The sequence below is a fragment of the Pristis pectinata genome, chromosome 3 (genome assembly GCF_009764475.1).
Source record: "Pristis pectinata isolate sPriPec2 chromosome 3, sPriPec2.1.pri, whole genome shotgun sequence".
NCBI lineage: Eukaryota > Metazoa > Chordata > Chondrichthyes > Rhinopristiformes > Pristidae > Pristis > Pristis pectinata.
This window is the reverse complement of record NC_067407.1, coordinates 1,384,182-1,526,694: the sequence shown is the minus strand read 5'-3', so window position 1 is coordinate 1,526,694 and position 142,513 is coordinate 1,384,182. Positions and strand designations below refer to the sequence as shown.

The window sequence follows — 142,513 nt, the reverse complement described above, 5'->3', positions numbered from 1 at the left end:
TCATGTCAAAACCTTGTGTCATCTGGTAATGATTTGTCATTCAAGAAGCATTTCGGGCAAGGTTCCAGAGTAATGTCAGGCTACGGGGAGTGGAGGTGGGGGAGGGGAGCAGGGCTCTGCCAGACTAATTGGAAAGTCAGGAAAACGGAAATCTGGATGTAGAGAGGAACATCCATCAAATGTCCAAAGGCAGCGTGCGGGGAGCAGTGTCAGGCTGCTGGTGAGGGTTAACACCTTCCCTTACACTGGAGGCCAGAGGCAAACCTTTATCAAGGCTGTAAGGTCCCAACCCTGAGGACAGAACCTGGAGAGTTAAGCTTCATCATCCACAGAGCAGAGGAGGTGTCAGGGAGTTGCCTCAGTACCGCCCTTCCCACAGTGGGAACTTCCCTCGGTACTGTCTGACCCCGGGTTCGATCCTGACCTCCAGTGCTGTCTGTGTGCAGTTTGCACGTTCTCCCTGTGACCGCGTGGGTTTCCCCCGGGCGCTCCGGTTTCCTCCCACATCCCAGAGACGTGCGGGTCGGTGGGTTAATTGGCCGCTGTAAATTGCCCCCAGTGTGTGGGTGAGGGGTAGAATCTGGGGGAGTTGACGGGAATGTGGGGAGAGTGAAATAGGATCAGTGTAGGGTTGGGGTCAATGGGTGGGTGATGGTCAGCACGGACTGGGTGGGCTGAAGGGTCTGTTTCCATGCTGGGTGACTCTGTGACCTTTCTGAGTGAGGAGTGGGCGAGGGAAGGTGAAGTCTGAGTCCAGTAATCAGCAGTCGGGCCACGGGGTGCCTCTGTTCTGCAGGGGAGCGCTGATTGGCTTCAGCCCCTCCGCCAGGGGTTGTGGTCAGTGCAGTCGAGAGGTGGGGCGGAGGGACAATGGGTCATCGCCACACGCAGCTGATTCAGTCTGTGTTGGCCACATTAACTCCCCGTGACACCGATGGATCCAGGTCCATTAGTGCAGCAGGCAGGCAGCTCGCTGATTGTCAAGTGGGCTCCGTCAGTGTCACTGAAGGTTTGGGGAGGGGGAGGGGCTGAGGGGGGAGGAGGGGGGAGGGAGGGAGGAAAGAGGGAGGGAGGGGGAGGGAGGGGAGAGGGTGGGAGGGAAGGGAGAGGGAGGGAGGGAGGGAGGGAGGGAGGAGGGAGGAAGGGGAGGAACGAGGGAGGGAAGGGGGAGGGAGGGAGGGAGGGAGGAGGAGGAAGGGGGAGGAACGAGGGAGGGAAGGGAGAGGAAGGGAGTGAGGGAGGAGGGAGGAGGGAGAATGGGGTAGAGAGATAGAGAGGAGAGAGGGAGTGGGGAGAGGGAGGAGGGAGAGGGAGAATGGGGAGGGAGAGAGAGGGAGAGAGAGGGGTGGGGAGGAGGGAGAGAGGGAGGAGGGAGGGAGGGGTGGGGACGAGGAGGAGGGTAATGGAGGAGGGCCGTCGTGTCCTGCACAGGGTGCATCGATCCGCTGACGGAGGGGACAAACAGGCAGGACATAGGGAGGTGACTGGGATCGCACTGGGATGCGGTGTTCCGGGATGGAGATGGTGCAGGAAGCTCGGGAACAGAGACCTTCCCCAGACGAATGCCTCCGGAACAGCCGCAGGCCCAGAGACAGTTGGTGTCCCTTCTGTTCTTCCTCACCATGACCTGAAGGCAATTCTGGGAGACACAAGCACAACAAGATCCCACAAAAGTGGGTGGACAAACACTACACAGAGACTGAGCGATGGGTACAGGGCGAGAGTGGACGGGCGTCTGCCCCTCTTCCCCACCGCAGTGGCAGTGTGTGCGCTTCACATTCACTGGTGGGCAGACAGGGTTCCAGTCAACAGTTCACCTAAAAGGCGTCGCAGCTGACAGTGTGACCCTCCCTCAGCACCGCCCCATTTTTTATTATAAACATTTATTCGCTACAAGCACTACAAAAGGACGACCAGTGTCAATACACGACATCTAATACAGAAAAGAAGAAACTACGCAACGACATACTACAGTAGAGAATGCAAACTAATACTAACGAAACGCACACGCGACGCTACACCCATTAACGCGACACGCGACACTTCAAATAAGAATCGCGTTCGTACCGTCCACGACACACGCGATCCCCTGAGGGGCCCACTGAGCGTGGAACTCGGCTAGGGTGCCCGTGGAGACCGCGTGCTCCCTCTCCAACGACACCCACGCGTGCACGTAAGTGCGAAAGACAGGCAGGCAGGCCGACTGGCCGGAACCCTCAGCCACCCTCAGTACCGCCCCTTTTTTTTGTATAAAACGTTTATTAGATAAAAGCACTGCAGCAGACAACAAATATCAAATGTATTACGTCTAATACAGAAAGGATCATCTAATCAACTACATAACTTCAGAGATTACTGTAAACTGACACCCGCGAAAACGCACATACGTCATTACGCGCGCTACCGCAACACTCAATACTTTATATCAAAATTGTATTGGTCTCGTCCACGACACACGCGATCCCCTGAGGGGCCCACCGAGCGCGGAACTCAGCCAGGGCACCCGTGGAGACCACATGCTCCCATTCCAAAGACACCCGCTCGCGCACAGTAAGCGCAGAAGACGGGCAGGCAGGCTGACCAGCCGGAACCCTCGGCCACCCTCAGTACCGCCCCTCCCACAGTGTGACCTCCCCCCCCCCCCCCCAATGAGCTGAGCTTGGACTGGGGTCGGAGAGGTGCATCGCACAGAGTGGGGGGCACAGAGTGGCCCTGATTGGTCAGTGGGTTGATTCACTGTAAGTTACCCAGTCTGTGTGGGGGTTGGTGGTAGAATTCCTGTGTCCAGGCTCCATGCCAGCAGTGGGAGGAATGTCCCACCTCACCCAGGACCCCTGCCCCTCCTGCCCCGTCTGGAGAAGGGTCTGCTGTTGCCACATCACCCTCATCACCACCTCTGAGCCCACAGAGCGAGAGTGAAGCGAATCTCCCCGTCCCGGGCACCGAATGTGAGGGGACGAAGGTGACCGGGAGAGAGGGGACGGTTTCATCCCCGCAGGTCTTCACCCCCCCCCCTCATCCCCCACCAGCAGGACACCCAGTGCCAGATCTATCCCTCTCACACGAGACCCTTCACCAGCCTGATCCAAACCCTCTGACCCTCGTCAGTCGATGCCACCTCAAGTGAGCAGTGCCAATGGTGCAGGGGGGAGGGGGTGAGGGTCCCTGGAGGAGGTAGCTCCCGGGACAGGTATCCCAGGTACATTACTGAAGAATACAGGGGCTGGAGGGTTACAGGGACGGGGAGGGTGTCGGTGCCGGAGGGGGTTACAGAGACAGGGAGGGGTGTCGGTGCCGAAGGGGGTTACAGAGATGGGGAGGGGTGTTGGGGTCAGAGGGGCACAGGAGGGCTGGGGTGGGTACAATAGAGGGGAGCACACCCAGTGATCTGGGACAGGCAACATCGCCAGGTATGAGCTGATGACAGTCAGTCCCGAGAAAATTAGTGCTCCTACTCCCAGCCCAACTGTGTTTGTCTGTTCTTTCGCTTCCCAGCTGCCCTGCAGGTGCCTTCGAGCCTGATACTGATCCACTCCCCGCCTGACAAACACTGCTCCACAGTGCACAGAGTCCAGCAGCAAGTGATGGGCAGAAGGGCAGAATCAGCTCCCCTGTGCTGTACCGCACTGTAACACCAGTGCTAGTGCAGGAGAGGCTCAGTGGGTAAAGTCACTGCCTCACAGCTCCCGAGTCCATGGTTCAATCCCGACCTCCGGTGTTGTCTGTGTGGAGTTTGCACGTTCTCCCTGTGACCGCGTGGGTTTCCCCCGGGTGCTCCGGTTTCCTCCCACATCCCAGAGACGTGCGGGATCGGTGGGTTAATTGGCCGCTGTAAATTGTCCCCCAGTGTGTGGGTGAGGGGTAGAATCTGGGGGCAGTTGATGGGAATGTGGGGAGAATGAAATGGGATCAGTGTAGGGTTGGTGTCAATGGGTGGGAGATGGTCGGCACGGACTCGATGGGCCGAAGGGCCTGTTTCGGAGCTGTGTGCCTGTGACTGTGGATCCATTGAACTGATGCCACGTGGCATGAATTTCACAGCGTGTTCCGGGAGCCGGTGTTGCGGACGGCGAGGGTTGATGACTGGGGCTGTGCTGTGAGTTGCTGCAGTGACAGAGCAGGGCAGCCCTGGCTTGCTCTGACATGAAGGATTCTCTCCCTGGAGGCATCAGACGTTAACACAACTCACATCTGCAACATGAAACAGAATGTCGTGCCGGAGTTACTCTGTGTCCTGTTCCGGCCACTGGCACTGAATGGATTTATCGGATCACTGATCCAAGGATTGTACACACACTGTCAACAATAGGAAAAGTCATTCCGCCAATGTCAGGCGTGAAGGAAAACTGAAGCTCAGCATCAGGCAGCGTCTCGGGCTGGTGGAAGGAGCCGGAGGAGGTGGGAGATGGGGTGGGGAGGGCATGTCCAGCAGCAGGAGGTGAACCACAGAAGGGTTTGTTGCAGGGTAAGAGAGCATCAAAGAAATGAGGCATGCCCAGAGGCCGTGTCAGGCAACTCCCACACGTCCTGGTGAAGGATATGCCAGCTGAAACATTAACTCTCCCCGCACCATCCCAGGGTTGCTGACTCACTCCTCGGGCCTCCCATCTCCAGGACCCACACCTCCTGCACACTGGTTAACCAACAGCCTCTCTCAGCCAGTAATATCACAGCCTGCGTCACGCACTTGGTCACGCCCTCCCACAGATATTTCCCCTCTTCTATCTCTGCAGCACTCTCCAACACTTCACAGCCCGTCTTTGACCTGAAAAGTTCACTGTGTTTGTCTCTCCACACACACCGTCTGACGTCGGGGAGATCAGCAAGGGTGACAAATCAGTCTGGTCAGAGGATGAAAATCTGGACTGTCAACACACCAGGTACATGGGGTCTCACACATGGACCCACACACCGGGTACAGGGGGTCACACACACGGACCCACACACCGGGTACTGGGGTCACACCACGGACCCACACACCGGTACAGGGATCTCACACATGGACCCACACACCAGGTACAGGGGTCTCACACACGGACCCACACACTGGGTACAGGGGATCTCACACATGGACCCACACACCGGGTACAGGGGGTCACACACGGAGCCACACACCGGGTACTGGGGGTCACACACACGGACCCACACACCGGGTACAGGGATCTCACACATGGACCCACACACCAGGTACAGGGGGTCTCACACACGGACCCACACACTGGGTACAGGGGATCTCACACATGGACCCACACACCGGGTACAGGGGGTCACACACGGAGCCACACACCGGGTACAGGGGGTCACACACATGGAGCCACACACCGGGTACAGGGGGTCTCACACACGGAGTCACACACCGGGTACAGGGGGTCTCACACACTGATCCACACACCGGGTACAGGGGGTCACACATGGAGCCACACACCGGGTACAGGGGTCTCACACACGGACCCACACACTGGGTACAGGGGGTCTCACACACGGAGCCACACACTGGGTACGGGGTCTTACACACTGACCCACACAATGGGTACAGGGGGTCTCACACACGGACCCACACACCAGGTACAGGGGGTCTCACATGGACTCACACACCAGGTACAGGGGGTCACACACACTGAGCCACACATCGGGTACAGGGGGTCACATACACTGACCCACACACCGGGCACAGGGAATCTCACACACTGACCCACACATTGGGTACAGGGGGGTCACACACGGACCCACACACCGGGTACAGGAGTCTCACACACGGACTCACACACTTGCTGGTTTCTGTGGGACCAGAACATCGATTGTATCAGCCGTTGCGGCTGACAACGGATCCTCTAAATTTCTTGCTTCCGGCTCTCAAATTAGTCAGAGGAAGTGAAATCCAATCCACGAGGCGTAATGAGAACCACCGTGGGCTGCGGTGAAGTTGGGCCTGGGTCCTTTCAAAACCAACATACTCTTCCCGCAACACACACTGCCCAATACAGGCATTGTGTCATCTGTTACACCTCGACTCACCTTGTCTCTGGCTCAGAGCCTGGGGTTCGGTTTGGATTTCCAGCCTCTGCGCTGGTTTTCTTTTTGAGCTATCCTTGGGAGACTCCAATAATCCGGCATCTCATTGTTCAGAAATCCTGATGTTTGGTGTTTGGCTCACTCACTCGTCCCGAGTGTGAGCTGGGTGTGAGGCCAGAGATGTTCCCCGTGTGTCCAAGGATGTTCCCTAGTGTTTCTGGGATGTTCCCCAGTGTGTCCGGGATATTCCCGAGCATGTCTGGAGATGTTCCCAGTGTGTCCGGGGATGTTCCTGAGCATATCCGGAGATGTTCCCGAGCATGTCCGGACATGTTCCCCAGTGTGTCCAGGGATGTTCCCTAGCATGTCCGGGATGTTCCCGAGCATGTCCAGAGATGTTCCCGAGTGTGTCTGGAGATGTTCCCCAGTGTGTCCGGGGATGTTCCTGAGTGTGTTCGGAGATGTTCCCCAGTGTGTCCGGAGATGTTCTCAAGCATGGCCAGGGATGTTCTGCAGTGTGTCCGGGGATGTTCCTGAGCGTGTCCAGGGATGTTCCCCAGTGTGTCTGGGGATGTTCCCGAGCCTGTCCAGAGATGTTCCTGAGCGTTCCGGAGATGTTCCCAAGCATGGCCAGGGATGTTCCGCAGTGTGTCCAGGGATGTTCCCCAGTGTGTCCGGGGATGTTCCTGAGCGTGTCCGGGGATGTTCCCCAGTGTGTCCGGAGATGTTCCCGAGCGTGTCTGGAGATGTTTCCGAGCGTGTCCAGAGATGTTTCCCGAGCGTGTCTGGAGATGTTCCCAAGCGTGTCGACCAAGGTGCCTTCCTGAGCCAGTCCCAGGCCCGCGTTTGGCCCACATCCCCCTGGACCTTTCCCATCCGCGGACCTGTCCGAGCGTCTGTTAAACACTGTTTCTGCACCCACCTCTGCCACTTCCTCCGGCAGCTCGTTCTGTACACCCACCCCCCTCTGTGCCCCTTTAAATCTCTCCCCTCTCACCTTGAACCTGTGCCCTCTAGTTTTAGACTCCCCGACCCTGGGGAGAAGGGACTGTCGACGTTTTGGGCCGAGAACTTGCACCAGCAAGGTGAGCACGTCCCCTATCTGAGCCCCTTGGGATTTTATGACGTCATGCATCACACTCCTTGTCCGGGGAGAACAGGCTCCCTGCTACCTCCAGTTCCCCTTCCCATTCTCTCCCTGACCCGTCCACCCTCGGCTTTCTCCCGGCCAGGCTGGTGCCCAGTGCAGACCAGTGGAATAGCAACGGGTAGAGCGCTGGGCAGGCACACAGTCACCTTCCCAGAGTCAGCTCACCCTTCCCTCTCCCATGTTCTCGATCCCGTCCTCCCACGTCTGTTCCCTTCCCCGTAGCCCGACCCCCTCCAGCCCCCAACACCCACTGTCAACCCCTGCCCCTCCGGGTTCCATCCACCTCCACCCACACACCTCACCCGCCAGACCCCCGCCTGGATCTGTCTGCATTCCCCTCCCTTCCCGGTCCCCAGGGTCACCTTCCTCCCTGATCAGAATCCAGCTCCGGTCACCTCCGATTGTCCTGTCTCCAACCCTCACCTTCCCCTCACTTCCCCCACCCACCTCCATCTGCCCCTCTGCAGTCCACCAATCACCTCAGGCTGCTCTTACCCCCTCTTCATACCCCCCTCCCCTTCATACACTCTCTCCTTCATACCCCCCCTCCCCTTCATACCCACCCCCTCCACTCTCAGCCCTGATGCAGGGTCTCGACCTGAAACATCTACAATCCCTCCGCCCCCACAGCCGCCGTCCGACCGCTGCGTCCCCCAGCAGAGTGTGCATGGCCTCAGACTGCAGCCTCCGGTGTCTGCCCAGCCCTTCCAGTGTCTCCCGATATCTCCAGCCCCCCAGTCCCCAGAACTTTCCTGCCCCCCTCTCATGATCTCCCTCCCTCAGGTGGCTGAGCCTGTTTGGGGAATGTCGGAGCGGCGAGGGCTGCAGGGACCTGGGACAGACTGGGATGGCGGGCTGGTCTGGTCAGACTGGGACGGCGTGGTGAGGGGCTCAGGGACCTGGGACAGACTGGGATGGTGGGCTGGTCTGGGTCAGACTGGGACGGCGTGGTGAGGGGCTCAGGGACCGGGACAGACTGCAGGGACCTGGGACAGACTGGGACAGAGTGGGGAGGGGCTCAGGGACCTGGGTCAGACTGGGACGGCGGCTGGTCTCACGCTGACATCACTGATGACTGGACATGAAATCAGGAGCTCTGCAGGCACACTGCCTCTGCAATCAGCCCAGAGTGCAGGCTCCGGCAAATGGGAGTCATTTCCAACAATCAGCGCCGCTCCTTCCCACAGCGCACCGACAAATTATCCATCTGTGCCATCGATTGAAGCCGGAGTGAAACTTTGCTGTAAACCTTTCTCTCTGACTCTGTGACCTCGCTGGGCAAGGTCGGCGGAGGGATCTCCTTCCAGCTGCGCTGAGGGCTGAGTGAAAGGAGAGTGAGGGGGTGCTGGGGGAGTGGGGGGGGGCTGCAGGGCGCACAGATGGGAAGACCACCTTCTGCCCAGTGGACGGGGGTGGTCCCCACGTCCCCACTGAACCTACTGCCCCACCAGATACAGGACGTCATGTCAAACTGAACAGACACCTTCCCCCTCCCCCTCACCCACCTCCTACTCCCACCCCTCCCCATCCCTCCCCTCCCCACCACTCCCCTCCCTCCACCTCCCTCCCCTCCCCTCCCCACCACTCCCCTCCCCTCCACCTCCCCACCACTCCCCTCCCCTCACCTCCCTCCCCTCCCCTCCCCACCACTCCCCTCCCCTCCCCTCCCCACCACTCCCTCCCTCCACCTCCTCCCCTCCCCCCCCACCACTCCCCTCCCCTCCACCTCCCTCCCCTCCCCTCCCCTCCCCACCACTCCCCTCCCCTCCCCTCCCCACCACTCCCCTCCCCTCCACCTCCCTCCCCTCCCCACCACTCCCCTCCCCTCCGCCTCTGTTCCCCATCCCTCCCCTCCCACTCCCCCTGCTCCGCTCCCCTCCTCCTCCCTCCCCTGCCCATCCCTTCCCTTTCCCCACTCTCTCCTTCCCCCTCCCCATGCCCTCCTTTCACCTCCTCTCCCCCTAGAACACAGAACAGTACAGCCCAGGAACAGGCCCTTCGCCCACTGTTTGTGCTGAACTAATTAAACTAGTAACTAAACACCTGACTAAACGAATCCCTTCTGCCCACACAATGTCCATCTCCCTCCATTTCTGCACATCCATGAGCCTGTCTAAGAGCCTCTTAAACCCCTCTAACGTATCTGCCTCCACCCACCCCTGGCAGCACATTCCAGGCACCCACCGCTCTCTGTGTAAAAACCTGCCCCGTACATCTCCTTTGAACTTCCCCCTCTCACCTTAAATGCAGGTCCTCTAGTGTTAGGTATTTTGACTCTGGGAAAAAGACACTAACCGTCTATCTCTGCCTCTCATAATCTTATGAACCTCTATCAGGTCTCCCCTCGGCCTCCACTGCTCCAGAGAAAACAACCCAGGTTTATCCAACCTCTCCTTATAGCTCATGCCCTCTAATCCAGGCAGCATCCTGGTGAACCTCTTCTGCACCCTCTCCAAAGCCCCCACACCATTCCTGTAATGGGGAGACCAGAACTGAGTGCAACACTCCAGATGCAGCCTGACCAGAGTTTCATAAAACTGCAGCGTAACTTCCGACTCTTGAACTCAGTGCCTCGACTAATGAAGGCAGCGTGCCGAGCACCTTCATCGTCTTCCCTCTCCTCCTCTCCTCTCCTAATCCCTTTTGTCCCCATCCCTCCTCCCCTCCCCTCCCCTTCCTACCCCTCCCCCGCTACCCCACTGCTCCCTCTCCCCTCCCCTCCCCTCCCCTTCCTACCCCACCCCTCCCCTCCCCTTCCTACCCCCCGCCTACCCCTGCTCCCTCTCCCCTCCCCTCCCCTCCCACATCCCTCCTCCCCTCCCCTCCCCTTCCTACCCCCCCCCCTGCCTACCCCACTGCTCCCTCTCCCCTCCCCTCCCCTCCCACATCCCTCCTCCCCTCCCCTCCCCTTCCTACCCCCCCGCCTACCCCACTGCTCTCTCTCCCCCCCCTCCCCTCCCTCCATCCCTCCTCCCCTCCCCTCCCTTCCTACCCCTCCCCTGCCTATCCCACTGCTCCCTCTCCCCTCCCCTCCCCTCCCACATCCCTCCTCCCCTCCCCTCCCCTTCCTACCCCTCCCCTGCCTACCCCTGCTCCCTCTCCCCTCCTCCCCATCCTCCTCCCCTCCCCTCCCCTTCCTACCCCCCCCCTCCCCTCCCCCTCTCCCACACTGACTGGGATGGGTTGCAGATGTGGGGAGGGACGACAGAGGGAGGTGTGAATGTAACGGAGAGAAAGTACCAGAAGCTGCAGTGTGAGGCACTGGGTCCCTGTGAGGAAATGTCTGCACATCAGGCAGGTGATGAGGGAGTTAGTGGGGTCTTGTGTGGAGGGGCTGGAGTCAGGACGGTAGTAGGCAGCAGAGTGGCCCTCCTGGAGGACAGCGGCTGCCTGCCCCACGCTTCCCGTTCCATTGGAGGGGTTCAGGGACAGGTCAGTGAGATGATCCTGGGTATGGAGGGGTTGTCCCAGGAGTGGTGGTCTCACAGCTGGGCACTCCATCTGTTGGTGAGGAATGAGGGAGATCGTATCAAAACATGTACGGGAGCTGGACAGGGTATGTGGCGAGAGGGCGCTTGCCCTCATCGGGGAGCTCAGGACCAGAGGGCAGGGACTCAGGGTGGACAGTTCGGATTGAGATGAGGAAGACTTTCTTGTCTCGTGTGTTGTGGTCTTTGGAACTCCTTGCCACACGGAGCTGGTGAGGCAACGGCAGACAGATTTCAAACCAGCAAAGTAAATCAAGGGTATGATAGTGGATCCGAGGAAGCTCAGCTCAGCTACTGAATGGGCCAGGTCAGAGGGACTGATTGGCCACCTTTTCCTACCTCGTATGATTTACAAATTTTAAATTTCTAACTCTTTGAGGTGCAAACATTCAGTTTACCAAGGTATTTGTCTCCATATTCTCCGCGAATAAACATACCCAACACCCAAAGTCCTCCCACACATCCCATCCAACCCTTGGTATTGGGATTGGTTTATTATTGTCACTTGTACCGAGGTAAAGTGAAAAACTTGTCTTACAAACCGATCGTACAGGTCAATTCATTACACAGTGCAGTTACATTGAGTTAGTACAGAGTGCATTGATGTAGTACAGGTAAAAACAGCTTCCCCTTATTCTGAGGGAGGAAGTCATGAATCTAAGTCCCGTCCAGGTACGTTACTCCAAGGTGTATCCCAGAGCTGGCAGCCCCAGTGTGGGCTCAGTGAGGACGGAGACTGCTCCAGGGCAGGGACTTCCAGGAACAGTCCTGAGGGTGAGGGGCCTCATGAAGAGACTGAGAGACCTCGAACTATTCTACTCAGAGCAGGGAAGGTTGAGCTGGCCTGGTGGCTCAGAGGGTAGTGCCGCTGCCTCACAGCTCCAGGGACCCAGGTTCGATCCCGACCTCTGGCGCTGTCTGTGTGGAGTTTGCACGTTCTCCCTGTGACCGCGGGGGTTTCCCCCGGGGGCTCCGGCTCCCTCCCACGTCCCAGAGACGTGCGGGATCGGTGGGTTAATTGGCTGCTGTAATTTGCCCCCAGTGTGTGGGTGAGGGGTAGAATCTGGGGGCAGTTGATGGGAATGTGGGGAGAATGAAATGGGATCAGTGTAGGGTTGGGGTCAATGTGTGGGTGATGGTCGGCACGGACGCGGTGGGCCGAAGGGCCTGTTCCTGTGCTGGGTGACTCTGTGACTGTGAGATTTACCAACACAGATGAGACTTTTAGCATTACATACTTTAGCTGGGGGGAAGCACTGACAGCCCAGCCCACAGTCCACTCCACATGGGATCACGTCACCCCGTATCCCCCACACCAGGACCTGCTGTGCCGCACACCCTCCACATCTGTCAGCTGGTGTCACCAGCAGCCTCCAGATGTTGGGCTCCTGGGTTGCAGGGGGAATAATCCGCGTGTCGACCCTCAAGAGGGTTGTTTGTTTTCCTACGGCCCTGACAGTGTCTGGTGGATCTCTGAGACGGGGCAGTGCGAGGGGGTGGTGTGGCAGGTGTGAAAGAGAGCAGCGTTTAGTAGCTCACCTTAAACGTATGTCCTCCAGTATTCGACATCTCCACCCTGGGGGAAGACTGACTCTCTACCCTGTCTCTGCCTCTCATCATTTCAGAAACCTCCATCAGGCCTCCTATGGACTTGTACCCCAAGCTCCCCCTGTACATCGATGCTCCTCAGGGTCCTGTCATTTACTGTACACTTCCCTCTTGCATTTCAGATTCAGAATCACTGACATATATGTTGTAAAATGTGTTGTTTTTCAGCAGCCGTACGGTGCGAAGATATAAAATTACTATAAATTGCAAAAATAAATAAATAGGCAAAAGAGGAATAACAAGGTAGTGTTCATGGACACCGTTCAGAAATCTGACGGCGGAGGGGAAGAAGCTGTTCCTGAATCGTTGAGTGTGGGTATTCAGGCTCCTGTACCTCCTCCCCGATGGTAGTAATGTGAAGGTTGAACTCCATCTGCCATTTCTCTGCCCACATTTCCAACTGGTCCCTACCTGCTGTATCCTCTGACAAACTATCCTCACCATCCACATCTGCACAAGTTGTACCACGCTCTCAGTACCATCGCTCTCTCAGTACAATCGCTCTCTCAGTACCATCGCTCTCTCAGTACCGCCCATCCGACGGTGCACATTCCCCCCAAACTGAGCAGTACAATTCACTATGAAATGCTGAAAGTCACATTGTGTGGGGACATAGCGCGATGGGGAAGATTTGGAGGAAGGTCTTGACCTGCCCCGTGTCTCCATCTGCCTGAGACGGAGACAACATCAGCCTTCCCTTCCTACACGTAGGTAAAAGTTCCCAGCTGGGAATGAACTCTCTGTTCCAAACCAATTGGGAAAAAGCATGCCAGTTCCAGGAAGGAGCGGGATCACTCTGGAGAGCATGGAGAATGCGTTGAACGTTCTCCCCCCCCACCCCCCCACCTTTCACCGAAATCAGACTGAGCTGGAAAAGACTCAAATCAACAAAATAATAGCCCCCACTTCACAATCAAACAAGTGCTCTCTACTTCGCAATTTGAGCGTTTGCGTTGATTGCTAAAGGACCTGGCTTATTCCGATCTTTTAAACAAGAATTCATTTAACAAAACATTATAATAATTTTGATAACCATTTTAAGACTAATTATACTTATTTCGGATGGGGGTTGGGGAGTGGAGTTTGCCAGACATTTATTTATGGGGCACTTGATGTGATTATTGCAATGATTTAACTGTTGAAGCCTTAATTTGAACTCAGAAGTGGAGCAGACGGAACGAGCTGTGCTGGAAGTGGGGACCTCACCCTCCCTGGAACAAAGGAACAAACTCTACCCTGGAACAAAGGGAGGCTTGCTCCTCCAAATGCACCTTCACCACCACCAGGAGATACCTGGACCCCAGGGGTTCATAGTCACACAACACAGAAACAGGCCCTTCAGCCCAACTGACCCATACTGACCAAGATGCCCATCAAAGCTGGTCCCATTTGCCCACATTTGGTCCATAACCTTCTAAACCTTTCCTATCCATGAACCTGCCCAACTGTCTTTTAAACGTTGTTAATGTACCTGCCTCAAGCACTTCTTCTGGCTGCTCGTTCCATGTACTGACCACCCACTGGGTGAAAAAGTTGCCCCTCAGGTTCCTATTAAATCTCTCCCTCTCACCTTAAACCTGTGCCCTCTGATTCTTGATTCCCTGACCCTGGGAAACAGACTGAGTGCATTCACCCTGTCTCTGCTCCTCCTGATTTTATCCACCTCTGTAAGGTCACCTCTCAGGTTAAAGACAAATCTGATCTTCTGCCTCCATTATGCTGCTTGTTAACATTTGGAAGGTGAGGGGTCCTGCAGACTCAGGCCAAGACATGGAAGGCTGTGAGGGATTGGCACAGATCGGTACAATGGTCTGTCCGCATGGACACGATGGGCTGAAGGGTCTGTTTTCTGTGCTGTGTGACTCTGTGACTCCGTGGGAGCAGACAGGGTCACTGAAGCTGGTCAGGGTGAGAGGACATGGTCTAAACGTCCTTCCACCGCTTCCTTTCCCACCATCCAGGGACCTGAACTGTCCTACCAGCTGACGCAGACATCTGCTCCCGGTCTGGTGTCCTGCACTTGGTGTTCACAATGAGGACGGCTCTACATCGCAGACTGGCCGGTCGCTTCGTGGAGCACCTGCCTCGGTCCACAGGAATCACCCTGAGCACCTGTTGCCGCCACCTTACCCCTCTCCCCCTCCCTCCTCCAACCCCCTCCTTCTCTTCCCCCCCTTCCTCTCCCCCCCTCCCCCTCCCCCTCCCACTCCCCTCCCTCTCCCCCCTCCCCTCCCCCTCCCCCCACTCCCCCTCCCTCTCCCCCTCCCCCCCACTCCCCCTCCCTCTCCCCTCCCACCCCCCTCCCTCTCCCCTCCCCCTCTCCCTCCCCCCCACCCCCTCCCTCTCCCCTCCCACCCCCCCCTCTCTCTCCCCCTCCCCTCCCTCTCCCCTCCCCCTCCCACCCCCCCTTCCTCTCCCCCTCCCCCTCCCACCCCCTCCCACCCCCTCCCCCTCCCCACACTCCACCTCCCTCCCCCTCCCACTCGCCCTCCCCACCCAACTCTGACCTCTCTCAGCAAGGGCCAACATAAGCTGAAGGAACAACAGCTCAGCTTGCATCGAGGCATGTTCCTGTCCGCCAGAGTCACTGCTGAATTCAACCCTCCGTGACCATCAGTGTCTGCAGCGTTGTTGGCTCAGGTGACGGTACCCCCTTTGGTTTCCCCCGTCCCCCCGCAGACACCGGCTGCACCCTTTCCCTCCGCCTCACTCCATCCAGCTCCATGGAACTCTGGTCAGACCACACGGAGTATTGTGTTCAGTTCTGGTCGCCTCATTATAGGAAGGATGTGGAAGCTTTAGAGAGGGTGCAGAGGAGATTTACCAGGATGCTGCCTGGACTGGAGAGCATGTCTTGTGAGGATAGGTTGAGTGAGCTGGGGCTTTTCTCTTTGGAGAGGAGGAGGATGAGAGGTGACTTGATAGAGGTGTACAAGATGATAAGAGGCATAGATCGAGTGGACAGTCAGAGACTTTTTCCCAGGGTGGAAATGGCTAATGTGAGGGGACATAATTTTAAGGTGATTGGAGGAAGGTATAAGGGGGATGTCAGGGGTAAGTTTTACACAGAGGGCGGTGGGTGCATGGAACACACTGCCGGCAGAGGTTCTGAGGGCAGATACATTAGGGACATTTAAGAGACTCTTAGATAGACACATGAATGATAGAGAAATGGGGGGCTGTGTGGGAGGGAAGGGTTAGATAGATCTTAGAGCAGGATAAAATGTCGGCACAACAATGGTATTGGTATTGGTTTATTATTGTCACTTGTACCGAGGTACAGTGAAAAACTTGTCTTGCAAACCAATCGTACAGGTCAATTCATTACACAGTGCAGTTACATTGAGTTAGTACAGAGTGCATTGATGTAGTCCAGGTAAAAACAGTAACATTACAGAATAAAGTGTCACAGCTACAGAGAAAGTGCAGTGCAATAAGGTGCAAGGTCACAACAAGGTAGATCGTGAGGTCAGAGTCCATCTCATTGTATAAGGGAACCGTTCAATAGTCTTATCACAGTGGGGTAGAAGCTGTCCTTGAGCCTGGTGGTACGTGCCCTCAGACTCTTGTATCTTCTACCTGATGGAAGAGGAGAGAAGAGAGAATGTCCCAGGTGGGTGGGGTCTTTGATTATGCTGGCTGCTTCACCAAGACAACAAGAGGTAAAGACAGAGTCCAAGGAGGGGAGGCTGGTGTCCGTGATGTGCTGGGCTGTGTCCACAACTCTCTGCAGCTTCTTGCAGTCCTGGGCAGAGCAGTTGCCGTACCAAGCCGTGATGCATCCAGATAGGATGCTTTCTATGATGCCTCAGTAAAGGTTGGTGAGAGTCAAAGGGCTGAAGGGCCTGTACTGTGCTGTAATGTTCTATGTTCTCTGTGGCAACAGGATCCGTTGGCTACCGTCTGACAATAGGGACTGTCTGACATTAGGAGCTGTCTGACATTAGGAGCTGTCTGACAATAGGGACTGTCTGATATAAGGGACTGGCTGCAGTTTGGGACCTTGTATCTTGGCCTACCTCACCATGGAAATGTTTTCTCTGCCTCTCCCCTGTCAATCTGTGCCCTCAATTTGATGCTCTCCACCCGGCGTCTGGGACAACATTCCTGGAACCTCAGCCTCACTGTGTGGTCACACACTGGCTGGGAGCCAGTACCTCACTCATCCAAAGGGAACAGGTTTGCCTGTACTCTGCCACCCTTTATCTGCTGGAGGCTACAATCAGTGCATCAAACTTGCTTTTGTAGAACATCTTTATTGAAGTGTCCCGAGTGTTCCACCAGCGAGGCATGGGGAAGATCGGGTGAGGGATACAAAGCAAACTCACAGAGGGAAGGGAGGAGAGTGACACAAGGGACGAGGGTTAGGGAGGGAATTCCAGAGATCAGGACCCTGGCAGCTGAAGGCAGGAGCGATTCAAATCAGGCAGGAACCACTCAGTCCTCTCTGCTGTTCCAGCTCTGCAATCAGTCTCAATCCACCTCCCTTTTCCCTAAAGTCCAACGAGCGAAGCCCATCGTTCAGTGTCAGCAGGTTGTGGTCTTGATTTGACCTGCGACACCTCGGTGTTACATTCCCCATGACTCCCTGCACTACATCTCCATGTCACCGTTGGTGTAGAGCGCCATTGCTTCAAGATCCTGAGTTAGTGCTGCAGTTAGCGCACTTGTACTTTGCATCGTTCGTGCGGTTTAGAGATGCGGAAGTATTGTTTCAGTTGTATGGGGTGTTGGTGAGGCCACACTGGAGGAGCAGGCACGTTTTGGACTCCTTATTTTAGGAAGGAAATACTGGTGCTGGAGAGACTCACTCGGCTAATTCCTGGGATGAAAGGTTGTCCTATCATGAGAAGCTGAAGGTATTAGATCTACTATATACTGAAACATCTCAGGCCCTGAGGGACAGGACAGGGGAGATGTGGAGATGTTTCCACCAGTGGGAGAGTCTCGAATGAGGGGACACAGTTACAGGATTAAGGGGTGGACATTTAAAATTGAGGTGTGGAGGGACTTCTTCTCACAGATGGAGGGGAATCTGTGGGATTCTCTGCCCCGGAGGGTGTGGAGACTAGATCACTGGGGGTTTAACGAGGAGGGAGGTAAATGTTTGAAAGATCAGGGAGCTGAGGGCAATGGGGAACTGGTACAGAAGAGATAGGCCTGGGGCAGGTCGCACCTTTTCCAGGTAGCAAGGGCTGTGACTTGGAGCGAGGAGTGAGAAGCGGGACTCTTGGTGCGAGAAGTGGGGGCCATATAAAGAGGTGAGTGTCGGGACCCAGTTCTTCCTAGGGATTTCCAGACAATATGAGGCACAGCCGTGAATTGTTCGGTTTAGTGGGAAATTAACCAATCGGCAACAATCAATAAAAAGGTGGGTCAAGTGAAGCGGCCATTGTTGGAGGGGACCAGTGTTAGAGTGGGGAGCTGAGGCTTTGGTGAGTTTTCAGTAAGTTTCTTTCTTTGTCTATTACTGCCCAGCTAAAGTAGTGACTCTAGGCCTTTTCTCATTAGAGAGAAGGAGGCTGAGAGGTGACTTGATAGAGGTGTACAAGATGATAAGAGGCATAGATCGAGTGGACAGTCAGAGACTTTTTCCCAGGGCGACAATGGCTAATACGAGGGGACATGATTTTAAGGTGATTAGAGGAAAGTACGGGGGTGATATTAGAGGTAAGCTTTCCACATGGAGTAGTGGGTATGTGGAACGCACTGCTAGGGGTGCTGGTGGAGGCAGATACATTAGGGACATTTAAGAGACTCTTAGACAGGCACATGGACGATAGAGAAATGGAGGGTATGTGGGAGGGAAGGGTTAGATAGATCTTGGAGTAGGTTAAAAGGTTAGCACAACATTGTGGGCTGAAGGGCCTGTACTGTGCTGTAATGTTCTATGTTCTAGATCAGCCATGGTCACATTGAAAGATGTGGTAGGTTTGCGTCCGACTGACCTACTCCTGCTCCCTGTTTAAGTTCTTATGCACATATGAAATCAAAACTTTAATGGTAGATGGCTATTAAATGCTCTTCGTGATAGATTAAGATGACGACATTTAATACAATGCCAGTAACCACACCAACAATTACTCTGTTAAGACGAAGCTCTGGTTAGAGCCTTCAAGCTGCATCAGTGAAGGTCATCCTTGCATTGCCGTGTGTGGGAGCTGGCTGTGGCTGCCACATTTCCCACACTTCAGAAGCACTCCATGGCTATAAAACGCCTCAATTAGCAAAGCAGTTCCTTGGGATATCGCTGGAGTCAATTCAGAGGGCTCATAAATACAGTGCTGTTGGGCATCAGAGAACAGTTGGTTTCCATCAACGACTTGGCAAGGAAGAGCAGACCACGATTGTTCTCCAGAAGCTGCCCAGAAATTGCAACTTTGCAGAAAAGAAGTTCCCCCAGGCATTGGCTTGGTAACCAAATGACGCATGTGGTTACAACAGGACTTCATAAACCAGTGGTCGGGGCCTAGTGGGAGGATTCAGGCCAATGGTGGGCTTCAGGCCTTCATGGATGACGGGACAATCCCAGGGATCAGGGACTTCAGTTGTGGGAGCTCAGTCGGGGCTCTTCTCCTTTGGGTGGAGAAGGTTAAGGGGAGATTAAACTGAGGTGAAATGTCTCTGTCATAGAGATACAGCACAGACACAGGCCCTTTGGCCCACCAAGTCTACACTGACCGTCAACCATCCAGTTACGCTGCATTTCATTCTCCCCACATTCCCATCAACTGCCCCCAGATTCTACCCCTCACCCTCACACTGGGGTCAAATTTACAGCGGCCAATTAACCCCCTGACCTGTAATTCTTTGGGAGGTGGGAGGAAACTGGAGCACCCGGGGGAAACCCACGTGATCACAGGGAGAACGTGGGAACTCCACACAGACAGCGTCGGACGTCAGGATTGAACCCAGGTCTCTGGGGCTCGACCTGCTGTACCGATTCTCATTTTACTCTCGATTCTCAGATTTCAGAATTTGATCCATGCTGTTGTTCAACTGGCCCCTGTCTTTGCTGGCACCTTCAACCCCTCACTGCAACACTCTACTTCAGGGAAGCCTCCACCACTCCAGTCCCCAAGAAAAGTAAATTGTCCTGTCTCCATGACTACTGACCAGCAGCTCTAATGTAATGGAGAGCTTGGAGAGATTGGTAATGGTCAGCACCAGTCTCTGTGGCAATATGGACCCCCTGCAATTTACATACTGGAGAAATGGGTCTCTGGATGCCACCTCCCGTCCACTACGTTCCGCTCTGGAGCACCTTGACAAGAATACCTATCTCAGGATGTCATTCATTGACTACAGCTCAGCCCTCAACACTATAACACTAAATTACCTCATCACTAAACCCCTAGACCTTGGGGGTGGGGAGGGAGAGGGCTTCTAGACTTCCTGACCGACAGACCTCGGTGGGTTAGAATTGGTCACAGCATTCCGTTCACTCTGACCCTCAGCACTGGTGCTGCCCAGGGCTGTGTGCTCAGTCCCTGGTCTACCTACATACCCATAACTGGCAGGCCAGATACAGCGCCAACTTTGTGTTCGCTGATGACAACACAGCTATCGGCCAGATCAACAACAATGACAAGACGGAGAACAGGAAAGGGATCGCAAACCTTGTCACGGTGTCAGAACAACAACCTTAACATCAGCAAGATGAAAGAGTTTGTTGACCTAAGGAAGCACGGGGTGAGGGGGCAGGGGATGAGGGGTGTGGTGAACACAGCCGTCCTTCTCAACAGAGCTGCTGTAGGAATGGTCGACAGCTTTCGGTTCCTTGGCACCCACGTCACCAGCACCCTCTCCTGGTCCCCCCACTGATGTGGAGATCAGGAAAGTGCAGCAATGTATCAGAACCAGGGTTATTATCACCAACGTATGTCGTGAAATGTGTTGATTTGTGGCAGCAGCACAGTGCAAGACGTAAAAATTACTGTAAGTTACAAAAATAAATAGAGCAAAAGAAGGAATAACAAGGTAGTGTTCATGGACCGTTCAGAAATCTGATAGCGGAGGGGAAGAAGCTGTTCTTGAATCGTTGAGTGTGGGTCTTCAGGCTCTTGTACCTCCTCCCTGATGATAGTAATGAGAAGATGGCATGTCCTGGGTGGTGAGGGTCCTCAGTGATGGATGCCGCCTTCTTAACTTTATTTTTTAGGCATCTGAGAAGGTTTGGCTTGTCCACAAGGATTATCTCTAACTTCTATAGACGCACTATAGAAAGGTTGTATCCCAGCCTGGTACAGCAACTGCTCTGCTCTGGTCCAATGGAACCTGCAGAGAGCGGTAAACACTGCCCAGTCCGTCACTGGCTCCTCACTTCCTCCCACCCGTCCACCTCACCCTGCGCTGCTTCAGGAAGGCTGACGGTGTCGTCAGGGTCACCTGTCCCCCCGGCCGTTCCCTTTTCTCTCTTCCACCTTCTGGGAGAAGATGCAGGAGCTTGAAAGCCCCGACGTCCAGACTCAGGAACTGTTCCTTCGCCGCTGCTGTCAGACTCCTGAACCAGTCACATCTCTCACACCCCCTTCCTGCCGGTACTGCCACGGTCTCGGACCCTTCATTGTACCTCTTCCGTTAGTGTCACTTCAGCATTTCTGTCCGCACTGCCTCAGACCGCACCACAGTCTCTGCACCGTCCTGTTGTTCTGTGTTCACTGCTGTACTTACTGTTGTATTCATTGTCACCACATACACTGTTCACTCTGCACCTCCACGCGAGCAAGCAATTTCATTGCACCCTGGTGTGTCTGACAATAAACTGACCTGATGTCTGATGCACACTGAGGGGCGTATGGGAGGCAGATGTATGTGTCACAGACCTACGACAGCACCACCACTTGGGAAATGTATCACCGTTACTTCACCGTCACTGGGTCCAAACCCTGGGACTGCCTCCCCACCAGCACCGTGGGGACACCTGCACCAGGAGATCTGCAGGAAAGGGCTCCTTCGAGGAGCATTTAGGAATGAGCGATAAAGGCTGACAGTGAAGCTGAGAGCTCGGGCTTGAAGTTAAGAAATCTCTGGACCGTGGACCGTTGGCCTCCTAGTGCCAGATGTACCTGGTGGGTGGAGCTGTCACCTCACTGAACCACGTCCCTGCTCATGAGCACCAAAACCTTCGCTGGCAGCTCAGCACAGAGCTGAGGGAGGTGCCAACATCCTGGTGAGAGACTCCTACGGCAGGGAAACAGGCCCTTTGGCCCAACTTCATCATGCTGACCAAGATGTCTACCTGAGCCAGTCCCATTTGGCCCCTATCCCTCTGCACCTTTCCCATCCATGGACCTGTCCAAATGTCTTTTACACACTGTAAGTGTACCCACCTCTAACACTTCCTCTGACAGCTTGTTCCACACACCCACCACCCTCTGTGTGAAAATGTTGCCCCTCAGGTCTGTTTTTAAACCTTTCCCTCTCTCCCTAAATCTCTGCCCTCTGGTTTTAGATTCCCCAACCCTGGGGAAAAAAGATGCTGTCCATCTGACCACTGTCCATCTGTCCCACTCCTCATGATTTTATAAACCTCTAAGGTAAATTGGTTTATTATTGTCACACGTACTGAGGTGCAGTGAAAAACTTTGTTCTGCACGTCATCCATACAGATCATTTCATCACATCAGTGCACTGAGGTAGTACAAGGGAAAACAATAACAGAATGCAGAATAAAGTGTCACAGTTACAGAGAAAGTGCAGGCAGATGGCCCTGCTTGCTGCCATGAGTGAACTCAAAAGGTCCCATTGCACCAAGTTAAGCAAGGACTCCCCCTGGTATGCAGGGACCTCTGGTTATCCTTTAACATCATTTAGTCTTTGGCACATTCAAGTTTGTGGGATCTTGCTGTGCACACATTGGCTGCCAGACATTCCAATAGTGACTACAAAGTTAGCTATAAAACCCTCTAGCACTTGCTGAGAGATGTGAAAGGTGACATTAAAGTTTTCCTTTAAAAGGTGAACACCTCCAGAGACCCGGGTTCGATCCCAACCTCCGGTGCTGTCCGTGTGGAGTTTGCACGTTCTCCCTGTGACCACGTGGGTTTCCCCCGGGTGCTCCGGTTTCCTCCCACATCCCAAAGACGTGCGGGGTCGGTGGGTTAATTGGCTGCTGTAAATTGTCCCCAGTGTGTGGGTGAGGGGTAGAATCTGGGGGGAGTTGACGGGAATGTGGGGAGAATGAAACGGGATCAGTGTAGGGTTGGTGTAAATGGGTGGGTGATGGTCGGCACGGACTGGGTGGGCCGAAGGGCCTGTTTCTGGCCAGAGGTCATTAAACAGGAGACATTTAAGGACAGTGAATACCCAATGAAAATTCTGTTAGACATCACAGTGGCTCTCCTCATCCCTCCAACATTTACATAAGATTGTGTCTACCTTCACACAGCTTGCCAGGGGTGACATACTTCACCACATTGCCTGTAGGGATAGCTTGGCCAACATGTGTTTTTTATGATCTATCAGACATTGCCGTGCAAAGCAAATAATTTTTTAGTGTTCCGTTACCTCTCCAGTCCTGTTAACAAAATCCACAATGTTAACCACACTCTCACGGCTGGAGCAGTCTTGCTGAACCATTACTGAAAATCCAAATCACTGCTACATCTGCAATGGTTTGGGGGAGGGTCACTTCCTCCCTGCCTGCACATCGCCAAGTATCCTGCTCACTCCAAGTAGTGGTCCGGAGTGGGGCGGATCGTGTCCGCACTCTCTCCTTCTCTGCAACACGTCCTGGTACAACCTGGCTTCGCTTCTCCCTGTTGCCCACACCACTTGTCCCTGCGTTTGTCTGCGGCTTTTCACAACCTCTGTCTGTCCTACAGTCCTTTAGTTAAAGTGGCTAATGACACTGCAGCTGGTTTTGTCCCACAGCACAAAAACAGGCCCTTTGGCCCATCGAGTCCATACCAACCATCACCCATCCATTGACACCAACCCTACACTGATGCCATTTCATTCTCCCCACATTCCCGTCAACTCCCCCCAGATTCTACCCCTCACCCACACACTGGGGACAATTTACAGCGGCCAATTAACCCACCGACCTGCACGTCTTTGGGATGTGGGGGGAAACCCACGCGGTCACAGGGAGAACGTGCAAACTCCACACAGACAGTGCCGGAGGTCGGGATCGAACCCGGGTCTCTGGAGCTGTGAGGCAGCCGCTCTGCCCAGTGGTCATGGGTGTAATAATTGTATCCACCATTATATCTGCACTGTGCGATCCCACTAAAAGCAAAGTTAACAACAAGAGTGATGTTCAATACAGGATGACAGTGGTTAGGGAAGCAGAGAGATCTGATAAAGATGCAGCCCACACTCACCGGAGTTTCCAAGGATAAGTTTTGAAAAGTACAAACCTCATTGCACAAGTACAAGAGTCATTGAAAAGTACAAACCTCTCCAGAGGCTCGACATGGGAGATGTGGGCTGGTGTTTCCCCTGGCTGGGCTGGGCTGGGCGGTGCACAGCACAACAGGGGTCACACCATCAAGGTACAGGGACGGCAGTTCAGGACAGAATAAATTCCTTCATCCGGAGAACACAACACAAGAAAATAGGAGCAGGAGTAGGCCATTTGACCCCTCTAGTCTGCCCCACTGTTTGATCTGATCATGGCTGACCTATGCTGGCCTCATCTCCTCTCCCGTACCAGTTCCCCACAGCCCTCTGTTCCTCAATCTGTCAAACATTTATCCACCTCCACTTTAAAAACTTCTAATGATCCAGCTTCCACCACCCACCGGGGCGGAGAATTCCAGAAATTCACCACCCTCTGCTGGCAGAAATTTCTACGCACCCCAGGTTTAAAGACTGGCCCTTTACCTCATAGTTTTGTCCCTTGTTTGAGACTCTCCCACTGGTGAAACATCCTGACACCCGCCCAGTGAGATGTCCTGACACCCCCCCAGTGAAGGATCCTGACACCCGCCCAGTGAAGCCCCCTCAAGATCTTGTACCTTTGAATCAGGTCACGTCTCATTCTCCTGATCGCCAAGAGATATGGGCCCAAACTGTTTTGTCTCCCTCGATAGGACAACACTGTCATCCTGGGAATGAGCCCAGTGTATCTCCGTTGGACTGCCTCTGATGTTGCCTTTGAGGTAAGGGTGGAGGCTGGAGAATCCCTGGAATCCTCTAGCCCAGACGGCAATGGAGGGTCCGACGCCGAGTGTGGCCAGGAGAAAGATCAGTGGGTAGTCGGGGGAATGGGGTCAGTGCAGGCTAGTGGCAGAGGAAGGGGATCAGCCGTCAACTTCCTCGATGGTAGAACTGACACAAGGGGCCGAATGGTCTCATCTTGTTTCTGTTTTTTAAGTCCTTCTGTTCTTAATTATTCTCTGGTAATTTCATTTCCTAGAGCGTTGGCTGGGATGACCCTAGGATTGCCTTGTGGGGAAAGGTTGAAGGGGCTGGGCCTGGACCCACTGGAGTGGAAGATTGTTGGTGGGATTGACGGGGTAACTGGTGAGAGGATCGTTCCCCTCACGGGAGATCGAGGACCAGAGGGCGGGGTCTGAGGGTCAGGGGCCCCCATCTCAGGCCGAGATCAGGGAGAATTCCTTGTCTTCCAGTGTTGCTGGTCTCAGGGACTGGGAGAGGGAGACTTTAATCAGCAAGGGAATCGAGGGTTATGTGGATAGGGTGGGAGAGTGGACGGGGAAAGTTGGATCAGCCATGACCTTTTTAGATGACAGAGTGAGATCAAGGGGCTGAACGGTCCACTCCTAATTCCTCTACAATAAACTGGTTTATAACCAGTGTTCTCTCCCACACTCTACTGGAGGGGAAGATGAGGACTAACGTGGAGGGGTTCTGATTGGTTATAGGTCCTGAACATCTGCCCAGATGTGGGAATATTTAATTCCAGGATGCAGTAACCCACCTCCACACCATTTCGAGCTGCACTGTGGCAGTGACTGTGGAGAACTGCCCCATCTCCTGGCCAAGCAGGGGAAGGCAGGCAGCTGCAGCACTCACCGGGGACCAGTGAGTTTTCCCTGACTCCCCCTTCACCACCGCATCAACAAACCTCTCTACACAGAGAGAGAAACAGGCCCTTCGGCCCAACATATCCATGCCAACCATCAAGTTCTTATCTACACTAATCCCACTCACCAGCATTTGGTCCATCAACTTAATCACCGCCCAAAATCACAGCAACTTCAGAAACCAGGTGTGTTAAAATGCTGTTAACACATCGGGTGACCTACACTGGACCCTGCACATAGATGCAATCACAAGGAAAATGTGCCAGCGTCTTTACTTTCTGAGGAGGTGAAGGAGGTTCGGATTGTCACCAAACACTTTAACAAACTTTGACAGACGTACTGTCGAAAGTGTCCTGACTGGTTGCATCACGGTTTGGGACGGCAATTCCAATGCGCAGAAACGTAAGAAGCTGCAGAGAGGAGTGGACTCAGCCCAATACATCACGGGCACATCCCTCCCCACCATCGGGAGTATCTACAGGAGGTGCTGCCTCAGGAAGGCAACATCCATCATTGAAGATCCCCACCATCCGGGCCATGCCATCTTCTCACAGCTCCCGTCAGGCAGGAGGTACAGAAGCCTGAAGTCCCACACCACCAGGTTCAAGAACAGCTACTTCCCTTCAACCATTCGGTTCTTGAACCGACCAGCACAACCCTAGTCACTGCAGTTTGGCAACACTGTGACCACTCTGATCACTTTGCACTAAAATGGACTTTTTTTTTGTTCTAATTGTGTTCTTTCTTGTAAAAATTGTGTATAGTTTATGTTTTTCTTGTGAATGCTGCTTATCTGATGCACCTGTGATTCAAGTACTTGTCCAGACATTTCTGAAATGTTGTGAGAGTCTCTGCCTTGCCCCTCTCTCCCCCCTCAGGGATTGTGTTCCAGATTCCAACCCCCTTCTGGGGTAGAAAGATCTTCCTCAGATCCCCTCTAAATCTCTTACTTCTCATCTTAAGTGTGCACCCTCTAGTTTTAGACACGTCTGCTGTGGTGAAAAGTTCCCCACCATCTTCTCTACGCCCCACATGACTGTGTCCACCTCCATCAGGTCCCCCCTTAGCCCCCTCTACTCCAGAGAGAACAGCCCCAGCCTCTCCTCATAACTGAGACACTCCATCCTGGGCAACACCCTGGGGAATCTCCTCTGCACCCTCTCCAGTGCAGTCACCTCCTCCCTACAGTGTGGTGACCACAACTGTACACAGTGCTGCAGCTGTGGTCAAATCAATGGTTAACATAGTTGTACCAAGTGCCTCAGCTACTGAATGCAAGCATTTTGTATGGCTTCTTTACCATTGTATTTACCTGTACTGTCACCGTCGGAGATCCTCATACAGCGGGTACACCCACTGCCTCACAGCTCCAGAGACCCGGGTTCGATCCCGACCTCCAGTGCTGTTTGTGTGGAGTTTGCACGTTCTCCCTGTGACCGTGTGGGTTTCGCCCGGGTGCTCCGGTTTCCTCTCACATCCCAAAGGTTGATGGGATGTTAGTGATGAAGGTTGTCAGGATACAGATCAGTTGGAAATTCAGGCAGAGACATGGAAGCTGATGTTTAATCTGAACAAGTGTGAGCTGAGAGCGGGAAGCAGTTTGAAACAGTAGGCCCGTTGTTGTTGTTGCTGTGGTGAGTTGATGAGCCTGTTGATTAGCTAATTGGGTAAATAAGCAGCAGCTGCCAATAGAAAGAAGTTCGGGTCAGGTGGGGGCAGTGTGGGAGTGGGGAGTTGAGGCTTTGGCTCAAGAGGCTTCAGCTAAAGAGGTGGAGCAGGTGAGCAGAGGTTTCTGGCAGGTTCTCTTTCTGTCTCTGTTATTTGTAACTTTCTTTGTACAGAACAGTGGGAATGGCTCTCGGGGCAGTGGTGTGCTCCTCCTGTAGGATGTGGGAAGTCAGGGAGGCCTCCAGTGTCCCCGAGGACTACACCTACAGGAAGTGCGTCCAGCTGCAGCTCCTTACAGACCGCGTTAGGGAGCTGGAGCTGCAGCTGCACACACTCCGGATCAGTCGGGAAGCGGAGGAGATGACAGACAGGAGTTACCAGGAGGTAGTTACATCCGGGGTGTGGGATGTAGGTAGTCGGGTGACTGTTAGGGGAGGGAGAAGGAATGGGGAGTCGGTACAGGATATCCCGGTGACTGTTTCCCTTGGTAACAGGTATATTGTTTTGGATGCTGTTGGTGGGGATGAATCACCGGTGGTGAGCCACAGCAGCCGGGTCTCTGACACGGAGTCTGGCTCTGTGGCTCAGAAGGGAAGTGGGGTGGGGGTGAGGAAGAAAAACACGATGATGCTGGAGGAACTCAGCAGGCCAGGCAGCATCCGTGGAGAAAAGCAGGCAGTCAATGTTTCGGGTCAGGACCCTTCTTCAGGACTGAAGATAGGAAAAGGGGAAGCTCAATATATAGGAGGGAAAAGCAGAGCAGTGATAGGTGGACAGAAGAGGGGAGGCGGGGTGGGCACAGTCAGTGTGGGTGGAAGTCAGAAATAGGGAGGGAGCAATCACTCTATTTGGAGTATTCTATAGGCCCCCAAATAGCCACTGGGACACTGAGGAGCAGAGTAGGCAGATTTTGGATAGATGCAAAAATAACAGGGTTGTTGTCATGGGTGACTTCAACTTCCCTAATATTGATTGGCACCTCCTTAATGCAAAAGGTTTAGATGGGGCAGAATTTGTCAGGTGTGTCCAGGAAGGATTCCTGACACAGTATGTGGACAGGCCGACTAGAGGAGAGGCCGTACTGGATCTGGTACTAGGCAAGGAACCTGGTCAGGTGACAGACCTCTCGGTGGGCGAGCATTTTGGGGATAGTGACCACAACTCCCTGACCTTTAGCATAGCCATGCACAAGGATAGGAGCAGACATTATGGGAAAAGTGTTTAATTGGGGGAGGGCAAACTACGATGGTATTAGGCAGGAACTTGGGAGTGTAAATTGGGAACAAATTTTCTCTGGTAAATGCACTGCAGAAACGTGGAGGTTGTTTAGGGACCAATTACATGGGGTTCTAGATAGGTTTGTCCCACTGAGATGGGGAAAGGGTGGTAGGGTGAAGGAACCATGGTGGACAAGAGAGGTGGAAGGTTTAGGAAGCAAAAATCAGACAGGGCTCTTGAGAGTTATGAGGTAGCCAGGAAGGAGCTTAAGAAGGGACTTAGGAGAGCTAGAAGGGGACATGAGAAGGCCTTGGCAAGTAGGGTTAAGGAAAACCGTAAAGAGTTCCACACATATGTGAGGAACAAGAGGATGACTGGGGTGAGGGTAGGTCACTCAGGGATAAGGGGGAGAATGTGTCTGGAGGTGAAGGAGGAAGGGGAGGTCGTGAATGAATACTTTGCGTCAGTGTTCACCAGGGAGAGGGACTTAGATGAAGGGGAGGTTAGCATAGAACAGGCAAATGTGTTGGAGCATGTCGAGGTTAAGAAAGAAGCAGTGTTGGAGCTACTAAAAAGCATTAGGACAGGTAAGTCCCCGGGATTGTACAGGATCTACCCCAGGTTACTATGGGAAGCGAGGGAAGAGATTGCTGGAGCGTTAACGATGATCTTTGAGTCCTCCCTGACCACAGGAGTGGTAGCGGAGGATTGGAGGATGGCAAATGTTGTTCCGTTCCAGAAAGGTAAAAGGGATAATCCCGGGAATTATAGACCAGTGAGTCTTATATCTGTGGTGGGCAAATTATTGGAGAGGATTCTTAGGGACAGGATTTATGGGCATTTGGAGACACATAGTCTTATAAGGGATAGTCAACATGGCAGGTTATGCCTCATAGTTTTTTGAGGAAGTATTGGTTTATTATTTTCACTTGTACCGAGGTACAGTGAAAAACTTGTCTTACAAACCGATCGTACAGGTCAATTCATTACACAGTGCAGTTACATTGGGTTAGTACAGAGTGCATTGATGTAGTACAGGTAAAAACAATAACAGTACAAAGTGTCACAGCTACAGAGAAAGTGCAGTGCGATAAGGTGCAAGGTCACAACAAGGTAGATCGTGAGGTCAGAGTCCATCTCATCGTATAAGGGAACCGTTCAATAGTCTTATCACAGTGGGGTAGAAGCTGTCCTTAAGTCTGGTGGTACGTGCCCTCAGGCTCCTGTATCTTCTACCCGATGGAAGAGGAGAGAAGAAAGACCCGGGTGGGTGGGGTCTTTGATAATGCTGGCTGCTACACCAAGACAGCGAGAAGTAAAGACAGAGTCGAAGGAGGGGAGACTGGTGTCAGTGATGCACTGGGCTGTGTCCACAACTCTCTGCAGTTTCTTGCAGTCCTGGGCAGAGCAGTTGCTGTACCAAGCCGTGATACATCCAGATAGGATGCTTTCTGTGGTGCATCGGTAAAAGTTGGTGAGAGTCAAAGGGGAGAAACCAAATTTCTTTAGCCTCCTGAGGAAGTAGAGGCGCTGGTGAGCTTTCTTGGCTGTGACTTCTACGTGATTTGACCAGGACAGGCTGTTGGTGATGTTCACACCCAGGAACTTGAAGCTGTCAACCCTCTCGACCTCAGCACCATTGATGTAGACAGGTGCATGTACACCGCCCCCTTTCCTGAAGTCAATGACCAGCTCTTTTGTTTTGTTGACATTGAGGGAAAGGTTGTTGTCATGACACCATTCCACTAAGCTCTCTATCTCCTTCCTGTACTCCGACTCATCGCTGTTTGAGATACGGCCTACAACGGTGGTATCAAGTGACAAGACAAATTGATGAAGTTAGTGCAGTGGATGTGCTATATATGGATTTTAGCAGGGCATTTGACAAGGTTCCCCATGGTAGGCTCATCCAGTAAGTCATGAGATATGGGATCCATGGAAAATTGGCTGTGTGGATTCGGAATTGGCTTGCCCACAGAAGACAAGGGGTGATTGTAGAATGGGATTATTTGACCTGGAGGTCGGTGACCAGTGGTGTTCTGCAGGGATCTGTTCTGGGATCCCTGCTCTTTGTGATTTTTATAAATGACAAGGGAGATATCAGAGGAAAGTTTTTTACCCGGAGAGTGGTTGGGGCATGGAATGCGCTGCCTGGGGCGGTGGTGGAGGCAGGTACATTGGTCAAGTTCAAGAGATTACTAGATAAGCATATGGAGGAATTTAAAATAGAGGGATATGTGGGAGGAAGGGGTTAGATAGTCTTAAGCGAGGTTTAAAGGTCGGCACAACATTGTGGGCCGAAGGGCCTGTATTGTGCTGTACTGTTCTATGTTCTGTGAGGAAGTGGAAGGGTGGGTTGGTAAGTTCGCAGATGATGTGAAAGTTGGTGGTGTAGTAGACAGTGCAGAAGGTTGTCGTAGTTTGCAATGGGATACAGACAGGATGCAGAGCTGGGCGGAGAAGTGGCAGATGGTTCAACCTGGAGAAATGTGAAGTGATTCACCTTGGAAGATCTAACTTGAAGGCAGAATACATGGTTAATGACAGGACTCTTAGCAGTGTGGAGGAACAGAGAGATCTTGGGGTCCACGTCCATAGATCCCTTAAAGTTGCCATGCAAGTTGATAGAGTTGTTTAGAAGGCGTATGGTGTGCTGGCTTTCATTATCAGGGGATCGAGTTCAAGAGCAGAGAGGTAATGTTGCAGCTCTATAAGACCCTGATTAGACCACATCTGGAGTATTGTGTTCAGTTCTGGTCACTACATTATAGGAAGGATGTGGAAGCTTTAGAGAGGGTGCAGAGGAGATTTACAAGGACGTTGCCTGGATTTGGAGAACATGTCTTATGAGGAGAGGCTGAGCAAGTTAGGGCTTTTCTCTTTGGAGCAACGAAGGATGAGAGGTGACTTGATAGAGGTGCATAAGATTGAGAGGCATAGATCGAGTGGACAGCCAGCACCTTTTCTCCAGGGCGGTAATGGCCAATACTCGAGGTCTCCCATTTAAGGTGCATGGAGGAAAGTTCAGGGGAGATGTCAGAGGTAAGTTTTTTTACACACAGAGTGGTGGGTACCTGGAACGCACTGCCAGGGGTGGTGGTAGGGGCCAATACGACAGGTTCATTTAAGAGACTCTTAGATAGGCACATGGATGAAGAAAAATCGAGGGTTATGGGAGGTGAGGTAGAGAGCAGGAGAGATAGAATGGGGATAAGGTTTATATAGGTCAGCACAACATCGTGGGCCAATGGACCCGTGCTGTACTGTTCTATGATGTACTTTGTGAGGTCAAATGTAAGAGGAAAATGTATGGTAAATGGCAGGGCCCTTGGGAGCATTGATGTACTGGGGAATCTTAGGATCCAAGTCCATTGCTCCCCGAAAGTGGCAACACAAGTGGATAGGGTGGTGAAGAAGGCGTACAGCACACTTGCCTTCAGCAGTCGGGGTGCTGAGCATAAAAGTTGGGAGGTCACGTTGGTTGGGGCAGTTCTGGTCGCCCCATTATAGGCTTTGGAGAGGGTGCAGAAGAGGTTCACCAGGATGCTGCCTGGATTAGAGGGTGTGAGCTATAAGGAGAGGTTGGACAAACCTGGGCTGTTTACTTGGAGCGTCAGAGGCTGAGGGGAGACCTGAGAGGCAGAGACAGGGTAGACAGTCAGGGTCTTTTCCCAGGATGGAAGTGTTGAATACTAGAGGCGTGGGTTTAAGGTGAGAGGGGGAAAGTTTAAAGGAGATGTCCACGGCAAGTTATTTTACACAGAGCGGTGGGTGCCTGGGACAGGCTGCCGGGGTGGGGGTGGTGGTGGAGGCGGATATGAGAGGTGTTTAAAAGATATTGAGACAGACACGTGAACAGGCAGGGAATGGAGGGACATGGTCCATGGGCGGCAGATGGGATTAGTTTAAATTGGCATCATGGTCGCACAGACATGGTGGGCCAAAGGGCCTGTTCCCTTGCTGTACTGTTCTGTGTTCTAGGATTATTGTGGGTGATGCCTTGTGGTCGGCATGGACTCAGTGGCCGAAGGGCCCATTTCCCCGCTGTGTGATTCCATGACTGTGTAAACATACATCTCAGCTGCCCAGTTTGGGAGCCAGTCCCGGAGGGACGGGCTGTTTGGGCTGCAGTGACCAGTGTGTAACCCACTGCCCTTGGTTTGCACTGTTCTAGTCCTTGCTGCCTTTCCCTTGTCGTCAGCAAGGTCCTGTTGAACATAACTAGTGCTGTGTCCAAACACACCAACTCCACCTCAGCCACTCGCCCCTCTTCCTTGCCCCCTTGTTGGATTGGCAATGGACAGATTGCAGAACCACTGTAACAGCTGGCTCCAGTTCCAAGATCCAGAAATCTCTCCCTTACCCCCCTCCAACTCTCAATCTAAAGCTAACTTCTGACCTACCTTTCGGTTGCCTAGGCTGACCACCCTGTGTAGGGCCTGGTGTAAGTTTTGTTTGACTGTCTTCCCTTAAAGTGCTTTGGTGAAGCTCGTCCAGGTAAAGTTGGCTTTATTACTGCATGGGATCTTGCTGTGCACCAACCTGGACTATACCAGTGACCACTTCAAAACCTCTGTCCACTGTATGTGCCTTGGGACGTTCCTTTCACGCACAGAACCACAACATGAAAAAACTGACAGTCTTTTCCTGCAGGTTGTGACGGGAGCCAAAGTCTCCCAACATTCCTTCCCGGATGGAAGCCCGTGCAGACCCCAGCACCAGCTCCTCTGCTGCCTGGCTGCACGGCTTTCCATGTTTCGCGTCTCTTGGCGCACACTCTTCGTCCTGAGGCACTGCTGTGGGAACTCGCGTAGGTGAGAGCTTTACCTGTCCCACTGCAGCAAGTGGAGGGGAATCCCATACCCTGTCCTTCAACCCTCTCCGATACACCCGCGGCTGCACTGGCGCAGCTTGCGACGATTTAGGCTGCCTGCTTCCACTCTGCTCTCAGCTTCACATGGTCCACCTCTGACTCTTCATCCCATCCCCATCTCCATGCAGAGAGGTGGGGAAGGGAGCGATATGGACCATGTGCAGGTAGATGTGCAGTTTAGAATAAGCATGTGGAGGATTTAAGTTAGAGGGATATGTGGGAGGAAGGGTTAGATAGTCTTAGGTGTGGTTTGAAGGGCGGCACAACATGGTGGGGCCGAAGGGCCTGTATTGTGCTGTTTGTTCTATGGTTTAAATTGGCATCATGGTCAGCACAGACATTGTGGGCCGAAGGGCCTGTTCCTGTGCTGCAGTGTTCTATGTTCTACCTCAGGGACAGGTCAGTGACCAATTTCCGGCACAAGCCAAGATTCCCACAACCATCTCAAACCACCTCCTTCCCTGCTTCCTGTCAGGACCCTGCTCCCTTCCAGAGCTCCATCATACCTGCGCCGATCAAAACTCCTTCCATCTCAGGGGTCCTGGCACATCTTCCTTTCCCTCAGCTGTGGCTTCCCTCTCCTGCAGTTGGAGGAGATCTCAACCATCTCTGCCCACTATCCTTTTCAGCTTGTGTCCCCCCCCCCCCCCCCCCCCCCCCCTCCCCCCCCCCCCCCCCCCCCCCCCCCCCCCCCCCCCCCCCCCCCCCCCCCCCCCCCCCCCCCCCCCCCCCCCCCCCCCCCCCCCCCCCCCCCCCCCCCCCCCCCCCCCCCCCCCCCCCCCCCCCCCCCCCCCCCCCACCACTCCCCAGGCAAGGATAGGCATCCCCTTGTTAGAGTACTTATAGGATCTGAAAACAGGAGCAAGGAATTCTTATCACAGTTGTGTAACACCTTGCTGAGTGCACACCTGGAGTCCTGGACATCACTGGAATCAAGGAAATATGGAGATGCACTGAGGTAGAAGGTCAGGATATTGATGAATGCAGAGGGCCAGATGGCTGTGTGTCACTGGGTCCTCGCCTTCCTCCCACCAGCCTCCACGTTCAACCGATTGTGTCCTGTAATTTCCACGGGAGGTCACTGGATAACATCCCGTCCCCTTCGGTATTCCGAATCTCTCCACCACTCCCAGATTCACTCTTCTGTCTCCACCAACACCCATCGACACTCTGTCAGTATCTTCACATCCACACCTGGCCCTTCCCACCATCCAAGAAAGCTCACCAGTGCCTCTACTTCCTCAGGAGGCTAAAGAAATTCAGCATGTCCCCTTTGACCCTCACCAACTTTTATCAGTACACCACAGAAAGCATCCTATCCGGATGCATCACGGCTTGGTACAGCAACTGCTCTGCCCGTGACCGCAAGAAACTGCAGAGAGCTGTGGACACAGCCCAGTGCATCACAGACACCAGCCTCCCCTCCGTGGACTGTCTACACTTTTCACTGCCTTGGTACAGCAGCCAACATAATCAAAGACCCCACCCACCCCAGACATTCTCTCCCACCTCCCATCGGGCAGGAAATACAAAAGCCTGAAAGCACGTACCACCAGGCTCAAGGACAGCTTCTATCCTGCTGTTATAAGACTATAGAATGGTTCCCTAGTACGATAAGATGGACTCTTGACTTCACAATCTACCTCATTGTGACCTTGCACCTTATTGTCTGCCTGCACTGCACTTTCTCTGTAGCTGTAACACCTTATTCTGCATTGTTGTTTTACCCTGTACTACCTCAACGCAATGTGTAATGAATTGATCTGTATGAACGGTATGCAAGACACATTTTTCCACTGTACCTCAGTACAAGTGACAACAATAAGTAATAACAAACCAAAAAAACTCCTCTCTGACAGGTGCACCGCTTTGGATACCGTCGGGGGGGGGGGTGGCCTCTCAGGGGACACAACAGCAGCCAGGTCAATGGCACCAAAGCAGGGTCAGGCCAAGCCTGAATGACCAGTACTGATGGGGGACTCAGCAGTTTCTGTGGCTGTGAACGAGACTCCAGGATGGTGCGTTACCTCCCTGGTGCCAAGGATGTCTCAGAGTGGGCACAGGACATTCTGAAAGGGGAGGGCGAGCAGCCAGAGGTCATGGTCCATGTTGGTACTAATGACAGAGGTCAGATGAGGTCCTACAAAGGGAATTTAGGGGGTTAGGTAGAAAGTTGAAAAGCAGGACCTCTAGTGTTGTAATCTTGGGACTACTCCCTGTGCAATGTTCCAGTGAGTAGAGGAAGAGGAAGCTAGGGCAGATGAATGTGTGGCTAAGGAGCAGAAGTGGGGAGGGCTTCAGGCATGTGGATCACTGGGGACAGGTGCACCTGAACTGGAGGGCAGCAATATCCTTGTAGGGAGGTTTGATGGAGCTACTCAGGAGGGTTTCGTGAGACAAGGGCTGGGACCCAGAATGACAGTGCAGCAGTTGGGGAGGTAATAGAACTGCCAAGTCCAGTGGGAGGAGCAGAGACGGGAGGGGACCAGCAAGCTTCACTGCATTGACCTTAATGCAAGGAGCCTGACAGAAATAATGTGGATGAGAATGTGGGTGGTAGGATTAGTAAGTTTGTTGATGATACAAAAAAATGCTGATGTTGTAGATACCAAAGGTTGTGAAAGGATACAGAGGGACATTGATCAGTTGGAAAGTTGGGCAGAGGTGTGACAGATGGAATTTAATCCAGATAAGTATTTTTTTCATTATTCATTCAAGGGGTGTGGGCTTCACAGGCTGAGCCAGCATTTCATTGCCCCTCCCTATTTGCCCTTGAGAAGGTGGTGGGGAGCTGCCTTCTTGAACTGCTGCAGTCCTTGAGGTGTGGGTGTCTCCACAGTGGTGTCAGGGAGGGAGTTCCAGGATCCTGACCCAGCGACGGTGAAGGAATGGCGACACATTTCCCAGTCAGGATGGGGTGTGGCTGGGAGGGAACTCCGGGGTGGTGACCCCTGTGCTTCTGCTGCCCTCAACCTTCCAGCTGGGAGAGGTGGTGGGTTTGGAAGGTGCTGTCTGAGGGGTCTCGGTGAGTTGCTGCAGTGCCTCCTGTAGATGGTCCACACTGCTGCCACTGTGTGTGGGTGGTGAAGTGGGTGGGTGTGGATGGGGTGTCTATCAAGTGGGCTGCTGTGTCCTGGATGGTGTCGAGCTTCTTGAGTGTTGTTGAAGCTGCCCTCACCCAGGCACGTGGAGTGTGTTCCCTCCCACTCCTGAACTGAGCCTTGTCAATGGGGGACAGGCTGTGGGGAGTGAGGAGGGGAGTCACTCACCACAGGATTCCCAGCCTCTGACCTGTTCTTGTAGCCACGTTGTTAGTTAATACATTTTGGGATGTGAAATAGCAACAGAACATGTACAGTAAATGGCAGGGACCTCAGGAGCATCAATGTACAGAGCGACCTTGGGGTACAAACTCATAACACAGTGAGGATAGGTTGAGTGAGCTAGGACTTTTCTCTTTGGAGAGGAGGATGAGAGGTGACTTGATAGAGGGGTACAAGATGATGAGAGGCACAGATCGAGTGGACAGTCCAGAGGTTGTGGGGGCGGATACATTAGGAACATTTAAGAGACTCTTAGATAGACACGAGTGATAGAGAAATGGAGGGCTATGTGGGAGGGAAGGGTTAGATAGATCTTAGAGCAGGATAAGATGTTGGCACAACATTGTGGGCTGAAGGGCCTGTGCTGTGCTGTAATGTTCTAAAATGGCCATACAGGTGGATAGGGTAGCAAGGAAGGCATTTGACATGCTTGCCTTTCATTGGGTACAAGTTGGGATGTTGCAGCTGTAAAAAAACATTGGTCAGGCCACATGTGTACAGTTCTGGTCATCACAGGAAGATGTGGTAGCAACAGAGGGTGTGCAGAAGAGATTCACCTGGATGTTGTCTGGAATGGAGGGCTGTGGTTATAAGGAGAGATTGGGTTTATTCTCACTGATGTTGAGGCTGAGGGGTGATCTGAGGTTTACAAAATCATGACCACAGATAGGGTAAATAGAGTCTTTTTCCAAGTGTGAGGGAGTCTAAAACTAGAGGGCACAGGTTTAAGGTGAGGGGAGAAATTTAAAAGGGGACCTGAGGGGCAAGTTTTCCCACACAGACATGGTGGGTGTGTGGAATGACCTGCCGCAGGAAGTGGTAGAGGTGGGAAAATGACAACATTTGGACAGGTACTTGGGAAGAAGCAGAGGGGTATGGGTCCAATGCGGGTGAATGGGATTAGCGTAAACTGGCATCAGTCAGCATGGAAGAGTTGGGCTGAAGGGCCTATCTCTGTGCTGTACAATCTCCGACTGGGAAAAAGAGATGCATGCTAGTTTTCCGTAGCAGAGAAGGTGGGGGTGGGTGTATGGAACAAAGGGAATGTTTGAGAGAGGATGAGCCAGACTGGTTTAATGGCAGTAGTTTCAGTCATTTCCACGATAAATTGCCTTTTTCTGCATTAATAACAGAGCCTGATACAAAACCCATCCTGCTTCACACACAGAGGAGGCCATTCAGCCTGCTGAATGTGTGCCAGCTCTTTGATAGGGACTCAAAATAGACCAAGTCCCACGGAATTTCCTCAGGCTGCGACTAATTTTCTCCACTGTCAGATACTTAATACTCATGCTCAGAAACAGGATAAAGAATAACACACGGCGTTTGAACTTCACATCTTATGTTTCCTTTACCACAATGTTTTCAGACAATTTCTGTAATAAATATGTTGGATATAACCCAGCTCACATTATCCAAAATATGCTGCCCATTTAGCAGCAGCAGAGATAAAATTCACTTTACAAAAGTGGTCCAAAACAAACCAGCGCTCCAGCAGTTGTGAAGCGGTGATTAAATTATCCAGCTGTCAAAGGAAGATTATATCTGAAGCTATCGGTTGACACCCTGCAGGGATTCTGACTGCAGACAAGGGCTGTGCTTTCTTTAGGTACAAGCCGGGATCATGTGGGGCCCATCAGAAACCCAAGGTCACCTTCACCATCACTTGGAGCCGTTGGCTCTCGGTGCCTCTGCTGCCTCTCTGCGGCGCCCCGTCGCCTCCGGCGGGTGTAGACAACAGCGGCTTTGACGGTCTCCCCGCCAGGCTCCTCGATAGGAGCGGTGGAGTCGATGAGGGATCGAAGGCTGGCATGAAACCTGTAATCCAGGATGCAAACAATGAGAAGTTTACACCAGTGGCAGGGGTGGGGAAAGATGCTCAGTAAGCAGAGAGGAATGATTTTTTTTAGCAACAGGACCAGAGGGAGAGGAGAACTTTTCCTGTGGTGAGCTGTTGCGAGCTGGGAGGCTCTGCCTGAAAGAGGGGCGGAAGCAGATTCAACAGGAACTTGCAAAGAAAAGTCCTACAGGGCTGTGGGGGAAAGAGCAGAGGAATGGGACTCATTTCAGACCAAAGAGCTGGCACAAGCTTAATCAGCCAAATTTGTGTGCTTCTACAATGGTGTTCATGTACTGAGATACTCCAAATACCTGCAGACCTTGCACAGCAGATCAGAAGTTTAAGGACCCCAGCCTCCGTATCCTGCATCATAAAATGCAACAATGCTTTGGTGTCCTGGTCAAGACTTACACTGCACTCAGGAACTCCCACATAATATCCCCAAGTTAACAGCAGTAACGTCAAAAGGAGGAGGAAGGGAGGACATTGTCCAATACCCTAACTGATCCACCAATTCCCTTCAGAGGAAGGAGGCTGCCATTTTGTGCGAGCTGGGGTTGGGAAACTCCTAACTGCCCTCTGAGGGGATACCTCGCTTTACACCCAAGGATCCCACCTCGAGGCAGGAGCGAAGAGAGAAAACTCGAGAAAAGGGATTTGATTTCACAGGTACTTTCCATAATCAGATGGGCAAGCACGAAGGGGGTTAACTAGGCGAGCAGAATTGAACTGGAGAGCTTATTTAAAGATGATAAAATCAGAAAATGCTGCAAGTCCTCAGCTGGTCAGGCAGTATCTGTTGAGAAAAACAGAATCAATGCTTCAAGTGGACAGGGGTGCAGGGGACAGAGCCACTGCCTCACAGCTCCAGTGACCTGGGTTCGATCCTGACCTCAAGTGCTGTCCGTGTGAAGTTCTCTCTGTGACCACGTGGGTTCCTCTGGGCGCTCTGGTGTCCCCCAGAAGCATGCAGGTTGTTGGGTTAATTGGCCACTGTAAATTGACCATTAACTAGTGTGCAGCTGAGGGGTAGAATCCAGGGTGAATTGCTGAGAATGTGGGGAGAATAAATGGAATTCGTGCAAATGGTGACCAGAACTGCACACACTATTCCAGGCACAGTCTCACCAGCTGTAACACGACACCCCAACTCTTGCATCCAAAGCACCGTTCGATGATGGCCAGCGTGCTCAACGCCTCCTTCACCTTCATTGCCACTTTCAGGGATCTCTCTCTTCCTCTCTCTCCAACACACCCCAGGACCCTGTCATTTACCGAGCAAGTCCTGCCCTTGTTCACATTAAATTCCATCTGCCGTTCCTTGACCTACTTTCCCGGTTGATCTAGGTCTTGTTGCACTGTCCACCACACCACTAATTTTGGTGTGGTCTGCAAACCAAGTCACCTACGTTCTCATTCAGATTGACCACATGTCATTGCTGCAAACATCACATTATGCTACGAAAGTGGATCACCAAATAACTTGCATATTAGTCTGCCACACGGGACAGGCCACTGACAGAACCTGTAACCCAGGGAACAGCAGCTGTGACATCCAGGAGAGAAAGAGGTAAGAAACTAAACCCTCTCTCAAATTACTTTGCACTTTAAATCCAGAATCTTTCTTGATCTTAAAACAAAAGCACTTGGATGTGATAACTCCAAATGTCAGCTGCAGCTCAGTGAGCTGGTACAGAAGGTTATAGAGAGACACAGCATGGAAACAGGCCCTTTGGCCCATCAAGATCAGACCAGGCACAAGGGTAACACTGTAGTAGAGCATGGAGGGGCGGGTGCCCTGCCTGAGGGGCAGCACAGGAGAACACACTTGGTGTAGGGGCAGTAGAGGTGGTGGTGGCTTGGAGGCTACTTTGAGGAAGAATCCTCGTGGAGGTCCCAGCATCCAGAGGGGATGTACAACCAAGGCCCAGCCACGTAGACGGTGGAGGTCCCCCTGCACGGAGAGAAAGGGAACTTCCTTTGGTGTCCTGGGTCAATAGTTAACCCACGGGCACTGTTAAAAAAAGTTATTCGCTCCTCATCAGAAAGTTTATGGGATCTTGCTGTGTATGGATCCGCTACCAAATTTCCTCAGCCTCAATAAGATTTCAGATGTTATTTTGGGGGGGGGGGGGGGGGGGGGCGGGGGGGGGGGCAGGGGGGAAGGTGGCGGGGGGCATTCATGCCTCTCAGAAACTGCTGCTTCAGGTTGGGTTGATACTCTGGTCGAACTTGGTAAGGAGGCCATTCATCCCCAGCAGACTATCCCAGCACACCAGATGAGAGGTGGTGAGCCTCCCCTCACTAGCAGAGGGACACGTCTCCTGGACGGACCCAACCAGGAGCACCTGGGACTGTAACACCAGAAAAAGGAGGCCACTCGGCCTCCCCTGCCTGCTCACCACTCTACAACAACACAGCTGATCTACCTCAGCCCCACTTTCCCGCACCAACCCAATTCCTTGATACCTTTAATATCTTAAATATATCGATTACTATCTTTAATACACAGCAGTTAAGATTCTGGATACAGAATTCAAAAAATTCACCACCTTCTGTACAAAGAAATGTCTCCAGCTGTTGTGAATGGCCGACCTCTTACTTTGAGATGTCGACTGGTTTCTGGGCACTCAGCCAGGGTACACTCCCCTACCCTGACAGGCCCTGGAGTAGTGCTGCATCTTTCAATGAGATCACCTCTCGTCCTTCCAATCTCTCCTCCACCATTGGTGGACCTGTCACACTCCTTCCAGCACAAGTATGTCCTTCCTTGAGTCGAGAGGCCAGGCCTGTACTCTGCACTCCAGATGCAGTCTCACCGCAGCTTGACACCTCCATACTTTTCAAATCCTCCCGCAGTGAAATTGGTTGCTTGAGCCCTATGTTAACTTCTAGTGATTTATGTACAGGGATAACCAGTTCCCGCTGAGCATCAACACCTTTCCACGTCTCAATCAAAAGAAAACCCTTTCTTATCTACAATACCAAAATTAATGGCCTCACATTTTTCCACATTATATTCACCTGTCCATTCACTTCACCTGTCTATATCCCACTGAAGCCGCTCTGCATCCTCTTTTGCATCATGTTCATTTGCATTATAAAGCTTTATAAAACTCTGGTTAGGCCACAGAGTATTGGTTCTGGTCGCCCCATTACAGGAGGGATGTGGGGTCTTTGCAGAGGGTGTTCACAGGATGCTGCCTGGATTGGAGGACATGCGCTATGAGAAGCTGGACAAGCTAAGGCTGTTCCGTCTGGAGCATCGGGGCTGAGGGGAGACCTGATCGAGGTTTATAAAATTATGCAAGGCATAGATAGAGTAGGATATAGAACAGCACAGGCCCTTCGGCCCACAATGTTGTGCTGACCTATGTAAACCTACTCCACAATCAATCCAACCCTTCCCTCCTACACAGTCCATAACCCTCCACGTTTCTTACATCCATGTGCCTATCTAAGTCTTTTAAATGTCCCTGTTGTATCAGCGTCTACCACCACGAATAGACAGCCAGTATCTTTTTCCTAGGACTGAAAAGTACCAGAGGGCACGTATTTAAGGTGAGAGGGGAAAGTACAAAGGAGATGTGTGGGGCAAGTTTATTTTATATAAACATGACGGTGGGTGCCTGGAATGTGCTGTCAGGGGTGGTGAGGGTGGAGCATTTAAGAGACTCTTAGACACACATGAACATGCAGAGAAGGGAGGGATATGGTCAATGTGTGGGGACGAGGGATTAGATTAATTAGGAGTCATTGTTTTAATTAGTTTAGCACAACATTGTGGGTTGAAGGGCCTGGGCTGTACTGCTCTATGTTCCATGTTCAATCAGACTTGATATTACATATGATCCTGATCTAATCCATGGATATAGATGGTGAACAGCACTGGTGCCCAGGGTACCACACTAACCACAGCCTGCCAAGCTAGAAATGACCCATATATTCCTCACACACAAATAATGAGGAACACAGTGGGTCAAGCAGTATCTGTGGAAGCAAACAGATGGTCGATGTTTCAGGTCGAGACCTGGCACCAGACCTGTTCTTTCCCTCCACAGATGCCGCTCAACCTGTGGCATCTCCAGCAAACTCCAGCAGTTTGTTTTTTGCTCCTGGTTCAAGCATCCGCAGTCTCCTGTGTCTCCATACAGTCCTATATTGTTTGCCATTTATTAATCAACCCTCAACCAAGGTAGTAATTGACCAATACCTTGTGTGGCATTTTATGAAGGACCTTCCCCAAGTCCAAAAATACCACATCAAACACTCTCCCTTCTCAATTCTGCAAGTCACAACCTCAAAACAGTCACACAGCACAGAAACAGGCCCTTCGGCCCAACAAGCCCGTGCTGACCATAAAGTACCCAGTTACTCCAACCCTACACTGATCCCATTTCATTCTCCCCACATTCCCATCAACTCCCCCCAGATTCTACCCCTCACCCACACACTGGGGGCAATTTACAGCGGCCAATTAACCCACTGACCCGCACATCTTTGGGATGTGAGGAAACCGGAGCACCCGGGGGAAACCCACGCAGTCACAGGGAGAACAAGAATCTCCACATAGCACTGGAGATCAGGTTTGAACCCGGGTCTCCGGAGCTGTGAGGCAGCAGCTCTATCCTGTATCACCCAACACTGAAAAAGATCTGTGTTATGTTCTACCTTTCGTAAATCTGTATCAATTCTACCCAATCCTATTGTTATTTTCTAAATGCCCTGTCACTGCCTCCTTCATACCAGATTCCTGCATTTCCCTGCTACTGATGTCAGGCCAAGGGACTGTCTACAGAATTACAGCTCCACTGGTTCATAGCGTCATAGATCATGGACCTTCAGCTCGCTGTCTGTGCTGACCATCAACCACACAGTTACACTGATCCCATTTCATTCTCCCCACATTTCCATCAACTCCCCCCACATCCAACCCCTCACCCACACACTGGGGGCTGGGGGCAATTTACAGTGGAAAATGAACCTACCGACCAGTACATCTTTGGGATCCGTGCAGTCACAGAGAGAATGTGCAAACTCCACACAGTCAGAAGTCAGGATAAAACCTGGGTCACTGGAGCTGTAAAGCAGCAGCTCTACCTGCTCTGCAGCCCTGAACACAGTCAAATCAGAGCACCTCGGGGCACTCCATAGGTGTACAATTCAACCAATAGTCACAGTCACAGCAGTCTCTCAGTTTTCACTGCTCCGAAGTGCAATGAGAAAAACCTTAATAAGGCTGCATCTGTGGTACAACTAACCAGGAGCAAAAGCCACAGTCAACACAGCTCTGGGAACCCCTCTGCACGACGTTTCCTGCTGTTAAATTATTTTAATTTGAGGAGAGCGGGTAGGTTTAAGAGCAGCCTGCAGCACCACAGATGTTTTCTGTTTAAATGGTGTGCCTACAGTTTCCCAAGTGCACCCCTGCTGTTAATATACTGGTACTTCTCAGACACAGAGACCCACTGGCTGGCTTGCAGTGGATGCGCTGGCAATGAGATACTACGGAACAAAAAGGAGATGTGTACTTATGATGCTCCTTTCATGACCAAGGATCTCCCAGAGCACAGCACAACACTCTTACAGGGTAGGAAACAGCAGCACAGAAAGGTTTCCCCCAACAACACCCTCCACTCAGGCAGTGCCCTCCCCACCTGACATTCTCATCGGGCAGTAGTCCCTCTCCCCTGGCCTTCTGTGTCATTATGCTCTCAGGTCACTGAACCTCTAACTGTCGGTGTGAAAAGCAGCCCTCTACGCCCTTCCCCTCAGCAGTCCCCTACGCCCTTCCCCTCAGCAGCCCCACCGCCACAGAAACAGGCTGCATCCACTCCAACCAGTGGCCACCATCTGTACCAACCAGTCCTCCAGCCCCTGCACCATAGCCTCCTATGTCTAGGTGATTCAGGTGTTTTTCAGGCCATTTAACTGAACAACTCCATCCCAGGCGACATCCTGCTGAACCTCCTCTGCACCCTCTCCAGCACCAGCACATCCTTCCAATGGTGGGACCAGAACTGCACTCAGTGCTCCTGCTGAGATCCAACCAATGTTTTGTAAAGTTGCAGCATAACCTCCCTGCTCTTGTATTCAGTGCCCTGACCAATGACAGCCAGTATCCCTTACGCTTTCTTGACCACATTATCTACCTGTGCTGCCACCTTCAAGGATCTTTGGATTTGCACACCAAGGTCTCTCTGGTCCTCAATGCTCCCCAAGACCCTACCATTCATGGTGTGTCCTTGCCTCATTAGTGCTCCCAAAATACATCTCCTCACATTTATCTGGAAGGGATGATGGATTTACCTTTCTATCCTCCTCTGGTTTTCCTCCATTTTTCGATTGGCCACTTGTACGAGGTAATCGATGTACTCTTCACTCACCAACACAGATCCTTGGTGGCACAAAGGAACCTCCAGGCAATGGGTGCTGCGAACAGCCTATCGACCCCAGACATGTTAAAGAAAAAAGGAAAACCTAATACACAAGCACTTTAGGCAGTCCCAGTGGAAACGATACAAATCAGATGCATCACTAAGGCAGAGTGTGGGACCAGTACATCACACAGCATTGACCACGCACTGCCTCCTTTCCCAGATACCAGCTCAGGGACCTTCATTATCTGAGGCGTTTCGGGACATTGTGCTTGAACCATGCAAGCACAGGATCATAAAAGGGGCACAGGTACACAAGAGGTAGGAGCAGGATTTAGCTCTACAGCCCTTCTGGCCTGCTCCACCATTCAATAATGGGGGTGGGGTGGGGGTGGGGGGCAGAGTGGTGCTGTAGGTAGTGCTGCTGCCTCACAGCTCCAGAGACCCGGGTTCAATCCCATCCCCCGGCACTGTCTGTGTGGAGTTTGCGTGTTCTCCCTGTGACTGTGTGGGTTTCCCCCGAGTGCTCCACTTTCCTCCCACATCCCAAAGACGTGCGGGTCGGTGGGTTAAAGGGCCGCTGTAAATTGCCCCCAGTGTGTGGGTGAGGGGTAGAATCTGGGGGGAGTTGATGGGAATGTGGGGAGAATAAAAAATGGAATTGACAAAGGATTAATGTAAATGGGTGGTAGATGGTCAGTGTAGACTCAGTGGCCTGTCTCTCTCTCTCTCTCTGACTTTACTCAGAGTTCAGAAGGAGACGTGTTCTTACTGAAACACTAGACTGATAGGGTGTGTGCTGAGAGTATGTTTCCCCCTGGTGGGGGTATCTAGAACTAGATGGTATAGTTTTAAAATAAGAGGTCACCCTAGAGAGCTGTGGCAGCAGAGTCAACCAAAGGTAGTCAAATTTTTGGAGCAATGGTTACAGTGAAGGGGAAAAAGATCAGATTGGATGAGGCGGGATGTTGTGGAATTGTGGCCCAGGCTCGGTGGGCTGAATGGCTGAAACTCCTGTTCTTATTTTCTTGCAAGGAAGCATCAGGTCTGAATGCTTGAGTATTCTACCTTTGTTTCCTACTGAAGTGGAGAACTTCATTTCTCCACACTGTAATCCAGCTGCTAATCTGCCCACTCACCACCACCAGCAGTAGAACTTCAATAATCCAGCACCCAGGGAGCTGTACCCCACAGAAACAGGTCTCACTATGGCAGCGGGGGCCACAGATGGACAGGTCGGGGGGGGGGGGGGGGGGGTGGGTGGTGAGATTGAGAATTGAAGTGACATGAAATAGAGGCTCAGGGTCACTCCTGCAGACGGAGTGCTGCTGCTCCGTGAAGTGACCACCCAACCAGTAAGGGAGACCACACACTGAACACTGAAAGCAGTGCATTAGGTTCTGACTGGAAGTCTGTAACCAGTGGTGTAGCACAGGGCTCGGTGCTGGGACCTTTGTTGTTTGTAATATCTATAAATGACTTGGATGGGAATGGAGGTGGTCTGATTAGCAAGTTGCGAACAACACTAAAATTGGTGGTGTGGACAGCGGAGGCTGTCCCAGTATACAACAGGACACATCTATGGGCCCAACACAGGCGAATGGGACCAGTTTAGATGGGCACCCTGGTCAGCATGGACCGGTTGGGCTGAAGGGCCTGTTTCCATGCTGTACGATTGTATATCAGCTGGATAGTTGGGTGGAGCGGTGGCAGGTGGAATTTATTCCAGACAAGTGTGAGGTAATGCACTTTGGGAGGTCAATTTCTGTTAGGATTTGCAGAGTAAATAGTAGGAACCTAGGAGCGTTGATGTACAGAGAGACCTTGGGGCGAAGTCCATAGGTCCCTGAAAGTGGCGACGCAGGTGGATAGGGTAGTGAAGGAGACATTTGGTGTGTTTACACAGTCTAAGATGCTGAGTATGAGAGTTGGAACCCCGCGTTGCAGCTGTGCAAACTGTTGGCTAGACTGCATCTGGAGCATTTACAATTCTGGTCTCCATGCTCCGGAAAGGATGTGCGAGCAACAGGGAGAGTGCAGAAGTGATTCACCAAGATGTTGCCTGGAATGAAGAGCTGTAGTTATGAGGAGAGATTGGACAGGCTGGGCTTATTCGAGTGGAATGCAGGACCGAGGGGGGCATTATAGACGTTTATAAAATTACAAAGGGCATAAATGGGGTAGATAATCAATCCTTTTTCCCACGGCAGGAGAGTCTAGAACTAGAGGGCACAGGTTTAAGGTGAGAGGGGAAAGATTTAAAGGAGATCTCTTTTTCCACAGAGGGTGGTGGTTATCTGGAATAAGCTGCCGGGGAAACGATGGAGGCAGATACAATTACAACTTCTGAAAGGGATTTGGACAGGTACTTTATTAGCAAAGGTGCCGAGTGCTGAGCTAATGCAGGAAGATGGGATTAGCGAAGTTTATAGCCATTGCTCTCAGCATGGACAAGGTGAGCCAAAGGGTGCTGTGCTGTACAACTTTATGATTCTATGAGAAGTGAGCTTACCATAATGCAAACTTAAAAAATCTTTAGAAACAGTCTGTGTTAATAGCCACATCCTTCAGAGACAGTGAAGTCTGAAAATGGTGACTGCAACAACACTAATAAAGAAGGCAAAGAAAAAAAAACGGGTTGTTCTCCTTGGAGTAGACAAGGTTAAAGGGAGACTTAATACAGGGATTCAAAATGAGTAAGGGTTTGTGAATTAAACAAAGAAACATTCCCCTGTGGTGTGCAGGTCGGTAATCACAGGACGGGGGGAGATGAAGATGCTTGTTGAAATACAGCAAGGTGCTGCGATCAGGGGGGCTGCTGCCTGACAGGGCAGTGGAAGCAGATTCAACAGAAGGGAACTGAAATCATTGAGAAGAGTGCAGAGCTCTGCGGGAAGGAGAGGACGACTAATTGGAGAGCTCTTTCAGAGAGCTGGTGTATGGAGGAGGGGCCGACTGGCTTTCTGTGCCGTACCGTTTGTTAAGCGTGACAGGTAACCAAGGTTTGAGGATCTGTTACAGTGAGATGGGACCCAATGTCCCAAAGCTAAATCAGGCCTGGGGAAAAGGCTGCAGTGGTTGGGATTCAATCCGGCAGCACACGGTGAATACAGCACGAAGGCAAGCCGCTGGTTATTGGCACATGGAACCCATCAGAGGAAGGAGTTCAAGCCGTGTTCAGAATACTGCAATCAATCCGTGGGCTTTTAACTGGAGAGAATGTGGTACAAAATCGACCAACAACTCGAATGAAGACGAGATCTCCTTACCATCATTATTTTCCCCTTCTTGCCGATTGTGATGCCGGAGTTCCTGAAGCCCGAGTTTATGGCGACAGAATGCTGTAACCCAGTACAACACACGTCAGCATCACTGCCGAGACAATGGATTTCACCAACTTTTGCTACATCTAATCAACATTGCGCTTTGTACGAGCACAAAACTGTGAGCGACACAGTGGGTAGAGCCACAGCTTGCACAGTTCAGTCTTGACCTCTGGTGCGGTCCATCAGGAGCTCTGCACATTCTCCCTGGGTGTTTCCCCATGGGTGCTTCGTTTTCCTCCCAAATCCCAAGGACATAATTCATGGAGCGAATGGAAACAGGCCCTTGGGCCCACCCTTGGAGACCACAAGTATATACAGTATGCACATGTGGTCTGACTACATCATCATCTAGATTCATTCCAAATGTTTTATTTAAAATCTCACTTCCAAGTAAATGTTGCTACATATTCTTGTAAAATATTGTCCCATCATCTATTGAGCTGTACACTGTCCACAACTGGCCTTTAAAAAGTCTGAACTTACTTATATTCTGCACCTGTCCCCTCTTACCGTGTCCTATCACCAACTCGCCTTCCCTGGGGATTTGCCTTGCCCAGTGCTTGTCCCAGCAGTGGCTCCTATCTGGAGGAGGGCACTGGGTGCTGATTGTAAAGAGAAATTTGGATTCAAGGTTTCCATATAACCGTACAACATATCTGGCTGCTGACTCTCAGAACAATTCCATTTGCCAACGAACTTTCCTCTGCGACCTATTCTCCCCACACCCTCATGAACTGTCACACCTATACACTTGGAGCAATTAACCCACCGACCCGCACGTCTCTGGGATGTGGGAGAAAACTGGAGCACCCGGGGGAAACCCATACAATCACAGGGAGAATGTGCAAATTCCACACAGACAGCGCCAGAGATCAGGATCGAACCTGGGTCTCTGGAAGTGCGAGGCAGCAACATACAAGCTAAACCACCCAAATGCCTTCAAGATCTGCTCTGAAAGGGCTGAATGCTGAGTACGGATTTGGTGGGAGCCCCACGGATTGAGTATCCTGGGTGTGGCTTAACTGTAACACAAGCAACAGGGGGAATCTTTTAGACTCTTGACCCAGTTTGGTCACATCATGGCTGACCAGTATTCGATTCTAGTTAACCAGCCTTTGGCCAGTTTACCTCAACCAATAAGAGTCTTTCTGGATAACATGAAAGAAACACCCCACCCCCCCTCGACCCCCCTCCACCCTCATTCACAGAGACACCAGAGAGGTTCCCCAGGGGGATGAGAAGTTTTAACTTCCTGAAAACGGTGGTCAGGTCAGAGTTGAGGGCATCCCAGGAAATGTGGTGGATGGGGTTGCCTGAAAGGCTCTGAGAGCCGGCATAGACTCAATGCGCCGAACTGCCTCATTCTCTGCCATTAAAATGCACAACGTACAAAATGAAATTTGTTCAGGTAGATACAGAGAAGATGTTTCCACTCGTGGAGAGATCAAGACCAGAGGACAATCTTGTTCTACGACTCAACCTCCAACTGTGAGGAAACTCCTCACAACTTTTCCACTTCGTTATAAGGTGACGCTTTACTCCAGACACACCCCTTCCAATCTCTTTAACCTTAAACACTTCTTAGATAATTCTCCCAGTACCCCTTAATCTACAGCCCCATGCACCTGCACCGTTCTCTTTCCTCTGCACACTGCCCAGATGGGGTGTGACCAAAGCTGTGGGCTCCTGAAGCAGCACTTCCTCCCCTTCCTACAATAGCCCCCAAAGTAGAGAGACAGCACTTACTTCACCCTAGAGACCAGGCCTGCCTCAACTTTGCGGCTGGTGTAGCTCATCTATCTCCTTCAACCAAGTTAAAGAGTGACCAGGTTCTAGCATGTCAACTACGGTTCAGTGGGCAGTCAGGTTGTGGGTTCAAATCCCACTCCAGAGACTTCAGCACATGCTGATACCCCGAGGAAGTGTTCCACTGTTAGATGAGACATTACATCAGTATCCCTTCAGTTCTATTAGAGAATGTATTCATTTCCATGGCAATATTTCAAAGAGCAGGTAAATTCTCCCCTGGGACAATTAAAAAAACTCATTAAAATTACCAAAGTAGATGATGTGATCCTGATTACAGTGCTTGGTGGGGAGTCGCTAGTACAAATTAGTTCCCACATTAAGAAGGTGGCAGCATCCATCACTGAGGACCCTCACCACCCGGGACATGCCTTCTTCTCGTTACTACCATCGGGGAGGAGGTACAGGAGCCTGAAGACCCACACTCAATGGTTCAGGAACAGCTTCTTCCCCTCCGCCATCAGATTTCTGAAAGGTCCATGAACACTACCTCGTTATTCCTTTTTTATTTGCACTATTTGTTTACTTTTGTAATTTGTAGTAATTTTATGTCTTTGCACTGTACTGCTACTGCAGTACAGCACATTTCACGACATGTCGGTGATAATAAACCTGATTCTGATAGCTACACTTCAAAGGTACCACACTGACTGTAAAACACAAAACACACAAGGCTCTATAAAAATGGAAATCAATGTCTCCTTACCAGGAGCTGTGCATCCTGCACCTCCCTGCACTGGACGTGAAGAACAAATGGTTCAAACTTAAACACTGCATTGTCTTGAGCTTTCTGTAGCCCTGCGACCTAGGGGTGACGAGACAGTACAAGGTCAGAAGCTGGGAGAGCAAACAGAAGGACAAAATATAAAGCAAGGTTGCTGAGTGGAAACATTTACATTTCCCGCTCCACAGGGTTTACCCGACCTGCTGAGTGCTTCGGCATTTGCAGGATTTTGCTTTTCGAAAACCAAAGCACGGGTCATGTACCAAAACATTAGGCAGAATGTGCTGCCACATACTATCACAGTGTTGAATGGACAGAGGCTACAACAGTGAGGGACTTCTGTTATATGGAGACGGGGGAAGCTGGGGTTGTCAACTGTGAATGCTCAGACGAGTTCAAATGTCAAGATAGGGAGAATAGGGAGAAACCGTTCCAATGGCAGAAGAGGCAACGACCAGAGGACACAGATTGAAGGGGATTGGAAGAAAACCCAGAGGGGATTGAGCCAACATCGATTTGACAGACCAAATGGCCTCCTCCTGGAGTCATACAGGCACCACATCAATGCTAATCATCAATTACCTATCCACACTAATCTCATTTACCAGTGCTTGGCCCAGATACTTAAGAGTCATACAGCAGGGAAACAGGCCCTTCGGACCAACATGTCCATGCCAATCAAGATGCCCAAGTCCCATTTCCCTGCATTTGGCCCATATCCCTATCCATGTACCTGTGCAAGTACCTGATTGTTATTGTACCTGCCTCAGTGACTTTCTCTAGCAGCTTGTTTCATACACCCACCACCCTCTGCGCGATGAAGTACTCCCTCATCTCTCCCCTCTCATCTTGAACCCATGGTTTCTAGTTTTTGATTGCCTTTCCCTGGGAAAAATTCACCCTGTCTATGCCCCTCATGATTTTATACACCTCTACAAAGTCACCTCTCAGTCTCTTACTCTCCAAGGAATACAGCCCTAGCCTGCCCAACCTCTCCCTATAACTCAGACCCTTGAATCCCGGCAACATCCTCAAATCTCCTCTGCACTCCTTCCAGCTTAATGATGTCTTTTCTACAACAGGGTGACCAAAACCGTCCACGATACTCCAAATGCGGCCTCACCAACATCTGTACAACTGCAACTCTGTACTCAATGCCCTGACGGAATAAGGGATAATTCTTAAACGCTGAGAGGGTCTCTGCCTCCGCCACCACCACCCCCTCCAGGCAGTGTATTCCAGATTCTAACTCCCCTCTGGGGAAAAAAAACTCCTCCTCAGATCCCTCTAAACCTCCTCCCCTTGTCTAAACCTATGCCCACTTGTTTTGCTGCCTGTTACAAGAACATCTTCATTATCCATAATTTTGTACACCTCTACCAGATCCCCCCTCAGCTTCAGGGAAGCAAACGCAGCCTCCCTGGTCGCTCCTCACCATTGAAGCACTTCACTACTGTCATATTGTAGCCTTTGTGATTCCGGGTGAGCTGGGAACATTTTTTACAGCGAGTTACTGTAAACGAGATGCCTCTCAAGTTCAACAGCAATATTCAGGAACTGGATAAATGTGGGAAAATCCAAAGTGTGGGGATAAAGCAGGAGCATGGCCTAATATGGGGAGAGCCAGCAAAAATCTGCAGACGAACGGTGGCCCCAAAACAGGCTTCTCCCACACTTTCTGATCACATGATACTGATTTCGCTCTTAGCTATTACCTGTAAGCAAGGAAATTGCTAGAATGACCACAAAGAAACTCAAAATCAGGAGGATTACATCAAGTCTAAACGGCACACGAGCGAGTTGTTTAAACCCAACCTGCCCATTCTGACATTCGGGTTCTTCCTTATCTAAGGAAAAAAGACGCACCAAATAATTAACCATTAATAAATCAGAGATGTGTTGAGAAAGATTCCCTGAAAGGCAGCACATGTGAGGGGCAGCGGGAGTAGCAGGGATTAGTTACCATACCACATCTTCTGTCCGACACTTCTGATGGGTCACAAACAGCCAGGGGCAGTTCTGTTTCTGTCCTTCAGTCTGGTCAGAGCCCTAAAGAAATTACAAATGTGGATTACACCATGGGTGGCACAGTAGCACATCTGATAGACCTGCTGCTTCACAGCTCCAGAGACCTGGGTTCAATCCTGAAATCCGGTGCTTTCTCCCAGTCACCGCCTGGGTTTCCCCGGGTGCTCTGGTTGCCTCCCACATCCCAGAGATATGCAGATTGTAGGTTAATCGTTCCTCAGTTACCCCTAGAATGTCGCGGGGGAATTGATGGGAATGTGGGGAGAATAAGTGGCTGATGGTCAACACCGACTTGGTGAGCCAAAGGGCCTGTTTCTGATATGGATAGAATCAGAGAGGTTCTGACGGCACCTGAGGGAAGAATATTTCTTTCCCCACCCCACACTGCTTCCCACACCACCCCGACCATCGAGGGTGGTTGGAGTCTGGAATACCTTGCCTGAGGGGCAGACGCCACTCAGGAAGGTTTCTACTTATGCACCCCAACCTACCTACTCTCACACCACCCCAGCCACAGACAGAGACAGTACACAATCAGGAGACACAAGAGACTGCAGATGCTGGAATCTGAGCAACACACAAAACGCTGGAGGAATTCAGCAGGTCAGGCAGCAACTGTGGAGGGAAATGGATATTTGAGTTTCAGTTCGAGATCGTTCCAGGTGAAAGCCTTCCCTTCCAGTTGAAGCTTCTCTAACTGAAACAGCAACAGTCCATTTCTCTCCACAAATGCTGCCTGACCCACGCAGTTCATCCAGTGTGTGTGTTACCACAGGCCCAGGCCCACCATGTCCATACCCATCAGCCACACATCAACACTAATCCCATTTACCACCATTCAGTCCATAGACCTGGTCATTCAAGGGCTCGTCCAGGGTACTGTTGACAATCGCTGCCTCCACCCCCTCCTCCCCCCCGCCCCACCCTCCCTCCCCCCACTCCTCTCCCCCTCTCCCATCCCTCCCCCCACTCCTCTCCCTCCTCCCTCCCCCCACTCCTCTCTCCCCCTCCCTCCCTCCCCCCCACTCCTCTCCCCCTCCCTCCCTCCCCCCACTCCTCTCCCCCCCTCCCGTCCCTCCCCCCCACTCCTCTCCCCCCTCCCTCCCCCACTCCTCTCCCCCCTCCCTCCCTCCCCACTCCTCTCCGCCCCTCCCTCCCTCCCCCACTCCTCTCCCCCTCCCCTCCCCCACTCCTCTCCCCCCTCCCTTCCCTCCCCCCACTCCTCTCTCCCCCCCTCCCTCCCTCGCACTCCTCTCTCCCCCCTCCCTCCCTCCCCCCACTCCTCTCCCCCCTCCCGCCCTCCCCCCACTCCTCTCCCCCCTCCCTCCCTCCCTCCACCCCACTCCGCTCTCCCCCCCCTCCCTCCCTCCCCCCACTCCTCTCCCCCCTCCACTCCTCTCCCCCCCTCCCTCCTTCCTTCCCCTCCCCTCCCTCCCCCCTTTCTCCCCTCCCCCAACTCCCTCCCCCCTCCTTCTCCCCTCCCCCAACTCCCTCCCCCCCTCCTTCTCCCCCTCCCCCCTCCTTCTCCCCTCCCCCAACTCCCTCCCCCCTCCTTCTCCCCTCCCCCAACTGCCCTCCCCCCTCCTCCTCCCCCCCCCTCTCCTCCCTCCCCCCTCCTCCTCCCCTCCCCCCCTCTCCTCCCTCCCCCCTCCTCCTCCCCTCCCCCCCTCTCCTCCCCCCCCTCTCCTCCTCCCCTCCCCCCCTCTCCTCCCCCCCTCTCCTCCCTCCCCCCTCCTCCCCCCTCTCCTCCCTCCCCCCTCCTCCTCCCCTCCCCCCCTCTCCTCCCTCCCTCTCCTCCCTCCCCCTCCTCCTCCTCCCCTCCCCCCTCCTCCTCCCCTCCCCAACTCCCTCCCCCCTCCTCCTCCCCTCCCCCTCACTCCCTCCTCCCCTCCCCCCCTCAACCTCCCCCCTCCTCACTCCCTCCCCCCTCCTCCTCTAACTCCCCCAACTCCCTCCTCCCCTCCCCCTCTCATCCCTTCCCCCTCTCCCCTCTCATCCCCCTCCCCCTCCCCTCTCACCCCCCCTCCCCTCTCCTCTCACCCCCCCTCCCCCCTCCCCTCTCACCCCCCCTCCCCCTCCCCTCACCCCCCCTCCCCCTCCCCTCACCCCCCTCCCCCTCCCTCACCCCCCCTCCCCCTCCCCTCTCCTCTCACCCCCCCCTCCCCCTCCCCTCTCCTCCCCCTCCCCTCTCACCCCCCTCCCCCTCCCCTCTCCTCCCCCTCCCCCTCCCCTCTCCTCCCCCTCCCCCACCCCTCTCCTCCCCCTCCCCCACCCCTCTCACCCTCCCCCCCTCCCCTCCCACCCTCCCCTCTCACCCTCCCCCCCCTCCCCTCTCACCCTCCTCCCTCCCCTCTCACCCTCCCCTCCTCCCTCCCCCCCCTCACCCTCTCCCCCCTCTCCCCCCTCCCCCTCCCCCTCTCCCTCTCCCCCTCTCACCCCTCCCCCCTCTCCTCTCCACCCCCCCCACCCCTCCCCCCTCACCCCCCCTCTCCCCCCCTCCCCACCCCTCTCCTCCCCCTCCCCCACCCCTCTCACCCTCCCCCCCTCCCCCCCTCCCCTCTCACCCTCCCCCCCTCACCCTCCTCCCTCTCACCCTCCTCCCTCCCCTCTCACCCTCCCCTCTCACCCTCCCCCCCCTCACCCTCTCCCCCTCTCCCCCCTCCCCCTCTCACCCCTCCCCCCCTCCCCCCTCACTCACCCCCCCACCCCACCCCCCCTCCCCTCTCCCCCCCCTCCCCCCTCCCTCCTCCCCCCCTCCCCTCTCACCCCCTCCCCTCCCCTCTCACCCCCCCCTCCCCTCTCACCCCCCCCTCCTCCCCCCTCCCCTCTCACCCCCCCCCTCCCCTCTCACCCCCCCCCTCCCCTCTCACCCCCCCTCCCCTCTCACCCCCCCCTCTCCCCTCTCACCCCCCCCTCTCCCCTCTCACCCCCCCCTCTCCCCTCTCACCCCTCCCCTCTCCCCTCTCACCCCTCCCCTCTCCCCTCTCACCCCTCCCTCCCCTCTCACCCCCCTCTCCCCTCTCACCCCTCCCCTCTCCCCTCTCACCCCTCCCCTCCCCTCTCACCCCCCCCTCTCCCTCTCACCCCTCCCCTCTCCCTCTCACCCCTCCCCTCTCCCCTCTCACCCCTCCCCTCTCCCCTCTCACCCCTCCCCTCTCCCCTCTCAACCCCTCCCCTCTCCCCTCTCACCCCTCCCCTCTCCCCTCTCACCCCTCCCCTCTCCCCTCTCACCCCTCCCCTCTCCCCTCTCACCCCTCCCCCTCCTCCCCTCTCACCCCTCCCCTCTCCCCTCTCACCCCTCCCCTCTCCCCTCTCACCCCTCCCCTCTCCCCTCTCACCCCTCCCCTCTCCCCTCTCAAACCCCCTCCCCCCTCCCCTCTCACCCCTCCCCTCTCACCCCTCCCCTCTCACCCCTCCCCTCTCACCCCTCCCCCCTCCCCTCTCACCCCTCCCTCCCCTCTCACCCCTCCCTCCCCTCTCACCCCCAGCAGCAGCAGGCGGCCCGAGCAGGAGCTGGTGCTGCAGTACCGCTCCGAGCCGTTCAGCAGTTCCAGCAGCTCGGCGATGGGCGCGTCCACTCGGCCCTTCCTGCTGGTGTCAGCGCCGGGCCGCAGCCGCCGCTCCTTCCACAGCGCGAAGCCGGCCATTGCTCCGGGGGCGGGGCTTCAGGAGGACGGACGGAGTGATTGGTGGGGAGTAGCCGGCTGACAGCTTCCATCTGATTGGAGGAGGAGAGCGGTTAGCTGTGAGCTTTAAGATGATTGGTGAGGACGGAGTGCGGCGGGCCCTGAGCTTTAAGGTGATTGGTGGGGAGGTGGAGCGCGATGCCTTCGAAGTTATTGGAGGCAGAGTGATGCCGGAGGGGATTGATTGGCAGGAGGGGATTGATTGGCAGGAGGGGAGGCGGGGCTAGAATGTTTGAGATGATTCGATAGGATCGACAGGATTGGAGACCACGTGAGAGTATCGATGAGAGGGCGGAGCTTGAGGTGATGATTGGCAGGGACAGATGAAGACAGGAAAGATGTGATTGGCCTGGAGGGCGCACCTTGAGAGGTGATTGGCGGAGCGAAGGGGCGGGACCGATGGTGATTGGCGGCGAAGAGGCGGGGTTGGGCTGATGATTGGGGAAGGGGCGGGGCTAATGGGGAAAGGCGGCGGGGCGGGGTCCGCGGTGATTGGCGGTGGGGCGGGGCTGCTGTGTGAGAGTGAAGGGGCGGGGTCCGCGGTGATTGGCGGTGGGGCGAGGCCAGTGATGATTGGCAGCTCGGTGGGACGGGTAGACACGCCTCCGAGCTATTTAAAGACCGGTTGGCGGATGGCGGCTGCGAGCATCGGCGGAGGGTCGAAGCGCGGGCTGGAGGCCGGTGTCTGACCGACCGGTCGCACTCACCCCGCGGTAGGCGGGGGGAGAGAGGATTGGGGGGGGGGGGGGTGCTGACGGGCTGTTGGGGTGTGATTGGGGGGGAGGGGACGGGACGGGGGGTGTTGGGGGGGAGGGGACGGGACGGGGTGTGATTGGGGGGGAGGGGACGGGACGGGGGGTGTTGGGGGGGAGGGGAGGGGACGGGACGGGGGGTGTTGGGGGGGAGGGGAGGGGACGGGACGGGGGGTGTTGGGGGGGAGGGGAGGGGACGGGACGGGGGGTGTTGGGGGGGAGGGGAGGGGACGGGACGGGGGGTGTTGGGGGGGAGGGGAGGGGACGGGACGGGGGGTGTTGGGGGGGAGGGGAGGGGACGGGACGGGGGGTGTTGGGGGGGAGGGGACGGGACGGGGTGTGATTGGGGGGAGGGGACGGGACGGGGGGTGTTGGGGGGGAGGGGAGGGGACGGGACGGGGGGTGTTGGGGGGAGGGGAGGGGACGGGACGGGGGGTGTTGGGGGGGAGGGGAGGGGACGGGACGGGGGTGTTGGGGGGGAGGGGAGGGACGGGACGGGGGTGTTGGGGGGGAGGGGAGGGGACGGGACGGGGGGTGTTGGGGGGGAGGGGAGGGGACGGGACGGGGGGTGTTGGGGGGGAGGGGAGGGGACGGGACGGGGGGTGTTGGGGGGGAGGGGAGGGGACGGGACGGGGGGGTGTTGGGGGGGAGGGGAGGGGACGGGGGGGTGTTGGGGGGAGGGGACGGGGGGGTGTTGGGGGGAGGGGACGGGACGGGGGGTGTTGGGGGGAGGGGAGGGGAGGGGACGGGGGGTGTTGGGGGGGAGGGGACGGGGGGTGTTGGGGGGGAGGGGACGGGGGGTGTTGGGGGGGAGGGGACGGGGGGGTGTTGGGGGGGAGGGAGGGGACGGGACGGGGGGGTGTTGGGGGGGAGGGGAGGGGAGCGGACGGGACGGGGGGTGTTGGGGGGACGGGACGGGGGGTGTTGGGGGGGAGGGGACGGGGCGGGACGGGGGGTGTTGGGGGGGGAGGGGAGGGGAGCGGACGGGACGGGGGGTGTTGGGGGGGAGGGGAGGGGACGGGACGGGGGGTGTTGGGGGGGAGGGGACGGGACGGGGGGTGTTGGGGGGGAGGGGAGGGGACGGGACGGGGGGTGTTGGGGGGGAGGGGAGGGGACGGGACGGGGGGTGTTGGGGGGGAGGGGACGGGACGGGGGGGTGTTGGGGGGGAGGGGACGGGACGGGGGGTGTTGGGGGGGAGGGGACGGGACGGGGGGTGTTGGAGGGGAGGGGACGGGACGGGGGGTGTTGGAGGGGAGGGGAGGGGACGGGGGGTGTTGGGGGGGAGGGGAGGGGACGGGACGGGGGGGTGTTGGGGGGGAGGGGAGGGGACGGGACGGGGGGGTGTTGGGGGGGAGGGGACGGGGGGGGTGTTGGGGGGAGGGGAGGGGACGGGGGGGTGTTGGGGGGGAGGGGACGGGACGGGGGGGTGTTGGGGGGGAGGGGACGGGACGGGGGGGTGTTGGGGGGGAGGGAGGGGAGGGGACGGGGGGGTGTTGGGGGGGGGGGAGGGGAGGGGACGGGACGGGGGGTGTTGGGGGGGAGGGGAGGTGGACGGGACGGGGGGTGTTGGGGGGGAGGGGAGGTGGACGGGACGGGGGGTGTTGGGGGGAGGGGAGGGGACGGGACGGGGGTGTAGGGGGGGAGGGGAGGGGGGTGTGGAGGGATGGGGACGGGGGGTTGTGGGGGTTGGGGGTGTGGATGGGTTGGAACTGTTCCCCTGCAGTGAAGGAAGCGGAGGGGTGACTTCAGGGGTTTGTCAGATCCTGAGGTGGACGATCCACCCCCAGTGATGGTGGTCTGCCCTCTGGGGAGGGGGTTCAGGGAGGAGGGAGGGGAGGGGTGTGAAGTGGCTGGTTTCCCACACAGGTGGGTGCACAGCCAGAATGTACAGCAGGGAAACAGACCCTTTGGCCCACTGGTCCATGCTAACTGTGCTGCCCAGTGAGCTTGTCCCACCTGCCCATGTGTGGCCCATGGTCCTCTGAACCTCTACTGTCCATGGACTGATGTAAGTGGCTGTTAAATGTTGCTGATGTGCCTGCCTCACCCACTGTTTCTGGCAGCTCATTCCTAATATGCACATGGAGTGAGCTGCCAGAGGACATGGTCAAGGTGGGTCTGATTACAATGTTTAGAAGACACGTGGACAGGAAAAGTTTAGAGGGGTCTGGGCCAAATGTGGGGAAATGGGACTTGCTCAGATGGGCATGGACTAGTTGTGCTGATGGGCCTGTTTCTGTGCTGTAGGACTCGGACTCTGACTCTAAACCTGTGTCTCTGGAAGATATCACCCACTGTCTGTGTAAAACCTTCCTATTTAAACTTTAGCCCTCTTGTTTTTGATACCTCTAGCCTTGGGGGAAAAGATTCTGACTATCCACCCTATCTATACTTCTCATAATTTGACTACCCCTCTCTGGTCACCCCTCAGACTCCTTTGCTCCAGGGAAAACAAGCCCAGCTGATCCAATCTAGAACATAAAACAGTACAGTACAGGCCCTTTGGCCCACAATATTGTGCCGACATCTTATCCTGCTCTAAGATCTATCTAACCCTTCCCTCCCACATAGCCCCCCATTTCTCTATCATTCATGTGTCTAAGAGTCTCTTAAATGTCCCTAATGTATTTGCCCCCACAACCTCTGCCGGCAGTGCGTTCCACGCACCCACCACTCTCTGTTTTAAAAAAAACTTACCTCTGACATCCCCCTTATACCTTCCTCCAACCACCTTAAAATTATGACCCCTCGTTTTAGCCACTGTCGCCCTGGGGAAAAAGTGCCTTTTATCCCTGATCAGTCCTACCCTCACTCCAATCATCCTCGTATTCTTCACATCCATGTAGAACGCCTTAGGGTTTTCCCTAATCCCACTCGCCAAGGACTTCTCATGCCCCCTTCTAGCTCTCCTAAGTCCATTCTTAAGCTCCCACCTGGTGAGCTTGTAACTCTTCAGAGTCCTGACTGATCCCTGCTTTCTAAACCCTTGGGTAAGCTTCTTTCTTCCTCGAGACAAGATATTCTATGTCTCTTGTCAACCATGGTTCTACCATCCTTCCCCTGCCTCAATGGGACAAACCTATCCAGAACACCATGCAAGTATTCCCTAAACAACCTCCACATTGCCACTGTGCACTTCCCCAAGAACATCTGTACACAATTTACGCTCCCAAGTTCCTACCTAATAGCATCATAATTCCCCCTCTCCCAGTTAAATACTTCCCCATATCATCTGCTCCTATCCCTCTCCAAGGCTGTGGTAAAGGTCAAGGAGTTATGGTCACTGTCTCCAAAGTGTTCTCCCACAGGCTCATTGCCTGGTACCAGGTCCAGTATGGCCTCTCCTCTAATCTCTCCACATAACTAAAGTTCTGCAGTCCAGACAGCATCCTGGAGAACCACCTCTGCACTCTCACCAGTGCAGTGGCCTTCTATCTATATTGCAGTAACCAGAAGTGCACACAATACTGCTGGTGCAGCATAACCAGTGTACTTTGAAGTTGTACTGTCACCTCCCTGCATTCCTGTGCACATGCTTGGGAGAAGGATGGTGACCTGAGACTGCACTGGGACAGAAGGTGAACTGGTTAAAGAAGGCATGGGTCCCTGGTGAGAGTATTTACACAGGCAGAAAGTCCTGGAGAGATACAGCACAAACAGGCCATCGAGCCCATTTACACCAACCCTACACTGGTCCCATTTTATTCTCCCCACATTCCCATCAACTCCCCCCCCCCCCCCCCCCCCCCCCCCCCCCCCCCCCCCCCCCCCCCCCCCCCCCCCCCCCCCCCCCCCCCCCAAGATTCTACCCCTCACCCACATACTGGGGACAATTTACAGTGGCCAATTAACCCACTGACTCCCCACACCTCTTTAGAAGTGAGGGGAAACTGTAGCACCTGGGGGAAACCCACACAGTCACAGGGAGAACGTGCAAACTCCACACAGACAGTGCCGGAGGTTATGATCACAGTGTAACTGGCAGCTTGATGTTCAGCATTGACTTCAGTGGGCTGAAGGGCCTGTTCCTGTGCTGTGTGACTGAGTCAATGTCACTAACACAAAGTAGGAGTGTGATAGGGAACCGGGCTTGTGGAGTTGAGCACTTTTGACTTGGAGTGTGCAGTTTGTGAGTACTGTATGTTAAAGGCTTGTATTACTCTAGTGCCCATCACAGCCTCTGGTGATGCCAAAGTTAGCTGGGAGGTGTGGCAGCCAAGTGTTGCATAGCTGACTCCCAAAAATAAATGGTAATTATGTTGTCTGTTTTTGTGACATTTGATTGACAAACATAACATCTCATTCAAAATTTGGCATTTCTGACACCAACAGAGTTAGCGTGGCCTGCCCTGAACTGGGCATGGCTTGCTCTTGGCACACACCCCAGTGCACCGGTGCAATACTCATTGGCTTAGATGGGTGCCTTGGCCAGCATGAATGAGTTGGGCTGAAGGGTCTGTTTCCATGCTGTATGACTCTCTCTCACTCTCTCAACCTTAACATGCATTCCCCCCCAGTCCCCTCCAAAGCACTGACCACCCCCCCCCCGATTGAAGTGACATCAGCCTCAGCGCTATCTCCACCCTGAGCAGAGCTGTTGCATCGTGTGTGAGTAGCCCCAGACCATTGCGGGTTTCTGGGAAGGTTTGACTCTGTAACTCATTAAATCCTAGGTGGGTATGGCCTCTGGAAGATCAGCCGTGTCCCTCATGCGAGCTGTGCGAGTGGCTGAGTTCGGTGAGCCCTCAGTGCTCCAGCTGCGATCGGATGTTCCTATTCCCAAACCAAGTGACAATCAGGTGACGTGCTCCATCTCTTCAGTACTGTTGTTAAAGGCACGACGTACTTGGGTTTGGAACTGACCACGTCACCAAGGTCCAGGTTCACTGATAGGTTGATCAGCTCAAAGTACAGCCTCAGAGTAGAGGGATGTACCTTTAAAACAGATGAGGAGGAATTTCTTCAGCCAGAGGGCGGTGAATCTGTGGAATTTGTTGTCACGGACGTCTGTGGAGGACGTCATTGGGTGTATTTATGGCAGAGATTGATAGGTTCTTGATTGGTGAGGGGTTAAGAGTTACAGGGAGAAGGTGGGGGAATAGGGTTGGGGGGGAAAAAATCAGCCAGGATTGAATGGCAGAGCAGACTCGATGGGCCGGATGGCCTAATTTTGCTCCTAGGTCTTATGGTAAAGTAGATTTAAGGTTATAAAATGGAAGCTGCGGTGGTTTCTTATTGCAGTTTCTGTTGGGTGACGAGATTTGAAGTGAATGTTTCTTGAGCCTGTGCCAGTCCTATCCTCGTAGCCCAGGGCAGTCTGTACCCAACCTTCATCTGAATATACTCGAGTAGGGACTAAGAATCTTTTTTACCTGTTGTGGGGTGTCTAAGACGAGGGCATGGGCTTAGGGTGAGGGGATCTGAGGGAGAATCTTTTCCCCCAGAGGGGGGTGGAATTGAGGCAGAGGCTTCCTCAACATTGAAACAACATCTGGACGAGCACTTGAATCTCCAAGGCAGAGAAGGTATGGACCACGTGCTGGGAAATGGGATGGTGCAGATGAGTGCAATGGTCAGCATGGACTGGTGGGCCGAAGGGTCTGTTTCTGTGCTGTGTGACTCTGACACCTGTAGTCTGTACACAGATCTGGTCTTCACGTTACAGAAAGAATATCCAGGCACGGGAGAGGGTGCAGGGAGGACTCACCAGGCTTCTGCCCTTCCTTTTAGAAAGGGAAAAGCCGAGGCCTGACCTGATTGGTATTTAATGTTTCACTAGGTGGAGACGGAGGTGATTTATTTTTTTATTTTCCTTCTTGAAGATGGAACAGAGAACATTACAGCACAGTCCAGGCCCTTCGGCCCACAATGTTGTGCTGACGTTTTATCCTACTCTAAGATCTATCTAACCCTTCCCTCCCACATAGCCCCCAATTTCTCTATCATTCATGTGTCTATCTAAGAGCCTCTTAACTGTCCCTAATGTATTTGCCCTCACAACCTCTGCTGGCAGTGTGTTCCATGCACCAACCACTCTGTGTAGTTTTAAAAAAAACTTACCCCTGACATCCCCCTTGTATCTTCCTCCAATCACCTTAAAATGATGTCCCCTCTTGTTAGCTGTTGTCACCCTGGGAGAAAGTCTCTGACTGTCCACTCGACCTATGCCTCTTATCATCTTGTACACCTCTATTAAGTCACCTCTCATCCTCCTCTCCAAAGAGAAAAGCCCTAGCTTGCTCAACCTATCCTCATAAGACATGCTCTCCAATCCAGGCAACATCCTGGTAAATCTCCTCTGCACCCTCCCTAAAGCTTCCGCGTCCTTCCTATAATGAGGCAACCAGAACTGAACACAATCCTCCAAGTGTGGTCTAACCAGAGTTCTATAAGAGTTGCAACATCACCTCGTGGCTCTTGAACTCAATACCCCGACTAGTGAAGGCCAACACACCATACACCTTCTTAACAACCCTATCGACCTGCGCGGCAGCTTTGAGGGATCTATGGATGTGGACCCCAAGGTCCCTCTGTTCCTCCGCACTGCTAAGAGTCCTGTCATTAACCTTGTATTCTGCCTTCAAATTCAATCTCCCGAAGTGTATCACTTCACACTTATCTGGGAACTTAAACTTGGGCATCGGTATGTTGGCTTCCAATAAATGCAGTTGTGCGTGTTCCTTTCCCGGAGGATGGTGACATTGTGCAACTTGCTACCACAGGAAGGCGTTGATCAGGGGTCCCTTATCATGGAGGGATACAGCACGGAAACAGGCCCTTTGGCCCACTGAGTCTGTGCCAACCATCACTCACCCATTGACGACAACCCTACATCGATCCCATTTCATTCTCCCCACATTCCCATCAACTCCCCCCAGATTCTACCCCTCACCCACACACTGGGGATAATTTACAGCGGCCAATTAATCCACTGACCCCGCACGTCTTTGGAATGTGGGAGGAAACCGGAGCACCCGGGGGAAACCCATGTGGTCACAGGGAGAACGTGCAAACTCCACACAGACAGTGCCAGAGGTTGGGATCAAACCCGGATCTCTGTGGCTGTGGTTCTATCAGCTGCCTCACTCTGCAGCCCTGTATTACAAACATGGTTTAAGTTGCAGGGAGCGGGAAGGCAGAGAGAGCAGTGCAAATGTGAGTTGTTCCTTTAAAAGCCAGCGGTTGGCGATGAGGAAAAGTTGAATCAAAGGTGCAGCCACATCTGTGGAGAGAGAAAGGTGGTGACGTTAAATGCCCCGCTCTGACTTCTGTCTCCAGCCTCCATTGTAAGCTCAGTTATGTTTAATTGTTTCTTTTGTGAACATTGCGTCTCTAATGCTCTGTGCCTGTGATGCTGCTGCACGTAAGTTTTTCCTTGTACTTGCAGCATTGGTCATGCACGACTACTGGGCTTTGTGTCTGAGAATGCTGCCACCCTCAGCACTTGATATCGAATTGAACAATTTCGGGTAAACACCCTCGCTTTTCCTCCTGATATGGCTAGACCTTTGAAGTTTCAATTTGTTTTCCTGTCTCTAACCCCTGAGTTTTGAAGTAATTGTTCCCCTGACAGTTTTGGCCTGCACCTTATCTCAGGCGCTCCCCTGGTTCTCTGCACCCTCCCCCTCTCTGCAATGTGCCCACTACTGATGAGAGATCTTTGACCAGGAATGTCGACTGCCTTTCTCTTCCCCACTGATGCTGCCGGGCCTGCATCCAGTCAACCGGCAAGTTTCTGTGCTGTATAACTTTGACTATATAAGATTAGAGAGGCATAGATTGGGTAGGTGGCCAGAATCTTTTCCCCATGGTGGAGATATCAAAAACAAGATGGTTTGTTTTAGGGTGAGGAGGTGGAGATTTAACAGGGATCTAAGGGGAAAGTTTTTTTTGCAGAGGGGTTGATATCTGGCACTTGCTGCCAGAGGAGGAGGAGGAGGAATCGGGTACATTCGCTACGTTTCAGAGATATTGAGACAGATGCTTAAATAGACAAGGCAGAGAAGGGTATGGTTCTGATGTGGGCAAACCAGATTGGTGTAGATGGGCAAAAGGGTCAGCATGGACGTGGTGGGCCAAAGGGCCTGTTTCGGTGCTGTACCATTCTCTCTAATATTCACCTCAACCACTCCCTGTCGGAATGAGTTCTGTATTCCCACTGCTCTCTGGGTGAAGGAGTTTCTCCTGAATTCCTCTCTGGATATTATTAATATTTGCTAGAATTAAAGGCAACTAATCCATCAAAATTATAACATTTATAATGAATATCAGATCACCCCTCATCTACTCCCCCAGCCACAGACTGACCTCTCGATTCTGAGAACATCCTAAAATATTTTTGCCTATTCATGCAGTCTTTGAAAAACATTATGAACAAAACAAAATGGAAGAACGAACGTGAAGGCAGAGTACAGGGTTAATGCAGGACTCTGAGCGGTGTGGAGGAACAGAGCGATCTTGGGGTCCATGTCCATAGATCCCTCAAAGTTGCCGTGCAAGTTGATAGTGTAGTTAAGAAGGCGTATGGAGTGTTGGCATTCATTAGTCGGGGGCTTGAGTTCAAGATCCACGAGGTAATGTTGCAGCTCTATAGAACTCTGGTCAGACCACACTTGGAGGATTGTGTTCAGTTCTGGTTGCCTCATTATAGGAAGGATGTGGAAGCTTTAGAGAGGGTGCAGAGGAGATTTACCAGGATGCTGCCTGGATTAGAGAGCATGTCTTATGAGGATAGATTGAGTGAGCTAGGGATTTTCTCTTTGGAGAGGAGGATGAGATGCAACTTGATAGAGGTATATAAGATTATGAGGGGCATAGACAGTGTGGACAGGCAGCACCTTTTCCCCAGGGTGGCAATGGCCAATACCAGAGGACATCAGTTTGTGTGTGGAGGAAAGTTCAGGGGAGATGTCAGAGGTAGGTTTTTTTACACAGAGAGTGGTGGGTACCTGGAACACACTGCTGGGGGTGGTGGTAGATGCTGATACAACAGGGACATTTAAAAGGCTCTTAGATAAGATGAGATATCTTTTAGTCCCATGTACATCAAAACACAGTGAAATGCATCTTTTCCATAGTGTTCTGGGGGCAGCCCGCAAGTGTTGCTACGTTTCCGGTACCAACATAGCATGCCCACAACTTCCTAACCCGTACATCTTTGGAATGTGGGAGGAAACCGGAGCACCCATAGGAAACCCATGCAGACACAGGGAGAAAGTACAAACTCCTTACAGACAGCGGCGGGAATTGAACCCGGGTTGCTGGCGTTGTAATAGTGTTAAGCTAACTGCTACACTACCATGCCTGTAGGTAAGAAAAATGGAGGGTTATGGGCTGAGCAGGAGGGAAGGGTCAGATTGATCATGGAGGAGGTGTTCATATAGTTCTGCACAACATGGTGGGCTGCAGGGCTCGGACTGCGCTGTGCTGTTCTAAACCACTCTCTGTACTCCGTGTGGTCTAACAAAAAGTTTGATGCAAGTTTAACATGCCTGTCTTTGAATTTTCTCTCTGGTGCTCAGCTACAGTTGTTGTTTTATGGTTTAATTAAGCTGCATCTCTACATCGAAGGCTGTGTGGAATCTCCTTCCACCCTATTTCTCTTTATATTTCATTACTCATGATGTTGAGACTGTATATAAATAGACCTACTTTGTTTCATTGCTTATTCCTGAGGATGGTGAGGATAGTATGGATTGTAAATGTATGTAAACAAGGACCTTTGGAAAGAGAATGTGATATGTATCTGAAAAGGGAGAAGAGCAGGCTAAAGCCTCTTTGCTTTGCTTTGGTGAAGAGCTAGTACAGACACAATGGGCAGAAGGGCTACAATGTAAGGGAGGATCTGAACATGGGGAAAGTCTCCCTGAGTTTGGATCTGTACTTGTGTTCACATTGGTTCACAGGAGGACTGAATGGTGTGTTGGGGCTGCCCTGGAATGCCCAGTACTGGTGAGGGGGCACACACTACTGACCATCTGCGCTTCTCCCTGCCCTGTTAGGTGCTGATCCGAGTCCATGCGTGTGGCGTAAATCCCGTGGAGACCTACATGCGTTCCGGATCCTATGCGAGGAAACCAGCTCTGCCTTGGACACCAGGCCATGATGTTGGGGGAGTCATTGAAGAAGTGGGGCAGTGTGTCACTACTTTCAAGGTACTTGGTTGGATGTTGTGTCAGTCACAATGGATGCTTCCCAGCCCAGCAACCCAACTACCAATGGGAATTGTTCTTGACTGGGTTTTAAGTGGGTCAGTAAGTTTGCAGATGACACTACAATAGGTTGACAGTGAAGGTGGTTCTCAGGATTTGGAGGCATCTTGATCAGATGGGTAAGTAGGCTGAGGAATGGCAAATGGAGTTTAATTCAGGGCCCTAGGGAGTGTTGTAGAACAGAGGGACCTTGGAATACAGGTACATGGTTCACTGAAAGTGGTGGCACAGGTAGATGGTGGTGAAGAAGGTTTTTGCCACGCTGGCCTTCATCAGTCCAAGCACTGAGTATGGAAGTTGGGACGTTATGTTGCAGTTGTACAAGGTGTTGGTGAGGCCGCACATGGACTATTGTGCTCAGTTTTGGTCACCTTGTTACAGGAAAGATGCCATTAAGCTGGAAAGAGTGCAGAAGAGATTTACGAGGATGTTGCTGGGACTCGAGGGACTGAGTTATGGAGAGAGGTTGAGCAGGTTTGGACCTTTTTCAATAGTGTAGGAGAATGAGGGGTGATCTTGTAGAGGTGTATAAAATCATGAGGGACATAGACAGGGTGACTGCACTCAATCTCTTTCCCAGGGCTGGGGAATCAAGAACTAGAGGCCATAGGTTTAAGGTGAGAGGGGAGAGGTTTAATAGGAACCTGAGGGGCAACTTGTTCACCCAGAGGGTGGTGAGTATATGGAACGAGCTGCCAGAGGAAGTGGTTGAGGCAGGTACATTAACATTTAAAAGGAACTTTTGTACAGGTGCATGGATAGGAAAGGTTTAGAGGGCAAATGGGACAAGATTAGATGGGAATCTTGGTCGGCGTGGACCAGTTGGACCAAAGGGCCTGTTTCTGTGCTGTATGACTCTCTGAATGAAATGTTAATAAATTGTCCCTTTGTTGTTTTGAAAGAAAAGTGATCGAGTTTTTACAAGTAAAACCATTACTGGTGGATATGCTGAATACACAGTCGCTTCGGATGACTCTGTCTACCATTTGCCGGATAGTCTAAGCTACAAGGAAGGATCAGCTATTGGAATCCCTTACTTCACTGCCTATCGTGCCCTCCTGCAAAAGTAAGCAACTGTAAACTTGATAGCAAAGTGAATTGTCTTACCTCGAGAAAGATCAAGGTGTTGTGGGAATTTCTTGGCCTCCGAGAGCACAGATGTGAACTCTCGGCTCCATTTTCTGGATCACTTGCCGGAGTCAAAATCAAAGTGGAGTTTATTGTCATCTGTACAAGTCCATGTGTGCACGGGTGCATCACAGGCACATAGCATCAGATAAGCAGCATTCAATAGAAAAACAAGTTATGCACAATTTTTACAAGAGAACACAATTAAACAAAATAAAAAGTTCATTTTAGAGCAAAGTGGTCCCAGTGTTGCTGAACTGCAGTGATTAGGGTTGTGCCGGTTGGTTCAAGAAGCAAATGGTTGAAGGGAACTCGCTGTTCCTGAACCTGGTGGTGTGCGACTTCAGGCTTCTGTACCTTGAGGCTGATGTTTACAAATGTCTGAATTTGGCAGGCAAGTAATGAGCAGCTTCTCCACTGAACCTACCCCCGAGCTCATACCCAACTGGTCACCTGCAAGGAATGTATCCCCTGGGGGTGAGGAACAGACGCAGTGCCAGTTGGTGGAGAAATCCTCCCTGTTGTTCCTCCAAACATGGGAAGGTGAAACTTGTCGGAGAGAGTGGAACACAATCAGGGGAATGTGATTGTTTGGGGACAAAAATGGAAAGGTGAATTTTGTTTTTGAAATGGTGACTGTTTGAGAGATGTTGGGGTTCAGAGGTATCTGAGGGTCCTTGTACACGAGTCACTGAAAGTTCCACATGCAGGGACAGCAAGCTATCAGGAAGGCAAAGGTGCACTGGCCTTGGTGCAAGAAGGTCCAAGGTCAAGAGTCAACCCTGCCCATTGCAGTTCTACCTCCCCCACCTGGAATGCCGGGCACGGGCCCGCTGTCCTCCTGTGGGCACGGGCCCGCTGTCCTCCTGTGGGCACGGGCCCGCTGTCCTCCTGTGACTACAAACATACATTGTGCCGATTTTTGCATTGGTTCACTTCCTACCTGTCGTGGTTCTGGCAGAAGTTGACTTGGGGAGTGCTGTACCAGTCACTGGCTCCGCACCCAGTTGTAGCAAGGCCTTTCACCTGGACTTCTTTCTGTTTTCAGAGCACATGCGAGGGCAGGGGAGACCGTTCTGGTTCACGGAGCGAGTGGTGGGGTAAGCTGCACCGACTGAATCGCAGGAGGTGGCCATTCAGCCCATCGGGCCCGTGCTGGCCAATGAGAGCCACTTCAATTATTGGCATTACCAGCCCCTCCAAGTGGGCATCTGGGCTGTTAAATGTAATGAAGGTTTCTGCCTCCACCAGTCTTGTAGGCAGAGTCTTGGGATAAAGTACCTCCACTCCCAGTTATTGTTCTCTACTGAGAGATTGTGCTGTTTTTCCTAACTTGAATCCACAAGCAAAAATGTCATTTAAAATGGGAAAAGGTGCCTGGAACAATGGAGTTTGGGTTTCTGTGCTTGCCTGGAGGGCAGGAGGGTGACGTTTAGCCTGTGGGGATGGCTATCCAGCTGGGAAGCTTTCTTCAGTTCCGAGGGTAATGAGTGTACTGACTTGCAGGTGGGGATAGCTGCCTGCCAGGTCGCCAGAGCTCATGGACTGAAGGTACTCGGTACAGCTGGCACTCCGGAAGGAATGTGTCTGGTCGAAAGGAACGGAGCTCACAAGGCTTTTAACCACAGGGAGACTGGCTACACCAACCAGATCAAGGTACACACCCGGCACTTGGGGTGGGAGGAGAGAACTGTCAATGTCCTGGGTCAAAACCCTACATCAGAACCAGGACAGGAATGGTTACTGTTCCAGGCTGATGCTCTGGGAGGTCATTGAGACTGCTGGATCAGTATAAATGGGTGGGTGATGGTCGGCACAGACCCGGTGGGCCGAAGGTTCTGTTTCCTTTCTGTGTAGTTCAGTTCCAGTTGAATTTCTGAGGCCATCTTCAAATTCTTTTTATCCAAAAGCAAATAGCTGCAGACGTGGGGACTGCCCAGCAGGTGAGGAGGAGAGAACCAAGTTAATGTTTCATCAGAATCCGCTGAAAGGATCGATCGTCTACTTGTTTGCTTGATAATGGTGGGTGGCCACACCATCCCCAGCCCTGTTACATGCCCTCCCCTGGGCCTCATGGACTTTGCTCTCTGCTCCCCCCTTGGCCTCTGTGGAGCCGTGAAGTAAGGACAGTGAATCGGCAGGGTGGGAGGGTGGCACTGCTGCAACAGAATCCGAGCTTGGTGACTGTGTTCAGTGACCGCACCGACTGGGTCAGGCCCTGAGCTTCCTGGCCCCGTTCCCTGTCTGAGCAAGTGTTTGCTCTGACTTCAGCCACTCAGTCATTCAGTAACTCGAGCCCAAAGTCTCTGGGGTTCAAATTCCACCTCAGACTCAACTAATTAATTGAGGGTACTGTGGGAGGGGTCACACTGTTGGGGGGGGGGAGGGGGGGTGCTTTTTATCAGATGAAACCTCAAACTGTGGCCCTGACTGCTGTTGATCAATGGAGTTCCTTCAAAGGTTCTACCCAGCATTCAGCCCCTGTATGACTGTTCAAAACGACACAGCCCACCGAGTCCGTGCCGACCGACACCCACCCATTGACACCAACCCTACACTGATCCCATTTCATTCTGCCCACATTCCCATCAAGTCCCCCCAGATTCTACCCCTCACCCACACACTGGGGACAATTTACAGCGACCAATTAACCCACCAACCCACATGTCTTTGGGATGTGGGGGGAAAACGGAGCACTCGGGGGGGGGGAACCCACACGGTCACAGGGAGAACATGCAAACTCCACACAGACAGCGCCGGAGGTTGGGATCAAACCCAGGTCTCTGGGGCTGTGAGGCAGCGACTCTGCCCGTCGTGTCACCCAATAATCTGTGTGATCTTTTTGTGCATTAATTGGTGTATCTTGCATATGTGCAACACTGCTTGTTTCATTACATCTGTAGTGCTTTGGGATATCCAGAGGCCACAAATTGTATGATAGAAATGCAAGTCAGTTCCCTTTGATTGTAGACACTGGGGTCAGACCCAGTTCCAAAAGTCCAGAATCCTGATGGTTCGCTAACTAGCTCACTCAGTGGTTTGCAATGTGAGCTGGGGTCGGGTGTACAAGTGTGGTGCCTGACTGAGGTCGGGAACACCCTGGGTGAGGAAGGTGGGACGTTTGTAGCTGGAGCCGGGGTCCTGAGTCTTTGTACAATCTCTCGCTCCCTTTAAACTCACTGGTTCACTGGAGAATTTGTGTAAACATTTAGAAAAAAACTGAAATAAGAATGGGTAGGGTGTTAATAGTGTAACATCCAAAAGTTCGGAACCTCCAAATCCCCAGGGTGCTGGATTTTCTGATTCAGCCCCACAACCCCCCCCCCCCCCATCCCCCACTCTATCCTGCTGCCCAAAGAATTACTTTCCCTTGTACGTCAGTCCACCTCCTTTGCTGCCTAACTTGTCCTCATCACCTTCCCGGCACTGGTTACAAAGCATCACCTCTCTCTGCATATTACCTGGTATATCTGTGTCGTTAATCAGCTGTGTCCCCTTCCTGCCAGGATTATACAGGAGGTCGTGGAGTGAATGTGATCGTAGAGATGTTGTCCAATGTGAACCTGAGCAATGACCTGCAGCTCCTGAGCAACGGAGGCCGAGTGATTGTGAGTGAGGCGGTGATGGTGTGTCCGGTACCGGCGCTGCACTTGGGCTTTGCTTCATTAGGTAGGGGGGGTGACTCAGCCCCTGGAAGCACACCCCTTGCACCTCGCCAGCTCTGACACTTCCCATCTCCATCTCTGCCAGAAAGTTTTGAAGACTTGGTGTGTTGCTGGAGAGGTGGCCCCCATCCTTGGTGGGGTGAGGTGGGGGGTGCTTCCTGCCATCACCCTAAACAACCTGCCTCTGGAACTAGCAGCAGCAGTTGACTGCTGGGTCCTCGGATCCTGCTTCTCCACGTATCAGGATCACAGCAGATCTCGGTGCCATTTCCCCCTGTTCCCCTGATCTTCCAGTCTCTGAATGAACTCTGAGCTTCCACAGCCATCTGAGAAAGAATTCCAAGGATTCCCCACCCTTGGAGTGAAGGAATTCCTGCTTATCTTGACACAGTGACCCCTAGTTCTAAACTCCTCCCATTGAGCCCTGGAAGAATTTTGTAAATTTCAATAAGATCACCTCTCATTTCTATAAACTTTAAAAAGTTCACACCTAGTCTGCTTGATATTTTCCCACCAGGCAAACCTGCCGTCCTGTTACTGACCTGGTGAAGATTCACCCCTCAGTGGCCAATACAACCTTGGAGAGCAGACTGTACATTATATCCAGCTGCAGCCTCGCCAGGGCCTTCTATAATTGTACGAACGTTTCCCACTGCTATGTATTCCCTCTGCCCTGCTCTCAGCTTGTCTTGTATCCTCTACATCCTGCTCCCTAGTTTTGTACCGTTAGCAACTGGGAGCAATGATGTGCACTGCTCCCACCCCTCCGTGGGCCATGAACAGCTGGGCCCAGGAACTCATCCCTGCAGCAGCTCACTCATCGCAGCCTGTCGAAACCTGACACACCCAGTGATGCTTTCTGTCCATTGACCAATTCCCAATCCAGGTCAGTGCAGTATCCCCAATTCCAGCTGCTCTAACCTCGATCTAAATACACCATATTCACTCGTTTTCCCCCTCATCTACTCTTGTGGGCACTTTCACACAGCTCCCAGTAGATTAGTCAAAGATGATTCCCTTTCTTAAATCCATGTTGACTCTGTTATCATCCCTTTCATTTTAGATTCCAGCGTTCCCCCTACTGCTGATGCCAGGCTAACGGGTCACTGGTTCCCTCCCTCAGGAATTAGTGGGGTCACATTTGTTATCCTCAGTCTGTAGGAACAATTACTGATTCGAGAGAGGTGTAAAAACCAACCAATGCACCCACCTCTCTGACAACCTCCTTCACAAACCCTCCAGTTCTGGACTACAGAGGAATAAGTAAATCACTCTGCTTGTGTTAACACCCAAAGTCACAACACATTTTAATCTTTTATCAAAGAAACAGAATCACACTCTGCAACCTGTTTTGTAGTTTGACACTATCCCCAGAATGTCCCTGGTGAATCTGCTCTATGGCCACCCAGGCCTGAGCATCCTCAGAATGTGGTGAAGTTGTCACTCAGTTGGTCTGTTTTCATTCTGCAGATTGTGGGCTGCAGGGGCTCCATTGAGATAAACCCCAGAGACACCATGGCCAAGGAGACCAGCATCATCGGCACTGCACTGAACACTGCGACCGAGGTAAGAATGGCCCCTGAAGGTCAGAGACCGAGGTCCTCGTGCCTCAACTGCAGGAAATCGTTTTAATTGGTTTGCTACGTCTGATTGGATGGTAGCAGCCAGTGTGGGGAGGGTGGGAGGTGACGGGGTGGGGTGATGGTGGGTGCGCTTGTGTAAATAACCCACAGAAACTGGCCTTCCACGATGAATTTGGACTTTTTCCCTTCCGTCTAATTCAAATGAAATATTCTGCTCTTGTTTTCCTGAAGTTACCAGGAATGATAACTGGAGTCTCCACGCTGCTCCCACTCCACAATCCACCACTAGCTGCCCTGCTTCAGCTGCTGGGGCGCTGGAATTCTCTCCCACCCCTCCCCTCTCTTCTGCTAAAACTCCTCGATCAGCCTTCCTGTGGCACCATTTACAGTAAAACTCCCGATAATCCGGACACCTGAACTCTGGCAGTGCTGGACTGGCAGATCAGAGGTTATTTATTAAAACCAACACATTTTGAAAAGATGTAACGTGGTGATATTTCAGTGAAGCCGGTGGGTTTAAAAGGACCAAAGGAAACAGAACCAAGAGCCTGGGCAACGGTGAGAGCAGGGAGTGTGGGAACTGGGACTGGGCAAGTGAACAGGGAGCATGGGATCCAGGGTCCTGGTAGGGGAGTGGGGAACAGGCGACTTGTACAGTCTTGTTCAGTTTTGGTCGCTTTGCTATTAGGAAAGATGCCACTAAGCTGGAAGGAGAGCAGAGGGAGATTTACAAAGATGTTGCTGGGACTTGGGACTGAGTTATGGAGAGGGGTTGAGTAGGCTGGGACTTTATTCCTTGGAGTGTAGGAGACTGAGAGGTGACCTTATAGAGGTGTATAAAATCATGAGGGGTACAGATGGGGTGAATGTGCAGTTTTTTTCCCCCCAGGTCGAGGAACCACGAACCAGAGGGCACAGGCTTAAGGTGAGAGGGGAGAGAATAGGAACCTGAAGGGCAACTTGTTCACCCAGATGGAACGAGCTGCCAGAAGAAGTGGGCGAGGCAGGTACATTGAGAACATTTAAAAGGCACTTGGACAGGTCCATGGATGGGAGAAGTTTAGAGGGATATGGGCCGAATGTGGGCAGATGGGACTGGCTTAGATGGGAATCTTGTCTGGCATGGACCTGTTTCCATGCTGTGTGACTCAATGGCTCTGAGTGGAAATTGCAACCATCTCCCAGTGAGCCAGATGCCGATCCATGGGTGTTTCGGAGCAGTTGGACATTGGATTATCAGAGTTTTACTACATTGAAGGTACTTGTTACTGCTGCATTTATATTGAGCTGTGCACATCCTGGAGGTTTCCTGAGCAACCGTGACCAATCAAGGCTCTGTTCTTTCTCCACAGGAGGAACTGCAGGAGACGGCGGCCGCCCTACTTGCGGGAATGGAGGTGGGTTGGCTGAGGCCGGTGGTGGGGCCGGAATTCCCACTGGAAAAGGCAGCCCTGGCCCACGAGGAGATCATGAAGGGTTCCGGAGCCAGGGGCAAGATGATTCTGACCATGTGATCCATCAGTCCCTGGGGAGAGGAAACCGGATGATGTGTGTGACAGAATGTTCCCAGTTGTGTTTGACAGGGGGTGGGGGAGAAGTGAGTTGGTTTGAGCACTCACACCGATGCCTCTGCACGCACTTGTGTATGCTTTACTTGAGTTGAACTGAAGGTTTTGGCTGCAGTCCTCCAGTTGGCAGTGTTGGCCCAACAACCTGGTCCCGCACTGATGGGGAAGGAAGTGTGTGTAGTCGACTCGACTGCAGACACCAGTCTGGACTGGGTTTGTACTGACTGAGCCGAGAGTCCTGTCAGTGGGGGACAATGCTGTCTGGATGCTGTTGCCCTATGTTGAAGCAGCCTTGCTTTCCACCATTCTAATGCTGCTCTTAAACGGGAGGCCCAGTGGGTGGACGGGAGTGGGCGAGGCAGTGGGACAGGCACCCTTGTAGTCACGGAGAATGTACAAACTCCACACAGACTGCAGCAGAGGTCAGGATTGTATCTGGGCCTATGGAGATGTGGGGCAGTGGTGTTGACTGGTGCATCATGCTGCTACCCAATAGACTGTTTCCTTGTGTGAATTGAAGCAAGATTAATGTTCAATATTATCTAAGAAAGAAAAATGGGCTGGGTCAATAATGAGGACACAAATTTAGTGTTTGACAGGAGGGGAGAGGAGGAGAATGTTCCCACAGTGAGTTGGAGATCTGGAAGCCACTGCCTGAAAGGTGAACAGATTCAACAGGAACTTGTAGAGGGAACTGGAGAACTACTGGGAAATGGGGAATGTGCAGGATGTGGGGCGCAGGATGTGGGGCACAGGACTAATTGGAAGCACTTTCAATAAGTGGGAACAGGTACATCAGGGCCACTAGCCCCATGTGTGGCATTGACCTGTGTGAGATTCACTGAGCTTTGAACAGCAAAAGAACTGCAGATGCTGGTAGCCAGAGATAAAAACTGAAACTACTGGAAGCAGTCAGCAGGTCAGGCAGCAGCTGTGGAGGGGGAAAGAATCAAGGTTCTGTGATGCCCTTTCCTCTGAACAGTTGTGTTCTTGTCCCTCTGGTATATCTGCCTCTTGTCTCCTGTTTCTCCCTCTCACAGCGCCCGTGCTCTCCAGCAGGTAGTAGGGAACATCAGATAACACAGGGACCCCCTCCTCAGTTCGTCTCCCCCTCCACTGAGGCCCCAAGCACCCAGGACTGGTAGATCACATTTAAAGTTCTAACCTCACCCTCGCCTCTACCAACCACGATGTCCTGTGGTCTCTTCCATCAGTGACGTGTCCCCAGCCCCGAGTGTCACAAGGTGGAGGTTCGGAAAGCTTTCTGTTGAAGCTGAGAGAACATGACGTCATCACAGGGAATTGGCCAGCTGAGCTCTGAGGTTGGTCAGTGACATCACCGATGGAGTGTTTGATGCAAGGACTACTGCTTCACCTTAACACTGGTCCAGCTCAGCCTGAGACTGAGGATCAGGACAGGTTAAATGATTAGTGATGGAGCTTTGGGAAGGCAGACATTGGGTCAATGCTTTTGTCGGCCATGGTTCAGCGCTCAGCTCTCTCATCCAAGTCTAGAGGTTGTGCTTCAATCCTCAGCGTAGGCACTGACTCCTGAAATCTGGCTGAGCTCTCCCAGTGTGAGGGGTCCCACGTTGTCGAAGACTGCGTCCTTCGTGAGACATTAACCACAGCCTGTCTGCCCTCGGCTAGTCATGAGACGTCCCCCAGCATTGTCTTGTAAAGAGCAGAAGCACCTTCCATGGTATGTCACAGTTGCTCCTGCTCTTTCTCAGCACTTTGACCACTGTCCCTGTACGTGGGTTTTACCAGATGCTACACTTTTATGTTGGATCCCTGTGTAAACTCAGCTTTATTCACACACTCAGACGGTCCATCGTGCACTACTTGGGCTCTAACTATCTGTCCGAGTCCCAGCACCATCCATCGTGCATGGGGCTGGTCACAGGAGTCTTCACTGGGCTCCCAGAGTCCAGGGTTCACTGCTCTTCAAGGTCAGTCTCCTGCCTCGGGTGGGGTCAGTGCCAACTTCACTCCCTCACTGCCTGTGTCCCCTGTGGGCCGCTGTTGATGTTCTCCACTGCTGAACACCAGGGCTGCTCTGGCTTGCTGTACCTCTGCTGTGTGTGGCCTTCCAGAAACTTTTCTTGGCTTGGCCAATTGGATGCAAGGTGGGGAGGCCACTGTGAGTCACTTCAGAGGATACTGAGCTTGGAAGCTTTGAATGAGGTCGGGGCAGGAAACCAAGGCTGCATTCTGTCTGTGTCTCAGTCTCTTGTTCCCTGGACCCACACTTGTGTTAAATGTTCTGTCACTGATCAATGAACCTGTATGTGGTCAGTGACACCATGCCACAGTAACACTAACCCGTGAGCTCCGACTGAATGGATTTGGATCATCCACTTGTCTAAGGTCTGCTTGGCCAAGCTCCCCACAGCTACCAGCTCCCTGTTGTGAGCAGCTTGTCCACAACAGATGATCAGTGTTCCATTCCAGGGTGTGTGCAGGTCAGGGGTGTGTGCTCAAACTCTCATTGCTTTGTGAGGGAAGCCAAGGTTTGGGGGGAAAAAAGCTGAATCAAAATAAAGGAACAGTTTGTGTAGATTTATTTATTGTGCTGTTTGATAGTTGTGAAGTATAAAGTCCTCAGTGAGTGTGTCCACAGCCCACCAAGTGTGTGTGGACCCTGCCTCTGGCACTGCTGAGATCACTCATACAAGCTGTACGTATTCTGTAACACAGACCACACTGGTTTCAGTCAGCTATAGAATACAGAATGTTACAGCACAGTTCAGGGCCTTCGGCCCACAATGTTGTGCCGACATTTTATCCTGCTCCAAGATCTATCTCACCCTTCCCTCCCACATTGCCCTCCATTGCTCTATCATTCACGTGTCTAAGAGTCTCTTAAATGTCCCTAGTGTATCTGCCCCCAGAACCTCTGTCGGCAGTGTGTTCCACACACCCACCACTCTTTAAAAAAAACACAACTTACCTCTGACATCCCCCTTATACCTTCCTCCAATCACCTTAAAATTAAACCCCCTCGTGTTAGCCATTGTCACCCTGGGAAAAAGTCTCTGACTGTCCACTCGATGTATGCCTCTTACCAGCTTGTACACCTCTATCAAGTCACCTCTCATCCTCCAACTCTCCAAAGAGAAAAGCCCCAGCTCACTCAACCTATCCTCATAAGACATGCTCTTCCATCCAGGCAGCATCCTGGTAAATCTCCTCTTCACCCTCTCTAAAGCTTCCACATCCTTCCTATAATGAGGCGACCAGAACGGATCCTCCAAGTGTGGTCTGACCAGAGTTCTATACAGCTGCAACATCACCTCGCGGCTCTTGAACTCAATTCCCCCGACTAATGAAGGCCAACACACCATGCACCTTCTTAACCCTATCAACCTGCGTAGGAACCTTGAGGGATCTATGGACTTGGATCCCAAGATCCCTCTGTTCCTCCACACTGCTAAGAGTCCTGCCACTAACCTTGTATTCTGCCTTCAAATTCGATTTTCCAAAGTGTATCACTTCACACTTTTCCGGGTTGAACTCCATCTTCCATTTCTCAGCCCAACTGGTCACTGACCTCCAGGCAGAATACCTTCTATCTACAACCACCCTCTGTCTTCTATGGGCGAGCCAATTCCGAATCCACACAGCCAAGTTTCCCTGGATCCCATGCCTCCTGACTTTCTGAATGAGCCTTCTATGAGGAACCTCATCAAATGCCTTACTAAAATCCATGTACACCACACCCACTGCTCTACCTTCATCAATGTGCTTTGTCACATCCTCAAAGAATTCAATCAGGCTCGTGAGGCAATACCTGCCCCTCACAAAGCCATGCTGACTGTCCCTAATCATCCTATGCTTCTCCAAATGCCCATAAATCCTGACTCTGAATCTTCTCCAGTAATTTGCCCACCACTGAAGTAAGACTCACTGGTCTATAATTCCCAGGGTTGTCCCTACTCCCTTTCTTAAATGAAGGAACAACATTTGCCACCCTCCAATCATCTGGCACTACTCCTGTGGCCAGTGAGGACACAGATCATTGCCAAAGGCGCAGCAATCTCTTCCCTCGCTTCCCGTAATAACCTTGGATATATCCCGTCCGGCCCTGGTGACTTATCTATCCTAATGTTTTGCAAAAGTTCCAGCACATCGTCTTTCCTCACGTCGACATGCCCTAGTGTATCAGCCTGTTGTACACCATCCTCACAAACATCAAGCTCTCTCTGGTGAATACTGAAGCAAAGTATTCATTAAGGACCTCCCCTACTTCTTCCGACTCCAGGCACGTTTCCTCTTTTATCCCTGATCGGTCCTACCCTCACACTAATCATCCTCCTGTTCTTCACATACATGTAGAATGCCTTGGGGTTTTCCTTGATCCTACTTGCCAAGGACTTCTCATGCCCCCTTCTAGCTCTCCTAAGTCCATTCTTAAGCTCCCTCCTGGCAACCTTGTAACTCTCCAGAGCCCTGTCTGATCCCTGCTTTTGAAACTTTGGGTAAGCTTCTTTCTTCCTCTTGACAAGATGTCCTATGTCTTCTGTCAACCACGGTTCCTTCACTCTATCATCCTTACCCTGCCTTAATGGGACAAACCCTTCCAGGACCCCATTCAAGTACTCCCTAAACAACCTCCACATTTCTGCTGTGCACTTCCCCAAGAACATCTGTTCCCAATTTACGCTCCCACATTCCTGCCTAAGAGCACCATAATTCCCCCTCCCCCACTTAAGTACTTTCCCATATCATCCGCTCCTATCTCTCCTCAAGGCTGTGGTAAAGGTCAAGGAGTTATGGTCACTGTCTCCAAAATGCTCTCCCACCGAGAGATCTGAAACCTGCTCAGGCTCATTGCCTCGTACCAGGTCCAGTACGGCCTCTCTAGTCGGCCTGTCCACACACTGTGTTAGGAATCCTTCCTGGACACACTGAGCAAACTCTGCCCCATCCATCCCCTTTACACTAAGGAGGTGCCAATCAATATTCGGGAAGTTGGAATCACCCATGACAGCAACCCTGTTGTTTTTGCACCTCTCCAAAATCTGCCTGCCGATCTGCTCCTCAGTTTCTCTGACTTCACCGTCACAAGGTTGGAGGGAAGGCTGTAGCTCTGTCTCCCGGGGCAGTGGTGTCTCTGTGACTGAGCACGACAGCCACAGCTCGGGACGGTCTCTCCTCACTGAGTCGGAAGGTCAAGGGTTCAGGTGCCACTCCCAGAGACCTGAGCACATGATCCTGGCCAACACACCCAGGGCAGCCCCGTGTGGCCTGGAGCTGGCTGTCAATGGAGCTGTTAGTCATACAGTCGCACAGCAGGGATACAGGCCATTCGACCCAACTCATCCATGCTGACCAGTGGGCACCTTTTTTTAATATAAACATTCATTAACTGAAAGCACTACGAAAGGACAACCAGTGTCAAAATACTACAACTAATACAGAAAGAGAAAAGAAACTAAGCACCTACAGAACTACAGCAATGACGCTAACACCCGCTAAACGCACACGCAACATTTCAGAGAAGAATCACATTTTCACCGTCCACAACACACGTGATCCTCTGAGGGGCCCATCGAGTGCAGAACTCAACCAGAGTGCCCACAGATACTGCATGCTCACTCTCCAAGGACACCTGCGTGCCAGTGGGCATCCTTCTGTATTAATCCCATCTCCCAGCATTTGGTCCAAGCCCTCATCCCTAAGGATTCACATGCTGACCTGGACATTTATGAAATGCTGCCAGTGACCCAGCTTCCACCGCACTCTCCGGCAGTTTTCCAGGTACTCACCACTGTCTAGGTGAAGAAGGTTCCTTTCAGATCCGCTCTAACTCCCCGCCCCCCACTCCACACACACACACACACACACCTACGCCCTCATCTACACACATACATCATCTTTGAGAGCTTCAAGTTCCTGGGAGTGAACATCACCAACAGCCTGTCCTGGTCAAATCACGTAGATGCCACGGCCAAGAAAGCTCACCAGCACCTCTACTTCCTCAGGAGGCTAAAGAAATTCAGTTTGTCCCCTTTGACTCTCACCAACTTTTACCGATGCACCATAGAAAGCATTCTATCTGGATGCATCCTGGCTTGGTACGGCAACTGCTCTGCCCAGGACCGCAAGAAACTGCAGAGAGTTGTGGACACAGCCCAGTGCATCACAGACACCAACCTCCCCTCCTTGGACTCTGTCTTTACCTCTCATTGTCTTGGTGTAGCAGCCAGCATAATCAAAGACCCCACCCACCCGGGTCATTCTCTCTTCTCTCCTCTTCCATCAGGTAGAAGATACAGGAGCCTGAGGGCACGTACCACCAGACTTAAGGACAGCTTCTACCCCACTGTGATAAGACTATTGAATGGTTCCCTTATACAATGAGATGGACTATGACCTTGCACCTTACTGCACTGCACTTTCTCTGTAGCTGTGACACTTTACTCTGTACTGTTATTGTTTTTACCTGTACTACATCAATGCACTCTGTACTAACCCAATGTAACTGCACTGTGTAATGAATTGACCTGTACGATCAGCTTGTAAGACAAGTTTTTCACTGTACCTCAGTACAAGTGACAATAATAAACCAATACCAATAGCCCTCCAGTTTTATCTACGTCTGATATGGGGAAAAGATTCCTGCAGTTTCCTCCAGTCTATACCCTGTAATTTATATACCTCAGTCATGTCCCCTCTGAACCCCCTGCGCTCCAGGGAGAACAGACCCAGCCTCTCCTCAGTACTGGAACACTCCGTCGCAGGCAACGTACTGGGGAATCTCCCTCTGCACCCTCTCCAGCACTGCCACATCCTTCCTACAGTGTAGTGACCACAACTGCACACACAGCTGAGGGCTGACCAAGGTTTTAGAAAGTTAAACCAAGGCCCACCTCCCATCTTGGGCGGAAGGAACGTGTCCCACAGCTCGATACAGTACAGCAGAGGAAGTTGGCTGAAACAAGCTGCGTGTTCCTTCCCCCAGCCCTGCCCCACTATTGCTGGGAGTGCCCTCCTGGGGCTGCATCCCCCCCGTACCCTGGTCCTCTGCTCACAGTCCTGAGGCCGGTTTGGAGGTTGACTTTCCCTCCTGCCGACAGTTTTGGGTTCGGGTCGCCCTGGTCTGGTTGGGCTTCTCCTGTTCCCTTTGGAGGGCCAGCACAGGCTATGACGAGCCGAGTGCCTTTACCCTGGGCTGATGGAGGTGGAGCCTCCAGTAATGGGGAGGGATCGGGCAGCAAGGTAAGGAGCACCCGTTACCTGTGCTGGGGTCGAACCTCGGCTGGCGGAACGTCCTGGGCTTGAAGGCGTTGTCTCGCTGAGGTCTCAGGTTCGGAGACTCCCACCTTTTCCACCGGGAGATGTGCGGGTAAATCCCAGACGTTATTTCCCTGGCTTCGTATCGATCCTAGACAGGCAAACACATTCCTCCACAATCCACTGTCTGCTGAGAATAGAGTGGACACGCTAAGGCAAGAACCCAAGCGGTGTGGCCACACGAATGTGAGCAGGCGAGGAGAGTCTTGTTCTGGGGCAAGATCCTTGGTCAGACCTGGGATCCCTGCCCGGGAGGTTCAGCCAGAGGACACGGCTGGTTCCGGATTACAATCCATCCTTCTGGTTTTGGGCCAGGTGGGTGCTGAGTGGACGAAGGAATCACTGAAAGGGGAACCGACTGAGCCTCAGTACAGAACCACGGACACACACAGCAGGACTGGTGTGGGACAACCAGCGGGGATTCCTGCCACAGGACACCTGAGAAAGGTCCTCGGTGTCAGTAACTGGAGTGGGTCATCGTGGAAAGAAAAGGTCCCTCTTACAGGCCTCTTCCAAACTCTCCTAGGATTACGAGGTGTCACTAGAGAAGGCCAGAGGAAGAGGAGAGAGTGCAGGGGCAGAGGAGAGAGTGCGGGGCAGAGGAGAGAGTGCGGGAGGAGAGGGGAGAGTGCAGGAGGAGAGGGGAGAGTGCGGGGGGAGAGGATAGAGTGTGGGAGGAGAGGGGAGAGTGCGGGGGGAGAGGGGAGAGTGCGGGGGGAGAGTGCGGGGGAGAGGATAGAGTGTGGGGGAGAGTGCAGGGGAGAGGGGAGAGCACGGGGGAGAGGGGAGGGTGCGAGGGGAGAGGGGAGGGTGCAGGGAGAGGGGAGAGTGTGGGGGAGAGGAGAGAGCGCGAGGGGAGAGGAGAGAGTGCGAGGGGAGAGGGGAGGGTGCAGGGAGAGGGGAGAGTGTGGGGGAGAGGAGAGAGTGCGAGGGGAGAGGGGAGGGTGCAGGGAGAGGGGAGAGTGTGGGGGAGAGGAGAGAGTGTGGGGGAGAGGAGAGAGAGTGTGGGGGAGAGGAGAGAGTGTGGGGGAGAGTGCAGGGGAGAGGGGAGAGTGTGGGGGAGAGGAGAGAGCGCGGGGAGAGGGGAGGGTGCAGGGGGGAGGGGAGGGTGCAGGGAGAGGGGAGGGTGCAGGGAGAGGGGAGGGTGCGAGGGGAGAGGGGAGGGTGCGAGGGGAGAGGGGAGGGTGCAGGGGGGAGGGGAGGGTGCGAGGGGAGAGGGGAGGGTGCGAGGGGAGAGGGGAGGGTGCAGGGGGAGAGGGGAGGGTGCAGGGGGGAGGGGAGGGTGCAGGGGGGAGGGGAGGGTGCGAGGGGAGAGGGGAGGGTGCGAGGGGAGAGGGGAGGGTGCAGGGGGAGAGGGGAGGGTGCAGGGGGGAGGGGAGGGTGCAGGGGGAGGGGAGGGTGCAGGGGGGAGGGGAGGGTGCAGGGAGAGGGGAGGGTGCAGGGAGAGGGGAGGGTGCGAGGGGAGAGGGGAGGGTGCAGGGAGAGGGGAGGGTGCGAGGGGAGAGGGGAGGGTGCAGGGGGAGAGGGGAGGGTGCAGGGGGAGAATGTCACACTGGCCAGGGCCCAGGGACACTGGTGTCTGGGTGGGGGGGGGAAGCAGCCAACCCCAGTGTGTGGGGTCAGAGGTGACTGGGTGGGGAGGGGTGATGGTGGGTGTGAAGGGGAGGGAGGGATGAACCCCACCAGTGGAGGGGGGGGGTGGGGTGACGGTGGGTGGGTGTGAAGGGGAAGGAGGGGGTGGGGGATGACCCCTACCTCCAGTGCCCCGGCGTGCAGCTTGTTCAGGTCGATCTGTAGCTGGACCGTGTTGCACCGACTGTTCCTGCCCTCCTCCACCTGTGCGAGAGGACCGGTGTCAGCAGCTCCGTCCCTTCACCGTCTCTCAGCACAGTGAGGGGTGCAGACTGAGCCCAGGGTCAGAAATGTTCCCCTACGCCCCGCCCCCCAGCCCCCCACACCCGTCCCCATCCACTGGCCCAACAACTGCGGACACACGGTCCCAGCCCGTACACACACACGGTCCCAGCCCGTACACACACATGGTCCCAGCCTGTACCAATGCATCGACCTGCCGACTGAGCACACAGCTCCTCCCCTCGCTCTCTCACTTTGACAAGGCCCACACTCTCTCCTTGCCTGGATGTGTCCAACTCCAACGAGACCAGAGTGTTAGCTCCATCCAGGAGAAAACAGCCCCTTCCATCACCCTGAATGCTCCCTCTCCCCACAGTGGCTGCAGTGTGCACCGTCTGCATGATGCACTACTGTTACCCACCCGGGCTGCTCCGACAGCACCTCCCAAACCCACCTCTCCCTCCAAGGACAGGGACAGTGGGTGCAGGGGAACACCACCACCTGCAGGTTCCCCAGCACGTCCTGCACCAACCTGACAATGAAATCTTTCGCTGTTCCTTCATCGTCACTGGGTCTCAGCCCTGGAACTCCCTGCCCACCAGCACTGTGGGAGCTCCTTCACCAGAAGGACGGCACCTCTCAGGGGCAGTCAGGGATGGGCAACAAATGCTGGATGGCCAATGATGGCCAGATCCCTGAGAAGGAAGGGGAAAATCCGGTGCAGGACCTGCAGTGCCTGACTTACCCACATCCTGCCGTCTGCCAGCATATGGATGCCCCTGTTACACAAGCTCAGCTTCTGGCGTGGCAGGCACCATCGATGACCAAGGTTTGAGGCATGCCTGGCTTGGGAAGACAAACAACAAAACACAGCCCTGTCAGGACTTCACAACCAGTTATCATCAGGTCCAGATTTGAACTGGCTGCTGCTCACACTGACTGAGGATATTCAGCTTCCTCTTCTCGCTAAAGAATGTTAGGGAGAACCAGTGTCCTGTGGCAGGAGGGTTGGGAACCAAAAGGTGTGCAGAGATGAGCAGGAGGAGCAAGTACATGATGAGCAGGGGAGGCCATTCAGCCCATCAGTCCTGTACCACCATTCACTGTGACCACGGCTGATCTGCCCCAGGCCTCATCTCCTCTTCTGTGCCAGTTCCCCATCGCCCTCGGTTCCCTGATCTATCAAACATTTACCTCCCTCCTCGTTAAACCCCCCAGTGATCCAGTCTCCACACCCTCTGGGGCAGGGAATCCCACAGATTCCCCTCCCTCTGTGAGAAGGTGTCCCTACACACCTCAGTTTTAAATGTCCGCCCCTTATCCTGTAACTGTGTCCCCTCGTTCCGGACTCTCCCACTGGTGGAAACATCTCCACATCTCCCCTGTCCTGTTCCTCAGGGGCTGCGATGTTTGCAGAAGGTCCCCCTTATTCAGCTTGATTCCAGTGCTCAGCTCTCCCTGTTGACCACAGCACACCAAGTGTTTGTCCAAGCTAATGAGAAGTTCTGCCTCCACCACCCCTTCAAACAGTTAGCTCTACACCCTCACCACTCCCCGGGTGAAAAAATGTTCCTTCATCCCTTCCACTAATGAACATAAATCCATGCCCCAGTGAGAGATGTCTCAGCTGGGATCTGAGATTCACATAATGTTAAACCCTCAGTGAAATCTCCCTTCTGTTCAGTTAGACTCTAGACTCTTCGATGTAGGTGGACTGAGTGCAGAAAAGATTTATGAAGTTTTGCCAGGACTTGAGGGACTGAGTTATAGAGAGAGTTTGAACAGGCTGGGACTATTACTGGAGCACAGGAGAATGAGAGGTGATCTTTTTGAGGTGTATAAAATCATGAGGGGCATAGATAGGGTGAATGTGCACAGCCTTTTTCCTAAGGTTGAGGAATCAAGAACTAGAGGGCATAGTTTTAAGGTGAGAGGGGAGAGATTTCACGTCTAAAGTCAAAATTGAGTTTATTGTCCAGACGTACAAGTCCATGTGTGCACAGGTGCAATGAAAAACTTACCTACAGCAGCATCACAGGCGCAGGGCATCAGATAAGCAGCATTCACAAGAAAAACAAATTAAACATAAATTATACACAAATTTTACAAGAAAGAACACAATTAGAACAAAAAAACAAAGTCCATCTTAATGAACTGTAATGATTAGGAACGGGAGAGGTAACCTCGTCACGCAGGTGGTGAGTATATGGAACGATGCCAGTGGACGTGGGTGAGACAGGTACAGTAACAACAGTTAAAAGGTACTTGGACAGGTACATGTAAGGAAAGGTTTAGAGGGATAAGGGCCAAATGCGGGCAATGGGGACTAGCTTAAATGGGAACCTTGGTCGGTGTGGACCAGTTGGACTGAAGGCTCCACGGATGCTGCCTGGCCTGCTGAGTTCCTCCAGCATCATGGTGTTTTCCATCCAGATTCCCACATCTGCAGTTTCTCTGGGTCTGGAGGGCCTGTTTCTGTGCTGTGACTCTGTACAGAGCTACCTTACTTTACACAGGGAGTTGTGAGTGGCAACACTGCCTGAATGGGCAGCACAAGCAGGTCAACTGGAACTGGAGAACTACCAGAGGAGAGGTGGTGCAGGGCCATGGGAACGGAGCTGGGGCTGACTGGGGCTTTTCACACAGCCCAATGGGAGTGGCCATTCAGCCCCTCCACCTGCTGCACCACTCAATAACATCAGCTCCACTCTCCTTCCTCTTCCCCATAATCCTCAATCCGCCAATAGACCGAACATCGATGTGACCTTCCACGGCTCTCCGGGACAAGACGTTCCAGATTCCTGACCCCCTGACAGAAGAAACTCCTCCTCACATCTGCCTTGAAAGGGCCAACCCTAATTCTGAAGTTGTGCCGCTAGATCCAGATTCCCTAGCAGAGGAAACATCTCTCAGCATCCACCCCCCATCTTATGGTGGTGTTCCTGCCGTGATTCTATTCTACAATAGACTTTTTCTCAGTATTAATGGTATTAAGAGTTACTGCATCAATGTAATGGGCCTGAGCTACAGATCACCCGGGGTATAAATGAACAGAGTCTGGCAGGTTCACAAAGAAATCAGTGTTACCATGTCAACAGGGAACAGCGTTAAATCTGTAACCGCAGCCTTCTCAAATGCTCCAAATCCTTGTAATCATCACTAAACCTACAACACTCGTATATTTGCAACAGCCTTCAGCGTTAACTAGATCCCAGTCTCTGCAAGCTCCTCCAGCCCAGGCTCCACCCTACCTTTGTAACCTCTCACAGAGTCATACAGCACAGAAACAGGCCCTTCGGCCCAACGTCCATGCCGACCAAGGTGCCCATCTAAGCTAGTCCACGTTTGGCCCATATCCCTCTAAACCTTCCGTATCCATGGACCTGTCCAAATGTTACTGCACCCACCTCTACCACTTCCCCTGGCAGCCCGTTCCATATACCCACCACCCTCCGCATGAAGTTGCCCCTCACGTCCCTTTTAAATCTCTCCCCTCTCAGCTTAAACCCATGCTCTCTAGCTTTTGATTTTCCAAGACTGAGTGGATTCACCCTATCTATGCCCCTCATGATTTTGTACACCTTGGTAAGATCACCCCTCAGTCTCTCAGCTCCAATGAATAAAGTCCTAACCTGCCCAACCTCTCCCTAAAATTCAGGTCCTCAAGTTCTGGCAACATTTTCATAAATCTTCTTTGAACTTTTTCCAGCTTAATGACATCTTTCCTATGTCAGCGTGACTAAAACTGTACACAATACCCCAAGTGCGGCCTCACCAGCATCCAGTACAACTGCAACATAACATCCCACTCCGACACTCAGTGCCCTGACTGATGAAAGCCAGTGTTCTACAACTCTCCCACTGTCTGCAACCCTTGTCCAGCCTCAAACTCTTCTGACCTCTCTAGTCCCCTCCAACCCTTAACATCCCCGATTTTAATTGCCCCACCACTGGCAGCACACCTTTGGACCCTGTGAACTGGAATTCTTCCCCGGCCCTCTCCAGCTCTCTCTCTATCCCTCCCTCCCTCCTTTAAGCTGCTATGTCTTTAACCAATGCAAGTTATTACAGAACACAAGTTTCACGACATGGAAAGGGTTAACTACCGCAGCCTCTTCCTGGTGAGGTGCCCACGGATCCATCGCTGGATGATGTGCACTGGAGAGTGATGGGCAAGGATGTTGTTTATGGTGGCCATCAGGTTTCTGATATTCTCCAACTCACTGCACCAGGTCGAGATCTGTGAGAGAGGTCAAAGTATCGACACTGACTGCAATTCAGCCAGACACCAAACGCTTGCTCATACAGCAACAACAACTTGCCTTCTAATAGCACCTTTACTGTAGGAAAACTTCAGAAGTGACTTCACAGGACACACTGACTGATGCTTTAGGAAAAGAGATCAGAATAATAAACCAATACCAATACCAATCCTGTTCAAAGAGGGAAACTGTTGATGAGTATTTGAAAGGAGGAGATTCTTGTTCACCCTGGTGACTACACTGGCTACTGGTCTGTCTGAGTGAGGAAGCTTTGGACCGAAGGGAGATGGTCTGGTCAATTGGCTAGGAAAACCGCAGATGGAATTTAACCCAGCAGGAGTGAGGTGATACATTTCCGCAGGTGCAACAAGGCAGGGGGATGTAGTGAAGTCAAAGTTGAGTTTATTGCATAAGTATATGTACACACAGGAAAATGAAAAACTTACTTGCAGCAGCATCACAGGCACAGAGCATCAGATAAGCAGCATTCACAAGAAAAACATAAATTAAACAGGAATATTAATGGGAATATATTCATAATGTAAGTGGGAGGATGTTGAGGTATGTGAAGGAACAGAGGGACCTTGGAGGAAATGTGCACAGAACTTTAAGGGCAGCAGCAAATTGGGTAATAAGGCACACAGGAGACACAAGTGACTGCAGACGCTGGAATCTGGAGCAACACAGCAAACGCTGGAGGGACTCAGTACATCAGGCAGCATCTGTGGAGGGAAATGGACAGTCGGACAGTCCGGCTGAAGGGTCTCGACCCAAGAAGTCCACAGATGCTGCCTGGCCTGCTGAGTTCCTCCAGCGTTTTGTGTGTTGCTCCTAAAAGACACACAAGATACTTTCCCTCAGGTCCAGCACGCACGAGATGAGAGGTGAGGCTGGCATTGTTCACATCATCAGCTGAAGCACAGCTTGAGCCTACAGTCTGCTCAGCACACTGCAGGGTCGCTGTGAGCTCACTGGAGAGGAGGTTTCCCAGGATGTTGGTGGGATTGGAAAACTGCAATGATGAGGGTGTTTAGATAGGCCGAGGCTGAGGAAATGATTTAATTGAGGTGTGTACGATTAGTGGCAAGTAAGAAGGATGGCTTCCCCTATCAGAGCTGTGATTTAAAGTAATTGGAGGAAGATTAGAGGGAAATGGGGAAAAGCCTTTCCACCGAGAGGGTGGTGGATGTTGGAGCCCCCTGTCCAAGGGGGTGGAGACAGATTTAGGCCGTACTTGGGTGTGAATAAGGAGCCCTGACCCACATAGCTACAGACCCAGTACCAGAGGATGCGGTCAGGCTGACCAGGAATGGTCTCCTTCAATGTCATACACATTCTGATTCTGCAGCCTCCAGAATACCCAAGCTCCCTCGTGGTGTAACCTCCCCAGGTGCACCACACTCCTGGTATCACATTAAAATGGACTGAGACTGACAACACAGAAGGCAGAGATTCGGAATAAACTGGTCTTCTCAGATTGGGAAGATATAACCATGGCGTGCCCCGTGGGTCAGTTCTTGGATACTGGAGGCAGAGACAGAGCATCCAGGTTCACTGCTGCTGTGAACATAGGTGAGAGGGCATGTTACAGTGAGGACAGTCGGACTCCGATGGGGGCAGTGAGTGGGTGAAAACTTGGCAAATGGAGCTTAATGTGAAAAGTGTGAGGGCGTGCACTTCAGTAAGGGGCATCAGAGCAGAGAGAGCCTGCAGGTGGGTGATGTACAGAGCGATAGTTAGCAGGCAGGTACAGCAAGAGATCAGTGCCGGGACCCCGTCCACGTGATCTATGCTGGTGACAGGGGTGAAGGAACTGAGTTTTCTGTGGCTTACGATACAAAGTATGAGGAGGGACCAAGAACCTGTGAAGGGATGTGGACAGGTTAAGTGAGTCAGAGAGTCATACAACACAGAAACAGGCCCTTCAGCCCACCATGTCCATACTGGCCGCTGAACCAATCCCAGTTGCCTGCATTAGGATCGTATCCTTCAACCTTACCTATTCATGTGTCTGTCTAAATGCCCCTTAAATGTTGCTGTTATACCGGCTTCCATCACTTCCCCTGCAGCGTGTTCCGGGCACCCACCACTCTGTGTAAAAAACACTTGCCTCGTAAATGCCCCATAACACAGTGTCTGCACCTGATTGCACCCCCTCCTCTGGCAGTGAGTTCCAGATACCACCCACTGTCTGTGTAAAAAACTTACCCCCAGATCCCCTTTAAACCTCCTTCCTCTCACCTTGAACCTCTGCCCTCTTGTTTTTGATGCCCCTCCCGTGGGAAAAACATCCTGACTATCTCCATCCATGATACCTCTCCTGTAGGAAAAACATCCTGACTATCTCCATCCATGATATCTCTCCTGTGGGAAAAACATCCTGAATGTCTCCATCCATGATACCTCTCCTGTGGCTGACTATCTCCATCCATGATACCTCTCCTGTGGGAAAAACATCCTGACTATCTCCATCCACGCCTGTCATCATTTGATTTACCTCTGTCAGGTCATGCCTCAGTGATGAGTTGGAAACACTGCCTAAGAGGCCAGTGGAAACAGATTCAGTTTCACCAGAGGAGCAGGAAGCTCAGTTACCCCTCGTACATTTTCTATTACCCAGATCATGGCTGCTTTACACCAGAACACTACTCTCCTGCCTCACCCCTACATCCACGAGCTCTGTATCACCAGCACCCTGACTTCACTGATTGACGCACCACTCATTTTAAGGTAGGACACTCCCCCTTTTCTCTGTATTTCACTTTTTTCAGCCCGATTTCATGTGGAAATCAAACCGTTTCTTCCCCTCGACATGTGGGACCAACCTCTGGAGGTACTGGAGGATAAATGAAGAACTTCCGGCTGAGAGCTCTGAACTGGTGGCTCTTCAAGTTGTCCTCCATGACTTCCTCATCTGCAATGACAAAGTTATCCAGCGCTTTGAGAGACCAGATGTTGTTGACAATGAAATGTCGATACTTTGGCATGAGGCTCACGGGGGTGTCAAACAGGGTGAGAACAGTAAGCCGCGGGCAGGCAGAGAGGGCTTCAGTGTTGTCCACGTCACCAATGATGTTGTCGTGGAGGTAGAGAACTTGCAGATACTTCATGTCCAACCAAAAGTACTCATCTGGGAGCTCGGTAATCTGACAGCGGTACAGAAACAGACAAATGTTAGTCGTAAATCACATTCTCTGGGGAGAGTGAGGGGAGTGGGGCTGGTTGGAGCGAGCCCTCAAAGGGCCTGTCTAGGCAGGATGAGTTGAATGGCTTCCTGTGATAAGGAGCACACTGTAGCATAAGGATCCTCATCCCTTTGACATAAAGGATCTGAAGATTTCATTTGGCTATCAGGTTCCACGCGATTTTGAAGCAGACAATTAAGGCCAGTTGGCCCATTCTGTCCCTGCTAGCTCCAAAAGAGCTAACCACACAGCAATACATTTAACTGGGTCAGAAGGTTTGGAGTTGGAGTCTAGACCCAGGCAGCTTTGTGTAATCTGCAGCCAGTAAGCCCTTGGACAGACTTGCTCCTGTACAATGAATGGCTGGTTCCTGCATCATCACATCTAAGGGCATGCTCAAACCTAAACGTAGTCTCAGAGAGCCAATGTACACTTAGTCTTAAATAGAAAACTAACATAGAAAAGCAGTAACAAAACTACATCCCTCCCGATGTTAACTGAAAGAAACCCTCTCATCCTCTTAGTCTGTTCATCGTTTTATTACAAAGTCTCTCTGTTTGAGGGAGGTTTGCTTCACATGGTGGATAGTGCCGAGTGATTTCTGGATGAGGGGGTGTTGATCATCTGGGATCACCAGGTTTCTCATTGTGTCCTGAGATTACCCACTACAGGTTCACCAGCAGTCAGGGATGCATTTCATGCGATGCTGTGTGATTATGGAACCTCTCTTGGCAGCTGCATCAAATGGCCGTGTGTTGTGTGGAACATAGAACTGTCGGATCCGGTTATTTTCGAATCCACAGGTTCTTTCAGGAGTCCAAGAATGAGTTGAAAACAACTTGGTGCTTCACAAAGTTTTATTGGAAAAGTTTAAAACAAAGAAACAGTCACAGAGTACATGGCACTAGCTTTGATGAGCCGAGACAAAGGAACAAAAGATGAGCTCGGGCTGGGGGGAGGAAGAGCCAGGGAGAGATTAACAAAAAGTGACACCTTTTATACCTGAGATAAGAGATGCTCTTTAGCTAATAATAGTCCAGTCAGGAAACCTATTAGATACCTGTGGCCAAACCAACCAATGAAAAAACCACATATTCACCTGATGGACGAACCAATAAGCTAGTAAGCGGCCACTCCTTGTGCGGCCACTTGAGGTGTATTAAACACTGTACATGTTAAAAAGCTAATTAAAACAGTTGAATCCAACAGAACATAACAGCACAGTACAGGCCCTTCGGCCCACAATGTTGTGCCAACATTTTATCTCGCTCTAACATCTATTTAACCCTTCCCTCCCATGTACCCCTCCATTTCTCTATCATCCATGTGCCTATCCAAGAGTCGCTTAAATGTCCCTAGTGTATCCGCCTCTAACAGCACCCCTGGCAGGGCGTTCCATGCACCCACCACTCTGTAAAAAACTTACCCCTGACATCCCCCCATGTACTTTCCTCCAATCACCTGAAAATTATGCCCCCTCGTGTTAGCCATTTCCACCCTGGGAAAAAGTCTCTGACTGTCCACTCGATCTATGCCTCTTATCATCTTGTTCACCTCTATCAAATCACCTCTCATCCTCCTTCTCTCCAAAGAGAAAAGCCCCAGCTCACTCAACCTATCCTCATAAGTCATGCTCTCTAATCCAGGCAGCATCCTGGTAAGTCTCCTCTGCACCCTCTCTAAAGCTTCCACATTCTTCCTATAATGAGGCGACCAGAACTGAACACAATACTCCAAGTGTGGTCTGACCAGAGTTCTATAGAGCTGCAATCAAAAGGTTCTTGCTTTAGTGACTTCCCTTTGAAGCAGCAGTAGAGATGACTTTCTGTAGGATTCTCACAAGTCTCTCTGTTTCACCATTGTCCAATGGTCAGCAGTGTGACCTTGTGCTGCGTGGAACAAACTCCCTGTAGTCCTCACTGTTGAATTGTAGTCGTTTATCTGTCCTCACTACCTGCAGTAGCCCAAACAGCTTGTAGACAAAATCTCAAATGGAGCTAGAACTCAATGAACACAACAATGATCCATCACCTGCAAGCTCCCCATCAACACCGACCCATAGCTGTCTGGGTAAACTGGTGATAGGATTGGTTGTTGAAGACCTGGTCTTGTGGATGCTCCATGCGCCAGACAGTTGTTGATTTTGTGTTCAACCAAACTATCTATTTCTAGTAACTGTACTTTTTCTATGATCAATGGTTAAGTTTTCACATACCTCGATGGCTTTGGTGAGCAATGTCAATAACATGTTCGATCAGCCACCGTGGGGTGCTGCAGCAGTTATCGGGTAGGGATCTGTGGCTGCAGTAACAGTGTGCACACCTTGCAGAGTGTGTGTGATTTTCTGTTGCTGCTTCTGTGACTGAGTTCCTGGCAACACAAGGTGGAACGACATCTTGCTTCACTGCAGCTTTGAGTTTCCTTCGTGCCATGGTGTGGGGCACCGGGTTGTGTGCCTAGTCACTCTGTGACTAGAGGGGTTGCTTGTAGGCACTGCAGGCACAATCTCTACAGTGTGAAGAGCTGTCTCTGTTTCAAGGGTACTGCAGTCACCCGAGATCACACAGAATCTCACGGCAGCACACTTGGACTTGAAGGCTGTTCAGGATGATGACATTCCTTGGAATGTCGGAGGTAAGGAAGTATCCTGGCAGTTCCTCGTTGAGTTAGAATGGGAGAGTGAAGATCAGAGTCAAACAGTTCTATTCCCTTCAGCCCATCACTTCCAGGACAACCTATTTACTAACCCCATTTGCCTGCATGAGGACCGCATCCTTCTATGCATTGCCCAACTAAGAGTTGTCTGAATGCCCCTTAAATGCAGTGATAGTATCTGACTCCACCACCTCCTCTGGCAGCACGTTCCAGGTATCACCCGCTCTGTGCGTAAAAAAACGTACCCCTCCAATCTCCTTCATCCCCTAAAACAACTTCCTCTCACCATAAGCTGTTTCCCTGTTGTTTTTGATACTGCTACCATGGGAAAAAGCTTCCGACAATTCACTACCTATGCCGCTCAATCTTACATACTACTGTTAGGTCACCTCCCCCGTACCAGCCTCTCCGATCTCTCCCATAACTAAAGGTATCCTGGTGAATCTCCTCTGCAGCCTCTCCAGCACAAACACATCCTCCCTGTAGTGTGGTGACTGTGCACAGTACTCCAAGCCCTGTCTAACCAGTATTTTGTGAAGTTACCACATCACCTCCCAACATTCATGTGAAAGTAAGCACATCACATGCCCTCTTCACATGCCCTCTTCACCACTCTATCCCCAATATTGCCACTCCCAGAGAACTATAGTCTTGGACCACCATGTCTCTCTGTTTATCTACATTCCTTAGCGCCCTATCAGTTACTGTATATAGCCTACCCATATTTGACTTCCCAAAATGCATCATCTTGCACTTCTCAAGACCGTTAAAAGTTTGTTCACACATCACACTGACAAATGCTCCTGTATCACCCAGTACATTGATTTACAAGTTTTCTTTTCTATGTATGGCTGAACTCTCTCATTAGTGGGATGGGTAATAAATCTGTGCTCAGGTGTAGCAGAATTGTTGTTGACCTCTGCATTGACTTCATCATTGACTAGGTCCCCTGATGAGTTCTGGCACACTGGATTTGTTGAAGGATGATTGAGTTCCCCACACAGCTTATGTTGTTGTCCCCTAGCATTATGGTGGCACCAATCTTCTACGTTGTAGACACTGCCCTGAGTTCTGCTTATCTCAGAGATGCTGCTGACCGAACCCTTCTTGATGGTTTTGAGCAAAAGGTTCTGTACTGATGTTTATCTTCTCTTCCGGTGCCATTCCAAATGATATTTCTACCTCAACTGCACTATTCTCTGAAAGTGACAGTGATCTTGTATAAAATTATGAGGGGGCTAGACAGACTGGGAAGGACTTGTTTCCTTTCAGATGGTTAAAAACCCACAGATTTAATTAGTAGAATTGGTGGTGAGATGAGGACATTTTTTACCCAGAGGCTGGCAGGGGTCTGGAACTCACTGCCTGAAAGGCTGGTGGGGCAGAAATCCTCCTCTTATTTAAGCAGTACTCGACTGGTTCAGAATGCACACCATACATCAAATGGCATGAGGTTAGGCACAGCCATTGCCATCTTGACACCAAGAGAACGCACCACTGATGCACTAAATATGCTGAGCGTCAATGAGGCATGTCTTTGACCGTGAGTGGCTTACACGGACTCTGATGAACTAGATCAGGCATTAAAATGTACTGTCTCCTCAGCAGCTGCTGCGCTAACTGGCAGGTTGACTCAGTTACACCATACACAGGATCAACAACAACAGCACTCCCTGCATTGTTCTCTCACACAGGATCTTCACAATGACAGCATGAAATGCAACCAGTGAGCCTTAGATATGTGTGATCAAACACTATGGAACCAATGCTGCTTTCTGGGCACACTCAGAACTATAGAGAGTCTTAAAAGATGAAATACAACTGTATTATTGTGAAAGAAATATACTGAAGCAGCATAACAACACCACACCATACTTGAAATCCAGAAGAAGAAACACTGATGTTCAAAGGAGTTAAACGGAGCCTTTGACTCCCTGGTCAAACAGACAGAGATTTTTCAGAGACCAGTGAGGAGATGGTCTGGTAAACGTCCACCCCAACTCACGGATGAAATGACTGTTTACTCAGTTGTTTGTGGGACTCTGCAAATCGATGACTGTGATTACTAGCCAAAAACAAAATATTCAATCTGTAAATCAGGCTGTGGGGGAGAACTGATAATTCCTTCCATAATCACAGCGCTCCTGAGGTAATTGTAATATCTCAGCTGCAAACCCCATCTGAGAGAAGTGGACCTGGTCTGTTCCATTCTGGGACTAACTGAATAACTCCAGCAGTAGGGAGGATGTACACTGGTAAGTGTCGTGAGGATTCAGGTAAGTCTGGGAAATCTCTGGGAGAAGTCAAGGGTGTAAAGCAGAGCAGTGTTTCAGGTAGTCACGAAGGAAAGGGCAGTCCCATACATTCCATGAAAATCAAAACCACTGCTGGAAAGTGTTGGGCAGGTCGCCCAGCCCATTACAGAGAGAAAGAAACATCATCCACCTCTCACTGTCACATTAACTCATCTGGTCTCACCCTATCAACTGGGATGGATGTCACCTTCCAAGCCCAAAAGGATTATTGCTATCCTCAGCTTTTCAGCACAGTAGCAGAGACGGTCCAAGCTTCAAGATGTTTGTTGTTCACTGAGTTAAACTTCTAACCAGTATTCTTTAATCACCCTCTTGACTTAATCCAGAGAAACAATGGGGTCCACGATGGCCTAGTGAAACACCCCATCCACCCGGCATGGTGAATGGAGTTGAGAAACATCACATTCCGATGATGCCAATTGGTAGAAAAACAGTACAAAGGTTAGAAGGCGGTCAGGGTTGGTAGGAGTGACAGAGGAAATACACAGAGTTCATTCCTCAGCCTCGGTTTCTGCGACAGACAACTCATTCATCTGCAACTCATTGGGATCTTTTTCTAATTTGTAACAATCGTACTTGTGTTTTGGAAACCTTTTGTGTCAAGAATTACTCCTCACAATTAAACGTGCCTCACTTAAAAATAAACTGTGTTTGAACTGCTTTGTTAGCTGGAGGTATCTCCTCCTTGGTTGGGAGGGGGGACCCACTGCTTGAAATAGTGATTATTGACAGCTCGACCCCTTCAGGAAGAGACTGAAGTAGTGAAGTAAGTTGAAGTATAGGTTGATACAGTATAAACTCCAAAAGTGAGGGTACTTGTAGATACTTATACCAGCTAGGGCTTAAAGTCTTGACGTAAGTTTAGAGCTCGCGAACAGGTACACACGGGATATTGCCTTTGTTTGGTCCACCCTCTCCACCTTCCCTGCTACTGAAAACTCATCGTGTTCTCTCTGTCCCTGTTCTGATGAATGGTCTTCAGCCTCAAACATGAGCTCTGTTTCCCTTTCCACAGACGCTTCCTGACCAGCATTTTCTATTTTTACACTATGTTCTGCATCTCTTTTGTGTGCTTAATGTCACTAGAATTCTACTGAAAATTTTTCTTCCTGTGTACTTACTGTAGCTGTAAGGAAGTTGACAATCTTGCTTCCAGTGCCCCTTGCACCTTGAGCCAATGCCCAGATATATGCTGTGGTGTGTGCCACAAGTTAGCACTGCTTCTGGGACACTCCATGGCACATGCATGGCCTACAGGTGACAGTGGCCACTCATTTATAAGCATGTTCAATGTGCTTCTGAGGCCTCGGGTAGTGAAGTCTAAAGGAGACCAGCCACGGAGCCTGGCATTTGGAAATGACGGCATGTTCATATCTTCAACTTAAGAATTTATCCCTCGCTCCAGCTTTCCCTTGGGCACCCGACTATGGCCTGGATCATCCCCCCTCGCCTCAGTTAACCATGCAACCTTCCTACTCCATACCATGTCCTGGGCCTTGTGATCAGTGGAGATTTACAGCAGAGCGCCTGAGCACAAAGCAACCATTAACCTGCTGCACATCACCCATCTAACGTGGCCCTCCCAACACAATTACATTCCCAGGCCTGAGCATTTCACAAACTGGAGAAGTTCTGAAGTGTTCCTGTTACAGATGTGCAGATAGTTAGTAACAAGGCAGGAGGATTAACAGCCCTGGTAGAGGTAAAGGAGTTTGATATGACTGGCAGTAATGAGGCATGGTGTGAGGATCCAAGACTGCAAACTTTATGTGCCAGGACAACCCTAAGACGTACAGAAAAGATGCAGGAAGAGGGCGAGATAGCCCTGATAATGAAGGATGAGGTAAAAGCAGGAGATGAAAATGGTCCTCACCAATAAATACCGAACGTCGAGTCAGGACTGATGGAGGGCAGAAAACGGTTATGGGGAGGGGTGGACGGGGCCTCGAACAGTGGTCGCAGAGTATCAACCAGCAACTTACAGCAGCATGGACCTACGACTGACGAGCGGGAGGCCACTCGGCCCTTCAGCCTGCTCCGCCCTTCCACAAAATCATGTCACATCTGAGTATAGCTCGACCCTAATTCCTCCCTAGCCCCAGTAACCTCTCACCCCTTGCTGCTCTACCTCTGCCTTAATTATTCAGACTCTACTTCCACTGCCTTTGGTGAAGAGACTTCTAAAGTCTCCCAAGCCCTCTGAGAGGTATAAAAACTATCACCCGTCTTAAATGGTGGTGAAGGTTGTTTTCTGGAATGGCCGGTGACTAGTGGTGAGCCGCAGGGGTCGGTGTTGGGACCCTTGTTATTTATGTAAATAATTTGGCCACAAATGCACAGGCTCGATCGCTACAAAATTAGGAGGTGTTGTTTATAGTGAAGAAGGTTATTGTAGGTCACAGGGGGATCGTGATCAGTTAGGGCAGTGGGCCGAGGAGTGGCAAATGGATTTCAACACAGAGAAGTGTGAGGTGATGCATTTTGGAAAGTCAAACCAGTGTAGGACTTGTACTGTGAATGGTAGGGCACTAGGGAGTGTAGTGGAACAGAGGGACTAGGAGTACAAGTGCACAGCTTGTTGAAGGCGACATCTCAAGTAGACAGGGTGGTGAAAAAGGCGTTTAGCACGCTGGCCTTCATCAGTCGGGGCACTGAGTACAGGAGTTGGGACATTATGTTGCAGTTGGATAAGTCGTCGGTAAGGCCACACTTGGAGCACTGTGGACAGTTCTGGTCGCCCTGTTATAGGAGATGTGGTTAAACTGGAAAGTGCAGAGAAGATTTATGTTGCCAGGACTTGAGGGCCTGAGTTACAGGGAGAGGTTGGCCAGGCTGGGTCTTTATTCCTTGGAGCGTAGGAGAATGAGGGGCGACCTTATAGAAATGCTTAAAATTATGAGAAGCGTAGATAAGGTGGATGGTACCGGTCTTTTCCCCAGGGTAGGGGAGTCCAAAACTAGGGGGCATGGGTTTAGGGTGAGGGGAAAGGTTTAAAAGGGGCCTGAGGGGCAACTTTTTCATGCAGAGGGTGGTCAGTATGTGGAACGAGCTGCCAGAGGAAGTGGGTGAGGCAGGTACAACAGTGTCATTTAAGAAGCACTTGGATAGGTACATGGAGGGGCGGGGATTGGAGCGACATGGGCTGAACGCAGGGAATTGGGACTAGCTGGGTGGGCACTGTGGTTTGCATGGACTTGTTGGGCCGAAGGGCCTGTATCTGTGCTGCATTCCTCTATGACTCTATAACACTAAATGCCACACTGCTCGTTACATCTTGTCAACCAGAAAAGTAATATTTAGACAACTCTGTTTCCAGTTAGCCAGCCATCTTATATCCACACCAAATTGTTATCTTCTACGCCACGAGCTCTTCCTCATTAAGCTTTGATATGGCACTTTATCAATGCCTTCTGCAGATACCAGTACATCCACCAGTTGCCCTTTATTGACAGCACATGTTATTTCTTTAAAGAACTCCACTAAATTTGTCAAACATGACTTCCCTTTCATAAAACCACGTGGGCTTTGCCTGATTATCTCAATTTTTTCTAAATGCCCTTCTACAAGATCTTTAACAACAGTTTCTAACATTGTTTCTATGACAGGTAGGCACAGTGGGGTAGCGGTTAGTGTAACGCTATTACAGCGCCAGCAACCCGGGTTCAATTCCGGCCACTGTCTGTAAGGAGTTTGTACGTTCTCCCTGTGTCTGGGTGGGTTTCCTCCGGGTGCTCCGGTTTCCTCCCACATTCCAAAGACGTACGGGTTAGGAAGCTGTGGGCATGCTATGTTGGCACCGGAAATGTGGTGACACTTGCGGGCTGCCCCCAGAACACTCTACACAAAAGATGCATTTCACTGTGTGTTTCGATGTACATGTGACTAATAAAGATATCTTATATTGTGGCGACTCACCTTACCGGTATCGAACCGGCTCCCGAGATCGCAAGTGTCGTCGGAGGCCCCGACCCAAGATGGCGCGGGGCCCTCTTTCTTCTCCATCGTTGGGCTAGGAAAGCCCACGCGGAGGAAGGTCAGGTGACCCGCGTGACATCAGCGCGGGAACTGAAGCGTGGGAGGAGTTTCAGTATTAAAAGGCACACCGCGCCCCTGTCGAGCAATTGACTTCTGACTCCAAGCAACAGACTCTGTGTCTTTATTCTATAGTAGTGTAGCAAGCCACTGCAATATCTTATCTCAGATGTTAAGCTAACTCATGGAGTCGTAGAGATGTACAGCATAGAAACAAGACCTTCGGCCCACCACTTCTATGCTGACCACCATGCCTACATTAATTCCATATCCCTCTATGCCCTGTCACTCAACTACCTGTCTACATGCCTCTTAAATGCTGTTACTGTCAAAGGTCCATGTAGACAATGTCCTGCCCTCATCAATCCTCTTGGTCACCTTGGTGACACAGATAGACAGGGTGGTGAAGAAGGTGCTTGGCACGCTTGCCTTCATCGGTCAGGGCATTGAGATGTCACGTTGCAACTGTACAAGTTGTCGGTGAGACCACACTTGGAGCATTGTGTGCAGTTCAGGTTGCCCAGCTACAGGAACGATGTCATTGCAGAAAGGATTCACCAGGATATGAATGAGATTGGAGGGCCTCAGTTATAAGGAGAGACTGGACAGGCTGGGACTGTTTTCCCCGGAGGGTGGGAGGCTGAGGGGTGACCTTACAGAGGTTTATAAAATCATGAGGGGCATAGTTAGGGTGGATGGTCACAGTTTTTTCCCCAGGGTAGGGGAGTTTAAAATTTTAAACATAGGAAATAGATCTATGGTGAGAGGGGAAAGGTTTAAAAGGGACCTGAGGGGAAACTTTTTCACACAGAGGGTAGTAGGTAAATGGAATGAGCTGCCAGAGAAAGTTGTAGAGGTGGGTACAGTTATAATGTTTAAGAGACATTTAGACATGGATAGAAAAGGTTTAGAAGGACATGGGCCAAACGCAGACAAATGGGACCAGCTCAGATAGAAATCTTGGCTGGCATGGACAAGTTGGGCCGAAGGGCCAGTCTCCGTGCTGTATGATTCTTTGACTCTATAACCTCTTCAAAAAACTCAATCACATCGGTGAGACACGATTTCCCATGCAAATAACCATTCCGACTATCCCTAATAATTCTTGACTTTCCAAATGCAAATAAATCCTGTCGCTCAGAATCCCTTCCAATAACTTTCCCACCACTGGCTTGTAGCTTCCTGCTTTCTGTTTCTCTTTGTGATTTAAGGAGTTACATGTACTATTCCCCTGGAGTCCTGAACCTTTATCCAGACTGGGCAAACCAAAGTGACAAAAGTAGCTGGAGGACAACTTTGTGGAAAGCATTCCCAACAGTTTTCCAAATCATTATGTTGAGGAATCAACCAGGACAAAGAACATTACAGATATGCTGTTCTTTCATGAGACTGTGTTAATCAGAAATCTTCTAGAAAGGATCCTCTGGGGGAAGATGTGGTTGAAAGCAAAACACCACAGACACTGAAAATTGGAAATAAAACAGGAAATGCTAGAAACACCCAGCAGGTCAGGCAGCATCTGTGGAGAGAGAAACAGAGTTAATATTTCAGCTCAGTGACAGTTCATCAGATGAAGAAGTCAGAAATAATGGGTGAGTAAGGAAATGGTAGAGACATTAAACAATTATTTTTAGTTTTCAAAGTGGGAGGCACAAACAACATACTGAGAAGTACTGGTGAACTAAAGGTCGCTGTTGAGCGAGGAATTGAGGGTAATTATTATTAGTGAAGAAGAACTACCAGAGAAACTGAAGGCATTAAAAGCCACCAAGTTCTCTGGATTCAGTACCGTACACCCTTGGATTCTGCAAAACGGTTGATTGTTGAGTTTGATCTCCAGAATTCTCTGGATTCTAAAAATCAGAAGGTCAGGAAGAGAGAAAGAAAATGAAACTATATTTTTGTGACATTGGACACTATCAATGCCTTAAGGTGTGACATCCCAGGATTTTAATGGGAGCAGATAAGGATGTTGTGTGACAGGCTGGGCTACTTCAGAGGATAGTTGAGTGTCAACCAGTGGGTCTGGGTGGGGAGTCACATATCAGACAGACTGAGTCAGGATGGCAGATTTCCTATCTTGAAGGACATGGTAACTCAGATGAGTTTTTACAATAGTCTGATAGTTTCATGGGCACTATCACTGACATTAGGTTTTTTTACTCCAGACCTGTTTAATTAACTGAACCAACTGTTGTGGTGGGATTCACACTCATGTCTCTGCATCAACCCTTCTGATCTCTGCATACCAGTCCAATAATTAAACACAGGGCTACCATAGATACATTTAAGGTGAAGTTAATGAATGCATGAAGGAAAAAGGAATAAAAATATATTCTGATAGGATCAGAGGAAGTAATGTGTTGGAATGGGGTAAATTGAAAGAAATGCCCTGTTTATTTTCTGTAAACTGTCATATGATATAATGAGGTTTCACACGGAATTCATTGAGACTCCTCCTTTCTGTAGATTGGTCGCAGCTGGATTGTTGCTGCAAACATCAAACATTCAGGACACTGATTGTCAGCGCTCAGATTTCCAACTGTATGACTCTGTTACATTGAGCTCACACATCCTGCTTCACTTACATGGTTGCTATGGAGATCCAGCTTGATTAACTTTGGACAGTTTGAGAGAGCATCGATTTTAGTGATGTAATTCCTGGACAGAATGCAAATCGTCAGAGCCCGGCAGTTGGTCAGGTAGCCCAGGTTTATCAGATAACGTCCAGACATGTTCACCACTACAACCTCCTCCAGTTTCTTCTCCTTGCCCACGTGGTCCATCTCTCCACACAACAGGATCAATGACTTTGACGGGGACACAAGACGTGTGCTGTCCACCTGTCGCCTCAGGTCTGCAGGCATCTGTGGAAAACACAACAGTGTTAGAGGGAAAGGAAAAGGACATTAATACCACCCAGCCAAAGTAATGTAGAATAGAATTCCTCTTTTAAAAAGTACAAAACCTAGGCTGCAGGACAGTTCTGAAGGTGTGCTGCATCATTGAGTGGTATCATCTTTCAAACCCAGAACCATTTCCCCCTCTCGAGTCTATTTGGAGCATGAGAGTTCTCCCTGGGCTGGTGATTATTCTTAATTAATGTCACTAAGATCTGGCCATGATCTCACTGCAGTTTATGGGATCTTGCAGTGCACAGGGAGGCTGAAATCTGCCCACAATGCAACTTTGACTATACTTGGAAAATAATTCATTGGTTGTGGAAGCAGTTCAATCATTCCATAGCCTACGTAAATGTAAGAACACCACCAAATAATACTATCATATGACGATAAGTGTGTTATATAGTATCATTCTTATATTTTGTTGTAAGATGTGCAACATAATGTACACCTTACAACAAAACGTAAGTAACAACACTGACCCCTCCGGTCGGCGGACAGCATTGCTTATCGGATCGGAAGTGACACCACTGTCAATCAAGGTTTGGCTCCACCCCACCCATCAGGTGTGGACATAGGGATTGGCCTTGGGAGCACCTTTGTTCCTGAACCTGCCTGACCATTGGCCTTGGTAAACACCTTCGTCCTTGACCTCCAAGCCATTGGTCTGTCTAAATTACCTGGCCAGGCTCCACCCAGCCTTCCAGCACTATAGTGTTGCACATTCCTGGCCCTTTCTCTCTTGACTGCCCCAGGAATAGTGAGACGACGCTACAGAGACCACTGGTAAGAGTGTGCACCACCATGTAGTTTGGGAGCGTCTTAGTCAGATTCCAGAGAGTGTTAGAGCCAATGCTTGTTTGGGTCAAGGTATTCAGGCATTTAAGTGTTTATCCCTTGATAAGCTGTACCTTGTTTATTGTGTGTGTGTGTGTGTGTGTGTGTGTGTGTGTGTGTGTGTGTGTGTGTGTGTGTGTATCTCATCCTCGTTGCGATTCCCACCTCACGTTCGCGGTCCCCTGTGTGTGAGTGTGCATCCGTTCCCATTCATTCTGTCCCCGAGTTTGCCTTTGTGATTAAACTATTTTTAAATCCAAAGCCTGTCCAGAGTCCTCCATCTTTAAGATTCCAAAAGAACCTTTTCACACAACGAAAGAATCTTAGGAGGCACAGAAAGCAATAAGGATTGAAGGAAGCAGTTACAAATGCACATACAAGTAAGTAAGAAAACAGAATAAATGGAGTGTAATGTGGGAAAGTTATTGAAGAAAGAGGATTGGGATAATCAAAGGTGAGAGACAAGAAACCATGGAGGAGAAGAAAGACTGCAGGAAGACATAGATGGGCAGACAGAACAGGTAGACAGTGAGGGATGAAGTTTAATACAGAGAAATGTGAAGTGATACCTACTATCAGAAATTTTGAGAGATAATAGAAGTTTCATGGCAAAATTCTAACGGATGTTGAAGAAGAGAGGGATCTGGTGTATCCGTGCATTAATTTTAAGAGTGGCAGGTATGTTGAAAGAATGTTAGGTGAAACATATGAGATTCTGGATTCACAAATAGCAGAATGCAAAAGCAGGGAGGGTGAGGTTTTATAAAATGTTGGCTGTGTCACAGTCAGAGTTCTGTGTCCTGTTTCTGACTTCCTTCCGTGCCATAGCAAAGCTTGCACTTGAAAGTCTAAAGGATGGTGCTCTCGATCTCAGGGAGTCTGGAATCGAAAGTAGAGGCAGTAAACGTTTGTGTGTGTGCAGCTCTGGGTTAGATCCCGGCTGGATATTGTGTTCAGTTCTGAGCACTGTATCAGAGCAGGAGTGATTAACCTTGACTGGGTTCAGTGCAGATTCACCTGAGGGATAAAGGACAGAAAGCAATGAAGTCAGCTACACAGACTAGGTTCAGGAGTGATCTAATTGAAAAGAATTTAGATCAGGATAGGTGAGAGAGAGGATTTGCTCTGGTATTGGCTGGAGTCACAATCTTAAAATCAGAGCTGGGCGTCACATCAGTAGTCATTTACCACAAAACGGGGAGTGTAAAATACTCTTTCCCCCTAGAGGCTGTGGATATTGGGAGGCAGTTAGAGTTGGTTGCCATTGATAGATTTTGGTAATTGGTTCATTATTGTCTCATGTACCGAGGTATAGTGAAAAACTTAGCACGCCACCCATATAGATCATTTCCTCACATCAACACATTGAGATCATACAAAGGAAAACAATAACAGAATGCAGAATAAAGTGTCAGAGAAACAAAGGACTGCAGATGCTGGAATCTAGATGAAAAACACAATGCTGCTGGCGGAACTCAGCAGGCCAGGCAGCATCCGTGGAGAAAAGCAGGCGGTCAATGTTTTGGGTCAGGACCCTTCTTCAGGACTGAAGATAGGAAAAGGGGAACCCGATATATAGGAGGGAAAAGCAGAGCAAAAGAGGGGAGGTGGGGTGGGCACAGGGTGGTGATAGGCAGATGCAGGTAAGAGATAGTGATGGGCAGGTGCGGAATAGGGGAGAGCAGATCCACTGGGGGATGGGTCAAAGGTTATGGAGAGATAAAAATGGGGGGGGGGGGTAGAAAAAAGAGACAGGCTGGGAAAGGGAAGAAGAGGCATGGTGGGGGTGGTTACCTAAAGTGGGAGAATTCAATGTCCATGCCATTAAGCTGCAAGGTTCCAAGACGGAAAATGAGGTGCTGTTCCTCCAGTTTGCACTTGGACTTCTCCTGGCAGTGGAGGAGGCCGAGGACTGACATATCAGTGATAGTGTGGGAGGGGGAGTTTGTGACCGGCAATGGGGAGATGCAGATCGTGGTTACGGACAGAGCGCAGGTGTTCTGCGAAATGGTCACCTAGTCTGCGTTTGGTCTCATCAATGTAGAGGAGGCCGCATTTGGAGCACCAAATGCAGTAGATGATATTAGGGGAGGTGCAGGTGAATCTCTGTCTCACCTGAAAGGACTGTTTGGATTCCTGGATGGAGGTGGTGTAGGGGCAGGTGTTGCAACCATGGTGGGGGCAGTGGAAAGTTCCTGGGGTGGGAGTGAGATGGGTGGTGGGGGGGGGGGGGGAGGAGTGACTCGGGAGTCATGGAGAGCGGTCCCTGTAAAAGGCTGAAAGGAGTGGGGAGGGGAAGATATGTTTGGTGGTGGGGTCCCGTTGGAGATGGCGGAAGTGGCGGAGAATGATGTGTTGGATAGGTAGGCTGGTGGGATGAAATGTGAGGGCAAGGGGGACCCTATCCCTGTTGGGTCTGGGAGGTGTGGCGGTGAGAGCAGAGCTGCGGGAAATGGCAGAATAAAGTGTTGCAGTTACAGAGAAAGTGCAGTGCAGGTAGACAATAAGGAGCTCTTCCATTATGTAGTGGATTGCGAGGTCAAGAGTCCATATTGTACTAGGGGACCATTCAATAGTCTTATAACAGATAAAAACTGTTCTTGAGCTTGGTGGTACGTGCTTTCAGGCTTTTGTATCTTCTGCCCAATGGGAGGGGGGAGAAGAGAGAATGTCCGGGGTGAGTGGGGTCTTTGATTACATTGGTATTGGTTTATTATTGTCACTTGTGCCGAGGTACAGTGAAAAACTTGTCTTGCATACCGATCGTACAGGTCAATTCATTACACAGTGAAGTTACATTGAGGTAGTACAGAGTGCATTGATGTAGTACAGGTAAAAACAGTAACAGTACAGAGTAAAGTGTCACAGCTACAGAGAAAGTGCAGTGCAATAAGGTGCAAGGTCATAGTCCATCTCATTGTATAAGGGAACCATTCAATAGTCTTATCACAGTGGGGTAGAAGCTGTCCTTAAGTTTGGTGGTACATGCCTTTAGGCTCCTGTACCTTCTACCCGATGGAAGAGGAGAGAGAATGTCCCAGGTGGGTGGGGTCTTTGATAATGCTGGCTGCTTCACCAAGACAACGAGAGGTAAAGACAGAGTCCATGGAGGGGAGACTGGTGTCTGTGACGCACTGGGCTATGTCCACAACTCTCTGCAGTTTCTTGCGGTCCTGGACAGAGCAGTTGCCGTACCAAGCTGTGATACATCCAGATAGGATGCTTTCTATGGTGCATCGGTAAAAGTTGGTGAGAGTCAATGGGGACAAACCAAATTTCTTTAGCCTCCTGAGGAAGTAGAGGCGCTGATGGGCTTTCTTGGCCGTGGCATCTACGTGATTTGACCAGGACAGGCTGTTGGTGATGTTCATTCCCAGGAACGTGAAGCTCTCAACCCTCTCGACCTCAGCACCATTGATGTAGACAGGTGCATGTCCACTGCTCCCTTTCCTGAAGTCAATGACCAGCTCTTTTGTTTTGTTGACATTGAGGGAAAGGTTGTTGTCATGACACCACTCCACTAAGCTCTCTATCTCCTTCCTGTACTCCAACTCATCACTGTTTGAGATACGGCCTACAACAGTGGTATCATCTGCAAACTTGTAGATGGAGTTAGAGCAGAATCTGGCCACACAGTCATGAGTGTATAGGGAGTACAGTAGAGGGCTGAGGACGCAGCCTTGTGGGGCACCAGGTTGAGAATAATTGTGTCGAAGGAATTGCTGCCTATCCTCACTGATTGTGGTCTGTTTGTTAGAAAGTCAAGGATCCAGTTACAGAGGGAGGTGTTGAGTCCTAGGTCTCAGAGTTTGGTGACAAGCTTGCTTGGGATTATTGTATTGAAGGCAGAGCTGTAGTCAATAAACAATAGTCTAACGTAGGTGTCTTTACTGTCCAGATGCTCCAGAGCTGAGTGTAGGGCCAGGGAGATGGCATCTGCTGTAGACCTGTTTTGTCAATAGGCGAATCGCAATGGGTCCAGGTTGTCTGGTAGGCTGGAGCTGATGCATGCCATGACCAACCTCTCAAAGCACTTCATGGTCAGATGTCAGAGCCACTCGTCGGTAGTCATTGAGGCACGTTACCTCAATGTACTGGGATGATAGTGGTCTTCTTAAAACAGGTGGGAACCTGAGATTGAAGCAGGGAGAGATTAAGTATGTCCACAAATACTTCTGCCAGCTGATCAGTACAAGATCTGAGCACACGGCCAGGGACACCATCTGGGCCAGGTGCTTTCCTCGTGTTCACTCTCCGAAAGACTGATCTTACGTCCTCCACTGTGATCACAGGTTCAGCTGCATTGGAGGTTGTCAGGGTGGATGATGATAATCCACTTCCCTTCTGTTCAAAACACACATAGAATGCATTACGTTCATCAGGAAGGATGAGCTGTTGTGCTGCTTTACCAAGGCAGTGGAAAGTGTAGACGGAATCAATGGAGGGGAGACTGGTTTCCGTGATGGACTGAACTGTGTCCACAACTCTCTGCAATTCCTTGCAGTATCAAGCAGAGCAGTTGCCATACCAAACCATGATGCATCCAAATAGGATGCTTTCAGTTTTGCATTTATAAAAATTGGTGAGGGTCAACGGGGACATGCCGAATTTCCTTAGCCTTCTGAGGATGTAGAGGCACAGTGTACTTTCTTGGCCATTGCTTCTATGTGGTTCAACCAGGACAGGTTATTGGTAACATTCGCTCCTAAGAACATAGAGCTCTCATCCATCTCCAGCTCAGCACCTTTGATACATCCACGAGCATGTACTCCACCCACTTCCTGAAGTCAATGACCAGCTCTTTTGTTTTGCTGACATTGAGGGAAAGGTTATTGTCATGACACCGTAAAACAAAAGGGAGGACTTCGTGGAGGGATCGTCTATGAGTCAGTGGGTGGAAGTCAGAAACAGGAAGGGAGCAATCACTCTGTTGGGAGTATTCTGTAGGCCCCCCAGTTGCAACCAGGACACTGAGGAGCAGATAACTAAGCAGATTTTGGACAGCTGCCAAAATAATGGGGTTGTTGTCATGGGTGACTTCAACTTCCCTAATACTGATTGGCACCTCCTTAGTGCAAATGGTTTAGATGGGGCAGAATTTGTTGGGTGTGTACAGGAAGGATTCCTGACACAGTATGTAAACAGGCTGACAAGAGGAGAGGCCATACTGGATCTAGTACTAGGCAGTGAACCTGGTCAGGTGAAAGACCTATTGGTGGGCGAGCATTTTGCAGATAGTGACCACAACTCCCTGACTTCTATCATAGCCATGGACAAGGATAGGAGCAGGTGATATGGGAAAGTGTTTAATTGGGGGAGGGCTAATTACAATGGTATTAGGCAGGAACTTGGGAGTGTAAATTGGGAACAGATGCTCTCAGGGAAATGCATAGAAGAAATGTGGAGGCTGTTTAGGGACCACTTGCATAGAGTTCTGGCTAGGTTTGTCCCACTGAGGGATGGAAAGGATGGTAGGGTGAAGAACATAGAACATTACAGCACAGTACAGGCCCTTCAGCCCACGATGTTGTGCTGACATTTTATCCTGCTCTAAGATCTATCTAATCCTTCCCTCCCACATAGCCCTCCATGGGAACTATGGTTGGTTCCCATGGTTGACAAGAGAAGTGGAATGTTTAGTCAAGAGGAAGAAGGAAGCATATTAGGGAGCAAAAATCAGACAGGGCTGTTGAGAGTTATAAGGTAGCCAGGAAGGAGCTTAAGAAGGGACTTAGAAGGGGATATGAGAAGACCTTGGCTAGTAGGATTAAGGATAAAACCAAGGGGTTCTACACGTACATGAAGAACAGGAGGATGACTAGGGTGAGGGTAGTACCGCTCAGGGATAAAGGGGGAAACATGTGCCTGGAGGCAGAGGAAGTAGAGGAGGTCCTTAATGCCTTAATGAATACTTTGCTTTAGTGTTCACCAGAGAGATGGACAGATGAATATGAGGTCAGTGTAGAACAGGCTAACATGCTGGAGCATGTTGAGGTTAAGAAGAGGCAGTGTTGGAGCTTCTGAAAAACATTAGGATAGATAAGTCTTCGGGGCCAGATGGGATATACCCCAGGTTACCACAGGAAGCGAGGGAAGAGATTGCTGGGGCATTGATGATGATCTTTGGGTCCTCCCTCGCCACAGTAGTAGTAGTGGAGGATTGGAGGATGGCAAATGTTGTTTCGTTGTTCAAGAAAGGTAATAGGGATAATCCTGGGAATTATAGACCAGTGAGTCTTATGTCAATGGTGGGCAAACTATTAGAAAGGCTTCTTAGGGACAGGATTTACGAACATTTGGAGAAGTATAGTTTTATTAGGGATAGTCAGCATGGCTTTGTGAGGGGCAGGTCGTGCCTCACGAGCCTAATTGAGTTTTTCAGGAAGGTGACAAAACAAATTGATGACGATAGAGTGGTGGATGTGGTGTATGTGGACTTTAGTACAGGGTCTGACAAGGTTCCCCATGGTTGGTTCATCCAGAAAGTCATGAGGCATGGGATCCATGGAGACTTGGCTGTGTGGATTCAGAATTGGCTTGCCCACAGAAGGCAGAGGGTGGTAGTAGATGGAGAGTATTCTGTCTGGAGGTCAGTAACTAGTGGTGTTCCACAGGGATCTGTTCTGGGACCCCTGCTCTTTATGATTTTTATAAATGATTTGGATGACAGGGTAGAAGGGTGGGTTAGCAAGTTTGCTGATGACATGAAGGTGGTGGTGTTGTGGACAGTGTGGAAGATTGTCATAGGTTACAATAAAATATAGACAGGATACAGAGTTGGGTAGAGAAGTGGCAGATGGAGTTCAATCCGGAAAAGTGTGATGTGATACACTTTGGAAGATCGAACTTGAAGGCAGAATACAAGGTTAATGGCAGGATTCTTAGCAGTGTGGAGGAACAGAGGGATCTTGGGGTCCAAGTCCATAGATCCCTCAAAGATGCTGCACATTGATAGGATGGTTAAGAAGGCGTGTTGGCCTTCATTAGTCGGGGTATTGAGTTCAAGAGCCGTGAGGTAATTTTGCAGCTCTATAAGACTGTGGTTAGACCATACTTAAAAGAGTATTGTGTTCAGTTCTAGTCACCTCATTATAAGAATGATGTGGAAGCCTTAGAGAGGGTGCAGAGGAGATTTACCAGGATGCTTCCTGGATTGGAGAGCATGTCTTATGAGGAAAGGTTGAGTGAGCTAGGGCTTTTCTCTTTGATGCAGGATGAGAGGCAACTTGACAGAAGTGTATAAGATTATGAGGGGCATAGACAGAGTGGACAGCCAGCACCTTTTCCCCAGGGTGGCAAAGGCCAATACCAGAAGACATCAGTTTAGGGTCAGAGGAGGAAAGTTTAGGGGAGATGTCAGAGGTAGGTTTTTTTTACACAGAGAGTGGTGGGTGCCTGGGACACACTGCTGGGGTGGTGATAGAGGCTGATACAATAGTGACATTTAAGAGACTCTTATATAGATACATGGATGTAAGAAAAATGGAGGATTATGGGCTGTGTAGGAGGGAAGGGTTAGATTGATCATGGAGTATGTTTGTATAGGTTGGCACAACATTGTGGGCTGAAGGGCCTGTACTGTGCTGTACTGTGTTCTATGTCCTATGCCACTAGGCTCTCTATCTCCTTCCTGTACTCTGACTCATTGTTACTTGAGATCCGGCCCACTACGGTGGTGTCATCTGTTAACTTGTAGACGAAGTTAGAGTAGAATCTGGCCACACAGTCGTGAGTGTATAGGGAATAAAATAGGAGGCTGAAGACACAGCCTGGAGAAACAAAAGGACTGCAGATGCTGGAATCTAGATGAAAACCATCATGATGCTGGAGGAACTCAGCAGGCCATGCAGCACCTGTGGAGAAAAGCAGGTGGTCAACATTTCAGATCAGGACACTTCTTCAGGAATGAATGAAGACACAGTCTTGCTGGGCACCAGTGTTGAGGATGATCCTGGCAGAGGTGTTGCTGCCTATCCTTATCAATTGTGACCTGTTGGTCAGGAAGTCAAGGATCCAGTTGCTACCCCAGTGGATATCCCTACCGTTGCAGGGACGGCAGTGTAGCGGTTAGCGTAACGCTTTACAGTGCCAGCGACCCAGGTTCAAATCTGGCCACTGTCTGTAAGGAGGTTGTACGTTCTCCCCATGACAGCGTGGGTTTCCTCTGGGTGCTCGGGTTTCCTCCCACATTCCAAAGACATACGGGTTAGGAAGTTGTGGGCATGCTACGTTGGTGCCAGAAGCATGGCGACACTTGCGGGCTGCCCCCAGAACACTACGCAAAAAGATGTATTTCACTGTGTGTTTTGATGTATGTGTGACTAATAAAGATGTCTTATCTCGTTATGTGGCAGTCCTTTCCCTTTACATTGGGGACCTGGGGTGGAAAGTATTGCACAGAGCAGTACCCTGTAACAGATTCCTAAGTTGTTTTGACAGACTTCCCAGCCACCTGTAATTTCTGTGGCTGGGACAAGTAAATGTATCATATATATATATATATATATATATATATATATATATATATATACATACACACATATATATACACATACACACAGTATATATATATATATGTGTGTGTGTGTATATATATATATATATATGTGTATATTTATATATATATATATGGAGTGTGAGAAGTTACAGCCTCTATTTGACTACCTGAAGGGGCTGCTCCTCACATTTTGGCTGCACTTCAGCCTCACGCTCCTCATCTTTGATCACCCAGTGCGGATGGGGGTGGGTCAGTCGGGGAATCTCCTGGTCAGTTTGCTCCTGGGCCTGGCCTGTTCACAGGTCTAGACGGTGGGCAGTCGAGGGTTCTGCCCGAGCTGATTGTCTGCCCCCTCTTCTGGGGTTATGTTGGTGCCCATGTATCCCTGGAGGAGGAGCACGCAGTATCCACGAGTACGATGGGGGATTTCCATGAAGTATGGGCGCCACAGGGGCTGGAGTGCATTCTGGATAGAGATGATTGTGTTATAATTTGGAACTGTGAATCATGGAGCATTGTAATACTGTAATAATGTGATGCTGCAATCACTGAATAAACCTCCTTTGGAAGAGGAAATAAAAAGGATCAGTTGCAAAGGGAGGTGTTGAGTCCCAGGTCTGGGAATTTGGAAATGAGTTCCTTTAGCGTTATGGTATTGAAGGCGGAGTTGTGGTCAAGAAATAGGAGTCTGGCGTAGGTGTCTTATTATCCAGATGCTCCAGAGATGAGTGTAGGGCCAAGGAGATGGCATTTGCCGCGGACCTGTTTCGGTGTTATGTGAATTGCAGTGGGTCGAGGTTGTTTGGGAGGGTGGAGTTGATGTGTGCCATGACAAGCCCCTCAGAGCACTTCATGGTGGTGGATATTAGAGTAACAGGGCAGTAGTCATTAAGGCACCTTACCTTATTTTTCTTTGGCACCAGGATTATAGTGTCTTCTTAGAGCAGGTGGGATCCTCCAATTGGAGTAGGGAGAGGTTGGTTGGTCTGTTAGTGCAGGCTGAGATCATGGCAATGGTGAGCAATGACACAGGCTTCGAAATTCAAATGCAGAATCAGTTTGGGCGGAGATAAGAAATAGTGAGGGTACGAAGTCATGGGTGAGAGCTGTATATCACTTGTTCCTACCAGTGGCTGTACTGTCGTACAGAAAATACATCTGGAAATGGGCTTGTTGTCAGAAGTTGCAATAATCACGGCCAATTTAATCATCGTACAGATCGGAAAACCCAGTTGGCCAGGGTGGCCTTGAGTTCCTAGAGAGTATTCAGGGTGGTTTCATAGAGCAATGTATTGAGGAACCATCCAGGGATGGTCTGTATAGAATTTGCACATCCCCTGTGTGCTCTGGTTTCCTCCCACATCCCAAATATGTAAATTGGCCAGTGAGTAGTGGAATCCAGGTGGAGTTAATGGGAATGTAGGAAGAATTGGTTACAGGGAGTATTATTGAGAAATGAGATTGTTCTGTGAACCAGGATAGACTCAGTGGGTCAAAACAGTCTCCTTCTAGGGAAATCTCGACTTCACAACCAGGTCACAAACACTTCCTCATTTCACTGCTGGCTAAACCCTTTTAAATTAGCTAACATTGTTCTGTCGCTTAAGAAGTGAAATAGGAATAATCCTGGTAACTATATACCGGCGAGTCTCACGTCAGTGATCGGGAAGCTCTTGGAGAGGATTCTTAGGGACAGGATTTATGAACATTTGGAGAGTCATGGCTTAATTAAGAACAGTTAGCATGGCTTTGTGCAGGACAGGTGATGTCTTACTAAGTTGATTGAGTTCTTTTGAAGAGGTGACGAAGGTGATTGATAAGGGTAGAGCTGTGGATTTTAGTAGGGCATTTGACAGGTCCCACACGGGAGGCTCATCCAGAAGATTGAGATGTATGGGATCCACACGGACTTGGCCATTTGGATTCAGAATTGGCGTGCCCATTGAAGATAGAAGGTAGTGGTCGATGGGACTTATTCTGGCTGGAGTTCCATGGCTAGTAGTGTTCCGCAGGAATCCGTACTGGGACCTCTGCTGTTTGTGATATACATTAATGACTGGGATGAAAACATGGATGGGTGGGTAAGTTCACAGACGATACAAAGATTGGTGGCGTTGTGGATAGTGTAGAAGATTGCCAAAGATTACAGTGGGATATAGATCAGTTGCAAATATGGGTGGAGAAATGGCAGATGAAGTTTAATCCAGCCAAGTGTGAGGTGTTGCACTTTGGGAAATCAAATGTAAAGGGACAGTACACAGCTAATCGCAGGATCCTTAACAGTGTTGATAATACAGAGGGATCTTGGGTTCCAAGTCCAAAGTGGCTGCACAAGTTGATAGGGTAGTAAAGAAGGGTATGGCATGCTTGCCTTTATTAGTCAAGGCATTGAGTTCAAGAGTCAGGAAGTTATGTTGCAGCTTTATAAAACTCTGGTTAGGCTGCATCTGGAGCATTGCATTCAATTCAGGTCGCCCCGTGAAAGGAAGGATGCTGCCTGGATTTTATGGGCAGGTGCTGTAAGGTTGCACAAACATGGGTCGTTTTCTCTGGAGCAGTGAAGGCTGAGTAAAGACCTGATGAAAGTTGATAAGTTATGAGGGGCATAGGTAGAATAGACAGCGGTATCTTTTTCCCAGGGTCGAAATTGCTAATACTAGAGGGCATTTAAGGTAAGAGGGGGTAAGTTCAAAGGAGATGTGTGGGGCAAGTGTTTTTTTTAAACAGTGGTGGGTGCCTGGAATGGACTGCCAGGGGTGGTGGTGGAGGCAGACACGATAGGGGGATTTGAGGCTCTTAGATAGGCACATGAATATGCAGAGAATGGAGGGATATGGACACGTTGGCAGAAAGGACACTGCCACTAGGTCCTACTGCTCATCTGCTTCCACCATCACTCCCCACCCACCCCAATCCCTCAGTCGTCCTCCTATCCCTCATTCCCCTTCACTCCACTGACCCCCAGCTTCCTCCCACTCCACTTTCCCTGACCCCTCTAACCCTCCTCTCACCCCCCAACCCTCTACCATTACCTGACCCCAGCTCCAACCCCTGCTGTGTCTTCACTGTCCCTCTGACCTTCCCCTCTCTGATGCGGAATATTTTGTCCTGAGCAGGGGCCTTACCTTTGTCCCCCTGCACCCGCACTTCAATGAGTTCCGCGCCTGCCATGATGCTGAGCTCTTCCGCCGCCTCCATCTCCAGGCCTACTTCTTTGTCAAGGGTTCCCCAGCCCCCACTGATGGCCCCTTCCCTCAGCTTAAGCTCTCCTCCTCCTCTTGGACGCCCCACTCTGGCCTTCTGCCCACTCTGGATCTTTTCACCTCTAGCTGCCGACAGGATATTCTTGACTTCACCTATTCCAACCTCACCCCCTCTGATCGCACTGCCCTCCACTCTCTCCATACCAGTCCTAACCTCACTATCAAACCCGAAGAGAAGGACAGTGCTGTCTGGCCTCGGCAAGGTAACTTCTACCTTGCCGAGGCCAGACACCTCCTCTTGCTTATTTCTCAACCTGGACCCCACCAAGGAGCATCAGGCCACTGTCTCCCACACCATCACCAACCTCATCACCTCTGGAGATCTCCCCTCTACAGCCTCTAACCTCAGTTCTCCAATACCGCACTGCCCGTTTCTACCTCCTACCCAAGATCCACAAACCTAACTGCCCAAGTAGTTTCTGCCTGCTCCTGCCCCACTGAACTCAAGTCCTCATATCTTGACTCCATTTTGTCCCCCTTCAGTCCGGCCCTACTTATGTCTGTGACACTTCGCTTGCTCTCCATCACTTCAACAACTTCCAGTTCCCCGGCCCTGATTGCCTCATTTTCACTATGGACATCGAGTCCCTGTGCACTTCCATCCCCATCAGTAAGGCCTTAACGCCCTCCACTTCTTTCTCAACAACAGACCCAACCAGTTCTCCTCCACCCCCACCCTCCTCCATCTGGCAGAACTGGGACTCACCCTCAACAACTTCTCTTTCGGCTCCTCCCACTTTCTCCGAACTAAAGGTGTAGCCATGGGCTCTCACATGGGCCCAGCTATGCCGGCCTTTTCCTTGGCTATGTGGAACAGTCCATGTTCCAAGCCTACACGGGTAACGCTCCCCAACTCTTCCTCCGCTGCACTGACAACTGCATCGGGGCTGCTTCCTGCATCAACTTCGCCTCCAACTTCCACCCCGCCCTTAAATTTACTTGGTCCATCTCCGCCACCTTTCTCCCCTTTCTAGATCTCTCGGTCTCTCTGGAGACAGATTATCTACTGATATCTTTTACAAACCCACTGACTCCCACAGTTACCTTGACTACACCAGGAGATCCTTGCTTTTGCGGCAGATGGAGCAAAGGTGCTTGACGAAGAGGTTACCCAATCTGCATCAGATCTCACCGATGTAGAGGAGGCCACACTGGGACCTCCCGGTACCCAGCCACTTCAATTCTACATCCCACTCCCATGCTGATGTGTCTATCCATGGCCTCCTCTATTGCCATGTTGAGGCCAGATGCAGGTTGGAGAAACAACACCTCATATTCTGCCTCGGTAGTCTCCAACCTGACAGCCTCAACATCAATTTCTCTAACTTCTGGTAACCCTTCCCCTCTTCTTATACCCCTTCTTGTACTCCCTCCTTCCCCCCTTTGTCTTCCCTCATTCCTGTGGCCCCTCACCCCTTCTCTTTCCTGATTCCCCTGCCCTCATGACCTCCCATGGTCCACTGCCTTCTCCTACCAGATTCCTCCTCCTTCAGCCCTTTGCCTCTTCTACCTATCGTCTCTCAGCTTCTTACATCTCTCCCCCTCCCCCGGCTAGCCTCTGCTCCTCTCCTCCCTCAACCTTCTTATTTAGGCTTCTACCCTCTTCCTTTCCAGTCATGAAGAAGGGTCTCAGCCCAAAACATCCACTGTGTATTTCTCTCTAACAGATGCTGCTTGACCTGCTGAGTTCCTCCAGCACTTTGTGTGCAACACCTAACCCCTGCCAGCCCCTGCTCCTCCCCATCCCCTTTTATTCTGGCTTAGAACCATAGAAAACTACAGCACAGAAAACAGGCCATTTGGCCCTTCTAGGCTGTGCCGAAACATTATTCTGCTAGTCCCATTTACCTGCCCCCAGCCCATACCCCTCCAGACCTCTCTTGTCCACGTATCTATCCAATTTACTCTTAAATTTACTCGCATTTACTACATCAGATGGCAGCCCGTTCCACACTCCCACCACTCTCTGAGTGAAGAAATTCCCTCTAATGTTCCCCCTAATCCTTTCCCCTTTCACCCTAAAGCCATGTCCTCTCGTACTTATCTCTCTTAATCGAGGTGGAAAGAGCCTACTCGCATTAACTCTGTCCATACCCCTCATAATTTTGTAAACCTCTATCAAATCTCCCCTCATTCTTCTGCGCTCCAAGGAATAAAGTCCTAACCTGTTCAGTCTTTCCCTGTAACTCAACTCCTGAACACCCAGCAACATTCTAGTAAATCTCCTCTGCACTCTTTCAATCTTACCGACATCCTTCCTGTAGTTAGGTGACCAGAACCGCACACAATGCTCCAAATTTGGTCTCGCCAATGACTTATACAACTTATAAATCTCTTCCCTTCCAGTCCTGATGAAGGGTCTCTGCCTGAAACGTCCACTGTTTATTTCCCTTCATAGATGCTGCCCGACCTGCTGAGTTCATGCGCATTTTGTGTGCGTTGCTCTAGGTTTCCAGCATCTACAATCTCCCGTGTCGCCACAGGCTTGCAGGGCACCTTCTCTGCAGCTGTGACACTCTGTACTGTTACTGTTTTTACCTGTACTACCTCAATGCACTCTGTACTGACCCAGTGTAACTGCACTGTGTAATGAATTGACCTGTATGATCGGCTTGTAAGACAAGTTTTTCCCTGGACCTCGGTACAGGTGACAATAGTGAACCGACACCAGTGCTGTGACTGGGACTGATGTGAAACCAGGGCAGACGTGCACAGGGGGCGGCGGAGCCCCGGGGAGTGTTGCAGGACGGGGGACGGCAGACCTCACCCCCGGCCCCGCGGAGCCCCGGCCGCCCACTCGCCTCGCTCCGCTCCGGCTTCACCGACGCTTCAGGCCGCGCCATCGCTCCGGGCCCGGTCGCCATGGAAACGCCGGCGCATGCGCGGCCGCTCCCCTGCTCGTCACAATTGAAGTCCGGGCGCCGGTTGTGGCGCCAACGTTGTCGAGCGTTGTGACCTCTCACCCCCCCGGGAGGCGGGCGGATGATGGACGACGTGGGGCGGGAGGGGCCCGGGACCGGGATCGGGCCGGGGGCAGAGAGCCGGCGGCGGGAGGAGGGGACCCGGCGGCGGCTCCGGGCCTTCCAGGACATCCGCGGTCAGTCACACCCTGCGCGTGACGTCACCGCCTGATCCGCTGTCAATCATTCCCTCCCCCTCCCCTCCCCTCCCCCTCCCTCCCCTCCCCCCTCCCCTCCCCCTCCCTCCCCTCCCCCCTCCCCTCCCCCTCCCTCCCCTCCCCCCTCCCCTCCCTCCCCCCTCCCCCCCTTCCCTCCCCTCCCCTCCCCCCTCCCTCCCTCCCCTCCCCTCCCTCCCCTCCCCCCCCTCCCTCCCCTCCCTCCCCTCCCCCTCCTCCCCTCCCCCCTCCCCCCTCCTCCCCTCCCCCCCTCCCCCCTCCCCTCCCCCCTCCCCTCCCTCCCACCTCCCCCCCTTCCCTCCCCTCCCCCCTCCCTCCCTCCCCTCCCCTCCCCCCTCCCCCCTCCCCTCCCTCCCCCTCCCCCTCCCCCCTTCCCTCCCCTCCCCTCCCCCCTCCCCTCCCCTCCCCTCCCTCCCCTCCCCTCCCCCCCCTCCCCCTCCTCCCCTCCCCTCCCCTCCCCTCCCCCTCCTCCCCCTCCCTCCCCCTCCCCTCCCCTCCCCCTCCCTCCCCTCCCCCCTCCCCCTCCCTCCCCCTCCCTCCCCCTCCCCTCCCCTCCCCCTCCCTCCCCTCCCCCCTCCCCTCCCCCTCCTCCTCCCCTCTCTCCTCCCCCTCCCTCCTCCTCCTCCCCTCCCTCCCCCCCCCCTCCCTCCCCTCCCCTCCCCCCTCCCCTCCCTCCCCTCCCCCTCCTCCCCCCCCTCCCCCCCTCCCCCCCCTCCCCCCTCCCCCCTCCCCTCCCCCCTCCCCCTCCCCCCTCCCCTCCCCTCCCCTCCCCTCCCCTCCCCCCTCTCCCTCCTCTCTCCCCCTCCCCTCCCTCTCCCCCTCCTCCTCCCCTCTCTCCTCCCCTCTCCCTCCTCCCCCTCCTCCTCCCTCCCCTTCTCCCCCTCCCCCTCTCCCCCTCCTCCCCACTCCTCCTCCCCTCTCCCTCCTCCTCTCCTCTCCCTCCTCCTCCTCCCCGCCACCCCAGTGTGTGGGTGAGGGGTAGAATCTGGAGGGAGTTTTTGGGAATGTGGAGAGGATAAAATGGGATCAGTGTTGGGTTGGTGTCAATGGGTGGGTGATAGTCAGCACAGACTCGGTGGGCTGAAGGGCCTGTTTCTGTGCTGTATCAGTCTCTGACTCTGTGACTACGACTTGAAGCATTAACTTTTCTCAGATGCTTCCTGACCTGCTGAGATTTTTCTGTTTTCATGTTTTTATGCTTAAAAGCTCAGCTTATTCTTTGTCCAGATGAAGTTGGGATCAAACTTGGTCTTGAATGAACATGGTGGGAATTGGATGGGAAATAAGTGATTGGACACAGTGGGTAGACCCACTGCCTCACAGCTCCAGAGACCCGGGTTCGATCCCGACCTCCGGTGCTGTCCGTGTGGAGTTTGCACATTCTCCCTGTGACCACGTGGGTTTCCCCCGGGTGCTCCGGTTTCCTCCCACATCCCAACAACGTGCGGTTTGGTGGGTTAATTGGCTGCTGTAAATTGTCCCCAGTGTGTGGGTGAGGGGTAGAATCTGGGGGGAGTTGATGGGAATGTAAGGAGAATAAATTGGCATTAGTGTAGGTTTCGTGTCAATGAGTGGTTGACTCAATAGGCTGAGGGGCCAGTTTCTGGGTTGAATCTCTTTTTGACTCTATGACAAAGTCTCTAGACGGGTTTCAGTAGCTTGGAGTGTTGCTTTTCACGGGCCGGTACGTTTGAAGAGAAGCCATCCCCTCAGTGAGCTGTCTCGGTGACAGAGGTTGCTTGCTGATATTGCTCTTGTGCCCTTCTCCCCAGGGAAGGAGGTGAAGCGGGGTGAGTTCTGGGATGCAGTGGTCATCACAGCTGCCGACGGAGGTCAGGAGCATGCATTCCTGCAGCAGATCGCCAGCAAGCTGGAGAGGAAGGAGCTTCCCCTTGGAGTTCGGTATCATGTGTTTGCTGATCCAGCAGGACCTAAAATTGGTATGAGCAACACTGGGTGCAGAATGGCGTTTGTCAGATCTCTGCCCCAACCACTTTTGGGCACTATACTTTGGACCTTGGAGAGGGTGTAGGAGAGATTTTCCAGAAAGTGGGAGCAGGAGTCGACCATGTATTCCCTCACACCTGTTCCACCACCCAACAAGGTCTTTCTAAACTCTAGTTCCAACATCTCTCAGGAAGCATGGCATGACCCAGGGCAAAACAGCTTCCTTGATCGGCACCCCATCCACCACCCTAAACGTTCATTCCGTCCTCCACTCGTGCACAGTGCCTGCAGTGTTCTACCAAATGCACTGCAGCTACTCTGACAGCACCTCCCAAACCCGCTGCCTCTCCTGCCAGGAAGGACAAAGGCAGCAGGTTCCTCACAAATCATCCTGACTCGGAAATATATCACTGGGTCTAAATCCTGGAGCTCCCTCCCCAACTATGGGGCACCTTCACCAGCAGGACTGCAGCGGTTCAAGGCGGCAACTCAGCCCCACCTTCTCAGGGGCAGTGAGGGATGGGCAATAAGTGCTGGGCTTTGTCAGTGACAGCTACATCCCAATTTTTTTTAAATCACCAGAGAGTATAAGGCCCAATCTACTTGATCTTACTTCATAGGATGGGCTCTTCATTACAGAATCTATCACGGACAACTTCAAGGCAAGGCTACGGTTCCTTAAATGAGGACACAGCACACCAAGTGTAGCAAGGCTTCCCTACATTTCCCATTGCAGTACCGGACAATATTCTATGTGCCCTCCTAATTGTATGCTGTACCTGTGTGCTGACTTCTTGTGCTTCTGTAGTCATACAGCATGGAAACAGGCCCTTCAGCCCAACTGGTCCATTCCAACTATAATTCCCATCTAAGCTAGTCCCATTTGCGCACATTTAGCCCAAATCCCTCGAAACCTTCCCTATCCATGGACCTGTTCAACTGTCTGTTAAATGTCATTAATGTACTTGCTCAACTACTTCCACTGGCAGCTCGTTCAATATATTCTCTGGGTGAAAAATTTGCCCCTCAAGTTCTTATTAAATCTCTACCCTCTCATCTTAAACCTATGTCCTCTAGTTCATAATTCCCCAACCCTGGGAAAAAGACTCTGCCTATTCACCCTATCTATGTGCCTCATAATTTTATACACCTCTAAAATCACCCCTCATTCTCCTACACTCCAGTGAATAAAGTCCCAGCCTGCCCAACCTCTCTCTATAATTCAGCCCCTGGAGTCCTGACAACATCCTCATAAAAACTAGGATTAGGGGTTGGCCACCTAGCCCTTCCTGCTTTGTCTGCCATATCAGAATCAGGTTTATTATCGCTGACATATGTCGTGACATTTGTTGCTTTACGGCAGCAGTACAGTGCAAGACGTAAGGACATATAAATTACGATAAGTTACTAAAACAAATAAGTAGTGCAAAAGATGAATAATGAGGTATGGACTATTCAGAAATCTGATGGCAGAGGGGAAGAAGCTGTTCTTCAAAGGTTGAGTGTGGGTCTTCAGGCTCCTGTACCTCCTCCCTGATGGTAGTAATGAGAAGAGGTCATGTCCCGGGTGGTGAGGGTCCTTAGTGATGAGTGCCGCATTCTTGAGGCACCGCCTCTTGAAGATGTCCTCGATGGTGGGAAGGGTTGTGCCAGTGATGGAGCTGGCTGAGTCTACAACCCTCTGCAGCCTTTTTCAATCCTGCACATTGGAGCCTCTGTACCAGGCGGTGATGTATGGTGAAGAACATGCTGACTGGTTACATCTGTAGAAATTTGCAGGAGTCTTTGGTGACATTCTAAATCTCCTCAAACTCCTAACGAAGTGGAGCCGCTGGCGTGCCTTCTTCGTGATCGCATCAGTGTGTTGGGCCCAAGATAAATCCTGAGATGTTGAGACCCAGGAACTTGAAGCTGCTCACCCTTTCCACCGCTGACCCCTCCATGAAGACTGGTGTGTGTTCTCCTGACTTCCCCTTCCTGAAGTCCACACACAGTTCCTTGGTCTTGTTGACGTTGAGTGCAAGGTTGTTGTTGTGACACCACTCAACCAGCCGATCTGCCTCACTCCTGTATGCCTCACCACCATCTGGGAAGATCATGGCTGACCTGATTATAACCTCAGCTCCATATTCCTGTCCACCCCGGTAACTGTGCACAACGGCACCCACGTCCCTGAGCACCAGCAGTCTTGCGTTATGTAAACCATATTCTGCTTCTCTATTTTCCCCATCAAAGTGAATAACTGGACATTTCCATCTTGTAGGGCTTGACAAGGAGGACACGGAGCTGATGTTTCCCTGAATGTTTGGTGTTCTCTCCCCAGGAGATCTGTGGAGGCTCCGCTCAGTCACAGTTTAATCGATACAGGTGTGGCTGGGGTTTTAAGGGAATTAAGGGAAGATAGGGGCTTAGACAAGGGGTGCTAAGGTAAAAGATTAGTTCTGATCTTGTTGGATGGCAGAACAGGCACAAATGGCCAAACGGCTGCTATTTCTGTAATATGGAAAACCTGGAGAAGTTGGCAGTAGTCGCAATCAGATTAGTGAGACAGGATTTGGAATTGGTTTATTATTGTCACATGTACTGAGGTACAGTGAAAAGCTTGTCTTGCATACCATTCATGCAGATCAATTCATTACACAGTGCATTGAGGTAGTACAAGGTAAAACAATACAGAATGCAGAATAAAGTGTTACAGTTACAGAGAAAGTGCAGTGCAGGTAGACTATAAAATGGAAGGTCATAATAAGGTAGATTGTGAGGTCAAGAGTCCATCTTATCACACTAGGAAACTGTTCAATTGTCTATATCAGTGGGATAGAAGCTGTCCTTGAGCCTGGTGTTACGTGCTTTCAGGCTTTTGTATCTTCTGCCAGATGGGGGGGGGGGGGGGGGGCGCGGGTTGTGGGGGGAGGAGAGAGAATGTCCAGGGTGGGTCGGGTCTTTGATTATGCTGGCTGCTTTACTGAGGCAATGAGAAGTGTAGACAGAGTCCATAGAGGGGAGGCTGATTTCTGTGATGTGCTGAGCTGTGTCCACTACTCTCTGCAGTTTATTGCGGTCTCGGGCAGAGAAGTTGCCGTACCAAGCCGTGATGCATCCAGATAGGATGCTTTCTATGGTGCATTGATTAAAAAGATGGTGAGGGACAAAGGGGACGCCAAATTTCTTTAGCCTCCTGATGAAGTAGGGGCACTAGTGAGCTTTCTTGGCTGTGGCATCTACATACTTCGCCCGTACTGAGCTGTGCTGACCATCCCTTATCAGGTCCTGCCTTTCCAAATGTACATTAATCCTATCCATCAGGATTTTCTCCAATAATTTCCATACCACTGATATCAGGCTTACCAGCCTGTAGTTACCTGGCTTAGTCCTGCTGCCCTATTTAAACAAAGGAACAACATGAGCTATCCTCCAGGCTCTGGTACCTCACCTGTGGATAATGAAGATGCAAAAACCTCCGTCAGGGCCCCAGCAATCTCCTCCCTTCCTCCCCATAGCAACCAGGGGTAGATCTCTTCTGGCCTTGGGGATTTATCAATTTTTATATGTCCCAAGATCTCCTTCTTAATGCTGACCTGCTTCAGATTATCCACCCTCCCTGAAGTCACCACCGTCCTCCTGGTGAATACAGGTGAGAAGTATTGATTTCAGACCTTGCCCACATCCCCTGACTCCACACATGGATCATCCCTTTGGTCTCTAAGGAGACCCACTCTTCCCCTAGCTACCCTCTTGCTTCTGATGTACTTGTACATTCTATGTCTTAGGATTCTAGAACATAGAACACTACAGCACAGTACAGGCCCTTCAACCCACAATGTTGTGCCAACATTTTATCCTGCTCTAAGATCTATCTAACCTTTCCCTCCCACATAGCCCCCTATTTTTCTATCATTCATGTGTATAGAACCTAAATTTTCTCCTAAATTTTGTCTACCAAGCATATTGCATGGCCCCTTTTTGCCCTCCTAATTTTTTTTTTAAGTTCACTCCCACACTATGTTCCTCAAGAGACTCCCTTGATACCAGTTGCCTATAACTTCCATAAGTTTCCTTTTTCACCTGATCAAACTTTCAATATCAATATCCTTTGTCATCCAAGGTTCCCTAATCTTGACATCTTTCTCTTTCATCCTTACTGGATCATGCTGGCCCTGAACTGTCACCAACTCTTTTAAAAGACTCCCACTTGTCAGCTGTCACTTTACCCTCAAGCATCTGCTCCCGAATTTACTTTTGCTAGTCCTCTCTTGTGCTACCAAAATCAGCCTTTCCCCTATTCAAGACGTTTAGTTGGGGACCAACCTTGTCCCTTTCCAGTAACTGTGGTAGGTTTTGAATTTGTATCTGTGACAGACCTGCCATGGAAATACGGAAGGAATGTTGTTGATCATCATTATCTTTGCTCAGGAAACGGAGGCTCGACACTTCACGCGCTCCTTCGATTAGAAGAACTGTATGGAGACCAGTTGGATGGCTTCAGCGTTCTACTAATCCATGCTGGTAAACAACCATTGTTTCACATTATGCCGCCAGCTAAGAGAAAATAAATTAGATGAAAATCTAAATAACTGTAGATCCTGGAAATCAGAAATAAAACAGAAAATACTGGGAACACTCAGCAGGTCAGGCAGCATCTGTGGGGAGAGAAACAGTTAACATTTCAGGTTGGAGACACAGTTATGTAGAAGGTTTTCTGACTTGGCCGAAAGAACGGGCTGAGGACCGGAGGTGTGTGAAGGTGATGCCCCTCAGCTAGAGGGTGAAATGGTGAGCACTCACACTAGTGTCTCCCTGATTGGCTGACACAAAACAGCCCCAGAGATGTGTTGGCTGCTGCATACTGTGACAGGTGTGGAGGCTGCACAGTATCTAGTCCGCGGCCTGCAGTACCAGTAAAAAATGTCCTCTCCCACACTGACCAGTGACGAGGACCAGCAACTATTAAATATTGATGTAGCATCTGTGGAGAGAGAAACAATCAGTGTTTCAGGTCTGAGACCCTTCCCCCATAGACCCAGTGTGGTACAGATGGTGTATTTCCTACCCTGAAGGGCATGAGTGAATGACTGGTTACTGATCCTGCTACAATCAGCAGACTCTGCTGTGGATTATACATCAATACTTCTCTCCCCACCTCTAGCTCATTGGTTGGCACAATGCGGCTAAATGTTGCTCAGGAGGCCCGAGTGGTACCACTCTGCTGGTGCACATCTGAAACGTTAACTGTTTCTCTCTTCATGGATGCTGCTCAACCTGCTGAGTGTTTCCAACATTTTCTGTGTTTATTCCTTGAATTAGAAAGAGACTGAAGTTGGAGAGCTGTCCCCAATATCTGTCTTTACCTCTACTCTTTGAAGACATTTGGTTGCTAATCCTATGCTTCAGAAGTTTAAGTAGTATTTAACTGTGTTAGAGATTGACCAAAGGCTGTGTTGTCTGCCTCCTCCTAGCTGGGACTTGGTGCCCAACATGTGATCAGTTGGGCACTGTGTCTACACGAGGAGGCACTGGAACAAAAGCAGAAGTGCTGGAAGAACCCAGCAGTCAAGCAGCACGTGGGAAGAGGAACCGGTTAATGTTCCAGGCCAGCGACCTTTCCTCAGAGCAGTTGTGGTGAAAGGGTCCCTGACCCCAAAGATTAACTGGTTTCCCCTTCCACAGATGTTGCCCAACTCCCTGAGTTCGTCCAACATTTTCTGTTTCAGATTCCAGCACCGGCAGTTTTATTTGTTTTCCATACTAAGGAGATACTGGGAATGATTCCTTGGTCATTAAGGTGGGTTTTAAGCAACAAAGTTCCAGAGTTTGGACCTTAGCAGCTGAAGCCAAAGCCCTTGTTTCCTTTATTGGCACAGGAGGGAATTCAGCCCATCAAAACCTTGCCGGTTCCTGGTGGAGCAAACCCACCAATCCCATTCCCTGCCTAATGGAGGATTTGCATTGGAAGTTACAGAGCTCTGGAGCATGGCAGCACTGGAGGGTGTGGTGGTGCTGGGGAGGGATTTGAACCCAAGCCAATGATGTGTTATGATGTATCTAAACATTACGTTGTCTGGGGTGGCACAATGTGCAGCTGGTAGCTGCCTCATAGCTCCAGAGACCTGGGTTCAATCCTGTCCTCTGCACATTCTCCCACTGAACACGTGGGTTTCCTCCGGGTGCTCAAGTTTCCTCCCACATCCCAAAGCCGAGCAGCAAACAATCTGCTGGAGGAACTCAGCAGGTTGAGCAGCATCTGTGGGGGGGGGGAGGGGGGGGGGAACTAATTGTCAACATTTTGGGTCAAAACTCTATCAGGGCTCTTCTTCATCAAAATTCCTTTCCTCCCACAGATGCTGCTCGACCTGCCGAGTTCCTCCGGCAGATTATTTGTTGCTCCAGATTCCAGCACCTGTAGTTTCTTGTGTCTCTAAAGACGTGCGGGTTGGTGGGTTAATTGGCCGCTGTAAATTGTCCCCAGCATGTGGGTGAGGGGTAGAATCTGGGGAGAATGAAATGGGATCAGTGTAGGGTTGGTGTCAATGGGTGGGTGATGGTCAGCACGGACTGGGTAGGCCAAAGGGCCTGTTTCTGCACTGTGTCACTGACTCTCTCTCCTTCTTTAGGGGGATACAGCCAGCGTTTGCCAAGTGCCAGCGCGTTGGGGAAGATTTTCATGGCTCTCCCTCTGGGCGAGCCTGTCTACCAGGTACTGGAGCTGAAGCTGGCCATGTACATCGACTTCCCTGCTCACATGAAGCCCGGAGTCCTGGTGACGTGTGCCGACGACATCGAACTCTACAGCGTGCCGGAGGCCCAGGCAGTCTGCTTCGACAGGCCTGGATTCACGGCCCTGGCTCACCCATCGCCCCTCTCCATCGGCACTACGCACGGCGTCTTCGCCCTGGAGCCCAGCTCGGGAGAGGAGGGACAAGAGGAGCTGGAGTACCGACTCTGCCACCGTTTCCTTCACAAGCCCAGCATGGAGGCAATGCGGGAGGCCGGAGCGGTATGCCAGTCAGTACGGGGACAGGCCCTCAGCTCAGACACAGAGTCCGCTGACTTCGTCTACACCGACAGCGTCTACTACTTCGACCGTCCGACGGCCAGACGGCTGCTGGCCATCCTGGAGGAGACAGGTGGCATTGGCTGCGAAATCGATGCCTACGGCGACTTTCTGCAGGCTCTGGGGCCTGGGGCCACAGAAGAGTACACCAGGAACACTGCCAACGTCAGCCAGGACCTGGACCAGCTCCCCGCAGTCAGGCAGAAGATCTTCGCCTCGCTCCGGGGGACACCGCTCAATGTGGCCGCACTCAATAACTCCGTCTTTTACCACCTGGGCACTGCGCAGGAGTACCTGTACCACCTGACGGCGGACAGGACGCTGAGGGAGCAGCTGGGGCTGATACCCAACCCTGGCAGGGTCTCCCATTCCCCTCCTGAGGGAGGAGAGCTGGTTCCCTGCATCATGGAGAGCCTACTGGGGCCTGGGTGCCTTGTCTCGTCTGGCAGTGTGGTGGAGTATTCCCGGCTGGGGGCGCGCACCACTGTGGGCGCCAATTCTATCGTCAGTGGGTGCTGCCTCAGGGAGGACACCGCTGTGCCCCCGGACACCTTCCTGCTCTCGCTGAGCATTCCAGCGGGTTTTGTCACAGTGATCCTCGGCACGGCTGACGACCTGAAGCTCACCGTCCCGTCTCTGTCGGAGATCGACCGTCTGCGGCTGCTGGGCATTGGTCTTGGGGAGGTTGTCAAGCGCCTAGGGCTGGAGGTCTCCGAGGGTCTCTTCTCCGGCGCTGGGAAAGCCCGGCTCAGTCTGTGGAATGCCAGGATCTTCCCTGGCCCACGAGCAAGGGCCGAGGACTCGGCCGCAGCATCCTTAGAGATGTCTGAAGTCCTGAGGGGGACCTCAACTCCTCAGTTCACTGGTGACGTTCAGCGGCTGTCCATGGAGGAGATGCTCCAGCACAAGGATGTGCAGAGCACGCTGAAGTTCAGGCAGCAGCTGTCAGAGGAAATTGCCTCCGGGAAGCACTTGCAGAGAAAATAACGTCCTTCTCATTTACCTTAAATATGGATCGTCCTTATAAATCACCCCACAAACATCCAGCAAATTGCAAGCAAGTCCCTTTAGCTTTGCCAAAAGGGCAGGACTGGGACATTATCAGGAGGGACTCGGCTCCTATTAAGAATCCAAAGAACTGAACATTCTGGCCTTCTGTAACTTGTCTCTGTAAATGTTGGTACTTTCTTTTCCTGCCAAGCCTTCTGGTTGGATTGGTTGTTATCTTCAGACCTGATCGTTACGGCCACCACTGCCACCCTGCCGATTTTAACGAAGACGAGGTCTGACTTCCACAAGGCCCATCCTCCGATCGACGGTATGGTCCGATGTACAGTGGCCATCTGTACTGGCTGGCCTTTGTCTTCAAACAGTCAGCGATCAAACAGTCTGGGCTTCCTTATCTAGCAAGGTGAAGTATTGACTAGATGGAATAGAAACAGGAAATGCTGGAAACACTCAACAGGTCAGGCAGCGTCTGTTGAGAGGGCACAAGAAAGCAGGAGCAGGCCACCCGGCCCCCTCAAGCCTTCCCTGCCATGGCTGATCTACAGAGGCGTCAACTCCTCTTCTGTGCTAGTTCCCCATCACCCTCTATTCCCCAATCTTTCATTTATCTATGTATGTCCAACTTAAATATATTTAATGATCCAGGCTCCACCATCCTCGGGGACAGAATTCCAAAGATTCACTACCCTTTGAAAGAAATTTCCACACGCCTCAGTTTTAAATGACTGGCCCCTTATTTTGTATCTCTGTCCCCTTGTTTGTGACTCAGTAGTGAAAACATTTGAACATCTACTCTGTCAAGCCTCCTAAGGATCTTGTTTGTTTGAATCAGATCACCTTTCATTCTTCAAAACGGCAAAGAACACAGACCCAAACTGTCCAGCCTTTCTTAACAACCGTCTCATCCCAGGAATTAGCCCGGTAAATCTGCTTTGGACTGCCTCCGATCCTACTATATCCATGTCTTAGGTAAGGGGACCACAGCTGTGCACAGTACTCCAGGTGCGGCCTCATCAACACCCAGTACAACTGGAACACAACCTCCCCATTAAACACCCCTCCACAATAAAGACCAACACACTGTTTGCTGGACCTGCCTGCTAACGTTTTGTGATTCATGCACTAGAACACCTAGATCCCTCCGAACTTCAGTCTCTCTGCATTCTAATAATAACCGGCCTTTTGATTCCTCTTACTGAAGTGCATGACCTCATGTTAAACTCCATTTGCCAGGTTTTCACCCAATCACTCCATCTCTAACCCGTTGCAGAATCACAACATGTCCTTCCATCCATTTTTGTATCAACAGCAAACTTGGAAACCTTGCAAGTTGAAGGTCAAGAGCTGATCCCTGGGGTAGTTCAAGTTACATTCCTCCAACTGAAAGGACCCATTTATTCTAACTCTGTTTCCTGTGTAACAACCAGTTTTCAATCCACACTAACTCACTTCCTCCAGTATCTTGGGCTCTTAATTTATGCACCAACTTCTTACATGGCACCTTGACAAAGGCCTTTTGGAAATACAAGCACAGGATGCCCCCCTCTGTCAGCTCTCTCTGTCACATCCTCAAAAGACTGGAATAAATATGTCAAACATGATTTCCCTTTCATAAAACCATATTGACCAGGTTGAATTATATTCAACTTTCCTAAATGATTAGTTATTTCCTCTGATTAGTGATTCTAGCCTCTCGCCAACAATAGATGTTACTCTAACTACCTGTAGTTCCCTACCTTCTGTCCCTTTTCTGAACAAGAGAGTCACATTGGCTGGTTCAGTTTTCTGATACCCTCCTGTAATGTTCAGCCAATGGGTCCACCATCTCTGCAGCCACCTCCTTTGGAACCCTTGGGTGCAGACCATCGGGTCCTGGCGACTTTGTCCACCTTTAGCCCTGTGAGTTTCTCTAATACTTTACCCCTTGTGATTGGGATTTTTTTTAAAAAACAGATTCCTCCTGTTATTTGAAATTAGCCCATCTGTTACCTTGAGAACAGATACAGTGTTCTTCACAGTAAGAATGAGGCAAAAAAACTGATTTAACCTGTTAACTTGTTTCCTGTTATTAATTCACCAGCCTTGTTCTCGAGAGGTCCCACAACTACCTTAGGCACCTTCTTCCTAGTTATGTATCCATAGAAGTTATACTGTTTTGATATTACATGCAAAATGTTTCTCAAAATCAATTTTCTTCCTTTTTATGAGCTTTTTAATCTTTTCACAGTCCTCCTTCCTACCACCAGCCCCTTGCCATTTTGTGTATCCTGTTTTACAATTTGACAATATCTTTCATCTCCTTTGTCACCCACGGATTGTGCTTCATTTTCACAGAATCCTTCAGGTTTAATATTCCGGAAAAAGCTGGAAATACTTAGCTGGTCAGTGGAGAGAGAAACAGAATTAACACTTCAGCTCTGGGACATTCATTCAGAAACATTGACTCAGCTTCTCTCCACTGATGCTGCCTGACCTGCTGTGTGTTTTCCGGGTGCATTTTCCCAGGATGGAAATCTCAAATACTAGAGGGCATTGGTTAAAAGAGATTTACAAGGCACGTTTTTTTATTAACCCAGAGTGGTGGGTGCCTGGAATGGGTTGCCAGGGAAGCTGGTGGAAGTAGATAAGAGGCATTTAGACAGGCACCTGAACAGGCAGGGAATGGAGGGATATAGACCATGTGCAGGCAGATGTGCAGCTTCATTTGGCATCATGGGCTGAAGGGCCTGTTTCTGTGCTGGTACTGTTCTAGATCCAACATTTTCTGCTTTTATTTCACATTCCCAGCAGTTTATATTTTTGCTTACTATCGACCAGATGTGGTGGACGGACAGACAGGTTTTCCAGTGGTGGGGGAGACCATTACTGGAGAAATAAGATAGTTGCTAATGAATGCAATAGGGAATGCACGTGGTGAGGTGAAAATGGGACGAGGGCGTAGACATGTGGGTGGAGCGGTTGTCTGATTAACTGTTCCTCAGTTGTGAACACTATGCAATTCTTTTTCTTGGGCACTACAAAAGTTCAGCTTATTTTTATATCTGCCAGTGGATAAGGGAATAATTTCAACACTTACATAATCATAAAGACAGTGGGTTTAACATTAAAGAACTTGCAGGAGCAGAGACACGTGTGGCTGAGTATAACAAGGGCAAGTAGAAAAAAATAATTGTACGAGATGACAGTGTTACAGAGGTTTGGAAGATGTAATGAACATTCCTGATTCACTGGGTTGGGCCCTAGTGAGAGGAGTGTGGTGAATGCAGGACACACCAGGGAGAATGTCAGGTCTTAGAGCAGATGTAGAGATTGAATGATCCCTAACCATTGTGGTACAGAATCTGGAAGGGTTTGGATGGACTAAATAAGCAGAAACTATGTCTAGGTACGGGAAGATGGGTGAACAGAGGACATGGGAGTGAAGGAGTGGGCAGAGGGGAGAGGAGAACTTTCCTGCAGTGACTTGCTGGGATCTGGGACCTGCTTCCTGAAAGGATGATGGGAGTGGATTCAACAGGAACTTGCAGAGGGTACTGCATGAATACTTGAATACAAGAGTTGAGAGGTCATGTTGCAACTGCATAAAACATTAGTCAGGCTGCACTCAGACTATTGTGTCTGGTTCTGGTTGCCACACTCTGGGAAGGATGTGGTACATGGAGAGAGGTTCACCAGGAGGTTGCTTGGAATGGAGGGCTTGCAAGGAGAGATTCAACAAGCTGTGTTTATTCCCACAGGGGGCTGAGGGGTGACTTTTATAGAGGTGTATAAGATTATATGGGGCCTAGATTGGGTAGGTAGAATCTTTTTCTCAGGGTTGGGGTGTGTAGAGCTAAAGGGCACAGGTTTAAGGTGAGAGGGGAGACACTTAAAGGAGATGTGAGTGGTTATTTGGAACGAGCTGCCAGAGGCAGCGGTGGAGGGAGATAGAATTACAATGCTTAAGGCATTTGAGCAATTGGAAAGGAGTGATATGGGCCTAACGGGATTGGTGTAGATAGGGTCAGCATGGACATGGTGGGCCAAAGGGCCTCTTTCCGTGTTGCACAACTGACTCTACCCAAAGGTGATGGGGAAGACCAAAGACCATGTGATGGGCCAAATGGCCTAATGTGTAAAATTCTATAGTGAAATTATTGAAAGTTATAAATGAAAATAACTTGTTTGTATTTCTGAGACAATCCGGCTGTTTATCGCCAGTGCCTCGTTGATATTGTGTACACCTCACCGTAGCCTGTCTCCTGCTGTTCACTGGTCAGAGCCTTCATTACACCTCACTTTCCCAACGCAACAGTGAATGCAGTTACTTCAGCCGTTGCTGCATTATTGGTTTAGGAGCTGCTGCAAGATTCTTGGCCTTCAGCCTTCAGTCACCTCTTCTCCCCAACCATCCCCTTCCTCCCTCATCCCTTCTGTCCTCTAATCTCACCTGCCTTTATTATTCTCCCCTCATCACCCCATTGTAATATCTTCCCATTTCTTCTGCACGTGTCTATAACAATCCACAACTGTTTCCAATTCTGATAAAAAGTCAGTCTGAAACAACTTTCTCTCCCCACTGATGCTGCCTGACCTGCTGAGTGTTTCCTGCATATTGCTTTAAGATTAGATTTCTTTTGATGCTGAGATCACTTAACCCAGGGTCCATCAGTGCCTGGGTTGGATCATGCTAGCATTCACTTCCAGATGGACTCATCCATTGATCACTGTATGAGTACAGATCCATTGGGCACTATCTATTTTTCTAATTTATAGACTTGCACTGTACTGCTGCCACAAAACAGCAGATTTCATATCATATGTCAGTGATAATAAACCTGAATCTGGGATATACAGTAGCCCCAGGCACTTGGTGCACATGTCACCTTGTTTCTGCACTCAGTTGAACACCTAATGATATCACCGAGGCCACAGGCTTCAATCAGGTCACAAGGAGAGGGATTGTCTGCACACACAATGCCCCCTCCCCATTTTTCCCTTGTGTACTGTGGAGTTTTGAGGTGCAACCTAAGACCTTGAACAGTCATAAAAGAAATAGGAGCACATTGTGCTGAGATGTCCAATCTGGCATCAGTTAAAGGGTCTATTCCGATATTGGTGTCTTACCCACAGCACCTTCCAGTCTGTTTTCAGTGCCCAGGATTCTTGGAACATCTTTGCCTGCTGTTCTGTGACTGCACCCCTTTACAGCATGCTTTGATCTCTGCCTCACTGATCACTGAGGTCACTTGAGATGCAGGACTCAATCAGGTCAAAGGAGGTGGCTGACACACACACACACACACACACACACACACACACACACACACACACACACACACACACACACACACACACACACACACACACACACACACAGTGCCTCCTCCCCATTTCCCACAGCACCATTTTGATCAGCATGGTGAGTTTCTCCCACACATCTCACTGGGAAGTGCACAGCCACTCCAACACACTCACTCTGCTCATTAATGCAGTTTCAAATAGCTCTTTGGCCAACTTCAGTTCATCTAGAGGGTGATCTTATATGGTGCTGGTACTATACACAGCACAGGTTTGGCCTTGCCTGCAACCCTGGAAGATGCAGATAAACAGAACATTACAGCACAGTACAGGCCCTTTGGCCCACAATGTTGTGCCGACATTTTATCCTGCTCTAAGATCTATCTAACCCTTTCCTCCCACATAGCCCCCTATTTTTCTATCATTCATGTGTCTAACTAAGAGTCTTTTAAATATCCCTACTGTATGTGTCCCCACAACCTCTGCCGGCAGTGCATTCCACGCACCCACCACTGTGTAAAACACACACCCCTGACACCACCCCCCCCCCCCATACCTTCCTCCAATCACCTTAAAATTGTGTCCCCTCATGTTAGCTATTGTCACACTGGGGGAAAAAAATCTGACTGTCCACTCGATCTATCATCTTGTACACCTCTATCAAGTCACCTCTCATCATCCTCCTCTCCAAAGAGAAAATCCCTAGCTCACTCAACCCATCCTCATAAGACATGCTCTCCAATCCAGGCAGCATCCTGGTAAATCTCCTCTGCACCCTCTAAAGCTTCCACATCCTTCCTATAATGAGGCAACTAGAACTGAACGCAATACTCCAAGTGTGGTCTAACCAGAGTTCTATAGAGCTGCAACATCACCTCGCAGCTGTTGAACTCAATATGCCGACTAATGAAGGCCAGCACGCCATACGCCTTCTTAACAATCCTATCAACCTGTGCTGCAACCTTGAGGGATCTATGGACATAAACCCCAAGATCCCTCTGTTCCTCCACACTGCTAAGAGTCCTGCCGTTAACCTTGTATTCTGCCTTCATATTCGATCTCCCAAAGTGTATCACTTCACACTTCTGGGTTGAATTCCATCTGCCACTTCTCAGCCCAGGTCTGCATCAATGTCCTGTTGTAACCTTCGTGCCATGAACAAATTTACTAAGCCACCATTCCGCATCCTCATCCAAGTCATTTATAAATATCACAAAAAGCAGGGGTCCCAGAACAGACCCCTGTGGAACACCACTGGTCACTGACCTCCAGGCAGAATACGCTCCATCTACCACCATCCTCTCTTTGATGAGCGAGCCAATTCTGAATGCACACAGCCAAATTTCCCTGGATACCATGCTTCCTGACTTTGAATGAGCCTTCTATGAGTAACCTTATCAAACACCTTACTGAAATCCATGTACACCATATCCACTGCTCTACCCTCAATGTGCTTTGTCACATCCTCAAAGAATTCAATCAGACTCATGAGGCACGACCTGCCCCTCACAAAGCCATGCTGACTGTCCCTGATCAGCCTATGCTTCTCCAAATGCCCATAAATCCTGACTCTGAATCTTCTCCAGTAATTTGCCCACCATTGAAATAAGTCACTAGCCTGCAATTCCCAGGGTTATCCCTACTCCCTTTCTTAAAGAAAGGAACAAGATTTGCCACCCTCCAATCATCTGGCACTACTCCTGTGGCCAGTGAGGACACAAAGATCATCACCAAAGGCACAGCAATCTCTTCCCTCGCTTCCCGTAATAACCTTGGATATATCCCATCTGGCCCTGGTGACTTATCTATCCTAATGTTTTGCAAAAGTTCCAGCACATCCTCTTTCCTCACGTCGACATGCCCTAGCGTATCAGCCTGTTGTACACCATCCTCACAAACATCAAGCTCTCTCTGGTGAATACTGAAGCAAAGTATTCATTAAGGACCTCCCCTACCTCTTCCGACTCCAGGCACGTTTCCTCTTTTATCCCTGATCGGTCCTACCCTCACACTAATCATCCTCCTGTTCTTCACATACATGTAGAATGCCTTGGGGTTTTCCTTGATCCTACTTGCCAAGGACTTCTCATGCCCCCTTCTAGCTCTCCTAAGTCCATTCTTAAGCTCCCTCCTGGCGATCTTGTAACTCTCCAGAGCCCTGTCTGATCCCTGCTTTCGAAACCTTGGGTAAGCTTCTTTCTTCCTCTTGACAAGATGTCCTATGTCTTTTGTCAACCACGGTTCCTTCACTCTACCATCCTTACCCTGCCTTAATGGGACAAACCCTTCCAGGACCCCATTCAAGTACTCCCTAAACAACCTCCACATTTCTGCTGTGCACTTCCCCAAGAACATCTGTTCCCAATTTACGCTCCCACGTTCCTGCCTAAGAGCACCATAATTCCTCCTCCCCCAGTTAAGTACTTTCCCATATCATCTGCTCCTATCTCTCTCCAAGGCTGTGGTAAAGGTCAAGGAGTTATGGTCACTATCTCCAAAATGCTCTCCCACCAAGAGATCTGAAGCCTGCTCAGGCTCATTGCCTAGTACCAGATCGAGTACGGCCTCTCCTCCAGTCGGCCTGTCCACACACTGTGTCAGGAATCCTTCCTGTACACACTGAATAAACTCTGCCCCATCCATCCCCTTTACACTCAGGAGGTGCCAATCAATATTAGGGAAGATGAAATCACCCATGACAGCAACCCTGTTATTTTTGCACCTCTCCAAAATCTGCCTCCTGATCTGCTCCTCAGCGTCTCTGCTGCTATTGAGAGGTCTGTAGAATACTCCCAATAGAGTGATCGCTCCCTTCCTGTTTCTGACTTCCACCCACACTGACTCAGTGGACGATCCCTCCACGACATCCTCCCTTTCTACAGCTGTGACACTGTCCCTGATCAGCAAAGCCACTCCCCCACCTCTTTTACCTCCCTCCCTGTCCCTTTTGAAACATCTAAACCCTGGAATATCCAGCAGCCATTCCTGCCCTTGTGACAGCCAAGTCTCTAATGTCCACAACGTCATAGTTCCACGTACTTACCCACGCTCTAAGTTCATCAGCCTTGTTCCTGATACTTCTTGCATTGAAGTAGACACATTTCAACCTATCCAACTGACTGCAATTTTGCCCTTTCAACTGCCTCTCCTTCCTCACAGCCTTTCTACACTCTGCATCTACTTGTACAGTGAATGCACCAACCTCTGACCTATCACTCTGGTTCCCATCCCCCTGCCAAACTAGTTTAAACCCTCCCCAACAGTTCCAGCAAACCTGCCCACAAGAATATTGGTCCCCCTCCAGTTCAGGTGTAACCCATCCCTTTTGTACAGGTTGTACCTTCCCCAGAAGAGATCAATGATCAACAAATCTGAAACTGTCCCCTGCACCAACTCCTCAGCCACACATTCATCTGCCAAATCATCCTATTTTTACCCTCACTGGCACAGGCAGCAATCCAGAGATTACTACCCTTGAGCTCCTGCTTTTCAGCTTGCTACCTAGCTCCATGTATGTGGACCCAATCCAAGATGTCCGTGACCCTGGCACCCAGGAGTATCTTTCACATCCACAGAATCTCCTGTCTGCCCCCCTTACTATGGAATCCCTTATCACTACCACTCTCTTCTTCCCCTTCCATAGAACCATAGAAAAACTACAGCACAGAAAACAGGCCATTTGGCCCTTCTGGTCTGTGCCAAAACATTATTCGTCTAGTCCCATTTACCTGCCCCCAGCTCATACCCCTCCAGACCTTTCTCGTCCATGTATCTATCCAACTTACTCTTAAGAGCGAGCCCGCATTTACCACATTGGATGGCAGCCCATTCCACACTCCCACCACTGAGTGAAGTTCCCTCTAATGTTCCCCCTAAACCTTTCCCCTTTCACCCTAAAGCCATGTTCTCTCGTATTTATCTCTCCTAATCTAGGTGGAAAGAGCCTACTTGCATTAACTCTGTCTCTGCCCCTCCATTTTATAAACCTCTAATCATATCTCCCCTCATTCTTCTCTGCTCCAAGGAATAGAGTCCTAACATGCTCGATCTTTCCCTGTAACTCAACTCCTGAAGACCCAGCAACATTCTTGTAAATCTCCTCTGCACTCTTTCGATCTTACTGACATTTTCCTGTAGTTCGGCAACCAGAACTGCACACAATATTCTAAATTTGGTCTCACCAATGACTTATACAACCTCACCAAAACATTCCAACTCCTATACTCAATACTTTGATTTATGAATGCCAGGAAGCCAGAAGCCTTCTTTACAACCCTGTCTACCTGCGACACCACTTTCAGGGAATTATGTATCTGAACTCCCAGATCCCTTTGTTCCTCCGCACTCCTCAGTGCCCTACCATTTACTGTGTATGTCCTCCCTTGATTTGTCCTTCCAAAATGCAACACCTCACACTTGTCTGCATTAAATTCCATCTGCCATTTTCTGGACCATTTTTCCATTTGGTCCAGATCCCTCTGCAAGCTTTGAAAGCCTTCCTCACTGTCCACTACACCTCCAATCTTAGTGTCATCCGCAAACTTATTAATCCAATTTACCACGTTATCGTCTAGATCATTGATATGTACAACAATGGCCCCAACACAGATCCCCGAGGCACACCACTAGTCACAGGCCTCCAATGTGAGAAACAACCATCCACAACCACTGTCTTCTCCCACTCAGCCAATTTCAAATCCAGTTTACAACCTCTCCATGGATACCCATTGACTGAACCTTCTGAACTAACCTCCCATGTGGGACCTTGTCAAAGGCCTTACTAAAGTCCATGTAGACGACATCCACAGCCTTCATCTACTTTCAGTGACCTCCTCAAAAAACTCCACAAGATTCGTTAAACATGATCTACCACGCACAAAGCCATGCTGACTATCCTTAATCAACCTTTGGCTGTCCAAATACTTGTATATCCGACCTCTCAGAACACCTTCCAATAATTTACCCACTACTGATGTCAGGCTCACTGGCCTGTAATTACCCAGTTGACTCTTCAAGCCTTTCTTAAACAATGGAACAACATGAGCTATCCTCCAGTCCTCCGGCACTGTGCCTGTGGCTAAGGACATTTTAAGTATATCTGCCAGGGCCCCTGCAATTTCTACACTAGTCTCTCTCAAGGTCCAAGAAACTCTCGTCAGGCCCTGGGGATTTATCTACCTTTATTCTCTGTAAAGCATTAAGTACCTCCTTTTTAATCTATGTTCCATGACACTACTGCTTGTTTCCCTTCCTTCCATATCCACGATGCCAGTTTCCTGAGTAAATACTGATGCAAAAAACTGTTTAAGACCTCCCCCATCTCCTGAGGCTCCATGCATATACGACCACTCTGATCTTCTAGGGGACCAATTCTGTCTCTTACTATCCTTTTGCTCTTAGTATACCTGTAGAAACCCTTTGGGTTTACCTTCACGTTATCTGCCAAAGCAGCCTCATGTCTTTTTGCCTTCCTGATTTCCTATACTCTTCAAGTACCTCATCCATTCCTAGTTGCCTATACCTGTTATACACCTCTCTTTTTCTTAACCAGCTCACCAATATCCCTTGAAAACCACGGTTCCCTATGCTTGTTACCCTTGCCTTTAATCCTGACAGGGATATACAAACTCTGCACTCTCAAAATTTCATCTTTGAAGGCTTTCCATTTACTGAACACATCCTTGCCAGAAAATAACTTACCCAATCCACCCTACCTAGATCCTTTCTCATTTCTACAAAATTGGCCTTTCTCCAATTTAGAACCTCCACTCGAGGACCAGACCTATCCTTATCCATAATTATCTTGAAACTAATTGCATTATGGTCACTGGACCCAAAATGCTCACCTACACATACTTCTGTCACCTGACTTGCCTGGTTCCCTAATAGGAGATCAAGTATTGCATTCTCTCTCATTGCTACCTCTATATATTGATTTAGAGAACTTTCCTGAACACATTTGACAAATTCCAAGCCATCCAACCCTTTCAGTGTGGGAGTCCCAGTCAATATGTGGAAAGTTAAAATCCCCAACTATTACAACTTTCTGTTTCTTACATCGGTCTGCTATGTCACTACAGATTTGTTTCTCCAATTCTGACTATTGGGCGGTCTATAATACAACCCTATTAGTGTGGCCACACCTTTCCTGTTCCTCAGCTCCACCCATATGGCCTCTGTAGACGAGCCCTCCAGGCTGTCCTGTCTCCGCACAGCTGTGACCTGTTCCCTGACCAGTAATGCCACTCCTCCCCCTCTATCACGTCTGAAACAATGGAAGCCCGGAACATTAAGCTGCCAGTCCTGCCCTTCCTGAAACCATGTCTCACTAATAGCAATAACATCGTAATCCCACGTGCCAATCCACACCCTAAACTCATCCGCCTTACCTACAATACTCCTTGCATTGAAATAGGTGCACCTGAGAACATTACTATCATGTACAAACCTTTGATTTCTGTCCATACCTGCAGACCTCACATCATCATTTTCCTCCTCACTTTCTTCTCTAACACTCTGGTTCCCCTCCCCCTGCAAATCTAGTTTAAACCCACTGGAGCAGCACTAGCAAACCTACCCGCAAGTATGTTAGTCCCCTTCCAGTTCAGGTGCAAACCGTCCCTTCGGAACAGATCCCACCTTCCCTGGAAGGAAGCCCAATTATCCAGAAACCTGCAGCCCTCCCTCCTGCACCAATTCCTTAGCCACGTATTTAGCTGCATGATCCTCCTATCTCTAGCCTCACTAGCTCGTGGCACTGGTAGCAATCCTGAGATTGCAACCTTGGAGGTCCTGTCCTTCAACTTTGCACCTAATTCTCTAAACTCTCTTTGCAGAACCTCCTCCTCCTTCCTATCCACATCATTGGTCCCAACATGGACCACGACATCTGGCTGCTCACCCTCCCTCCTGAGAATATCAAGAACTCGATCTGAGATATCACGGACCCTGGCACCAGGGAGGCAACAGACCATCCGGGATTCTCGATCTCTCCCACAGAACCTCCTATCTGTCCCCCTAACTATCGAATCCCCTATCACTACTGCTCTCCTCTTTACCCTCCCTCCTGAGATGAGGGTCCCGCCTCGGCGCCAGAGACTCGACCACTACAACTTGTCCCTGGTAGGTCGTCCCCACCAGCAGTATCCAGAACAGTATACTTATTGTTGATGGGAACAGCCACAGGGGTGCTCTGTTCTTTCTGTCTATACCCCTTCCCTTTCCTAACAGTCACCCAACTACCTGCCTCCTGACTTTTAGGGGTGACTATCTATGTCTGCCTCTACCTCCCGAATGATCCGAAGTTCATCCAGCTCCAGTTCCCTAACACGGTTTGCCAGGAGCTGCAGCTGGATGCACCTTTTACTGGTGTAGTCATCAGGGACAAGTGTGCTTTCCCTAACTGCCCACATACTGCATTTGGAGCACACAACTGCCCGAGCTGCTGCCTTCATTACCCAATCCGACTTTAATTAGCTTAAAGGAACTTACCGGCCTTACCTCTCAGGGTGCTAGCTCTTCCTCAGCCTCTGCTCACTGAAGCCTCTTGAGCCAAAGCCTCAAGGCTCCACTCCTACCCTGAGCCACTCACACACTAGCCACTCCGCTTAGTTACTCCTCCTGATATTCTACTTAAATATTTATCACAGATAACAGGTAACCTTACCTTTGCCTACCTATCAGCTACTCACCTACCTTACCCCTCTTTGCTGAAGCCCCTTGAGCCAAAGCCCAGAACCCTCTGCTCCCACTCCGACACTGCCCGCTGTATAGGCAGTTGGCTTTTTAAACTGCCCACACCGCGCCTGCGCAGTCCAGTCCCCACTCGACCACTAAAAACTTTTAAAACACTTATAAAAAATACTAACCCTAGTAAATTCTAACCCTATTAAAAACTAAGCCTTATACTTTAAACTTAATAAAAAGAAAAACTTATCTGCTCCAAAGTGAAGCCCACAA

At 51.1% G+C, this 142,513-nt stretch overlaps 4 protein-coding genes across 5 annotated transcripts; 2 read left to right on the top strand and 2 right to left on the bottom strand.

The window, feature by feature from the left end:
- Positions 1–37,608: 37,608 nt before the first annotated feature.
- tyw3 (tRNA-yW synthesizing protein 3 homolog (S. cerevisiae)) lies at positions 37,609–69,223 on the bottom strand. The gene is made up of 7 exons (XM_052011803.1): positions 69,158–69,223; positions 55,919–56,154; positions 52,377–52,457; positions 50,391–50,489; positions 47,822–47,893; positions 44,485–44,618; positions 37,609–38,153 (listed from the first exon to the last, which is right to left on the bottom strand). The coding sequence occupies exons 2-7, from the start codon at positions 56,081–56,083 to the stop codon at positions 37,958–37,960; spliced, it is 747 nt and encodes a 248-aa protein (XP_051867763.1). The 5' UTR covers positions 56,084–56,154; positions 69,158–69,223; the 3' UTR covers positions 37,609–37,957.
- Positions 56,735–75,767, top strand: cryz (crystallin, zeta (quinone reductase)). 2 transcript variants are annotated; one of them, XM_052011800.1, is made up of 9 exons: positions 56,738–56,835; positions 61,549–61,674; positions 66,877–67,029; positions 67,989–68,152; positions 69,263–69,314; positions 69,721–69,870; positions 71,721–71,822; positions 73,350–73,445; positions 74,815–75,767. In XM_052011800.1, the coding sequence occupies exons 2-9, from the start codon at positions 61,555–61,557 to the stop codon at positions 74,974–74,976; spliced, it is 999 nt and encodes a 332-aa protein (XP_051867760.1). In that variant the 5' UTR covers positions 56,738–56,835; positions 61,549–61,554; the 3' UTR covers positions 74,977–75,767. The 2 variants fall into 2 exon arrangements, with proteins under 2 accessions (XP_051867761.1, XP_051867760.1); XM_052011801.1 differs by lacking the exon at positions 61,549–61,674 and having other exon boundaries at positions 56,735–56,835.
- A 6-nt stretch (positions 75,768–75,773) lies between these two features.
- Positions 75,774–96,970, bottom strand: LOC127568262 (leucine-rich repeat and IQ domain-containing protein 3-like). Its single transcript, XM_052011802.1, has 7 exons — positions 96,764–96,970; positions 91,271–91,591; positions 88,290–88,423; positions 84,929–85,025; positions 84,085–84,165; positions 82,273–82,420; positions 75,774–77,719 (listed from the first exon to the last, which is right to left on the bottom strand). The coding sequence occupies exons 2-7, from the start codon at positions 91,553–91,555 to the stop codon at positions 77,700–77,702; spliced, it is 765 nt and encodes a 254-aa protein (XP_051867762.1). The 5' UTR covers positions 91,556–91,591; positions 96,764–96,970; the 3' UTR covers positions 75,774–77,699.
- Positions 96,971–118,990: 22,020 nt separating this feature from the next.
- fpgt (fucose-1-phosphate guanylyltransferase) lies at positions 118,991–134,536 on the top strand. The gene is made up of 4 exons (XM_052011798.1): positions 118,991–119,229; positions 121,041–121,208; positions 125,629–125,721; positions 127,827–134,536. Exons 1-4 carry the CDS (start codon positions 119,115–119,117, stop codon positions 129,251–129,253), a joined length of 1,803 nt encoding a protein of 600 aa, XP_051867758.1. The 5' UTR covers positions 118,991–119,114; the 3' UTR covers positions 129,254–134,536.
- The last annotated feature ends 7,977 nt before the right edge of the window (positions 134,537–142,513 follow it).

Excerpts from the sequence above, each read along its gene's own strand:
- tyw3 (XM_052011803.1), bottom strand. The coding sequence starts at position 56,083 with ATGGCCGGCTTCGCGCTGTGGAAGGAGCGGCGGCTGCGGCCCGGCGCT. Across the intron at positions 52,458-55,918 it reads GCCGCCTGCTGCTGCTGGGG|GGCTCTGACCAGACTGAAGG; the intron begins GTGAGAGGGGAG and ends TAATTTCTTTAG. Across the intron at positions 44,619-47,821 it reads AGAAGGGGAAAATAATGATG|GCTGTTCGCAGCACCCATTG; the intron begins GTAAGGAGATCT and ends TGGGGTCGATAG.
- cryz (XM_052011800.1), top strand. The coding sequence starts at position 61,555 with ATGGCCTCTGGAAGATCAGCCGTGTCCCTCATGCGAGCTGTGCGAGTG. Across the intron at positions 67,030-67,988 it reads AGTGTGTCACTACTTTCAAG|AAAAGTGATCGAGTTTTTAC; the intron begins GTACTTGGTTGG and ends TTGTTTTGAAAG. Across the intron at positions 73,446-74,814 it reads CACTGAACACTGCGACCGAG|GAGGAACTGCAGGAGACGGC; the intron begins GTAAGAATGGCC and ends CTTTCTCCACAG.
- LOC127568262 (XM_052011802.1), bottom strand. The coding sequence starts at position 91,555 with ATGAAGTATCTGCAAGTTCTCTACCTCCACGACAACATCATTGGTGAC. Across the intron at positions 88,424-91,270 it reads ATCCTCCAGTACCTCCAGAG|ATCTCGACCTGGTGCAGTGA; the intron begins GTTGGTCCCACA and ends CCTCTCTCACAG. Across the intron at positions 82,421-84,084 it reads TGCACGCCGGGGCACTGGAG|GATCGATACGAAGCCAGGGA; the intron begins GTAGGGGTCATC and ends TTGCCTGTCTAG.
- fpgt (XM_052011798.1), top strand. The coding sequence starts at position 119,115 with ATGATGGACGACGTGGGGCGGGAGGGGCCCGGGACCGGGATCGGGCCG. Across the intron at positions 121,209-125,628 it reads TCCAGCAGGACCTAAAATTG|GAAACGGAGGCTCGACACTT; the intron begins GTATGAGCAACA and ends ATCTTTGCTCAG. Across the intron at positions 125,722-127,826 it reads CGTTCTACTAATCCATGCTG|GGGGATACAGCCAGCGTTTG; the intron begins GTAAACAACCAT and ends CTCCTTCTTTAG.